The sequence below is a fragment of the Mirounga angustirostris genome, unplaced genomic scaffold (assembly GCF_029215605.1).
Source record: "Mirounga angustirostris isolate CCGP_5_RB_7025 unplaced genomic scaffold, mMirAng1.0.hap1 SCAF_10, whole genome shotgun sequence".
Taxonomy (NCBI): Eukaryota; Metazoa; Chordata; class Mammalia; order Carnivora; family Phocidae; genus Mirounga; species Mirounga angustirostris.
In genome coordinates this window covers 112,616,175-112,745,933 of record NW_026991718.1, presented here as the reverse complement: position 1 = coordinate 112,745,933, position 129,759 = coordinate 112,616,175, and the positions used below count along the sequence as shown (strand labels likewise).

The 129,759-nt window shown below is 51.5% G+C and overlaps 2 protein-coding genes and 1 non-coding gene across 12 annotated transcripts; 2 read left to right on the top strand and 1 right to left on the bottom strand.

The window, feature by feature from the left end:
• The first annotated feature begins 16,661 nt into the window (after positions 1 to 16,661).
• On the top strand, positions 16,662 to 16,852 carry LOC123852225 (U2 spliceosomal RNA). The gene has a single exon (XR_006792832.1). It is a non-coding gene; the product is annotated as a U2 spliceosomal RNA (small nuclear RNA).
• Positions 16,853 to 31,845: 14,993 nt separating this feature from the next.
• Positions 31,846 to 70,351, top strand: ANGPT4 (angiopoietin 4). 2 transcript variants are annotated; one of them, XM_064572996.1, is made up of 9 exons: positions 31,846 to 32,401; positions 54,007 to 54,162; positions 55,612 to 55,733; positions 58,597 to 58,829; positions 60,921 to 61,036; positions 63,198 to 63,299; positions 64,787 to 64,953; positions 67,742 to 67,872; positions 68,935 to 70,351. In XM_064572996.1, the coding sequence occupies exons 1-9, from the start codon at positions 32,093 to 32,095 to the stop codon at positions 69,219 to 69,221; spliced, it is 1,623 nt and encodes a 540-aa protein (XP_064429066.1). In that variant the 5' UTR covers positions 31,846 to 32,092; the 3' UTR covers positions 69,222 to 70,351. The 2 variants fall into 2 exon arrangements, with proteins under 2 accessions (XP_064429066.1, XP_045741552.1); XM_045885596.3 differs by having other exon boundaries at positions 31,848 to 32,401; positions 68,353 to 69,077.
• FAM110A (family with sequence similarity 110 member A) lies at positions 58,816 to 111,409 on the bottom strand. Of its 9 annotated transcripts, none has more exons than XR_010405814.1 (5): positions 111,275 to 111,409; positions 99,195 to 101,533; positions 84,448 to 84,832; positions 83,512 to 83,628; positions 58,831 to 58,951 (listed from the first exon to the last, which is right to left on the bottom strand). XR_010405814.1 is itself a non-coding variant. In XM_045885595.3 (2 exons), exon 2 carries the CDS (start codon positions 101,436 to 101,438, stop codon positions 100,551 to 100,553), a length of 888 nt encoding a protein of 295 aa, XP_045741551.1. In that variant the 5' UTR covers positions 101,439 to 101,533; positions 111,275 to 111,409; the 3' UTR covers positions 91,799 to 100,550. The 9 variants fall into 9 exon arrangements, 1 of the variants encoding a protein (XP_045741551.1); XR_010405816.1 differs by having other exon boundaries at positions 58,832 to 58,951; positions 83,512 to 83,593; positions 84,499 to 84,832; XR_010405812.1 differs by lacking the exon at positions 58,831 to 58,951 and adding an exon at positions 76,138 to 82,612 and having other exon boundaries at positions 83,415 to 83,628.
• Positions 111,410 to 129,759: the final 18,350 nt, after the last annotated feature.

The window sequence follows — 129,759 nt, the reverse complement described above, 5'->3', positions numbered from 1 at the left end:
ACCGTCCCAAGGAGCCATCTGAATCCCCTGGGCTGCTGGTGAGTGTGGCCTCAGGACTGGGGGCCCAGGTTCAAGCCCTAGCCTGGCACCAGCTGTCTGTGGGCTCTAGGCCAAGTCACTTTTTCTTTCTGGGCTTCAGTCCCCCCCAATTTGATGGATGAAGAGGAGGCATGATCAGGTCATATCCGTTGCCCAAATCTGAGTGACCCAACAGCATTCTCTGAGGCTCTTTTTAAAAATTCAGACTTCAGCATCCTACCCCAGGCCTACTAATTGTGAACAAGTTTGGGGGCAGACAGGGAGAGCTAACTGCTCATTCCAGGACAAGCTCAGTGGAGAGGGTGACTCTCTCGGGTGACTTGCAGCTGCACGGTGCTCGGGGCCTAAGTCTGAGGCATTCACCTTTCTGCTTCTGACTGCAAGCCTCTGCAATCCGATTCTATAGTTTCATGTATGTATCTCTTCTCTATTTTGTTTTCTGGTGAGATTTGAATTCTAGGATGCTGGAGGTTCTAAAGTCCACCATTCTAAGAAATCAAGATGGGAGTGGAAGCTTCCTGTCCTGCAATGCCCTGGCCATCTTCTTTCCCTCAGGGACCTGGTCCTCTGTCTCCAGATGAGGGCTGTGGACAAGGTTGTTTTTTTTTTTTTTTTAACGGTTTCAAATTAGGAGAAAAAGTTTCTTGAGGGCCTAAGCCCCTCCTATAAACTTTGGATCTCAGACTTTCTGTCCCATCCAGCTCCTAATCCTTTCTCATCCCAGCCTCTCCCACATTCTCCGGAGGATTGGGCTGCCTGACTGGGAGGGAGACTCTCCCATCTAACCGCCTCTTACAGGTGAAGCTCAGAGAGAATCTCCGAAACTGGCCAGGGTCATCCAGCCAAAGAGGGACAGAGCCCAGAGGGAGGCTTGTTGCCGGCCAGATACTATTCCAGAGGGAGAAAACACGGCTTGGCGTGCGCTGAGAGCTCCCTGCTCAACCCTCCCCCCGCCTCCCACTCCGGCTCCAGGGGCCACGTGAGGTCCCCCTCCGCAGGCAGACACCCCACCCCAGAGCTTGCTCTCTCCCCATTTCTGCCTGACGCTTGCACGCCCCGCCCTGCATGTGCTTCCCACCTCCTGTCCCTAGAGGGCACTGCCCAACCAGGACGGGTGCAGCAGCCGGGCTGGTAACCAGGCACTTTTCAGAAATAGGGGGGCTCCTGGCTCTTCTCTCCCAGCAGGGCCGGTGGGGGTGGATGACAGGGGGAGGCTGCCTCCCGCCTCAGGCTGAACGACAACCGTTGTGATGGTGGCTTCTGCCGAGTGGCATTTACAGCAGCGAGGGTCCACGACTCAGGCCCTCTCTGGCACAGAGGGGACATGGATTCGGAGGAGGCTCCGAGCCCCACATCCCACAGCCGGTTACCATGACTGCAGCAGTTCCTGACCTCCTGCCAAGACATCCCAGCTCCGGGCCCCCAGTGACTCGTGGAGTTATATTTGTCCGTTTTTCACTTATAGGAACATTTCAAACCATCCTGTGTGGTCCATCAGACTCAGGAAATGCGCATTCTTGTAATAACAAAATAATAGTAATGATCGTGATGATCAATAATAAGAATGTCTTAAATGTACTGAGCCGGCTAGGCGCTTTGGGGGCAGTAGCTCATTTCCTTTGCTTTTCTCCCTTCCATATAGATCATCTTTCTGACTTCCTCCTGCGTGTGGGCCTCGTCACATCCTTCACCTCCTGAAGCTTTGCTGCAGCTCTGCCTGCAAGCTCACTTACAGAAGAGGAAACTGAGGCTCAAGTTAAAGCCATTCAAAATCCACCCATCTCATTTCATTATCTATTCAGTAAATATGCATAAAGGGGCTGCTGTGTGCTTGGGACTGTGCTGGGTGCTGGTGATAAACACCTCCGCCTTGTCCCTGGAGCTTTTGGTCTGTACTCAAGTCAATTACAAGGTGCAGTAAGGCTGCCCGCAGAGGAGAGGATCTCGGAGGAGGGACAGCAAATCCGCCTCCCCCAGCTGCAGAGTCTTCCTAGCTCCGGTCCAGTGGAGAAAAGCTGGCCCCACTCTGCCCTGTCTGAACTCCTGGTCCTCAGAACCCACACACATAATAAAATGGGTGTTGCTTTATGTCCCTTAGGTTGGGGAGGTTAGTTTCGCAGCGATGGACAACTGGAATGGGGGTTGATAATGGCACCCTCTCCTAGGGTGGAGGGCGGGGAAGAGGCAGGGAAGAGCCACACAGCAAGGGCACAAATGTCATCTCCACCACTGACCAGTTCTGAGCCCTTAGCCAAAGTCCTGTATGTCTCTGTGTGCCTCATCTGTAAAAGGGGATCAGAGGAGTATCTCTCATGGTGTCTCTGTGAGATTTAATTCAGTTTTTTTTTAAAGATTTTATTTATTTATTCATGAGAGACAGAGAGAGAGACAGAGGCAGAGGGAGAAGCAGGCTCCCCGCGGAGCAGGGAGCCCGATGTGGGACTCGATCCCAGGACCCTGGGATCATGACCTGAGCCGAAGGCAGACGCTTAACTGACTGAGCCACCCAGGCGTCCCTTAATTCAGTTTTAATAACACATGAGAGTTTAGACACAGTAAGAGCTCAATAAAGGTTTTTACTGTAAGATCTATTTCATTTATTCATTCAACAACCATTTCTTAAGCGCTAAGTAGGAGCCTGGAACTGTATCGGGCATTTCACATTACAAACTTAAATTCATCCAAGTAGATTTTATTATTTTGCCTACTGTTAACAGACGAGGAACCCAAGGCTGAGAAAGGAAGCAGGAGTGGGAACTCAAAACCTCACCCTCCACCAGGTGGCCGCTTCCTGCGTGGCCCCCGTGGAGCACATCCCACTCCTCCCAGGGAGACGCGCAACATGCAAGAGATGCGCCCGCGCACCTGCATCTGCTTCCTCCGCTCGGGGTTGCTCCCGGACAGCGAAAAAGCTTCATATGGAAAAGGAACTCCAAATGGCTCTTATGCACACAACAGGAAAGACAGTCGACCTCTCTCAAATTAAATGACAATAAAATCACACAGAACTACCGTGTTTGGCCTACTTGAGTGGCAGAGAGCCAGATATTGAAGCCATGGGGACTTGGTCAGGCTGTGGGTGAGCTGGTGCTCCCTCCTGCCTTCCTGGGGGGGGGACATATCCTAACCTCTATAGAAGAGGAGTTATGACATGTATCAAAATGAAAATGCACTCCTCCCAGGCTCAGCCAGTCACTTTCAAGGATTTAATTCTCTGATTAGTCTCATCCACGTGCAGAACAAGTGTGTGTGGCACATAACTGTTCCCTGCGGCCGGTGTTTTTGATCACAAAAAACTGGAAACATTCTAAACCTCTGTAGGAGACCCGTTTAAGATATAATCGCATGGAGCTCCATGGAACACCACGCAGCTGAGAAGGGGTCCCGAGAAAGTGTTTGGTGTACAGACACGGAGCATTTTCCGAGATGCATGATTAACGGAGAAAAGCAAGCTGCAGAACCGTGTGCAGTCTGTGTGGGGGCTGGGATTGGAGCAGGGGGAAGGAGACTTGCTGTCCTCTTTTGCTATTTTTCACTATTAAGACATGGGAAAATACTACCAAGTCCAAAAAATGAAAATGAAATACTTTGGAGACATTTTGCAAACGGGACTTTAAAGACCCTTAAGAAAGATTCAAATGGCTTTGCATAAACTCCAAAATGAAACATTTTTCAGAAAGGGTCTTGGAGACACGGCCCTGAGCTCGAGGAGGGAGGCCCACTTTTGACTCCAAGTGGGGTGTCCTAGCTGACAAAGAGCAGGGACCCTGTGCAGGGTCCCACAGTGAGCTTTCTCCTGTTCACGCAGGTTCCATGTCTACCCCCTATGCAAACCTGGCATGACGTTCTGCTGAGACATGGTCCAGACACCAAGATGCAGGGGTGAATCATGCCTGAGCTCACGGGGGTTGCTTGGTCCACGGCAAAATAGGGGATATAGAACACAGGGGCGGGCGTGTCACTTTTACTCCCCACCCCCACCCCCTGAGTCTCCCTTTCTGCAACTGTAAATGCGGCAGAAGGCAATAACACTCATTTCCAGAGGTGGTGGAAGATGAAATGGTAGGGGGTATGGAAAGCCCTGGCACATAGTAGGGCTTCGCAGTCGTAGCTTGTGATACTGTCACTCCATCCCTTCATTTGCTCATCAGTCTCCTTGACTCCAAATCATATTTGCCCAGGGGCCCCTGAATGGCTCAGTGGGTTAAGCATCTGTCTTCGGCTCTGGTCATGATCCCGGAGTCTTGGGATCCAGACCCGAACAGGGATCCTATTTCTCCCTCTGCCTCTGCCTCCCCACCCCACCCCCTGCTCATGCGCTCGCTCTCTCTCAAATAAATAAAATCTTTTTAAAAAAATCATATCTGTCTTGCAGCATAGATGCCCCTCCTCCAGGAGGCTTTGCCTGATCCAGTTTCTTCCCCGTGGGAGTTCCTCCCTTCCTTGTGCGACTCAGTCCTCCTCTCTCCTTTCATACCCTTTGTCTGATACCCTGGGGAATGGCCTGGGTGCTCTAACTCTTTTGGCCAGGAGAGGGCAGCACTGCCCAGGACGTCCGAGGAGCGGGGCTGGACACCCCTGCAGCAGGGCTGGTAACCATGAAGCCCTACTGTGTGCCAGACACCACTCAGAGCACTCTGCTTACTTTAGCTCACTGGAGGAAGGCCCTACCCCACTGGCTGCCTTCTACCATCCCCATTTGATCTCCTTTTCCCTTTTTTTTAAGACTGTGGCTGTCTAGAGAGTTGAGTTAACCATTCTCAATTCAGGCCAACCCCTCTCTTGCTTTATTTAATTTCCCTCTTGATGCACCCTGCTCCTCCCCCCTCCCCTCCCACCCAGGTACCCCCTCTCACAAGTTCGTCCTGTGTCCTTTCACGTGCGTGAATCCTTGGGTTTGCGTGTTTTTATTTACAGAAATGGTTTTGTGCCGCAGAAATGGTTTTCCCTCCTGTCTCCTTCCCCCTCTCATCCACCTGGTGTTTCGTAGGTCTAGTCGGATTGCTCCTGAACCCGCTGTGGCTCACTCACCCTGGCATTAGACATGGCTCCCTTCCTCCAGCTGTGTCACAGTCATCGTTACCTCTTAGGTATTTCTCCACTCCTAGAATAAAATCCATACTCCTCATGGCCACAAGGTCCTACCAAATCAGCCCCTACTCCTTCTCTGACCTTATCTTCTGACCTGTCCTCCTTGCCCCCTCCAGCTACACTGGCCTCATCTGTTCCTGAAATTCACCAATCTCATTCTGGCCTCAGGGCCTTTGCACTTGCTATCCTTAACCTTCTGCCCAGAATGCTCTCCCTCTAGATCTAGATCTCCACATGGCTTCTTCCTTCTCCTACTTTTTTTAAAGATTTTATTTATTTATTTATTTATTTATTTATTTATTTATTTATTTATTTGACAGAGAGAGAGAGACAGCACAAGCAGGGGGGAGCAGCAGAGGGAGAGAGAGAAGCAGACTCCCCAACCTGAGCTGAAGGCAGATGCTTAACTGACTGAGCCACCCAGGCACCCCCTTCCTTCTCTACTTCTCAGTCTTAGTTCAAATGTCACCTTTTCACAGAGGCTTCCCCAACAATCTTTTCTAAATAGCCTGTGTCCGCTCCAAGGCATTCTCTGCTTAGTGCCTGTTTAAATGTTCCTTTGTAGGCTTCATTGTGATTTAAAATGATCTTGTTTGGATAAGAGGGCCATCCAGCTGTGACATCTGTCACCCCTTTGATCACAAGGGTTGATTTGGCTGACCTAGCTGCCTGGGCCAGTGTCCCCTTCCTCCCTCACCGCTCCCCTCCCCTCTGGAAGCTGCTTGCTGGGTCTAAGAGGATGACCACCCCCCCACCCCCCCACCCCCGGTGGAGGAAGAGCATTCTTCCATCAAGGGTATACGAGTAGCTGCACTCCCCTGCTAGAAGCTCCAAACAAGCTCTCGAGGTCCATTTGTAGGAGAAGGTAGGCTAGTCAAGTTTCCAGGACTCCAGACACATCTGAATGAGACGCCGTGAGAGAAAGAGAAAAACAAAGAATAAAAGAAAATGATCTTATTTGTCTAAGTCTTGACCTCTTTATGTTTGCCCCCTCACCTGTGTTTGTCTTCCGCACCAGACGATGCACAGGGGCTGCATCAGCCTCGAGCACCACCAGCCCCCACGCACTCAGAAGAGCAGCTGGTCAATCAATATTTGTGGAATGAATGAAAGAGGGAAGGAAGGAAGGCGTCGAGAGGGTACCAGATCCCTCACGTTCTGGGTGCTTCCTCTGCGCCAGGAGCCGTTCACTCCGCAGATAGCCTTGTAGAGAAGGGATCGTCAGTGTGCCCATTTTACAGAGGGGATAACTGAGGCACAGAGAGATTCCATCCCTTGCTTGAGGTCACACAGCTCAGGGGTGGGAGCTGGAGTTTTAACCTGCACATTTTAACAGTTTCTTGTACTTTCCGTTCTGCGCTAGGAAGGCCCCTTGTCCCAACTAGATCCCTATCCACCCTGTCACCCAGTATCTCTGCCCCCTGCCAGCAGGGTTTCCTTTCTTCAAACAGAAGAACCACTCATCCTGAGTCCTGTGGCCACTTGCAAAGGCTCTTCATCTCGAATACCTCCCCATCTCTCCTTCTCCAAGGACATAAGGGAATTTGGTGGGAGGTGATGAAAATGTCCTATAACTTGTCTCAGTTGGTGGTGCCACTGGAGGATGCATTTGTCTAGGCTCATCCAACTGTACAGTTAAATTCTATTTCACTGTATATAAATTACACTTCTGTTTAAAAAATTAATGAATTCTAGGATACCTTCTACAATCTCTCTCCACCTGCTCCTGACACTAGGGTGACAGATACTTCTGCCTTGCTAACTGAACACAATTTTCTTCTTGGCTTTCCCAGATGCTCGCTTTCCCAGCCTCCAGGGTAGCAGAAGTGGCCATCTGATACAATTCTGGCCAATGAGGCCTCAGTGGAGGTCTGCTTAAGAGGAAGTAGATGGAACTATTCTTTCTTGCCTCACTTAACTCCTGCCTTAAATGTAGATGCAATGTCTGGAGCTGCAGCAACCATCTTGTGTCCATGAGGTGACAAGTTTGAGGGAAAGACTAAGAGAGTAAAGCTGCCAGCCCTAACTTTGCTGAACCACTGAAACGTTACCAGTTGCCACTGGCCTCGAAACCTCCATTACATGGGGAAAATAAGCCCCTAATTATTTAAGATTCTGTTAAATGGAGAATGATTTGACTGTAAACACTGAAAAACCCAAATTCATAGAGGAGTCAGCAAATAAGCAAGATGAATATGCACCCAGCATACACATGTATGGTCATGCCAACTGTTCAATGTTTACAAATCACCCCCTGCAAATAATGGTTTGCTTTTCACACATAATATAAAAGTCTGGAGGTAGGTGGCAGCTGGTGTTGGTTCAGTGATCCAGTTATGTCAGGAATGTGATTCTCTTTAACTTCTCCTCATGGTTGCAAGATAGATGCCTCTGCACACACATTCAAGGCAGGAAGAAAGAGGCAACAGCATAAAGAGGCTATATATGTGCCAAGAAATCTTTCCCAGAAAACTCCCTGCTCCCTCCCGTCTCTCTCTCACTCCTCACCCCCACCTCACACACATAGCAGACTTCTGCTTGCATTTCATCATCCAGAGCTAATTACCACTCTGGCTGGGAGGTAGCAAGTGGGAATGGGAGTTGGGCTGACCTCAAGAGACAAACATTTTATCCCCTGGTCAGAGACCCAGCTTAAAATGCAGGGGCATCTGGGTGGCTCAATTAAGTGTCTGACTCTTGATCTCAGCTCAGGTCTTGATCTCAGGGTCATGAGTTCCAGCTCTGCAAAAAAAAAAAGGAAAAAATGGGGGGAAAAATGCAGATCTCAACGAGAAGAAATACTGGTGGGAGGAGGGGTGTGAAAATTCACACTAAGGAATAAGGAAAGGACTGATACTAGACCTTTGTTTCCTTTGAGGAAGATGAGAGCATGAGGACCTCCTTTTTGGGTCTGACCCAGTTTCAAAGGGGCTGCCACCAGACTTTCCTGATGCCCCCTCCTCCCGGCCCCCAAATATTCTTCCCCCTCCCGTCCTCCTGTCATTGTTGCAGACCTAACTGTGCATTGGCTACTTGATACACATTATCTTGAATCATCTCATCCAGTTTGGGAGGTTGAGGTTATGGCCCCATTCTTCTAATGAGGAAACTGGCTGCACTCGAGAGGCCCATGGTTGCAGAGTGTGTAAACCATCCCCGGGGACTCCCTCACCCTGACCATACTCCTCACCTCCTTCACACAGCTGTGCTCTCCACCTGAAGCCCCCTTCTTCTCCTCTTCACCTGGCAAACCCAACCACCTTAGAGGTTTCAGCTCTGATTCTGCCTCCTCCTGGCAAGACTTCCTTGACAGCCCCCCAGGCAGGCCAGGGGCCTCTTCCATGAGCTCTGTGCCAACATGACTGTGTTGTCCCTGACTCTGTATGTGTGTCTTGCCCAGATCAGGGCCCTGTGAGGCTGAGGCCTGGATCTGACTCATCTCTGGGTCCCAGTGCCCAGTCACAGTCTGGCACAAGGTTGGGACCTAGCCACTGTTGAAGGGATGAATGAATGACCCCAAGGTGGCTCTGGGCCGGAGTGAGATCTGGTGTTATCTGGCAAACAGCAACCCCTGCCCCCAAGGCCCCAGCAGACAGCCTCCGATCTGGTCACTGAGCCCCATCCCCCCACTCCCTGCTGGTCCTTCAAAGCCTGGCCCTTACTCTCACACTACGAGGGTGGACAAATGGACCCATACATCCTCTACCTCTGTGGGGCACTTGGAAATAGTTATCATATGTACAGACATACATGTAGTTTTCTTAAATATAAGGCTTATTGAAATATAATTTACTACAGTAGATAAAACCCATCCCTTCGAGATGTAGAGCTCATTGTGTTTTGACAAACATATACAATTGACCTCAAAGAACTTGGGGTTTAGGGCAATGATGCCGGTGCAGTAAAAAATCTCCTTAATTACTAATAGCCTACAGTTGACCAGAAGCCTTACGGATAAGAAAAACAGTTAACACCTACTTTGTATATTATAGACAGTATATAGAGTATACTGTATTCTTACAATAAAGCTAGAGAAAATAAAATGTTACTAACAAAATCATAAGGGAGAGAAAATCATTTATAGGGTTGTACTGTATTTACCAAAAAACCCCACATGTATGAGTGGCCCTGGGCAGTTTGAGCCTGTGTTGTTCAAGGTCAACTGGACCGCCGGGTACCCACCCCCACAATCATGCTCTAGAGCAATCCCGTCACCCCAAAAATTTCCATCACACCCTTTTGCACTTGGTCTCCCCCATGCCCCCAATGTGCCCCCGGCGAACACCAACCAGCTTGCTCTCTGTCCATATGGTTTTGCCTTTTCCGGAAAGTCCTGTACGTGGAATCCTACAGTATGACGCCTTTTGAGTCTGGCTTCTTTCCTCGCACACCATGCCTTTGAGATGCATCTCTATTTTTGTGTGTATCAATACTTCCTCTCTTTTTGTTGTCCAGTTAGTATTCCGTCACGTATCCGTTCATCTCCTGGACAACTGTTTACAGTGTTTGGTGATTATAAGAACAGCCGCTCTAAGCATCTGCGTATGATTGTTTTATGTGGACACAGTTTTCGTTTGGACCGGGTCAATGCGCTGGTGTGGGATGATGGCTGGGTCGTGTGGTAAGTACATGTTTAACTTTCTCCACTGCCAAATTGTTTCCTAAGTTCCGCTTGCTGTGCACCCTCCGCCGGTGCTGGCTATTATCAGCTGTTTTCCTGGTACTGTTTTCCTGTGCTCATTAGCCGTATCTCTTTTTTGAAGTGTCTTCTTAAATCTTTCGCTCACTTCTTATTGGATTATTTGTCTTCTTATTGAGTAGTGGAAGTTCTTTATATATATTCTGGGCATGAGTCTTTTATCAGGCACGACCTTTGCAAATATTTTCTCCCGATCCGTGGCTTGTCTTGTCATTTTCTTAACCGGGCCATGAGAAGAGAAGAAGTTTTACATTTCGATAAAGTCAAACGTATCTTTTTTTTTTTTCTTTCATGGTTCAGACTTCTTGTGTCTCTCATGGTTCAGGCTTTTTGTGTCTTATCTAAGATATCTAAGGTTTTTGTCTGGATGTTTTACGGTTTTCGGTTTGACATTTAGCTCTATGGTCCTTTTCGAGTTAATTCTTATGTATGGTGTGAGATATGAGCTAAAATAATTTTTTTTAACATATGGATGTAGAATGCCATTTCACTTCTAGAAAATCATCCTACCTTCTATCCTCCTACAAATGTGCAAAATGGGTATTCCTTGCAACCCTGATTGAAAAAAGTAAAACATTGGAAACAGCCCGCATGCCATCACTCGAAGACAGGTGAAGTACGAGTCGGCACATTCGTGCAATGCAAACACGCGCTGCGCCACGGCTGGGATCCATCCTGATTGGTCAGTGTCCATGCTGAGCAGGTGTCCGATGTTTGGCTCTCATCTCGGTCGGGCGTCAGAAAGAAGGCAGCACTCTTTATGGAGTGAAGTAGAAAGATCCCTAAAGTGTATTATTAAATAACAAAAAGAGTACGGAATAGGGTGTGATGTTTGCCATCATTGGGTAAAAAATTCCAATGTGTATTTCCAGCATGCATATAAAATATCTCTGGACAGATTGACAAGGAATTAGTGACAAGAGTTGCCTCAGGGAAGGGGGTGGGTCCGGGTGTCTGGCAGACAGGGGTGGGAGAGAGACTCACTTTTTATTATTCTCCCTTTTGTACCTTTGAGATTTTGTACTATGGCTATGTATTGCAGAGTCTGAAAACAAATACAAATACAAAAGTAAAATCAACTTAAAAAGCCCCACCTTTCCAGGGGTGCCTGATCTGGGAGATTCGGTCCCATGTGCACAGCCCTCCACAGTTTGGGAAATCCTCTCCTGCACCTCCTCAGCTTTCCCAGTATGCAACTGCTCTGCTGGGTCAGCTTGATGGAGAATGCTGGTTTCTCAGATGGGGAAACTGAGGCTCTGAGCAAAACAGATGTTCCCCAGGTCACCTGGCCCAAAGCAAGGTACCTTGTCAGTATCTGCCAGGACCAGAGGGGCTGAGAGCCAGGGAGGAGGGAGACCCGTAGCGCCGCCCCATGGGGAACCAGATGGGATCGCTCGAGGTGCTGCTCAGAGCCAGGCCCATCTGGAAGCTATCGCCGCCCCTCATCCGGGGCTGCAGAGGAGGGGTGGGTGGGGCCCCCGACTCTGTGTGCATCTGTTCCTCATCAAGACTGGTGCTATGGCCCCAGCTCCAGCTCTGGAAATCCCATTTCCCAGGCGGGCCGGGCCACCCTCACACCAGCCACCCTCCCTACTGGGACCTGAATAAGGTCCCAGGAGCCGCGGGTGGTGGGTTTCCAGTTTCAGGCCATCATGTCCCTTTACCTCTGTGAGCTTCAGCTTTCCCAGTTGGAAGGATTAAATAAGCCAGTTCATGCAAATTGCTTGGCCCAGTCTGCCCTCCATAAACAACCACTGGGATTATCTTCTCATGCCCCTCCAGGTTTCATTACGATACTGTAGGGGCCCAAATAGTATCAACAGCTAATGTGCCCAGCGCTGCTCGAAGCACCGAGTATGCACTAATTCATCCAAACTGCACAGCCACCATCTGAGCTAGATAATTCTATTGGTTGGGCTTTTCTGATAATGCAGCTAAGGCTCAGAGACGTTGAGTAACTTGCCCAGTCACACAGCCATCAAGGGGCATATCAGCAAGGGGCATATCATATCAGTCGAACCCCAGCTATCTGTCTCCAGAACCCCCACTCCAAGGCTTTCCCTCTACTGCCTCTGTGGACCCAAACCTCTTCCCCACTGATCCCCAATTCCTATGGGTGCCTGTGATAGTGACCCCTCAGGTAGAAATAAATGCTGATCTCAACCAGGATTGTCTGACCAAGAGACGAGCAGCAACACTACGGCCAGGAGAGGATGCTCAGCCCTCTAGTTGCCTCGAAAGGAACAAGAAAAGGAAGGGGGCAAGCAGGCTGGGGACTGCCGGGATGGGGCAGTGGGGGCAGTGAACGTGCAGGTCTAGAAGAGCCTCCGGGGACGTGGGATCTGATGGCACCCCCACACATAAAGAGCATGTGCCATCCATCAGCTCATGTCCAGGAGTCTGTCTTAGAGAGAGTGCCCATGTGGACAAAGAGGCACGGACGTAGGGCTTTCCCTGCAGCCCTGTTAGAAACAGAAGGACCTGGGCCACAGCCCAGAGGTCCATCAGGAGCACTGGCCCCACAGCCGGTGGCCCGGCCACACTGTGGCCAACTCTGCAGTGATGAAAAAGCCTGACGCAGAGCTGCTGCGCCGACGGGCTCCGCCAGGATCCCACTGGGCAGCGGACAAAGGGCGCGGGAGGGCAGCGTGCGCGCAGGGTGCCGGGACTGCCTGTGCGCGGCCAGGGAGGGGCAGGAAGGGGCCACAAGCCACTGGCCGGACACAATTTTAACTCTTTGCTGGATGCCCTTTTAGAACCTCTTTCACAATAGTTGTTTTATGGGAACAAAAAAACAAAGAACAGCATGCATCTCAATGCCCAGCGCACGGAGGGGGCTTAGCCAACATTGACAAAGGCATTTTGAGCCCCTGGGTCTGCTGAGTGCTGGGATAGAGCTGGGAAGAGGACAATCGGGGGTTCCTCCCCTGGGCTGTGGCCTCGAGTGCCCAATTGACAGTGGTCTCCATGGACGTGGTGGGACAGTGGGGGGAAAGCCATGTGAGGGGGTAGTGGGAGTCTGAAGGCCAAAGTCTTACAGAGGATTTATCAAGTGCTTACAGTGGGCCAGGCACAGTTCTAAGTGTGAACTCTTCCATTATCATCCCCATTTTGCAGATAGAGGAATGGAAGCCCAGGGAGGGACCCCATGAGCTGCCCACCCCACGCTCCTCTCACACCCCTTCCCGCTGGGCCTGAGCCCTGGACCAGGAGCCTGAAGCCTGGCTTGTGAACCACTCTGGCCTCTGCTCTCTTGTCTCTAAGTCCTGTTCAGTCTTGGATGAGGGCAGCCAGCAGCCAGGGGCTGTGCAGCCAAGAAGCCTGGGAGCGATTAGGGCCTAGCCACATTTTTTGGACCAAGGCGCCTTCTGCATTTTAATCAAGTAGGGCATCAAGAGACCAGGTTGCTGCTCTCCAGTGGCTGAGGCAGGATGGTGGGAGAGAAAGAACATCTTCTCTGGAGAGGTGAGGGAAGAAGTGGGAGGATGGGACAGAAGCCAGGGCGGGGCAGGGAAGCACGAAGAATGTGGGGAAGGCTGGTCCCTTGGACTCCGATGAAGACCAGGGGTGGCAGCTGGCTTTGGGGCTCATCTCCGTGTCCTCCCTAGCTCCTTCCTGCCCCCTTCCTGCTCTCTCTAGGCTCTCAAAAAATTCTACCTGAGTAGTCATTCAGGCCTCAGGGATGATTTCTGGTCCTGTCTTCTCCTCCTGCGGGAAACCATCTTTTTCAAGGGAGTAAAGCTTGGGTCCCTGCTGAAGGGGGCCGGGCCAGGAAAGCTGCAAGGGAGAGAGGGGGTGGGTCCCTCCACAAGAGGGACAGCAAGCCCTGTCCGCACCCCTGCTCCAGGCAGATGAGGTCGGTGAACTCTGTCCCTCATGATGGCCGAGGGGGAGAGGTTTAGGCAACAAGCAGGCCACACTGAAAGCCAGAAGGAGCCTCAGAACAGATCTGCTTTAATGCTAACAGGAACAATAACAAAAGCAGTAGAATGGTAAAATAATAGGAATAATAGGAATTCCTAGCAGTTATGAGCACCCTGGCCATTGTACCCTTACTCCTCACCATAGTCCCGGGGACTGGACCATCCTCATTGTGCAGATGTGGAAACTGCAGCACAAGGAGGTTAAGTAGCTTGCCCAAGGACAGAGAGCTGGGAGACAGTGGAACCTGACCAGCCCCCTCCTCAAACAGAGGGGAAGAGGGAGGCCCAGAGAAGGGCAGTGACCAGCCCCAGGTCACAGAGCAAATTAGATGCAGGGCAGGGGCTGTGAGGTCCCTTTCTCTCAGCACTGTCTGTCCCTTCCTTCTGTCCCACGTCAAGCTCTCCAGGAGGGCAGGAGTGTGCCCCCGTCATTCCAAGGGCCTGTGGATCCAAGCCTGGGCCTCATTTTCCCAAGGCATACAGCTTCCACTGTGCCAAGGAAAAGAGAAAGGCGAGACAAGTCAAGTGAAGCAGGGGAGGTAAATTTGGGCTGAGACCCCCGTCCTTTCTCCTCCTTTCGATCCTCCCTCCCTGCACCCTCAGAGCTGGCACCCGGATGAATCTCTGTAAGGAAGTTCTCTGCCCCTCCCACCACTGCCCACCCAATCTTGTCCTTTGTTCCATCCCCGTCTCCTCCGCAGCCTCCTCACGCCCCTCCCCCTCTACTCACTCCACTCCAGCCACCCTGCCCTCCTCTGTTCCCTGAGCACAAGCTCATTCCAGCCTCAGGGCTTTTGTACTCACACTTTGCACATGCTGTTCCCTCTGCCAGGAACACCTTTCCTCAAATCTTCATGTGGCTCCCTCCTTTCCCTCTCAGCTCCGTGGTTGGGGCAGGCGGGGGGTTCCTCTGACATCCAAGTTCACGACACCATGTCTTCCCCTGGCCCACCCGCGGCTTCCTGACTTGCTGTCTTCATGTTACTGGTCCTCATCTGAACTCCTCTTATTTATTTGCCTATGTGTTTATTGCCTGTTTTCCCCACAAGAATATCAGCATCACGAGGTCAGGGATTTCCATCTGTTTTGTCTGCTGCTGTGTCCTCAGCCCCACGACTAATGCCCGGCACATAGTGGAATGAAGGCCCAGCCCAGAAAAGGGTAAAGGAGGCTAATGTCAGGGAAATGCTGCTCCTCCAAAGATTCCACCCTTTGGAAAGCAACCTCAGACACCTCGTGGCGCTCTTCTGTACAATGGAGCTGATACCAGCAGGGCCTTCCTTGCTGGGTCATCGGGAGGATTCCGTGAGAGAGACCAGGCTCTGCAGCAATCAGCCCAGTGCCTGGCAAGTGGTAAGTGCTCTCGAAGTGGCAGCAACTCCCATTATTTTATTGTTGTTCTTTGACTCTTACCCGGAGTCACTCAAGGCTTGATGTCACGGCTGCGATCTGGCAGCCCAGGGACGAGGGCTCAAGGAGACGGGCCATCCATCACCCATCCTGTGAGCCTTTACAGGCCACCCTTGGGCAGCAGATAAGTTAGGGCAACGTTAGTAAGCCCAAAAGGCGAATGAATGCACCAAACACCATAGAAGTTTATTTCTCATGCACCGAAAGTCCAACACGGGGGCACCCAGTGAGTTAGCAGCTTTCCCGAGCAATGATCCCAAGACCCAAGCTCCTTCCATCCCATAGCCCCGCTATCTTGTACTGTGGCTCGGAGGTCTCCAGGCCTATGTGCATCAAGCCCAGGGAAGGGGCAGGTGTGGCCTGCAACGGAACTCAGTGACCACTCGTACGTGCAAGGGAGGCTGCGGAATGTGGTCTCGCCATGTGCTTGGGTTTGCTCACCACTGGGTGTTTCGCGCTTCAGGTGGCAGCAGATTTTCTACCTGGGATCCTGGGATCATCCGGGAAGGGTTTGCAGGGAAAGCGCCCTTGGCATCGCTTCTGGCCACAGGGCCACGGTGGGTCAGACACTTGGTCCACTCTTCTGTCCTTCCCCATGGAGGGTCCTTCTGCCCCCCAAAGCCCCTGTGTTAGAGATGCAGGTGCAGAGAAGTAAGATAATAGTCTGAAGCTATCCACCTGCTGACGTGACAGAGGTGGGTTTGAACTCGAACCTGTCTGGAGCCAAAGTCCTGCAGGAGGAGAGAGGACTGAGAAGGGGAGAGGTGTGCCTTCCTCTTCTTTCAGGGTAGCAAGGATGGAGGTGTGATAGGATGTATTCAGGCAAGGTCGTGGCCTGGTCCTGGGCACAGAAAGGGCACTGTGCCCATTGCTTTTAATGCAGTCTTTGTGGCTTGTCCTTTATCCCCAGGAAGATCCCCTAGCTGGAGTGGTCCCCCATCCTCCCCTTCACCTCCCCAGTGAAAAGCCTGGAAGATGAACAAGTCCCGTGTTGCAGGAAATGGTAGAAGAAATCTTGGGCCAAGAGCAAAGTGTCTGTTGTCTCCACGGATCCTGGGGTGGAGGGAGTTTAGCCACCATGTCCTCCTCTGCTGGCAGACCCCCACTTTTCCCTGCGGAGCCATCCCTGCCCACGCCCAGCCTATGCAGCGAGGGTGCTGGCCGGAGTGGTCGTCGGCATATCCCATCCCTGCTGGCCACCATGGTTGGCTCAGCAGCAGGAACAGGACGCCATCGAAGCCAATGGGGCACCTCCCCAAGGATTTTATGGGGACTTGACAGAGACATGTAGCAGCAGGAATGCTTTTAGCTACAAGTAACAGGGAATTTGATGCCTTGGCTTAAACAATAGAGGTTTGTTTTTCTCTCTTAGGAAGAAGTCCGAAGGTGGAAGTCCAGCAGCTTAGCAATGTCAAGGATAATGTGATTTTCCGCCCCACCCCCCATGGTTGTAGGAAGCGCCATGCTCCAACATCACGCTTGTGTTCAAGACAAGACTAATCGCTTCTCGGCCTTTTGGCTAAGATCAAGTGTAGTATCTGTTCTTATCAGTTTAATATCTGATACGTCCTCTATCCGAGGACAATATATTAAATGGATTTTTGGAGTTAGGAGATGGAATAGGAGCTTGCTCCGTCCACTCCACGCATCGACCTGGTATTGCAGTACTTCCAGGAACGGTGCACCACCCCTTCGGGGGAATAAATGGTATTTCAAAAAAAAAAAAAGACAAGACTAAGTGGGAGGGGCAGCTCCGGCCACAGCTGCCCCTGTTACAGGAGCAACAAAACTCTCTTCCTGCCGGCTAACTCTAGCTTGTCTCATCAGCTAGCACTGTATCATGTGCCCCCCACTTCAGCTGTAGAAGAGGCTGGAAAGTTCAGTATTTGGCTATTCAGCCTCCATTGTGGGAGGTGGCTGATGGGAATGGACTCTGGATTAGCCAACTCCAAGGTCTGCAATGAGACATTCTTTTTCCCTCAAGACTTGGTTCTTTGGGGCTGTGGGGAGGGGTGGGGAGGGCAGGCATTGAAGGCAGCCATCTTGCCACCATGACTTGAGAGGTCATCTGGGAATGGAGCCAGGTCTAGTGATGTTGTTTGCAATACCAGATCCAGCCGTACCTGAGGGCTGCTATTCCTTGATATAGCTATTACATGAATAAATAATAATTATAACTTATTACATTTATATTTTAAATTTTTACATAAATGTAAAATGTTAAATATAAATATATATTTTATAAAATACTTTATGAAGTGGTTTATATACAATATGTCTATATTTTATATAAAACGATATATATAGTTTTTTGTTTGAGCCCCCTTAGGCTGGACTTAACTTCTTTCTCTTGAGCAAGAGGGGCCTTGCTGGTAGAGGAAATAGGAAGGGCAGAGTATTTAGTATCAGGCCACCCAGTTTCCATCCTGGTGCTGCCATGAATTTGACTTTTGGCCAAGTAATTTCACGTTATGATTAATCTGCAAAATGGGCTGTTGTGAAGACTGAGCCAGGCGTGACATGCGAAAGGTCCTGTCACGGAGCAGGCTCTCAGCACACAGTAACTGCCTCCCTCCTTCCTTCCACTCACTCATATGAAGCTTGCAGAAGCTGGAGATGGATTCCCCGGCTACGTTTTGCTATGGCATTTGTCAAAATCCCTCTTTCCCCTAGACAAAGTGCTCTTTGGGGCCAAGGACTACTTCTGATTTATTTCCATATCCACAGCCCATAGACCATAGGTGCTCAGGAAACATTCGAGTTAAGAGCATACAGTATTTCATTCATCCATTTAACAGAATTTATTGAGCACCTACTGTATGCCAGGTGTGTGGTAGGTCATGGAGATACAGAAGTGAATGGCATAGAGACGGTCTTTCTCTTCAGGGGCTCATGATCTCCTGGGAGAGACAGAGAGCAAACAGACAAATACATTTAAAGCACAACGTCAGATAGTAAAAGTGCCATGAAGAAACCACAGTGGGGAAGGGATAGAGTTTGTTTTATAGGGTGCCCACAGAAGACCTCTCTGAGGACAGATATTTGAGCCTAGCTAGAATGCTAAGTTGTCCACGGGGGGAACAGTGATCCAGACGGAGGGAACAGCAAATACAGAGAACCCCCCCTAGGTTGGCCTTATGTGACCTATGCATGGGGAATGCCTAAGTAAATGAATGAACCTAATACAGCAACTCCTAGGCCAGGAACATTCCTCTCACACCAATGTGAAATGAAAAAAATACCCCACTGAGGAAAATAGGCCAATTTGAGATTTTCTGTCCATAGAACTTCATCTTGCTGCCAACCCCTCTGAGAATGTTTCTGCCAAGGAGATGATATCTGGGGGGAATAATGTGTCTGCCCTCCAGAAGTTCCAGGCCTGGCCTTGCTTCTACCTGCCCCATCAGCCCCACTGTGCGCCAGGCCTTGGGCTTTGGCTTCCCATCCACTTACTCATTCATCCCCCCATAGCCCCTATGAGGTAGGGACAATTATCTCATCTTCCAAATGCAGATGTTGAGTTCAAGAGGGTGAAGTGGCTGGCCCTGGATCTGCGAAGGAGGAATGAGTCCAGAGCCCAGTGAGCCTAGCGCCCTCCCGCGGCCAGGGTGTGCAGGAGCGCAACCCTCGGGGGCTCAGAGTCTGCTCGGTGCGTCTTCAATGCCCCAACTGTGGTACCTGGAACCCATGCCTTAGTTTTGCTGAAACTCAGTTGTCCTAACGTGGCACCACGACACCCTGTTGCTTTTGTGATCTCCCCGACCTTGGCCAGGGGAAGTCCTTGCTGAACGGTCCTCGTAGCCACAACGGTAAGAAAAACCACAATCTATGTCCCGGATTAAGCCCTTGCTCTCATGCTAGGGATGGTGTATGTTGATCTGGTGTCATCCCCAGCAACTACGTGAAGTAGGTAGATGCCATATTAAACCCATTTTCCAGGTGAGGACACTGAGACTCAGAGTGGCTAGATCCATCTAACTCCAGAATCTGTTTTCTTAACCTCTCTAGCTCCCTGCTGGTGCTGTTATTCTTGGTAATGCTGACATTACTTCTCCTTATCAGCAGCAACGTCACTCCCAGCGATTATCGGCAGTGTGTCCAATGCTGGAAGAGGAACAGCACGGATGGGGGGCGGGTGCTGCCGAGTGGGGGTCAGGAATGGCCTCCTGGAGGAGGATGGGGGCTTGAAGGATGGGAAATGCCCCTGCTCACATACCTCCAGGTCAGCTACAGCCCCTGGCCCCTCGGCCCGTCCACACTGCCGCCCCCAGCCCCCCGCCCCCTTCACAGGGGCAGCAGCTCCATGGGGACAATGGACTTGTGGAAAGAAGGTTTCCAGCCAAGGACAGGGGCCAAGTTCACCTGAGCTGGAGGTAGGAAGCTCTGTGTCAGGAAATACGACATGCCTTTGGGCTTGAGGAGGGCCTCAAACAAAAGGGATTTGAATGGGCTGTTCCAAGGCCCGGACAGGTTTGGGGGGGGGAAGTGTCATGTTACAGTGAGGAGTGATGGGGGAGATCAGGGTCTAGGACAGAGAGGTAGGGTGGGGGTCCCCTATGGCCAAGATGACCAAACACTTGGAGCTTCCAGTCCAGGCATCTCATCTCCTCCTCCAGGGCTAGGGCCATGGGGGGGATGGCAATTCAATTCGTTCAATTCATGCAGGCGAGGAGACCAAGTGCTCCTTCTTCACGGCTCTTCCCTACTCCGGGCCTGGGCTACGCCCTCTGCTGGAAGCTGCCTCCTGACCTTGTGCCTGAGTAACTCGACACCACCACACATACATACATTTTGACGAAGTTCCATGGATCAGTCTTGTCTTTTATGATTTCTGTTTTTGTGTCCTATCTAAGAAATCTTGGCTGAAGTGGTTTTTTAAGTTAACAGTGCATCATAAATCTCTTTCTCCTACAACTTCATTTTTAATAGCTCCTTGGTGTTCTAGCCCATGAACTTGCTACAGTTTCCCCTTCCCCTTCTGGAAGAGGCATCCAGGCAGAGGGCCACCAAATCTTCAAGGCTGGACCTGTGGGGCCTCCTTTCGGTCTCTGTCCAAGGGCCACCTCCTCAGTGAAGCCAAACACACACCCACTTAGTCATCCTGCTCAGTGTTTACCCCTCTAGTCTGCCAGCTATGTGACTGCCAGGGCTGTGTGGTTCAGTGGGCTTCCCCAGCGCCGAGAGGGAAGTGCCGGGCATGTGGCAGGTGCGCAGTAAGGACCATAAATAGGTAGACCATAAGTAACAAAGATGAACGAGTGGATTCTGTATGCTGAGCACTGAGCACGCGCCTGGGGCACGGGAAGTGTCACTAAACAGACACAGGGGTGCCTGGACTGAAAGAGGCTGCCATCACTGATGGTTGTATCAGCCAGGTATGTCAGGGTATTCGTTTCCTGGGGCCGCCATAACCGAGTCCAGCCGACTAGGTGGCTGAAAACCACAGACATGGGTTCGCTCACAGCTCCGGAGGTGAGGTCATGTTCCCTCTGAGACTCTGGGTAGAATGCTCCCTTGCCTCTTGCTGGCTTCTGGTGATCTCCCCCAATCCTTGCAGTTCCTTGGCTTGTGGCTGCATCTCTCCAGTCCCTGCCTCTGTCCTCACATGGCATTCTGCCCTCATATCTTCACACCATCTTCTTATATGGACAACAGGCCTATTGGATTAAGGGCAAACCTACTCCAGTATGACCTCATCTTTTTTTTTTTTTTTTTTAAGATTTTGCTTATTTATTTGACAGAGAGAGACACAGCGAGAGAGGGAACACAAGCAGGGAGAGTGGGAGAGGGAGAAGCAGGCTTCCCGCTGGGCAGGGAGCCCCATGCGGGGCTTGATCCCAGGACCCTGGGATCATGACCTGAGCCGAAGGCAGACGCTTAACCGACTGAGCCACTCAGGCGCCCCCAGTATGACATCATCTTAACTAATTACCCATTTCCCCAAATAAGGCCACATTATGGGGGTTAGGATTTCAACATATATTTGGGGGGGAGCAGAGTTCAAGCCCAAACAGGCTAGGCTGCCATGACAAACAACACAACACAAGAAAGAATGTTTTTCTTTCTCATGCTTCTAGTCCAATGGAGATCATTAGGTGAGCTGATTGAAACCTCACAAGATTTCGACCATTTTAATGCGGCTGCTATCTTAACATGAGGCTCCTGGTTCTCTGCAGTCAGGCAAGGAAGCACAGAGCATCACGTTTCTTAAAAGTTACCATTCACTGGTTAAAATTAACAAGTCAGGAAACGACAGATGTTGGCGGGGATGTAGAGAAAGGGGAACCCTCCTACACTGTTGGTGGGAATGCAAGCTGGTGCAGCCACTCTGGAAAACAGTATGGAGGTTCCTCAAAAAGTTGAAAATAGAGCTACCCTACGATCCAGCAATTGCACTACTGGGCATTTACCCCAAAGATACAAATGTAGGGACCCGAAGGAGTACGTGCACCCCGATGTTTATAGCAGCAATGTCCACAATAACCAAACTGTGGAAAGAGCCAAGATGCCCTTCAACAGATGAATGGATGAAGAAGATGTGGTATATATATACAATGGAATATTATGCAGCCATCAAAAGGAATGAGATCTCGCCATTTGCAATGACATGGATGGAACTGTTATGCTGAGCGAAATAAGTCAATCAGAGAAAGACATGTATCATATGACCTCACTGATATGAGGAATTCTTAATCTCAGGAAACAAACTGAGGGTTGCTGGAGTGGGGGGGGGCTGGGAGGAATGAGGTGGCTGGGTGATAGACATTGGGGAGGGTATGTGCTATGGTGAGTGTTGTGAATTGTGCAAGACTGTTGAATCACAGATTGTACCTCTGAAACAAATAATACAATATACGTTAAAAAGAAGAAGAAGAAGAAGAAGAAGAAGAAGAAGAAGAAGAAGAAGAAGAAGAAGAAGAAGAAGAAGAAGGAGAAGAAGATAGCAGCAGAGGAAGAATGAAGGGGGCGAAATCGGAGGGGTAGACGAACCATGAGAGATGATGGACTCTGAAAAACAAACTGAGGGTTCTAGAGGGGAGGCTGGTGGGGGGATGGGTTAGCCTGATGATGGGTATGAAAGAGGGCACGTTCTGCATGGAGTACTGGGTACTATACACAAACAATGAATCATGGAACACTACATCAAAAACTAATGACGTAATGTATGGTGATTAACATAACACAATAAAAAAATATGTTACTTAAAAAAAAAAGTTACCATTCACATTCAGTGGTCAAAACAAGTCACGTGGCCATGCCTGACTTCAAGAGAGTGTCTCAAAGGATAGGACACCTGGAAATCCAGCACTAGAGATGTTCCTACAAATGCCATTAAATGCTGCAGTCTACACGATTACATTTATGTTTAAATATTGGTACCGTCCAGAAAACCTGGAAGAATGAGTCCGTTTGAGATAAGGAAGAGCAGGAGGGAAAACCAAGGGGAAATAAGGTGGGTCACAAGTCACGTCTCAGCCTACCAGGATGTGAAAGAGGATCCCCTGGATATTGAGTCCTGTCCTGTGATACTGACAAATGCCATCTCATTCCATCTTCGCGATGACTTTGAGGGATAAATAGCCCAATGTTCACAGCAATTAGCTGAGTGAAGGAAAGAGCTGATGGAGCTATTATCACCATAAGGTTTGTGTAACAAACCGTTCTCGAACTTCAGTGGCTTCCAACAGCAAACATGTCAAACATGTATCATTCCCCATGTTTCTGCGGGTCAACTGGACGATTCTTCTCGTCTGGGCCGGGTGATCTAGGATGGCCTCACCACCGACCTGGGGTTGGTCCAACGTCAGCTGGGGGGACAGGATGACACGACCACAGGTGTCTCAAGCAGGCTAGCAAGGCTTATTCCCACCCTGGTCCCAGTGTCCCGGGTGAGCAAGAGAGCAAGCCCCAGCGCACAGCCCCTTTCGAGCTTCCGGAGCCTCACATTTGAAACTGTTTCATTGGCCAGAGCAAGTCACATGGGCAAACCCGGATTCGCGGGATGGAGAAATAGACTCCGCCTCTTGGTGGGAGGAGCTGGGAAGTCACATTGCAATGGAGCATGCTCACAGGGATGGGAGGAATCTGTGGTCAGTCTTGCAGTCTACCATGAAAACAAAGCTCAGTGTCCAGCAACGGGGAATCAGTTAAGAAAATTCTGGCAGCGCCCCAGCAGAGGCTTTTGCCACCATTAAGCATGCGCTTATAGAAGAAATGTCTGCTGAGGACAGTAGTTCATGATATATTGTTAAATAGGAAAATACTTAAATACGTGTACTATTTCACAGCTATCGGATTCCACAGAGTAAAGCCTGTGATACCAACGGATAGCAAGAATGTGGAGCAAAGAAGCCCTCATGCCCCACGGGCGGAAGGTAACCAGGCGCAGCAACCGCTGGGAAGCACAATTTGGCAATCTATTCGTGGGCACAAGGGCTCGTGGGTAAGATAGCCACAGGAGCCTCATTTGAAGTGAGAGAAGAACTGAATCAACCCAAATGTCCATCTACTAAGGGCTGGATAAATAGAGTCATATAATTATAGGTTGCAATGCTGCACAACAATGACAAGAAAGTGACCTAGACACCGGATCTATATGGGTCGTTTGGGTAGAGCTGGAAAATGCGCTCCACGGTTCTGTGTGCACGCAGAACAGTGTTTACACCTTAATAGCATGTATTTGAATTTTGAAGGCACAAAAACAGCATACATTATTTATGGATACATGTATATGGACCTATGGGTGGGAAGGGAGAGTAAATGAGACTGGGAAGCAGGATGGGAGAGATGCCACCTTAATGTGCAATAATATTTTATTTCTTTAAAAACTCCCGAACAAATAAGCAAAATGCTGGCACGTGCCCATTTAGAGTGATGGGTATTTAGGGTCATATCATATGATCTTGTGCACATTTCTGATTTCTTTTTTCAAAAGGTAAATCCAAAAATAAGTAAAATACAATAAAAAACAATTTAGAGAATATTTCAGTGTGTGTGTGTGTGTGTGTGTGCATGTATTAGAAAACCCACCGCCAAAATACATGCATTTATACACAGAGGGAAATGATTGGGGAGGATACTCCAAAATGTGAGCAATGGTCTTTGCCTCCGGCTGGTGACAATCCAAACTCTGTTTATTTTTCCCTCATGCTAACATGCATTTTCTGACTTTTCTATGAAGGACATGCTGTGCTTGTCTAAGAAAAACAAACAAAATATATAGGGCCATGTTGGTTCTCTGGGTCACAGGCTCTTCTGGACCTCCGTGGGGTCCCAGGTTCAAAAATAGATCTGCCCTCTGACCTAGCAGGCTCATTCTTCACATCCTGGAGTAAGTGCCAGACCCGGGCTCAGAGGCCGGCTCAGAGGTGGCCGAGCTCCCCGGGCCTGAGAAAGGATGGGCAGGCTAGTGGCCCAGGCTGAGCAGCCCAGCCAAGAGGGTGCATGTCCTCCCCCCTGGACCCCTTAGCCTCTGGGGCAGCAGAGCCAGGACACTGCCCCTGTTCAGAGGGGAAACTGAGGCCAGGGTGGTTGCTCCAGGGAGAGACAAGTGTAGCTAACTGCAGAGGCAGCTGTAAGGGAGCCCATCTTGCTAGGACTGCGTGATGCGGATACACCCAGTGACTTTGGACAAATCCCGGAGCACTTCTGGGTCAATTTCTCTGGCAGCCCCGATGGAAATAATCCACTTCCTCCTGCACCTTTCACTATCAGAGGTCTAAAGGACATTTTCATGCCAAGAGAAGCTGGATCTGTCCAATGATAGCAAGGGTCATAACACTACCGACTCTTGAGCACCTACGTGCTAAATTCTTTAAATGACATTTTCCCATCCTACCATCTTGTGGTCTACTGTGTTTTCAAACAATGGCCCCAGCGATCTCTCCTACCCCACATGCTCTTCTGAAACCTTACCACTCCCCACCTAGAGGCAGCCTCTTCCCACTCCCCTTGAACTTGGGTGGGGCTTTGTTACTGCCTCTCGGAATAGCATGCAGAAGACTGACCCTGAGTGATTTGTGAGGCTCGGCCATAAAAGGTCATTTGCCTTCTGCCTGATTCCCAGAGATGCTGGCCCTGGGAACCCAGCCCCCAGGCCGTGAGGATGCCCCCTTGTAGCTCTTCTCGCTGACAGCCCCCTCTGAGTCACAGATATGAATGGATGAGCTTTCAGATGATTCCAGGCCTTCAAGCTTTGGGGACGGGTCCTGCTGCTCTACGTGCAACCCTCGGTTATCACCCTGGGTGCTGAAATGCAGGGAGCTGAAAAGAAAGGGGGCTGGGAGAAGTGCTAGGTGGTGAAGATAAAGCCCAGAGTGGGAGACTCAGGCTTGTGGCTTCATCTTCTTTGGATCCAAATACTCAAGGAGCCCCAAACTGGCACGTGATTCTCTGGGAATTATCTTGTTTCCCCTGCCTCTGTTCCCAGGAGCAGGAAGATCAGTGCTTCCAAGAAAATAGATTCCAGTGTGCGACTTTTGGCAAGTTGCCTCCCCCTCTGGGTGTGTTTTCTCACAAGCTAAACGGGAGGTATGGACCCATGGCATCCCTGGTGATGCCAAGGCTCCACTCGCTCGGGGTGGCAGTGGCAGTGGGGGGAGCCAGTTCATTTGGTGAGTGGGCAGGATGGGGAGGTGCTTTGCACCCTCAATACCCATCTCCCTCTGGTCACTCTACCCAGGTTTCCTTGAGAACCACCCTATCCTTCCCTCAATCCCTCTCGGTCCCATGAGGTTGACCCTACTCCAGGGCTCCAGGGCTGGGCACATGGCCCAGCCTGACCAGTCAGAGTACCCATCCCTCTGGCTACAGTATTTGGTTCAGGAATGTCCGTGTGACCCAAGCCAGAACTTTCCCAAGAACCATCAGGAAAGGGGCACTCTGTTTCAGGAGGGGATGCTAAGTTGATAGATTGGAATTATTGCCACCAGTGGTGGGGGTAATGGTGGTGGGAACTATCAAAGATTTAAGCCAACAGGAAAACAGGGGCCCAGAGCTGAGGGAAAAGAAGATTCCAGATATCATTTAAGCATCTGGATCCAGCTATGCCTGAAGCTAGAAACCCCTACACTTTTCAGTTACATCGACCAACAAGTTCTCTTTTTGCCTAAGCCATTTGAGCAAAATCCAAATTCTCCAGGTGGATATAAGTATTTTCTCCATGTTCTGGCTCCATGGCCACAACAGGCTAGCAGAGGGAAAATAAACTGGGGGGGGGGGGGTTTACATGTTTGGAGGCAAGACCCAAATAGAAAGACCCTAGACTTCCTACTGCCCCTGCCCTAGAAAGGGTGACTTCCTCAATCTCTACTTTGGGACTACAGCTCCAGCCCCAACCTGATAGTGGTGACTACTCATTCAACAAACACTGGTGAGAACCCACTAATGAGCCTGACCCAACGACAGGCCACAGACACAGAAATGGAAAGGTGGTCAATGCCCTGGAAGGGTTTTCAGATTAGACAAAGTCTGCAAACAAGACTTTATAATGCAGGGTGATGCTTTGGTGGGGGACACACAGGCAAGGAGCATTGGGATCCCAGAGGTAGAAGGCCTATTCCCACTAAAGTAGGGAGGCAATGTGGGAAGGCTTCTCAGAGGAGGTGATGCCCGAGGTAAGACCCAAAAGACAGGTAGAAGGAAGCCAGGGAATACAGGTGGAAAGGATTTGTCCAAGCAGAGGTAACTGCAAGAGCAAAGGCCCAGAGGCTGGAGAGAGCAGAGAGGGTGCTGGAAAGGAAAACCAACTCCTCATCACGAGGTGCAAAGTCTTAAGGAAAGAGCGATGAGGCTGGAGGCCAAATCCTACAGGGATTTGTAAACCACTAAAAAGTCTGGCGTTTGAAACTGAAGAGTTTAAGCAAAGAGGTCAGGGTCTGGATTTGTGTCTTGGAAAAATCGCTCTGGCTGCAGCAGCAAAGATGATTTAACAAGAGTTCAGTTCTGAGGTTCTTGTTCTCCCCTCGGCAAGAGATGAATCAGCCTGGCCTAGGAGAGTGACAGCAGGGTGGTGGTGGTGGGGGGGAATGATGACAGTATTGGGCTGTCATTTATTGAGCACTTAGGATGTGCCAGGCTCTGTGTTAAGCCTTTTATAGCAATCAGCCTTTACATCCTTTGAACAACCCTATCAGGTTATCACTAACATCAGCCCCATTCGACAGAAGTGGAAACTGAGCTCCAGGCAGATGAAGCATACATCTGGAGGATAGAGAGCCAGAACACCCGCCACCCCCCCTCCCAACCAGACAGGCTGGCTCTGACATGTCCAGAATAGCGAAGAGGGGGTAGGGGGAGAAAGAGTTACAGGAACTCCCTGGAAGAACAGGTCTGATTGGGGGGGCGGGGCTGGGGGAGGCTCCTGACTCCCAGGCAGGAGCAGCTACATAATTCGAGGGGCCCAGTGCAAAATGAAAGTGCCGGCCCCTTTGTTCAGAATTGACTAAGAATCTCCAGACAGTGACAGCAGAGCCCTACACCTGTGTGTGGCCCTTTGAAGCGTGGCGAATGTGTGAATGCAGGAGTCCCAACCCCGCTCCAGGGTTTCTGTCCCAGGTGCCTGGAGAAGGTTGGGCAGTAAGCAGAGACGGAAGAATCCAGAGGTTTGCTTAGGGCAGTGAGGGAATAGAAAATGGGGAGTTCTGTTTGAGACCTTGAAGTTCATGTCCAGGAGGATGGCTCTGGGTCTGGCGCTCAGATGTGAGGTCAGGGCCACAAGTCCCCACGCAGAGCACCAGGTACAAAGTTCAGTGTTGCCTTTGGCACCAACACACGCACTCCCTGAGCTTGCCAACTGACCCCAGATGACATCTCTCAGGTTCCTTTTCTGGGGCCTGCCGCCAGACCCTCCTACCTGCTACCAGCTGCCGCTCATGGGAATGGCTGGTTCCCATTTCCCTGAGGGCTGGGAGGTTACTTAGCAAACCCTCTGCCTCCGGACTAAATTTTGCCCCAACTACCTTGGACACTGGCCTTGAGGACCTGTGTTTAAAGATCCTCAGCAGCCATGGGGCGCCTGGGTGGCTCAGTCGGTTAAGCGACTGCCTTCGGCTCAGGTCATGATCCTGGAGTCCCGGGATCGAGTCCCACATCGGACTCCCTGCTCAGCGGGGAGCCTGCTTCTCCCTCTGACCCTCCCCCCTCTCATGTGCTCTCTCTCTCTCTCATTCTGTCTCAAATAAATAAATAAAATCTTTAAAAAAATAAAATAAAGATCCTCAGCAGCCTGACAATTGGTAAACTTCCCCTAGAGCTCACCTCTCCTGGAGGCGTGGGTAGAGTCTGTTTGACGCTCTCTTACTGAGGATGAGGGATCTGCAGCCCAAGGCCATCAGCCATCTGCCCAAGGCCATTACCATGTCTGTGTCAACTGGGCTTGCTCTGTTGGTGTCGCCCCACAGAGGCTTCGTGGTGACCCCGCCTCCTGCTTCACAGCAGCCCGACTGGCAGAGCCTGGCTCAAGCACTACATTCACTCACTCATTCATTCACTCACTCATTCACTCGTTCGCTCATTCACTCGTTCACTCACTCATTCACTCATTCGCTATTCACTCGTTCACTCACTCATTCATTCACTCACTCATTCATTCATTCACTCACTCATTCACTCATTTGCTCATTCACTCACCCCTTCACTCATTCATTCATTCACTCACTCATTCACTCATTTGCTCATTCACTCATTCGCTCATTCACTCGTTCACTCATTTATTCATTCACTCATTCATTAATTTGGCAGATATTGAGAACATGCTACATATCAAAGGCTGGGGCCAAATAAAAAAGGTGAGTAATTACATAAGTAATTCACCTCTTAGCACCTTGAGAAGGGTTATGATAAAGAGTGAGACTGTGAGAGGAGTTTCTGATTTACCACGTGAACAGGGCTCAGGGCCCGGGCTGAGCATGCGTCAATTTCCCTGCCTGTACCAATTCCCAGAGATGGCTATGTCAATGCGCCTCCCGTCCTGTGTGCTCTTCTTGGGACAATGACCTCCATCGAAAGGTGGGCTCTACATTCCCTGCCTTGAACTGGGCAGACCCTGACCAATAGACGGTGGCAAAGTCCCAAGCCTAGGTCATGAAGTACTATGTAACTTCCACCTGGCTCTCCGGGGACAAGTGCCTTTGTAGCCCCGAGTGGCCATGTAAAAGCCTGAAGCCACCATGCTGGGAGACACCCCTGAGGAGACCACGAGGGAGCTGGGGCGGGAGGTGGAAACCCGAGGTGCCAACAGGTGATGGAAGAAGCCTTTGGGATGACCCTCACTCAGCCACCATCCAACTGCAACCTCAGTGATGGCCCGGCTGAGCTGCTCCCGAATTCCTGACCCACAGAAACCCTAAGAGATAAGAAATGGTTATTTTTGTTTTAAGCCACTAAGTGTTGGGGTAATTGGTTGACAGCCACGGTAACGGGAACACTGTTGAAAGGTGGGGGTGGGCGGACAGCAGTGCTCTGCACAGAACAAGCAGCATGTGCAAAGGCCCTGAGGTGAGAAAGAGGTGCTGAAATAAAGGTGCAGAGGCTGCCAGGGTCTTCTCCCAAGCTTTCCAGAACTCTTCTTTTGGTCCTACCCACATTTCTCCAGTGAACAGGTATTCTTGTTTCCTCTTCTGTACAGAGAGCCATTCACGTAATAATGGGACCTTGGGAAGAAAATTACATTCATTTTTTCGGTCAGTAAGATTAAATGCGTGGCCTGGGTATGTATGTGGTGGGGGGGTAGCTCCACTGCTCCCTGAGGTGGTGTAGATGCTCCCTGCAGTGCACAGAGGAGGGGATTGATCTGGGGCAGGGGGGAGCTCATGGAGGCTGGGTTCCTGCACTGCCCTGAGGGATAAGTGGGAGGAAGTGAGATGGGCTCCAGACCCACCTGGTAGCAGAGACTGCCCTCCTGCCCCAGCTCCAGGTCAAGCATCTCCAGGCTGTGTGACTTTGGGCAAATCACCCTCCTGCTCTGGGTTTAGGTTTCTCCTCTGTAAAATGGGAACAATGATGACACTGACCTTTTTGGGCTTATACCTTGTGGCTCAACCAATACAATCCTCATGACAGTCGCCCCTTACTCTGGGCTCATCTGTGTCAGGCACCAGGATAGACTCCTGACCTGCACTCACACACTTCTTCTTCACAAGGGCAGGGGTAGTATGACCCCATTTACAGTCGAGACAATTGAGGCAGAGGTGGGCAAACAGAGTCCTGAGCACACAGGAAGTTCAGTGAATGCTGGTGGCTGATAACCAGCTGCCTTTCCTTTTCCTGCCAAAACCCCACACACCTGGTTTAAAGTTCTCAATCGCCCGGATGAGCCCCTGGTTCCTGCTGCCCCCAAGCAGGCTACCCTATTCAAAACTCCATAGGATTTAGAAAAACAAAGGAAAAAAAACAATACCAAACAGCTGGACGGGCCCCCACTCTAGGAAAAGCAACAGAAGAAGACGGGAGACAGCACACCCGGGAAAGGCGCCAGCACTCCTGGGTACCTGCCGCCCAGCGACCGTTTCCCCCCAGAACAAGTCCTGCCCTTGCGGGGTTTACATTCCTGGGGGCTCGGGGAGCAAGATACATAGTAACTGTGAGGCTGATCACAGCAGTACAAAGTATCTATTTGGTGCTCACCCTCTAGTTCCTGCTCTAACTCACTTAATTTTCACACTCTGTGAAGTGGGTGGTATTATTTTCCTCCGTTTGCCAAGAGGAAACAGTGGCACAGAGAGGTTAAGTGACCTGCCCAAAGTCACACAGCTGGTATAGCCAGGATTTAAAGCAGTAAACAGGTAAATTAATAAATCAAATATTCCTCAGTTTCCAAGGGGAGGACTCACGTACATTCATCATGTAAGAGACGGGAGTTACCCAGCTTACAAATCAGGGTATGGAGGCACAGAGAAACTTAGCCGCCCACCCGAGGGCCTCAGGCTGGGGAGCAGGGTTTAGAGGCAGCCCCCTCTGACTCCCGGGCTAGCAGAGACCTCTTTACCCCAAGCTATTCTTCCTGCAATCCTTTTCCCCACTCTGGCCAAAGGCAGTCCTAGAACAATCTGCCCCAGGACAAGACAGCCTCTCAGTGTCACAACTGCTGAGCCAGGGCCACCCCAGGACACAACAACCCCCCAGGCCCCAAGGGAGAAGGGAGGACCGGAGCCAGCTCCCGGCTAGAGCGCCCACTTCCCTGGCCTCGAAAGGATTTTCTCTGTCTCTAGAAACAGTTTGGACTCGCTGCCTCCTCCCCAGCCTCACCCCTCTGCCCCCCTCTTTGCTCTCTCTGGGGGTCACTTCGCTTGTGTTCCAAGCACTAACATGGAATCAGAGGGGGGATGGTAGAGGGGGAGAGGGAAGGGGAGCTGAAACTTGAGATCCCAGCCTTGGTGGGGGGAGGTTGGAGAGAGACAGAGAAAGAGAGAGAGACAGAGACAGGAAGAGAGGGTTCAGTTGCGTTTGGTTTTCTGAAGCAGGCAGCTTTGGGGGTTTGGTGCATGTGTGTGTGTGTGCATGCGTGTGTGTGTGTGTGTGCGTGTGTGTTGTTTTCTTTCTCACAGGGAGGCCAGGCCTCCACTGGATAATAAAAGAACTCAGAGTCCAGGCCAAGCGAGGCAAGCAGGGCCGGTGCGGGGACAGGGCAGCCGTGGGCAAGAACGAAGAGGAAGGAAGGGAGAGGGGGAAGATTCGAGGTGAGGGGGTGTCTGCGGGCGGGGAGCAGAGGCGGTGGGAGGAAGCCGAGCAGCTGTGGTATTTGGAGCAAGTATAAATAGCTGCTTGGACAGAGCTCGGCCAAGCAGGGGTTTGTCGCTGCCACGGCTCCGCGCGCAGGCCTGTCCTCGGCTGGCCACTGCGGCGGCCCATCCTGGGCGGGGAGCCCGGCGGTGGGCAGGCGGAGCGCCCTGGGGGCTCTGAGCCCACAGCCCTCGCCCTCGCCACATCTCCGATGCTCTCCCGGCCGGCCATGCTGCTGGGCGGCCTCCTCCTCGTCGTGGCCGCCGGGTCGGTGGCCCAGCGGAGGGGGCAGGAGGCGAGCGGGCGCCGCCGGGCACACCGCGTCCAGCATGGCCAGTGCAGCTACACCTTCGTGCTGCCCGAGCCGGAGCCCTGCCCGCCGGAGCCGGAGGCCTTCGGGGGCTCCAACAGCCTCCAGAGGGACTCGCCGGCCGCCGCACTGAACCTAGCCGACTGGCCGGCCCAGCGAGTGCGACAGCTGGAGAAGGTGCTGGAGAACAACACACAGTGGCTGCAGAAGGTAAGGGCTGGGCCTCTGCAGGGGCGCGGTGAGGGGAGCCAGGGGGTCCTGTCCCGACGGATAGGTGGGGCGTCCTCCCCAGAGGTCTTCCCCTACACAAAGGCCAGGCTGATCAAACTCATGTCTCTGAATTGTACAAATTGGGGTAATGAGGAACAGAGAGGGACAGGGATGGCCCTGATGCCACACAGCAAGACGAGGCAGGCTCAGAGCTGGAAACGTGGCTGCCTCACAGCCTTCGTTCCCTCATCTGAGGGAAATCCGCTGAGCTCTGATCCCGGGCCTGGCCCACCCTGGGTGCCAGGGATATAACAGTAAACAGAACAATATGTCCCCTGCTGGCCTGGTGGGGGAAAGAGGCCATAAAGAGATGAGCGATAAATATCTCCCGTGTCAGATGGTGAAGCAAAATGAAGGAGGGAAGAGGGCAAGGGGTGACGGGGTGGCTATTTGAGGTCAGAGAATCCAAGAGGGCTTCTTGGAGGAGGTGATGTTTGAACCCAGAGAACAAGTAAGGTAATGGAGCAGCCCATGTGGGTACCTGCGGGGAGCGCGTTCGCTACAAAGGGGCCAGCAAGTGCAAAGGCTGCGAGGTGGGAATGCAGTCAGGGTGTCTGGGGAACGGCGGGGACCAGGGCTGCTGGAGCAGAGAAGGAGGGGAGAGAGGGGCAAGCGAGCAGATCTGAGAGGGGAGGGGAGGGGAGGCAGGGCGCACCGGGCCGTGGGGGCCACTGGGAGGACTCTGGCTCTAGCTCTGAGCATCTCAGGAGCCAGTGCAGGCCTTGGAGAGGAGACACAGCTGATTTGTTCTGAACAAAATACAGTGTGGGGGCAGGGTGCATGCTGGGAGCGGGAGGAGGAGCCTGCTCAGCTGTCAGGCAAGAGGGGATGGATGCCTGGATGGAGCGGGACCGGGCTGGGGGGAACCTGCTTTATTCTGCAGGGGGGCTAATCGCCCTGCTGATGAACCAGGGACGGGGTGGCAGAGAATGAGGAGTTGAGGACACCCCAGGCTGCTCTGGCCCAAGGCCCGGACCGCTTTAGAGTCTTCTGTCCTCATTCTTTCAGCAAACACTCTGAGCACCCGCTGTGTGCCGGGCCCTCGACAAGGCACTGAGTACAGGGATGAACAAAGCCGGCGTGGCCCTGCACAGGCCTGGGGGCAGGAAAGGCGTCCTGTGGGTTCCAAGACAGGGCTGGCAGGAGTGCCTAAGTGGGAGCAATGGAGGGAGGGAATGAGACCCAGGCCCCAGGTGCAGGGGACAGTCTGAGCTGCGGCACGGGGTGGAGGGAAGTGGTCCGATTCCTAGAGCCTTCGGATGTATTAAGCAGCACATAGCAAGTGACAGGGTACCACTCCAAGGAGCAGTGCTTTCTTACTCCTTGGTTTCCAAACTTTTCAAATCATGTGCCCAATCATCAAACAACATCCACTCCCCTGATATGTGCACATTTATTTAATATTCTTTGCACATGTACTCATATTCATGTAAGTACAGGGAATAAAACAAAATGAAATGGAACCTTCCATTTTCAAAACGATGACATACAAAATCATGTAAATTGAAGTTCTGGTAGTTTCCTCTGTCTTCCAAAGGATTGCCTTGAGCACACCTGGGTTTATCCATCCCCAAGGTGGAGACACTGCCCTACACGTAACTAACCAAACTGCTTTGCACACACTTGCATATACACCCACGTGCATGCATACTTAACCTCCTGCCTATTCCTGCCCTGACCTCAACCCCCCACTCACCATCTTCCCATAGTCCCTTTCCCACCTGCCCTCCCACCTACCTGCCCTGCAACACTGCCAGTCTGCCTCACACGCTGGAGCCAATCCAGTGGGGGCTCCATGCTGCCCAGAAATCTGTGTGTTTCCCGTTCCATGAGGGTCACTCCAAACCTCGCCTCCTCCTCAAGCCTCCATCTTTACTGCCCCCCATGCTCTCACCAGACCAACAACCCCCTGCTTCAGTGAGAAATGGGGACAAAGGGCGAGCCACCCTTCAGCTGCCTCTCCCACACCTGCAGGTTCACCCATGTATCCACCAGTCCCCAGGACTTTTCTCCGGCTCAGAAGGAAGAGGTTCCTCCATGGGCCAAGGCCCACTGCTCCTTCCTAGGATGCAGATTCCATCCCCCTGCATCCCCCTGCAGTCCCCAAGCCAACTATCCCCCCTGTGTTCCCCCTCTGCTGATTCTTCCCCTCAGTGCTTGATCCCGTCCAAGTATGTCCCATGGTAAAAGAAAAAAAAAAAAAAGGAAGTAGAGTAGGGACGAGTAGAGGAAACAGGTCTCTTCTCCAACCCACACTCTCTCTGACTTCTGGCCTAGCTCTCAGAAGTCCACACACTCTGCCTCCACTTCCTCACATCCCATGTACTCCTTCCCCCAAAAGTCACGTCCCACATGCCACCTCCCACACGCAATGGCCACGGCTCAGTCTCCATCATACTTGATCTCCTGACAAATTTAATGTTGCTGACCAGTACCATCTTTCCAAAAACTGTCTCCATCAGCAAGTCCTCAGCCACAAAACATGTCTCCTCTGACCTACCTCCCAACGGCTTTCCCTCCCTTCACAGCCCCACCCTGCACCAGCCACCTCCATCTCCTACCTGGACAGTCATCATGGCAGCCACCCTGGGCTCCCTATTTCCACCCTGGCCCCCACAGTCCGTTTCCTCAGCAGACAGAGGGACCCTAAGTCAGATCCTGTCCCTCCTCTGCTTAAAACCCTCCTGGGGCTCCTATCTCTTTGGAATAAAAGCAAAAATCCTTAGTCCCTAGAACATCAGCCCTCCCAGATGCCCACATGGCTCACCCAACCTCCCTTGGGTCTCTGCTTAAATGTCACCTCCTCAGAGAGGCTCTCCCTGTTCACTCCATTTAAAACAGCCACCCTCCCTCCGTCACTCTATATCCCCTCAACCCAGCTTTGGTTTTCTTTTCTTTTCTTTTTTTTTTTTTAAGATTTTATTTATTTATTTGACAGAGAGAGACAGCGAGAGAGGGAACACAAGCAGGGGGAGTGGGAGAGGGAGAAGCAGGCTTCCCACGGAGCAGGGAGCCTGATGTGGGGCTCGATCCCAGGCCCCTGGGATCATGACCTGAGCCGAAGGCAGACGCTTAACGACTGAGCCACCCAGGCGCCCCTGGTTTTCTCTCTTAGCACTTCTCACTGCCCATTCTTAAAGCACTTCTGTTGATCTGTGAACTCCAAGAGAGCAAGGATCATAGGTGCTTTGTTCACTACTGAGTGCCCAGAGCCTAGCACAGTGCCTGGCACAGGGCAGGGGCTCCATACACATCTGTTGGCGTGAACGAACGCACTGATGCGTGAACGTCCCTGAGTCCCTCCCGTCGCTCCGGGCCTCCCCCACCCTGAAATGCCAGTGTTTCCCAAGACTCTGTTCCCACTCTTCCTTTCCTCTCACATTTGATGGTACTGTCCCCAGGGCTGCCCCCACCACTCCTGCAGCACTGTCTCCCATCTGCCCCATGATGACACCAAATCAGTATCTGATGGTCTCCCGAGCCCCAAATCCATGACCCTGACCCCGCAGATGTCTCCCCTCTGAGAGGCCATGGTGCCTCAACCCCAAAGCTGCCTGACACTCAGCTCTTCCCTCCCTGCCTACCTGTCTCTGTTTAAGGCCTTCTGCGGCCCTGGGGTGTCCATGCCACCTGACCCCAGGCAGCAGGTTCTGCCCTTCCTGTGGCCTTGGCCTGTCTCCTTGTGGTGCATCCTCTTGTCTACCCAGCTGCCACCCTGCTCAGGCCTTGTCACCTCCCCGCTGGCTTCTCTACCCTGAGCCTCACCTGCTCATCCCTCCGTGACTCCCCCGGGTGCCTGGTACTTGGGCAACACTGGCTGAGCCAAAGGATGAATTTAAACCAGTGGCTTTCAGGTCAGGTCCCCCGGGCCACCTCTTCAGCCTGAAGTGCAATGTCCCCTCCAGATGTCCATGGGGCACCACGGGGCAGAGAGCGCCAGGCCGACCTGAGTTCACATCCCGGCCTGACACTTGCCACATGGCTGCGGATGAGCAAGTCTCAGTTTCCCCAATCTGCAAAGTGGAGCAAATGGCAACATGCGGGGGGATGGCCGGGAGGACCACTGAGGCGGCTCCCACGTCGCTCTCAGCCTGCTGTCTGGGCAGAGAGCATGCTCCGTGAACACCGCACCAGATGCGGTGGATCAATGGGCTTTTACTTCATTCAACCACATCTCTAGTTTGAGCCCGGCACTGCCGGGTGAGGGCAGCTCAACCTCGGACAAGTCAGTCCAATGGCCCCAGTCCAATAACCTCGGGGCTGGGAATGTCACTCGTCCGTGCTGGTATTCTCTAGGGCTCCGCAGTCCTGCCTGGTCTCTGCTGGGGTCCAAGCGGGTGTTTGCTCTTGGTTGAAGGCCCCCTTCATGCCCTTGGGCTGGGCATATCTCAGAGTCTTTGAAACTCGAAGGCCTCTTCTTGGTTTCTGCAGTAACATCCCAGAGGAGGAAAAAAATGAGTTTCAAAATATTCTGATGTAGAAGCATCATCATCACCACCATTGCCATTAGGGATTACTGGGGATGAGCGGAGAGGACTGGCCTAGCCAGACTGAGCTCTCGGCAAGATTCCAATCATCAGAGTGGGCGCAGGGGAGCCCCTCCCTGCTGCAAGCCGCCAGTGGCCAGGACGTGCTCAGCCCCTGCCCCTGGCTCCAGCCCTGTCCTCCCCCGCCCCCAACCCCTGTACACAGGTGAGGAAACAGGCCAGGGAGGGGAAGGGACTTGCTGGAGTCACCCAGCAGTGACAGCTAGCCTGGACTCTCACTCCAAACTCCAGGTCCTTTCTCCTGACTCTGGAGGGGGCCAAGGAGGTGGGGGAGGCAAGACCTGAGAGATGGTGGGGTGTTCCCTAGGGCCTTAGAATTCCTGAATCCCAGACACTCCCTCTCTTCTCCCAGCATGGAGCTGGCCATGGCTGGTGTCCTCCCGCCTATGCTCAGGGTCCATGGGTCGGGGAACCGCTCCCTCTCCCTCTTCCTCACTCCCCTCCCCTGTACCCCACCCCCTTCCCCACTTCTTCCTTCTACTCTTCTCCCCTTCCTCCACCTCCTCTCTTCTCCTCCTCCTCCCTTTCCCTGGAAAGCCTCTGCCCTAATGACTCACGTCTGGAGTCGGCTGGCTATCGGTCCTGGCTCTGCTCCACCCCCTCATCTGGGTGGAAAGCTGCAGCCAGGAATGTTGAGGGGGTGGGCGGACAGACCTAGCGTTGGCCCTGCGCTCAGTGCCTCATCGGCGTGATGCTGAGAGTTTGATGTGGGCTGAAGAGAAGCAGACCGGGAAAGAATGGGTGCTCAGTGTAGGGTCACTCTTGTTACTGTCATCCCCTGAGTTGATCCCAGTCTCTGCCAGAAAGTGCCCTATTCTGCCTTCTCCCGTTGCAGGACCCATTCTATAGATGAGGAGAGCAGGGAAATCCGGGCCAGACACAAGCACGCAAGCTCCCTGGCCCACCCCCAGCACCCACGGGCAGCCCAACTGCCTCTCAGCTGCTGGAGTCCCGGGAGCAGGGCCCCCAAACCGTGGGACCTTCGGCTCTCTCCCCATCCCAGTGACAGTTGGCCCTCTCTGCCCACCTCCCCACGTGTCTCTGCCCCTCCCTTTTTATCTCTGTGTCCCTTTGCCTCTTGTGGGTCACTCTCCTGGGGCCTTCACCGTGGCCCTGACATTGCCTCTAACTCTGTGGGTGTCTCTGTCACTCGGTGGCTCTCCCTCCTGCCTGGTGGCCTCTCCCCGAGGTCTCTCCCTGTCTCTCTCTCAGATCCTTCCCTCCCTGCTCCCTGGGCCGGCCGGCCCTCCTGTCTCTACCTTCCTGGGTGTCCACAGGCTCTGTCCACCCTGGAGGACCCAGGACCCCCAAGCCAATGGCCAGTGCCCATCCCTCGGCCAGGGTGCTCAGCTGGACCCTCTTTCTCTTCCGTCTCTGCACCCCAAAGCCAAGTGGGGAGGGAGGAGGGGCTGGACGGGAGCTTCCCAACCTGGCACTGCCCCAGCCTCTGTTGCTCACTCCAGATCCCCGATGCCAAATCTCAAAAGAACTCAAGACCTCACCCCGCGCTTGCGAGGCCCTGCCTGGCTGGATGTGGGTCAAAAGCGCATCCAGCAGAGCGCAGCGTGGCTTCCTGGCCCAGCCCAAGACCTTCCCAAATTGGCCCGGGACTCCCAGCTGCCCCAGCCTCCCCAGGCTGCCCGTAAATTCTTGGCATTTTAGGCCTTCGGTTATCCAAACAAGAAATGAATCTCAGTTGCCGAACAGAATGTCTTGGGGTTTGGTTTCCTAACCTCACCGCTGGCGGCTTTCTAAGCAGTTTGGGGCTGGGAGGGTGGGGGTGGGGGGAAGAACAGCATCTGCTTCTTGGAGAAATGGGGTTATTTTTCCAAGAAGGGAGCCTAGAAATGGCTGGTACAGATGCCCTTGGCCTAGGGATGACCGAGGGAGCCACGGGGGCAGTGGCCCCTCAAGCAGCTTCCTCCCCCCACCCCCAGCAGCTTCCCCCAGAGGGACAGGTTTATTTGTTCAAGCTCCCTGGCCAGGCCATCCCATGGGGGCAGGGCCGTGCATTTCTGGCTCTCTCCTCCGAGGCCCCACAGCTCAGCGGGGCTGGGACGCACACAGACCCTCTTCCCCATTGTCTTCTAGGGCAGGAAATATGAGAAAACAGGCCCCAGGTCAGCCCCCTAAGTCTGCACCTCTGGCTTTTGAGCGTTTGCTTAACCTCAGAGTCAGCTCTGAAATGTCTGGAATGGCCCCAGAGTCGAGGGGTCTTGTCCCAGTGGTGCCACTGACCAGCTGTGGGACCCCGGGGAAGCCACCTGCATCAGCTGGTTCCTCCGAAAAGTGAAACTCCAAACACTCGCTGTTTCCTAGAGAGAGTCTAGGATAAAAGAAAGATAACAGAATTTAAGGCCAGCGTGTATTGAGCACTTACTGTTATACAGATCAGGAAACTGAGGCACCAAGAGGTTAGGTGACTTGCCCCAGGTCACATGGCCAGAAAAGGTGAGGTCAGATTTAACCCTCAGGCAGTCTGCTGCCCAAACCCATGCTCTGGGCACTTAGACCAGGTTCCTGGCTAATAAACCAGACATGTCCCGTGCAGTCTGGTCCCCAGACACCCAGCTGGGGCCTGCAGAACCAAGAGGACCGTGGACCCGAGAGAAACTCACCGATGCTAGATTTTTCCCTTCCCCATGAGCCCCTCAGCCACTGAGGGCTTCTGGAAAGCTCTTCTGCCAGAGAGGATTCGGTTAGCACCTCAGCCAGCATCGGCAGCTCTTGAAAGCCGAGGGGACCCAGAACTTCCACTTGGGCATCCTCGCCATTGTATCCCCCATCCTTGGCCAGAGCCCAGAGTAAATCCCACAGAGGCAGAGCGTGGACCTTGGAACCGCCCTCCCCTCCCACCGACTCAGTTTGAATCCCAGCTGCTCCACGGCTTGTTGGCTGTGTGTTCTCAATCACTTTGCCACTCTGTGCCTCAGTTTCCTGATCTGTGAAATGGGGAAACTGATAGAAGCCGCTTTGCAGGTTATCGTGATTACATGAGTTAGCCCATGCGCAGGGCCGGGTACGGTGCCTGGCACAGAGGAAGAGACGCGCGGGGCCGGGAATGGCTGACATGCCTGGAGCGCACAGCGCAGCGAGGGGGTCCACTTGGGAGCGAGCACAGGAATTCAACTGCAGCTTCTCCACATCGTGCCTTGTGTGATCCCCTCCCTGGACCTCAGTTTCCTCATCTGCAAAGTAGGGATCATGAACACAAGTACCTCAGAGGAGGACAGAATAGGGCAAAGCAGGCAGAGATCCGGTGGGGTCCATGGGCGAGGGGATGTCTGGGGACCCTGAAGCTGAAAGCAAAACTACCTCCCTTTGGACAGTGGAGCAGAACCTCGGAAGCTTAGGCCAGCAGAGCCCTGTGGCCCTTCACTCCTGTCTCTGGTCCGTCACTCTGGGGTCTCCAGTGTGACCACCTAGTGGGGCTGAAGGAAGGAAGATAGTCTCCAAGCAGCTGAGGGGAACCCCCATAGGCTGCAAATGGGCCCATTGCGAGCAAAGACGAGGGGGAGAGGGGCTGCAGATAGGGCAGCTGGGACCCCTCCTCCAGAGTCCGGTAGACCCGGGTTCCAGTCCCAGCTCTACCTCCTGCGAACAGCCTACTTGCTTTTCTGAGCCTTTGAACTTCCAGCGTGCAAACGCTGGGAAATCGGGAAGTGTGTGAGGACACAGAGGGAAAAAAAAATCACCTGTCATCCCAATTCCCTGGTCACCTCCCAGTTAATTTCCTTGCAGTTTATTCTCTGCATTTTAAATGTCTACGGAAATGTTTTAGAAGTACGAAAAGATAGAGAGAAAAATCAAATAAAACTCCTCGTTCCCACAACCCAGCTTAAGAAACAAAAGCTTCCCAATGCCAGTGTCGCTCATCAACTGCCCACTCCTGCTTCCTTCCCCGCCAGAGAGAACTACTGGGAATTCGCTGTGGGTACCTCTTACCCCATGGCTTGCCCTCCCTAACCAATGTATAATATTTGTTTCCTATATAAACGGTGTCACATGATCTAGGTCTTTCTACAATTCGCTTTTGTCCACTCAACCTTACAGCTGTGAGAGGTGTAACTCTGCAAAGGTGGGAAAGGCCTGAGCTTCAGCTTTTCCAGCTGTAAACTGGGAACGGTGGTAAGCTCATGCCCGGGTTTGCCGCGAGGCCCAGATGACCAGTGAATGCCAAGATCCAGACACGCACCTAATGCGGCTTCAGCTCGCTCGCGGGGAGGTTTCCCCTCTCTTTGGGGATGAGTTTGCTGCTGTGGCAGATGCCCACAGACGTCCTCTGTGCCAGGCACGCATGCTCTACGTGTCACACAAACATCGATCCGTTAAACCTCACAACATCCTAAACGGTGAGGACTGTACGATCCCCTTTTATTAAGGGGACACCGAGGCCCAGAGAGGTCACGTGGCTAGGAAGTGAAGGAGGTGGATTTGAACCCAGGCGGGGGGTAGGTCCAGACCTCACATGTAAGCCACCACATGGACTGCCTCTCTATGTCCCCCATCTTACAGATGCGGACACTGCCCCTGGGCATGGGGAGTGACTCAACTATATTCACCCCGAGGTCAGTGGCAGGTGTTGGATCAGAACTCAGGGCTCCTGACACCCAGCCGGGAGCATCTTGTGCCTCCTCCCTATAGCAACACGACACACTGCAGGTCATGAACCTCGTGAAAAATTAATGCGTCCTTACAGTTATTAAGTTGTGGGGTTGCACGTAAGCACACACGCACACACACACAGGTGAGCACCTTCTTTCCGCATCCACTCAATCGCCCCTTCCACGGAGGTTTATTGAGAGCTTGTAATGCTAGGCATTGTGCCGGGGATCCCCTCTGGGAGCAGCGGGAGAGACACCAACCTAGTAATGTCTCATGTGTAATGATCAACCATGATACACTCTGTGAGGAAGGCTTTGCCTGGTCTAGGGGTAGATAACAGGGCGGCGAGGGGGGACCCGACCTTGATGGAGGAAGGGCACCTGGAGGAAGGACAGAGCTGAGCTCTAAAAAGTAGATTGGGGGGTGCCTGGGTGGCTCGGTCGTTGAACGTCTGCCTTCGGCTCAGGTCATGATCCCCGGGTCCTGGGATCAAGCCCCGCATCGGGCTCCCTGCTCGGCGGGAAGCCTGCTTCTCCCTCTCCCACTCCCCCTGCTTGTGTTCCCTCTCTCACTGTCTCTCTCTGTCAAAATAAATAAATAAAATCTTTTAAAAAAATAAAAAATAAATAAAAGGTAGATTGGCTGTTCTCAGGCAAGGAAGGGAAAGGAAAAGCATTCCAGGCACAGGGAATAGCAAGTGCAAAGGCCCTGGGGTGGAATGAACAAGATGATTTGGAGGTAGTGAAAAGCATTCCTTCTGGCTGAAGCATAGAGAGCCAGGAAAAGTGTGGCCAAGCTGAGACTAGAATGCTCATCAGGGGCCAGACCAGACCTCCCTGGGCCTGACCCTGCTCTTAGGGACCTTGGGTGCTGGGAACTGATGGAACCACTTTTCTGCCCTGTGCCCGGTGAGGGTTGCTCTGCAAAGGGCAGTGGCTATGGACATCAGGGCCTTGCCTAACCCTGATCCCACCTCTGTCACCCTGTTTTCAGGGTCAGCCTCAGACACTAAAGATGCAAGATGGGTGAGTGGCAAGAGCTCAGCCATTAGATTCAAATCCTCACTTACCAGCTGTAGGCAATGCTCGGCCTCTCCAGGCCTCTGCTTATTCCTTTGTCGAGTGGGGAACAGTCACCCTTTTCCTTCAGGCTGCTGGGAATCAGACAAGAACAGTTATACACCAGAGCTCTGCTGGCAGAAAAGCCTGGTGCCACATGGCGAGGTACCCCAGCAAGGCCTCCCTCTGTCTAGAACCTGCTTGGCTTGATTGGGTTGGGAGGCAGGTGAGGGTGCTGCCAAATGATCACTTCAGTCAAGGAGACTTTGCAGAAATGTGGTCTGGCTGATCTGCTCCCAGACAGCCCGTTTGCCCATGGGTTTGCCCATGATAAGCTGCCTGACCTCGAACAAGTTGCTTAACCACACTGTGCCTCATCGGTGAAATGGGCTGATACCACAGAGAGTGGCGACAAAAATCTAGTAAGCATAGTGGCCAGAACAGTGCCCAGCACATAGTATGTGCCGAATACACATTTGCTAAGCAAAAGGGACACACTACCCCATTCTGTGTAAGGGCTGGTACTCAGGTGGCCGCGCGGTGAGCAATTACGAGACATGTGCTTCTTCACTTTCTCTCCGCTAAATTCTCAATCTCTGCACAAGGGAGAATAAGGACTTGTCTCATCTAATGGGCCGCATTTTAGACAAACCTTCCAAGATCCAGGTTGAGACACAGATGACTGCAGAGGGATAGTGGAGGTTTAGGAGGCCAAAGGTCCTGGCAGCCTGTTCCCATCTTCTGAGAAGCACCCCAAGTTCAGACTGCAAATGCAGGCCCAGCTGCTCCTCCCCCTGCACTCTCTTCCCCATTCCCCTCCTCTTCTCCCTGTGGCTTCTTTGACCTGGACAGACACTAGGCAGCCCATATCCACACACACATACACACACCTCACATGAGGTGAGGCTCAGAGAGCAGGACAGCCACAAATATTGGACAAATATTGGTAAGCCCCTCCACGTGCCAGGTGCCGCGCTAGGCCCTGGGGCTACACCAGTGAGCAAAATGGAAGAAACCCAACCCCCGTGGGGCACAGATTCCAGCACTGGCTTCCTTTATTCCCCTGGTCCCTCTGCCAAGAGGAAACAATGAGCCCCATTCTCTGACGAGGCCACTGAGGCCCAGAGAAGCTCCATCACTGGCACAGAAAGGAAATGGCAAAGCTGTGACTGGACCAGCGCCTGACTCAGCACCCCAGGCCCCCGCCAGACCCAGGGCTGCAGCGGGAAGTTTGGAGAAGGCCGGCCTGTGCCGGGAATTGTGGGCTGAGCTGAAAGCCACACAACGCCTCCCTGCACAACAGCCCGCTGGTCCTTGACACGCTCCACCCCTGGCCCCCGGCCCGCTCGCTCCGTGCTCTCTGTGCCCTGACCCAGAAGAAGAGCAACAGAGGGGAAAGCAGCCAGGAGGGCTGGGCCTGGCTGCTCAGAGCCACAGGGTCAGGGCCTGTGTGGGCCCACAGGGGGATGGGAAGGGGCTGGAGCAAGGCAGAGGAGGACGGGCCAACCCTTGGCCATCGGGCTCAGAGCCACAAAGTTCGCCTCATCGCAAAATTGAGGAAACCGAGTCATGGGGACGGCGGGGCAGGGGTGTGATGCGCCCAGCAAGGGGGTCAGCCACTGGGAGCAAGAGGGTCTGACCCCTGCGACCACCACAAAAGTAACGTACTCCTTATCTAGTGGCACAACACATTCCCCCCAAACACGGAGCAGCTTAAGAGAACCATACACAGTTACTATCTCTCAGTCTCTGAGGGTCCACAATCCAGGAGCCGCTTGACAAGCAGCTCTGACTCGGCTTTTCTTCCTGTGGCTGTACTCACAGGCCAGCCGGGGCCGGGGTCCTCTAGAGGCTCCCCTGGGGCTGGAGGACCAGGCTCCGGGCAGCCCACTCCCAGGGCTGGTAGGGGGTGCTGGCCTGCCGTGGGGGGGGCCTCCACGCCTCTGCAGAAGGGCCCCTCTGCAGGGCTGCTTGAGGATCCTCAGGACATGAGTCCCCACAAGCCAGAGAGCCAAGAAGGTAGAAGCCAAAACGTAATGACGTAGCCATGAAAGCCTCACTCGGATATTTCTATGATGTGTCACTGTCGAAGTGGTGGGTCCCGGCCCGGTGAGGGACCGATGATGCAAGTCGTGCAGGCCAGGCGGTGAGCTCCTTGGAGCCTGGAGTCTTGGAGTCTCGCAGCCTCCAGGCACCCACTGAGTGGTGAAGGGTTTGCTCTCTGGGGCCTGAAGGCCTGCATCCCGAGCCAGCTTCTGCCGCTCTGAAGCGGTGTGACATGGGCGACAGGCTCATCTTCTCTGTGCTTCTTTGCCTCACCTGTAAAATGGGGATGATGAGAGAGCCAAGGACGAGAGGGGCTCTATTTGTCGGGTCCTTGAGGCCAGGCCCTCACACACCTAGTGCGTCAGAGACCTGTCTTTGGACGCGGGCCACTTGGCAGAGCTTGGCCCACCCCTCAAGCAGGAGTGAGGCCTGCGACAGTCGCTGCCCTCTCCCCAGTGCCCTGCACAGGTCCCGGTACATCTGCGCAAATCTGTTGAACAGATGAATGAGTGTCATGGTCACCTCTAGAACATTTCTCCCGAAGACAGCCCAGGCTGGCTCCCTGCCTTGCTGCGGGCCTCCCAGGGATCCAGCCGTTGAGGACCACACAGCGACCACCCTGGCATTTCTGCCCTGGTCCGTCGCCCCTCTACAGTCGTCCCTCCGCTTTCCGGCCTCCTGGCCTCTGTGGCCTCGCCTCACCTCTCCCAGGCCTCCGGCGGTAGCTGGGGCTTGGCGGGGAGGTCCAAACTTATTTCCAGCAGCCAGTTATTCAGTGGAAATCTGGCGCCCCTGATGTAAAACCGACCTATTTGTCCTTTCAACAAATATTGACTAAGTGTCTCTCATGTGCTGGGGACCAGTTGAGGCATGGAGGATGTGGCCGTGACCGTGGCAGCCCTTCGAGCCTGGGGCTGATAGTCCCAGGGAGAAATCGGACAGCTAGGAGATCACTGCTGTGATTTCAGATGCGCGGAGTGCTGGGAAGGAACCAGGCAGCCACAGTGGGGGAAGGAGGGGCAGGGGCTCGGTGTTTACCTTTGCTGGTAACACGTCTCGGGGTGGTAACATTTGTGGGGAGACCCCAGAGTCAGAAAGAGGCCTGACGGGGTGCTCTTGAGCTGGGGGCTGTGGATGTATGTCGGGAGGACCCGGTGGGGCAACTCTCTGGCTCCCGTGGCCCCTGCTGCAGCCCCCCCGGGGCCCCTCCTCTAAAACCAGCACGGAAACCACAGACATGACCTCTGCCAAGGGCCGTTTGTTCACATCACAAGTGTCCATCTTTGAACTCAGCAGTTCTGCGTCAAGGGACTTATGCCTGACGCAGCCGTGCAGGAGAGCTAGGTGACCTGTGGGCAAGGATATTCCCAGCAGCCCTGGCGTGATGGCCAAAGCCTGGAGATGAGCCCGGCTGTCGGGGAACTGATGTGCAAACAGTGGTGGCCGCAGGTGGAGGGCCATGCAGCTGTTAAGGCCGTGAGGCAGGGCTCTCTGGATGGACACACTGCGTACTCGGAGAGAAGCAGCAGGTGCAGAATGGGGAGCGGACGTTTTATGAGCCCTCAGTGCGGGGCATGTGAGCGAGCTCGCTGCAGGCACATGCATCGAGCCTCCCTGGAAGGGAGCCCCGCACGTCCTTCAGTGGCCTGTGGGAGGGGAACCAGGGCAGGGCTGGGAGAGGCGTTAGCACTCCACATCCTTTGAGACCTTGGCCTTTTGAACAAATTGCTCATATAACCCATTCCAAAAAAAAAATTAAAATGATAAAAATACACATTTAAATTGAAACACACACACGAAGCTATCAAAGTTCTGTTCTTTCAGATTTTCACAGGTCTGGCTACACTAGCGCTTGTGTGCAGCCTCCTACAAAGTGCTTTCTTGATTGGGGCCTCAGTTTCCCCATATGGGAAATAGGGCCGGCTGTGTGGTCCCTGCAGGTCTTTCAAGCTTCCATATCCCTCCTGCCTGGGCTCAGGTCCCTGGTGGGGGGGCTGCTTTCCTCTCCGTCATCAGGCCAGGCTCTAATCTCCCCCCACCCTGTACCCAGGGGCCTGGGTTCAGCCTGGCTGGCTTGACCCTAATTCCCCCCACCCCCACCTCCAGTCCAGCCCAGTTTGGATCCTGCTCTTTGGGGCAGTTTTGCCTGTTTCCAAAGCACAGACATTTTTTTCTCCTGGAAAGGAATTTACGAGGAACTGGTTTGTTTTCTCTATTTCTCCTGGTTTTCTCTGTTAACGTGGGAGCCACAGCAGGCTTTTCAGCAGAAGGTGCTGTGACCTGGACCCTCTCTCTGAAGAAGATTTTTTCAAATGTAAAATTAAGTGCATAGATTTACAAAGGAAACACATTGCCTTGGGATACAGATATCAAAATGCTTTTTAAACAGATTTGTCATACTGTCCCCTATTGCTCCTGTGTTAACACATTAAATCTAACGATCTAGTACCTTCCATCATTTTGAGGTCATGATGAGTGTAAAGAGTATGTCCTGGATGTCCGCAATCACTGTGGTGAGACACGAGGACATCTGGGATGTGTCCTGGTGACAAAGTCATGGGCCCCGGCACCACACGGTAGCAGTCTGTGGCCCATGTTCCTCGCCATGGGAAGAGCTTGATTCAGTTAGAGATTAGCGGGCCCACTGTGGGAAATGTTCTGCATCTTGCTTATTTCACTCAAGAGTATAACTGAGACCTCTTTTTAGAACAGCCTCCGATGAAGGTCAACCTCCTTCTTTTTAACAGCCACCTGGTCCTCCATGACACAGCCATACTGGAATTTCTCATGTGCTGATTATGTAACCACGCCCCAGGCCCTTTCTGTAGGCTGCATCAGGAATCCTCCTCCTCCCTACAACCCAGAGATAGGAGCCAAGATTACTCCCATTCTAGAGAAGACGCCCAGACAGGTAGAGGTAACTGCCCAAGGTCATACAGCCACTAAGTTGAGAGCTTTGATTCGAACCCAGGCTCATCAGATACAAAGCACTAACTACTCTTCCCTCGTTGGCTTTTATCTGTCGTTGACAAAACGCTTTTTCCAAATATGAACCTCATGCACCATTTTCCAAGGAAGAGACAGGCAGGGCAGATCGCCGTAATGGACCTCTTTCTGATTCTCAAACACGCCAGACGCACTCACACCTCAGGGCTTGTGCATTTGCCCTTCCCTCTGTCTAGAATTCCCTTCCTCCTGACTTTGCCACAGCTAGCAAGCCTCTCAGCTCAGGCGGCCCCTCCGGTGAGGGGTTTCCCTGCCACTCTGGCCAAACTCCCTCCGACCCCACTCACTGCCCTGTCTCATCTCCTTCAGAGCACTCATCACTATTGGAATTTAACCGATGGCTTAGTGAAAATGTGCTGGAATCAGAAAACTTGCCAATGTTGCTCATTCCTGATTTCCTAGTCCCTAGTACAGGGCCTAGCACACAATAGGTGCTCACGAAATTCCTGAGTGGATACATAAATGACACTCAGAGGGTGAGGGATTCGTTTGAGAAACTATATTTATCCTTATAATCCATACTTTCATACGGGACATTTTTTAGAATCTTGTTTCGGTGGGTTTGTGTTTTACTGAGGTATAGTCCACACAGTGAAGTACACCCTTCTAACATATGGTCCTCTGAGCATGACAAATGCATACAGTTATGCAACCGCTACCCCAATCATGATATAGAACATTGCCAACACGCCAGAAAGTTCTCCTATGACCCTTTGCAGTCAATTCCCAACCCCAGACCCCAGTCCCTGGCAACACCATGGATTCTGACCTTTCCAGAAGTCACATCAGTGGAATCTTACAGTATGTAGCCTTTTGAGTCTGGTTTACTTCACTCTGTATAGTTCATCCTTGTTGTCGCGTGCATGATTAACTCCTTCCTTGCCATTGCTGAGTAGAATCTACTGGATGGATGGTTACTTATCCGTAGACGGTTGCTTACCCATTCTCCAGTTGTAGACTTTTTTAATACAAATAATGCAAAAGAAAAGTAGGTTTGAGGGGATCTTCTTGGCCACTGAGACTGCTCATCCCTTAGACCTTCATCTGTGGTCTGTCCAGAATATCTTCCTTCCTCACCCAGCCCCTGCGTGTCTAACTCCTTTCCTTTCCTTCAAGGTCCTTTTCGGCTGTTCCCTCCCCAACAAGGAGCAAGGTTTACTGTCCCCATGTCACAGATCAATAAAGTGAGGATCAGAGAAATGTAGCCCTCAACTACTAGAGGCCCACAGTTGGAGTGTCATAGAGCCAAAACTCAAACCCAGGGCTAAGGGAAGAAGGTTGGTAGCCCCAAGGCCAAAGACCAGCTTCTTTGCAGGCTGGAGAGGTGATGGCAGGTCAGACCCTTGTCCTCCATCTCAACCCTGAGAATCTGCCAGCATGAGGGTGACAGAGAAGGGACAGATCCAATCCTATGCTGTGGCAGATCTCATCCTGGGCTCATCTCTCCTTCATTAGGACCCTTCCCCCATCCTTCCAGCCTGTGCCTGAACCCTGGACCAGACCCAGACCCCACCACGCAGGCCAACATTACTCACCAGAGCCCAGCATGTCCAAGATGGGCCCATCTGGCCCAAATTACCCATCCCAGGACCCATGCTGGTGGGCGGGTGTGGCAAATTGCGTGATGGGCCCCAGCTGTGGGTGGCCTGGGCGCCACCCAGCCAGTCGCAGCCACAGGACAAGTGGGGGACCAATGCGGGTACTTAGGGAACTCCTGTCACTTAAGATGACCCCTGAGCTACCCTGAGTCCCCAGCCCAGCTCTGCAAACCTGAAGAAGTCCCTGGGCAAGGAGTCGTGGAAACTAGCCCCCCAGGTGGTGACCTTGCACAAGTCTTCCGGGCCTCAGTTTGTTCATCTGCCAATGAGAGGCTTGGGGGAGATGCATGAGAAAATCTCATCTCAGGACTGAACTTGCTATTTGTCTGCCTGGAGCTGAAGCTTGGGGCCTGGGAGTCTGTATTTTAAACCAAGTTCCAGGAAGTCTGTGACTCGTGGGAAGGGTGAGAGCAGCCTCCGTATAGCTCTGCTTCCCCTATCCCCCCTGGGGCGCCCCAGCAGCCTCACATTAGCAACCCCAGGGAGCCGTCGGAGGCGTGGTGGGGAGTGAACCTGAAGCCGACCCGTGGGGATGACAGGAACCTGGCCCAGGGTGCAGGGAAGGGAGCAGATTCGAAACTTGCATTGGGATCGTAGTGGCCAGAACTCCCTAGAGGATTGAGTGCAGCAGGTGAGGAAAAGAGAAGCATCAAGGATGAGGTCTGGGTGTGGGGTCATTTGCTGAGATGGGAAAGATGGGGGAGTGAGGTGGGGATGCAGAGACAGGGCAGTGGGTGCTGAGGAACCAAAAGTTCCACGTTGGATATTTTTGCCTGAGATGCTTGTTGGAAACCCACGTGGGGATGGCGAGTGGGTGGCACATTGAGGGGAAGAGTGTGGTGGGAGGCGGACCCGGTACTCTCAGCACGTGACAGTCGTAGGACCAACAGGAGCACCTGCAGCAGGGCCCCTGATGCATTTGGGGCCCTGAACACTTTGGCATCTGGTCCTGGGTGAAGCTAATAAATTCGTTTTCAGAGCAACACTTCTAAATGTGTAAAATAAAAGCCTAAGAACACCCAGCGATGCTCCCATTGTAATCAAAATAGTAAATATCACATCTGTGCTCTAGTGGGAGCGTTATCCAGTGGTGGGTTTGAGAATGTCCATCCTTCTGAGGTCATGATGAGTAAAACCAGTATTTAAGATGCTGTGACGGGGGTGCCTGGGTGACTCAGTTGGTCAAGCACCTGACGTTGGCTCTGGTCATGATCTCAGAGTCCTGGGATGGAGCCTTCCGTCGGGGGGTCCCTGCTCAGCGGGGAGTCTCTCTTCTCCTTCTCCCTCTGTCACCGCCCCCATCGTTCATGCGGTCTCTCTCTCTCTCAAATAAGTAAATAAAATCTTTTTTTAAAAAGATGCTACATGGGGCGCCTGGGTGGCTCAGATGTTTGGGCATCTGCCTTCGGCTCAGGTCATGATCCCAGGGTCCTGAGATCGAGCCCTGCATCGGGCTCCCTGCTTGGTGGGGAGTCTGCTTCTCCTCCCCCTCCCTCTGCTTCTCCCCCTGCTCATGCTCTCTCTCTCTCTCTGTATCTCTGTGTCTCGAATGAATAAATAAAAAAATCTTAAAAAAAAAAAAAGATGCTACAACATTTGCACTGTTGTATGGAAATATTGGTGATTTCTATTGGTAATGAAGTTGCAGGATCAGCTAATAGTGCTATGGTTTGTGGTCTACACTCATAATGGAAGGAAATGCCAAACTTTACTTATAAGTTAGCAAACAAAAGAGTTTTTTCTCACCCAAGTTCATGGACCCCCTGAATTCTCTTTGCAGACCCTGTGGTCCCCACTAAGGACCCTTGACCTAGGGAGAGAACGTACAGAGAGACAAAGGCCCAGAACTGGGCCAGGAGCTCCCTGACATGTAGGACCCTGATAAAGCAGGAGCCAGAGGGGGTGACAACAGGTAGGAGGACAACTAGGAGAAGGAACATCTGGGAAGTGCTTCCAGAATTCGAGAGTGGCCATCTGCACTGAGTGCTGCTGAGGGGGAGAGTAAGAGGACATGGAAGGGTCCCTGGGCCTCCTTGTCCAGGAGACAATGACCAGGCAAATTAAGGAGAGAACGGGCTCCCCAGGACTGGGAAGGCAAGCCAGGGAGCACAGGATTCAACAGTATGGTTTATATATACATTTTTTAAAGATTTATTTATTCATTTGAGAGAGTGAACAGGGGGAAGAGCAGAGGGAGAAGTAGACTCTCTGCGAGTGCAGAGCCTGATTTGGCCGGGGCGGATCTCATGAACCTGAGATCATGACCTGAGCCAAAACCAAGAGTCGGGCCGGACGCTCAACCCACTGAGCCGCCCAAACACTCCAGTATGTGTTATATTTTTTTCCTTGAATGTGATAAATACACAGACTTCATTATATCCTTCCTTATACTTTTTTGTATGCACGCAATACACCATAATAATATTGTTAATGTTTTTAGAGGCGAGGGTGGGGATGCAGGTGAGAAACAGGAGGCAACTTGAAGTTTTGCTGTTGAAGGATCAGGGAAATTGCAGACACAGCTGGAGGGACTGTGGGCTCAAGAATTTGTTTTTAGATGGGAGCGGCTGGAGCATGTTTGTGCCTTACAGGGGACAGCGGTGCGGAGGGCTGATGGTGCAGGGGAGGAAGGAAGAGGCCCTCATGACAAAGACTTGAGAAGCTCCAACGGGCCTGTCTCCCTGGTCCTCAGTCCGTTTTGTGACTGCCACCCCAGGAGTTCTCACACTTGAGCGAGCATCAAATTCACCTGGATGGCTGGGCGCCACCCCAGAATTTCTGATTCAGTAGGTCGGGGGTGGGACCTAGAAATCTGCATTTTTAACAAACTCCCCCGTGATGCTGCTGCAGGGTACACACTTTGAGAACCACTGCTGTAGTCAATACCGGCACCACCCACATGTGCCCCCTCCGGGATCTGATGTTGCACTACACGGGCACACACTCTTTCCAAAAGCAGGGGTGGGAGGAAGGGATGGGAGCTGACTCTTTTTTTTTTTTTAAGATTTTATTTATTTATTTATTTGAGAGAGAGAGAGTGAGAGAGAGAGCGCAAGAGGGGGTAGGGTTAGAGGGAGAAGCAGACTCCCCGCCGAGCAGGGAGCCTGATGCGGGACTCGATCCCGGGACTCCGGGATCATGACCTGAGCCGAAGGCAGTTGCTTAACCAACTGAGCCACCCAGGCGCCCAGGAGCTGACTCTTAAGACAGAAAAAGGGAGGGGTGCCCGGGTGGCACAATCCATTAAACTCTGACTGTTAGTTTTGGCTCAGATCGTGATCTCAGGGTCCTGAAATGGAGCCCCACCTCGAGCCCCATGTCAGGCTCCACACTCAGTGCAGAGTCCGCCTGAGATTCTCTCTCCCTCTGCCTCTGCCCCACCGGCTTGTGCTCCCTCTCTCTAAAATAAATAAATCTTTTTTTAAAAAAAAGATGGCAAAAGGGAGAAAAGACCAAGGAGGAAACAACCAGAGCCTGGCCCTTCAGCCAAGGTCACCACCTCTCCCTGGGGAGCGCCAGTCTTCCCAGGGACCCTGGGAGCTGCCCTGTCTGTCAGACCTCCTGGAAGACTGAGCAAGAGGGCAAGAGAAGGAGCCAGGGCCAGGCAGTGGGGTGATGGCCAGAGGCCAGCATGTGTGCAGAATGGAGAGGGAGCGGGGGAGGGGCACCGGCTCTCTGCCTGTGGGCACTGAGCCCTGAGAACACACTGTTCACCTTTGCAGCTTGACCCTGGTCTCATGCCAGACCAGCTTCAACTGCTCTTGGGAAAGAGCAACCCTGTCAAAGATATGAATGTTAGCTCGTGGGATCCCAGAACATCTGAGCTGAAAGAACCCTTGGAGACTGTCCTGTTCAGCCCGCTTGGCGGATGGAGGGGGATGGAAAATAGAAAGTCCAGCTGGGTGGATAGACCTGCAAACTCTTGTAATGGGCATGACACTGGGGGCTATTCTCCGACCCTTGCTGCTCCCCCCTTTTCCATCAATTCATTGTACACATATGTATTGGGTACCCACTGGGCACTAAACATAGTGCTAGATACAGAGATAAAGGGGTAAGACTCAGTCTCTGTCTTCATGGAATTGACATGCTAATGGTAAAATGGACAATAGACAGATAAATATGTAATACAAAGTTAGGGAGTGATAAGTGGTAGGAAGAGACCTGAAATGACATGAGGGAGTGAGCCATGTAGTTGGGGCGGGGAGGAGGGAGTTTCCAGGCAGCCAGAAGAGCATATGCAAAGGCCCTGAGGTAGGTGTATGCTTGCGGTGTGGGAGGGATGTCACAGAGGCCAGTGCTTCTGGAGCAGAGTGTGGGAGAGGACTGGAAGAAGAAATCAGAGTGGGAACAGAAGGCCAGGTCATGGAGGAAAGGCTTTGGCTTTTCCTCTAAGGTAGGAATTCTGGGAGGGTTTCTTTCCAGCAGAGGAGGAATTTGATTTGACTTAGGTTTAACAAGATCCCTCTGGCTGTTGAGTGGAGGATGGGTTGTGCATGGGACAAGGATGGAGGCAGAGAAGCCAGGGAGGAAGCTACTGGAATAGTCCAGGTGAGAGGTAATGGTGGCCTGGGCTGGCAGGGAGGCCTGTGCTCGCTGCTCTATGTCCTTCATGAAGACACAGGAAGAGACAGGAGCCTTCCTCCAGCCCCTACCCGTGACCCCAGTCCACGGTCTCCCCACAGCTAGAAAGGTACATCCAGATGAACTTGAGATCAGAGCTGGCACAGGTCCAACAGCACATGGTCCAGAACCAGACGGCCACCATGCTGGAGCTAGGCACCAGCCTCTTGAACCAGACCACCGCCCAGACCCGCAAGCTGACTGATGTGGAGGCTCAGGTACGGAGGCCAAGTAGGTGGCACTGGCGGGGAGGGAAAGGGGAAGGGCTGTGGCCAGCCTTGACCTCTGTCCCTGGGTAAAGTCTGGGCCTGTAGCACCCTGGGGCCCTTCCCTGATGACCCTGTCGCAGAACGTCACTGACCACCAGGCCATGCCCCTGGGGGTGGGCCCTGGGCCTGGTTCTCCTGTCTCTGTGACTCCAGTGACTCTGGGTCTGTGCTGGGCACTGGGATGAGAGGGGCGAGCAGCACTCAGGGGGTTCCAAGGGCTACAGGGAGAGATGGATCATAAAGAATTCATTCAACCTCACGGGGCCAGCAACTCTGAGACGGGGCAACAGAAGGGGAGGGAGGGAGGGAATGGATGGATAAACAGGAGGGTGAGTAAATGAAAGGAGGAAAAGATTGAACAACAAATAGGCACGTGTCTGTTGAAACCCTACTATGTGCCAGGCACCGCGGGAGGTTCCTGGTTCTAGTTCAGAGCAGTAAGTGAAACAGGCATGCACCCCCCACGCTTGTGCATCATCCTTTCTAATGACCGCCAGGAGAACGAACAGGATAAATAACCTGCACATGTGAGAGGATGAGGGTCTCAGGAGAAAAAGACACAGACAGGAGGGAGGGAGTGTGTGCTAGGAGCAGTGAAGGGATGGCTTGCAAGTTTGGACAGGGAGGCCAGGAGGGCACTGCGGAGAAGGTAGGGTCCGAGCCAGGCTCACCAGGAGGGCCTTCCAGAACAAGGAGAACAGCATGGGCCAAGGCCCAGCAGCGGGACCGCGCTGGCAAGCTCCAGGAACATCCAGGAGGTCGGTGTAGCCAGAGAGAGAGCGGGGGCAAGGGGTGGGCAAGGGATCCCAGAGACAATGTGGGCAGAGGACATCACAGGGCGTTGCAGGCCGTGGCGAGGACTGCGACTTTTCCGCTGCGTGCAGTGGGAGCCACAGGATGATTCTGAGCAGATGGGCCACAGTTTAAAAGGCTGCCTTGGACTGCTTAGCAGAGGAAGGAGTGTAGGGAACAAGGGTGGGGACAGGGAGCCCTGTGAGGAGGGTGGCACAGGGCACAGGGCAAGAAATGACAGAGGCCAAGAGTGGGGGCCTTGGAGTAGGGGAGGGTGGTCAGGTGCCCATTTGGAAGCTGGATCTGACAGGACCTGCTGGTAGGTTGGATTGGGGCGGGAGGGAGGTGGTCAAGGGGGACCCCTCCTGGGGCCTGAGCAACAGGAGAAATGGAACTGCTGTCAAGAAGCAGATCATCAACTCAGCTAGGGCCTGTGAGTGGGTGCGTAAAGGCATGAATGGACGACTATAGGAACTAACTGCTGGGAGGAGGGAAATAGGTCAGCACGCTGCTGGATGGCAGAGCCCCTGGACAGGTGGGCGGCTGCTGATCGGGGCTCCTGCAGGGTCTGCGTCGCGCCCTTCCCCTTCCTGTTTGCTGGGACAGGTCCTGAACCAGACATCCCGAATGGAGATCCAGCTGCTGGAGACCTCGCTGTCCACCAACAAGCTGGAGAAACAGCTGCTACTGCAGGGCCATGAGCTCCACAGGCTGCAGGGCCGCAACAGGTGGGCACTGGCACCCTGGCACCAGGCCAGGGCTGGGACCCAAGGCAGGTGGGACCCAGGCCGGTGGGGGGGCGCCCAGAGCCAGGGTTGGGCTGGGGCTGGGGCCAGGGTTGGAAACTAGACTGGGGCTGGTACCTGGGACGGGGCCTGGAGCCAGAGCTGCGGGCCCGGATTAGGACTGAAGTGAAGGACCATTTGGGGGGCTCAGGTACTGCCAGTGCTGGGGTAAGGACTGAAACCAGGGCTTGGTCCCAGACTCAAGCTGGGAGTGAAGGTGGGCCCTGGGGTGGGGCTGGGGGCCAAACAGGCACCCCTGGGTGGAGACAGGAGACAGACATTTCCCCGGGGGCTCAGGACACCCCAATTCTTTCTCTGTTCTTTCTTTTTCCTTTCCTTCTTCCTTCCTTCCTTTCTTTCTTTCTTTCTTCTTTTTTTGGTTTTTATTTTATTTTATTTTATTTATTTGACAGAGAGAGACACAGAGAGAGAGGGAACACAACAAGCAGGGGGAGTGGGAGAGGGAGAAGCAGACTTCCCGCGGAGCAGGGAGCCCAATGCGGGGCTCAATCCCAGGACCCTGGGACCATGACCTGAGCCCAGGGCAGACGCTTAACGACTGAGCCACCCAGGCACCCCCCCTTTGTTTCTTTATTTTATAAATGTTTAACAGCTTTATTGAGCTACAGTTTACATGCTGTACAATTCACCCTGTAAATTTTTATTTGATTTACTTATTTGTAAATAAGTAAATCTGATCTTATCCACTGGTTCCCTTCCCAGAAGCAACCACACTGCCAGCTTCTCGTCTTCACCGGCAGAGAGTCTCGGCATTTGTAAGCAAATACACTTGAGGGGAACACCCTGCAAATTACAAAGAATAAAAGAGTCATGGGGTACAGATAAGGCAGAGAAATGGACATCTGAGGCTGATTTCATCTTGGTTTCGAGCTGAGTAGAGAAAAACTGTCAAGGTCAGGATGCTGGAGGAGGCAACACCCACCCACTGAAGTGGCCACGGACCCGTGTGCAGGGGGAGATGTTATTGTTGCTCAAATTCTGGGTCAAGATAAGGCCGTCAGGCCCATCTAGCTCCCTCTGATCTGCGTGTAGCTCATGATAGTTTGTCCACCTTCTCATTCTTATGCTCCCACCCCGAGGTGGGCAAGGGCAGGGACTGGGACTGTCTGAATTGGCACCAGGTGCCTCGAAGTCAGTGAAGACGGAGGATGTCATCAATAAGCGCTTGGCCCATGGAGATCGCTAAGATTCTAGAATCCGAGTGTGCCCCAGTTTTTTTTCTTCCTGCAGCAGAACTCGGGGCTCAGGGGAAATTCCTTCTGCCCTGGCTAGACTCGTTGTTCTAGTCTGGAGAATGGGTCGGCGTAACCTCATAGATAGGAGACTGTCTCCCTCTTACTCTATCCCTCAGCCACCCACCCACCCACAGCAGAGGTAACCCCTCTTCCTAGTGTCTTGTCCTCTTCCATTCATTCAACCAACAATTGTTTTTTGAGCTCTTAGCACAGGTCAGACACTGTTCTAGAAACTGGGGTTACAGAAGTGAACACATAGATAAAAATCCCTACCCCACAGCATACATTCTATAAGCTAACATTTGAGGGTTTCCTATGAATATGTAAACAAATGTGTGCATATCCTTTTGTTGCCCTTCTTGAACCCAAATGGAGCTTACTGCTCTTCTGCACCTCTTTTTTCCAAGAAACTGTTCTATAATTGCATGACACACTTGCCCATTCTTTAACTGTGTCATGTTCCACCCTATGGCTGCCCACACTTATATCCCCAGTCCCCAATTAATGTATATTAAGGTTGTTTCCTGTCTTTTACTCCTGTTCAACGAGAAGCCCCTAATAATGTCCCCATACCCCATTGCACACACGCGGGGAGCAAACCAGGATAAAATGCCAAAAGTGGAAGAGTTGAGTTTTAGAACTTTTTGCTTTTTCTAAAACTCTTTTTCTAAAAAACTCATGACAAATATGCTCCATGTTTATTATATCACCAGACAACAAGGACCTATAAAACGAAAGGGAAAGTGGGTTCCCTCCAGCTGCCTCCATCTTCCTCCCTCTCCATCGCCCTCCTCCTCCGGAACCGGCTCCGCAGGGGGAACAGCACTTAGCCAGCTGTCTTTCACTTTCTCTTCGAGCGCAGGCACCGCCGTGTCCTTCCACGTGTCTTTCCATGCCTTTTCCTAGCAGTTCACCGGCTTCCCTCTCCATTTCCATTAATACCTTTCTTCTTTCTCTTGTTCTGTCTTCCCACGCGTGGGACTGGACTAGAGGCACCGATGTGCCAGCGCAGTTCACTCCACGTCCTGGGCGTCTTGCCAAATGCGTGCAGATGCGCTCTGCCTCCTTCCTCTTGCGGCTCCAGAACATTTCTAGGGACACGGAAAGAAAACAGCCTCGGCCAGCTCCGGCTGTTGGACATTTAGGCTGTTTCCTTTCTCTCTAGCAGAACCAGTCCCCCCAGGGGCACTCTCGCGCCTGCTCCCTGGAGGTTATCTCCGGAGAGCCGACTGCTAGGTCAAAGGGCAGGCATACTGGGGATTTGGTAACCACGACCCGGTTGCTGGCATGTCCTCCCACCCGCACCTCTTTCTTCTATGGACCCCAGTCCATCTTCTTCAGGGCGGGGTCTCTCTTTCCTCCCCTCCTCACTCTCTGCCATCGGTGGGCACAGCTGTGTAACCCAGGGCAGGACGCTCGACCTCTCTGGGCCTCGGTGCGGATCTGGTCCGCGGAGTGTCCCCCCCCCCGGGGGTCCCAGGGGCAAGCGCGCGAGTGTGGCTGCGTGGTGGAGACCGCGGGCTGACGCGCGTGCGCCCCCCGCCCCGCAGCGCGCTGGAGACGCGGGTGCAGGCCCTGGAGACGCAGCAGCAGGCGGAGCTGGCTTCTCTCCGCGGCGAGAAGGAGCGGCTGCGGCGTCTGCTGGGCCGCCAGAGTGGCGCCCTCGCCGGCCTCGAGCGCAGCCTGCGCGCCGCCAGCGGCAACTCCAGTCTCGTGCAGCGGGAGCAGCGCCGGCTGCTGGAGTCCGTGCAGCGCCTGGTGCGCGTCGTGGCCCAGGGCCCGGGTGAGCGAGCGGTGCGCCCGGCGCGGTGCGGGAGAACGGCAGGAGAGGGGAGCGAGACCCTGCTTACCCCCTCGCGGCTCGCTCGGGGGGACGGGGGGAAGGCCCGGCCCCTCTCCCAGCACCTGTGAAACAGAAATAACAAACAATAATAATGGTGAGGACGAGAGTCCCAGGAGGAACCAATCCAGACTCTACGCCCTGACTCCATGAGTGACCTTGAGCAGGTCCCCGTCCCTCTCTTGGCCTCAGTTTCCCCATCTGTTTAACGGAAGTGAAGCTAATAAGGTTTATTTGCCGGCCCAGACTGCCAAGTTTGGGATCCAGGATCCACCCTCCATCCTCGCTTGCTCAGACTTGCCCCACCCCTCCCCCGGCCTCAGTTTCCCTATCTATAGAATGGAGAGGTTGGACTCACTGTTCCCGAAGGACTTCTGTCACCCTGTCGCCCTTGTCCCTAAGCCCAGGACGGCCAAACAGGAGTGAGGAGACATCTCTGGCCCTAGCTTCTAAGAAGGGAGAACAATGCCTGGGTTTCCCCCCTCCCCCAGCTCTCACTGACTCCTTCTGATGGGGCCACTTGGGGTGGCCAAGGCATTGCTGGTTTCGGCTTCAATCACGCGGTCAGCAAAACCCTTATTGAGCACCCACTGTGTGCCAGGCCCAGTGCCCGGTGCTGGGGATGCAGCAGTGAACAGCATAGTCTTGCAAAAATACCCACCTGCCCATCTCTGGGTCTCTAAGGGAAGAAGGAGGAAATGCATATTTTTGAGTACCTACTATGTGCCACTATGTGCCAACAGTGTTCTTGAAATTACCAGGCCACTAAAGGCCTAAAAGGCTGTGCTGAGGAGAGAGAATATGAACCTGAGGATAATCAGGAGACACACGAGGGTTTTGCACCCAGTGGGACTATGTTTTAGGAAACGCAATTGGAACCGGGCAGTGGAGAATGGCTGGGTGAGAGAAAGACCTCAGAAGGGGTTTCTACCCGGGCTGGATCGCCATAGCAGGAGGCTGGGAAGCTTTTAAGGCACAAGGAATCAAGCAATAGTGATGGGTTCCAGGCAGTATGGTGCCAAAGGATGGCACCAGGGCTCTGTCTAAGTCGGGCAGGCCCTGCTGGGTTTGAGGGATATGAGGCCCCAAGGAAGCCACAGGCAGGAGAAGTGGATACCTTCCAAACCATGAGATACGGAGTGACCCGAACCCATCACAGGCTTGTGCGTAGCCCTGGCAGGGAAGCCGCCTAAATGAGTCCCATGTGTGGGTGTATTGTAGCTCAGTCCCAGATGCAGGCCCAGGCCCAAGGCCTCCCCCCACAGGCTCACCGCTAGCCCAGTCTCCAGCTGTGACCCAATGTCTGTTCACCGGTCTGGGGAGGGCACGTTGCCTCGGGCACCCTTTGCCCCAAACGCCCTGTCCCCCTGCCCCACTGTCACCACTGTCACCAGAGAAGGGCACTGTGGAGTTGTGCCTCCAGCCCAAGGCTCTAAGGACTCCTTCGTATGACCTAGAGAGCAGGAAGGCTCTGCCTGTGCCCCCAGCTATGTGCCCTTGAGCCAGTTACGTGACTCTTGGGCCCTAGTTTCCTGGTCTATGAAAGGGGGAAGGACCTCCTTGGAGTTCAGACTCCAATTACCTCTCCTGGAGGACTCTAGCAGCCTCGTCCGTGGCCTCCCTGCTTTGAGTCTCATCCCCTCCAGTCCCCGTTCCACACTCTGGCCAGAGCGCTCTTCCTCGGCACAGCCCGGCCTCCTCATTCTGGCCTGCAGGGCTGACCTTGCCCCCTGCTGAAACTCAGCCTCATCTCTCCTTCCTTGGTGACCCTGCCTGTGCCAGCCTTGTCCTACTCCAGTCAAGATCATCGGACAGCTACAGCTCTGGCCTCAGCTCTGCTCTCGTGGGTGGCGGGTCATTTCCCTCCCTGGCCTCCACCACTTCCTCTCACTGCACGGTCCTCTGCACAGGTCTGATACCTCTCCCTGTCCCCGGCACCTCCCAACCCGGAAGCTGGCAGGAAGTAGTACCCACCTGGCCCCTTCCCTCTCTCCTTAGCTTACCTCCGATTGCTTTTGCCTTGTCCCATTGCAGCCTCTGTGAGAGCAGCTGAGCACGTGTTCCAGGACTGTGCAGAGATCCAGCGCTTCGGGGCCAATGCCAGTGGCATCTACACCATCCATGTGGCCAATATGACAGAGCCCAGGAAGGTTAGGGGACCGCCTGGGGGCGGAGGCTATCCAAGGGGGTTGAGCCAAGGGCGTCCCTGGCAGGCCACCCCCCATCAGCTTCAGGCCTTGTCCAACATCTGAGATACCCCAGAGAAGGTGGGATGACCCTACTGTCTGCAGCCCCCCTCCAGTCAGAGGTCAGAATGTGGGGGTAAAGCAGAAGTCCCCAGAGCTGGAAATGCATCCTTCTCCTGCATCTTCTCCAGAGCTGCTTTCAGGTGGAAGGGCAGAAAATAGTCCTGCGTTGCTTAAGGTAATGCTAGCTTATTCAGCACATCAACCCGGAAAATCCAGGGGCTTAACCCAAAGAAGTTTCTTTCTAATTTACATGTAGTCCAGTCGAATGCAGGTGTGGGGGCTCTGCTCTATGTGGGAAATTAGGGACCAGGGCTGATAGAGACCCTACCATCTTCAGTGAGTGTTTCCAAGGTTGTCCCAGGCTTTGAGGTCCAGTTATCAGATGGATGGATGAGGGGTCAAGGGAAAGGGTGGCTATCAGGAGGGAGGGCTTGGGGGCCAGACCCAGCAGTGAGAGAGTATAGAGAACAACTAGCCAGTCTTCACACTTCCCGATTCCCTGTTCAATTTCCTTTGAATTCCTATAAATATACCTATCAGTTTGTCTCCAGACTGTCTTTAACACTCCACATACCCACCTGCTCAACTCCTCTTTGACACAGAGTTTGGGCCCTCGATTTCTACCTAGAATTTCACCTTTTCGTTATATTTATTTTTATAATGATCTGAATAAAAGCAAGTGTTAAAAGGACACGACTTTTGGGCGCCTGGGTGGCTCAGTCGGTTAAGCGACTGCCTTCGGCTCAGGTCATGATCCTGGAGTCCCGGGATCGAGTCCCGCATCGGGCTCCCTGCTCAGTGGGGAGTCTGCTTCTCCCTCTGACCCTCCTCCGTCTCATGTTCTCTGTCTCTCATTCTCTCTCTCGCAAATAAATAAATAAAATCTTTAAAAAAAAAAAAAAGGACATGACTTTTTAAGTAAATGTTCTACATGAAATTAAGTCAATTCAGCTATGGTGGAATCCTGGGAGGCCAGAGTTCTGGGCTCACACCTTAGCTTTACTTCAGTCTCACTAGCCTTGAGCAAGTCCCTTGTCCTCTCTGGGCCTCAGTTTCCCTTCCTGCACCCTCTGCCACTTTCACAGCAAATGTCCCTGTCTTCTCTCCCTGAGCTGGCCTTTACCTCCTCAGAGCTGCTTCCTCCACTGGAGGTGCCATTCCCCTTGTTGGCCTGTCAGGCACATGCCAAGGCCCTGTTCTCATGCTACCTCCTCTGGGAAGCCTGTCAGGGTTGCTCAGTGACTCCTTCTTAGGAGCTCTCCTTGTAGCAACCCAAATGTTCATAATCAATAGTCTGCCTGCCCTATCATAGCCTCCTGCAGACCAAGCTGGCCCTGAGGGTTGCTTTATCTCTGATTTGTCTCTGTCATCTAGTATGGGACCAGGGACCAAGTGTGTCCTCACTGAACACTGAACATGTACTGAACTGGCTGGAAAAATAATATGTGAACAAAGACTAGGCTGAAAGAAGAGATTATGTTGGATGGTGAGCACTTTGAGGGAAAGACTCTTTCTGTCTTATCCATATTGGCATCCCCCATGCCTTGAATGGAGCTTGGTATATAGCAGGTGCTCAGAAAACATTTGTCTGCCGAACATAATAACAATTCCCGAGCCTATGCTGTGTGCCAAGCGTGTTACGCCTCTCGGCATTTAATCCTTACAACAACCTCGCAATAACAGCGAGGGAAAAGCCTCCACTTACTGAGTTCCCAGTATGCCCAGGCTCTGTTCTTTACATGGCTCAGCTTACGCAGTTCTCACATCAAGCCAATTTGCAGATGAGAAACTGAGGCACAAAGAGGTTAAGGTTTTAACACTTGTATTTTATGAGTGAGGAAAGGAAGGCTCTGAGGGGGCATCACTTGCCCATGACTTTAGAAAAATGATGACAATAGGTGGGAAATATGAACCTGGGTATTTCTGATGCCCTCGACCTCCAGGCTCACTTGTTGCTCTGTGAGAATGTAAGCCAAATCAAAATAGGGCCAGCCCTGACCTGCTTCTGCCAGCTTCCGGGGGCTTCCAACTCCCTCCTCCACCACCACCCAACTCCTTCCAGGTGTTCTGTGACATGGAGGCCAATGGAGGCGGATGGACTCTCATCCAGCGCCGTGAGAATGGCAGCGTGAATTTCCAGCGGAACTGGAGAGATTACAAACAGGTAACACTGCTGCCCTGGGAAGGGGCTTCTCCGCCCTGAAACCTGGAGCAGGTGGATCGCCCTCAACCCTTCCCAGAAAAAAAAAAATCAACCCACCTAAAACCAACCACCTTCAAACAGATTTTCCCAGTGCACATTCACTGTCAGGGACTCCATCACCAGAAATTGAACCTTCTTTTTTGCAAGTTCTGACATATATCCTAAGAATAAAAGTTTAACCTTATTTTTTTTATTTGTGGAAAGATTATATATGCATATTGCTTAAAAATTTTTTTAAGAATACAAAAAAAAAAAAAAAGGAACAGAAAGAAAGTAATCTCCCCTGCCCACCCCTGGCTGCATTGCTTAAATGAATGTCCCTGTCTTTGCACACAATAATATAATGACATCTGCAGGAGAGATTCTGTAACATGGACTTGCTGGCTCAAAGACCCCATGCGTTTTACGAGATGAGACATGGTGCCGGATTGTCTTCCAATTTCTTAATTAAATTTTGAATAAAGGATTTTTGGCAAGCTGACTTAAAAGCTCTTAAAGTTTCCACAAGCAAAAGAAATAGAAAAGGATACACGGAAATGCAACAATATCATTAGTTGTGTCCCTTACTGTTCATTTGATAAATACTTAAAAATAAATACCAAATCAAGATAGGAGTGTTCTTGAGCCAGTTGGGTTTTAAACAATTATTGAAATGGCAAAAAGAAATAGGATACTCAGACGCAGAAATACAGGAGGGCACTGAATATTAATCTTTAGGCTGATCTGCAGCGCCACGTGGCTAAATGGGGAGTGGGGCTTAGGTGTGCCCCTGTCCTTGGTGCTGAATTGTTGCTCGGGCCCAGGGCACTTGTCTCTCCTCACCCTGGGACGGTGGTGACACCTAACGTGCTTAGCTTTGCATTTCTGTGTTGCTGAAATCTTGCAGCAGCTGCCATGTCACTGACCAAGGTTTGCTCTACAATTCATGCAGCTTATTAAAATCTTTAATTTTTTATTGAGGTTCGACAGACATGCCGATAAGTGCACAGATCTCAGGCGTAAGATACTCAGTGGATTTTTACATACGTATTCACCAACGTGATCACCGTTTAAAGCTAGGTATATCTACAACACGGCCGGCACCACAGAAGCCCTCCCTGTGCCCCCCTGTGCCTCCGTGTGTCCCAGTCAATACTCCCCCCAAAGGTAGTTGCTATTCTGACTTCTATCACCACAGATTCATTTTGCTTGTTCTTAAACTCCATAGAAATGTGATTTCAATTATTTTCAACAGAATTTTACATTTATAAAAATCTTAGTCTTTTTGCTCTAGGAGGTGGAGAACTCCCATCCCTAGGCCTGCCCACTCTGTACTTTGTGGACTTGATCATTAGGCAACATGGTTTTGGATTAAGTGGCCCTGGAGCCTGGCCCAGCCCAGCTCTTCAGCCGGGGAGGCAGCCTCCCATCACAGCATGAAACCCACCCCTACCCTTCACTCTCCGCAGGGCTTCGGTGACCTGGCGGGGGAGCACTGGCTGGGCAATGAAGTGGTGCACCAGCTCACCAGCAGGGCAGCCTACTCTCTGCGCGTGGAGCTGCAAGACTGGGAGGGCAACGAGGCCTATGCCCAGTATGAGCATTTCCAGCTGGGCAGCGAGGGGCAGCTGTACAGGTGGGCTCGGGGCCCAGGCTGGTGGGCGGGCCAGGGTCCCGGGCTAGTGGCTGTAGAGTCTGTACCAAGGGTCAGTCCCTGGGCGTCTCCTGTTGCTACCATCTGTCCCCCATTTGGGCACACGTCACGGGATCTGGAGGCGGCTGGTTAACACTCAGCACGTCCTAGCTGCTGGGTGGGGTGGAGAGCATGTCGCTGACGCTGCCGGCCCAGGAACAGGAAAGGGCCTTCTAAGGTCAGTCACCCCGAGTCAGCCATATTACTGAGGCCCAGAGCAGGGAGTCCAGGCTGTCCCGTGCTGTGGGGTGAGGTGGAAAGGTCCCTGGGCAGGGAATCAGGGGACCTGAGCTAATTCTGGCTCTGTTCCAGCTTGCTTTGCGAACTTGGGCAAGTCAAAGTTCTGGCTTCTCTGTACCTCTGCTTCTTTAACGGCAGGATGGGCTTAAATAGGAGTATAATATAGCATCATCAAGGTCTCCCACACCTCCCTTGGCTTGGTTCTTGGCTCTGTTTAGGAAAAGAAAAGAGCATTTATTGAGCACCTACTATGTTCCCGGCATATTACTCCATTTAATCCTCCTACAACACTCTGAGGTAAGCACTGCTGTACCTGCTTTAGGGATGTAGAAGCAGGCACAGAGCTTAAGTCCCCTGCCCAAAGTTACAAGTTAGGTAGAGCTTGGATTTGAACTCAGATCTCTCTGCTACGAAAACTCAGGGTGTTTCCACTACATGATGTTGCCTCTCTGAGAAACTCAATGTTCTCGGAGAGAAGACTAGGTCCTGGCTATCTTTGAACAGGATAGAACTGAAATCATAGACTCACACTCACGGGTCTGCAAAGGACCTCACCTGTCATCTGGGTCTTCCCATGATGCTGGAATCTCCTCCACAGCCATAGTCATCATCCAGCCAGGCTGGAATGCCTCCACTGACAGGAAGGTCACTTCCTCCAAAGGAATCTCTGGTGGCTCTCTGTCCTCCTATACTTTTTGTCTAATTCCATCTTGGGGAGCTTTTCAATGAGTACTCTACCCCTCTCTCTTCTTATTAAATGCCCCTGGATCCTCCAGCTAAGTTGTCCTGACATCCTCCTTATGGGACCCACCCCAATCTGATAATAGTCCTCCTTAAACTGCAAGCTTCAGAGCTGAATGAACTGTGCCCTGGGTCTGGGCTAGGCAGGGCTAAGTTGGATGCCCTCTCTATTCCTCAAGCTGACCAGTGAGTCACCACAACACCCTGCTGACTCCTATTTAAGCCACCAAAGCCAAGGCTTAAGTCCTCACTAAATCCTTATCCCCCTGAACAACCCTGAAGAAGTGCCTCCACCTTCTCATCTGTAAAATGGGTGCCCTAGGTGTACCTACCTTATTCAACGTGTTATGAAGCTCAAATGAGATACTGCACATAGAGCATTAACAGAGATGGGCCCCTTTGGAGGGGCGTTGCGACACCAGTCACACAAGCCCCGGGCTGCACATTTAAGGGCACAGTTAGGGCTTCACAGTTAGGGCACAGACATGCAGAGCCTGTGGTGGGAGGCGCAGGGACTGAGCCAGGCCACATGCCCAGGGCCCACATTCCCTCTTGATCCCACCAGCAGCACCTCCCAGGCCCTTCCTGGGGGAACCAGAGCTGCCCTGAGCTGCCCTGGCTGCATCTGGTGTCCGTTTTTCTCCACCCGTAGGACCTTCTTAATTTTTCCCAAACCAGGTCCCCACCTCAGTTGCCGGGGCTACAAACACCCAACACCCTCTCCTGTCAGGCTGAGCAAGAGCCTATGGCAGCCATGTGTCCAGGGCAGGAATGCAGGGACAATGGCTAACAAGCGCTAAATGTGCTGAGCATTTACCGTGTGCCCGCACCGCTCTGCACTCCTCACACCCCAAGGACCTCGGATCACAATAACGAACGAGGTCGTCACGGGTAACATTACTATCACTACCATTTTAACAGAAGGAGAAACTGCAGCTGAAGAAACTGCAGCTGAAGCAGTCTGCCCACCGTCATGCCGCTGGCAAGTGGCAGGGCTGGGATGCAAATCCAGGCATTCTATCCCCAGAGCTCATGGTCGTAATAGCCACGCAGCCTTGGCCGTGCCCACCAGGGTCTCACAACCTGGTAGAGAAATAGAAACCCTCCCCCACTGGCTGCAGATGTGCAAGTCACAGGGCTGGGGGTGCCCCGGGGCACAGATCCATGTGGGTTGGTGTGGTCAGGGAAGGCTTCCGGGAGGTGGTGGGTTGGGGTTGCAGGATGGTCAGCTGGGGAGCAAAATGCACACAGCTCCCAAGGCAGGCCACCCTGGGCTGGGACCTGGCTCTCACCGTCTTTCATTCCGAGGCCTGGGGCAGCCTCCCTGGGCTCTCGGGATCTCTGTTTCTTCATCTGTAAGATGGAAATAATAGGGTGTTGTGAGGATGCCAGGAGACGAGCTAAGCCGCAGAATGCCCAGAACACGGGAGGTGTTCAAAAAAAATGTTAGCCATCGTCCTCATTATTAGTATTATTATTTTGATCCTTCTCTGTCCTGTCCAAGACACGGGTTCAGTGAGATGAGGGAGGCCTGGCACACGGCGAGTACTCTGCCCCTGGGAGGCAGCAGGCAGGGAGGGCAAGCCAGGGCCAGGGACAGTCCAAGCAGCCTAGACTGGGGCGCCCCCTCCCAGAACAACTGGAGGGAACCCTTAGCCTTGGACAAAGCCTCTTGGGGGGCGGGGCGTTCTTTAACCAGCCAACCTAACTCTGGACCCATCTCCCATCACCACCTCCGGGTGGCCTCCAGGCTTTCTCTGAGTGGGTACAGCGGGTCAGCAGGACGCCAGAGCAGCCTGGTCCTGCAAGGCACCAACTTCAGCACCCGTGACGCAGACAATGACAACTGCCTCTGCAAGTGTGCCCAGATGCTGTCTGGAGGTGGGTGTGGGGGGCTGGAGCCCTGCACCTGGTTGGACACCCCCATTACCTCCCCACCCAGGTCCCGTGCGTTCAGCCAGGTGCTGTCGGGAAGAGGGTGCAGGTCAGGGTCTCACCCACCCGCACGCTGGCCTGGCTGTCCCCCCCCACCAAACCCTTTCCCCACTAAGTCCTTAAGGTTCCCTCAGTGTCTCCCTTCATCCTAACACAGGCATCACCAATCTTCCTCTGAGACTGGGCTAGGGGAAAACAAGCTGGGGGGGTGGCATCGAGGTGTCGCCCTCCAGAGGCTGCAGGCTGAGCAGAGGCTCTGGGGGCCCCCCTGCCGCCCGCATGCCCATTCCACTCGGCCCCATCTCCCCCTGCGAGCTGGCTTCCCAGAGGAGGCAGCAGCCTCGGTTAGTCCCGGGGCCTGGGGGGCTGCCCTCAACCCACTGGCTGGCCCGCCCCCGCCCAAGCATCTTGCTCTCCCTCCACCAGGGTGGTGGTTTGACGCCTGCGGCCTCTCCAATCTCAACGGCATCTACTACCCAGCTCGCCACCACACGCGCAAGCTCAACGGCATCCGCTGGCACTACTTCCAGGGCCCCAGCTACTCGCTGCGGGCCACTCGCATGATGCTGCGCCCCGTGGGCATTTGAGAGGCAGCCGTGCCCGGAGGCTGGACCCAGTGGAAGAGCCGGGGCGAGCTGGACCCCAAACACAGGGCACAGTGCCAGGGCCTTGTCCTGGATACCCTGGGTCTCCTGAGGCCGCTCTCCTTTCCTGCCCGGGAGTCAGAGGGTCCGCTGCCCCCCTGTTCCCCTCAAGTTGCGAGATGGTGGGTAATGGGGGGATCCTGCCTCTACAGTGTCCCTCTGTCCTCCTCCCTTCTGTCTCCTGCACGGGCCCCCTGCCAGCTTGAGGGTCACAACACCCTGAATGAGCTGAGAACAGACTTCATGTAGGTCCTCAAAGAAATACATGACTAACAGTCCACCCCTCCTAGGCCCCAGCATCTGGAGCTCAGACCTGGTCTCTTGGAGGCTCCAGAAGATCTAACAAGGATTTCTTTACCCCCAGTGTGTCCCCGAAGGTGTTCCGGAGAGAATAACTCAGGCTCCCCTCGAAAAGTACCTATGGAGGGAAACACCAGCTTAAATCAATATGAACAGGCATCCATAGCTGCAGGACTTGTCAGAGCCTTTAGTGTGGGCATATGCCTTTTGACTGCCTGTGAAGAGGTTAGAGTGGGCAGCTTTCTCCAAGTGTCCTTATTGGAAAACAGGCCTTCTTTATCCCAGAGCATCTCTCGGGGCTGCAGATGCCCTTGGAAAAAGTTGGTCAAGTGTGAAGAGGAGGAGCCCTAGCTCCCCACCCCCATCTGCACTCACACTTTCGAGCTACAAGAGACACAGTGATGGTCTCCAACAGCCTCTAAAAGCAACTGGAAGAAGCTTTGGGTTAAAGAAGACACATGCCACCCCTGAAGAAGGACCTAGAACTAAGTTTCCAATCTGTGCTGTGGGCTGGGGTCCTGCCAGGCTCCTTCTGGCCCCAGGAAGCCAGATATCTGCCTGGAGGCTATCCTCTCAGCACTCCCTGTAGCCCTAGCCCACCTTGGCTCAAGTTTCAGGGACTGTTGGGGACTGTCCACTCTGCCTTGGGCAGGATGCCATCTTCAAGTCCAGATCCTTCCAGCCTCCAAGCCAGGACCCTAGCCCTCTCCTCCCACCTGATCCAACAGTGATGCTACAGTTGGGGGTTTGAGGGAAGTGGGAGTGTGGGGCAGAGCCAGCCTTGGCCTGGGTCTGGGAGACCAGGGGCTCCCCACGAGCTTCCTTCAGAGGACAGGGTCAGAGAGGGGCCACAGCCGCCCTGCTACCCACCCCCATCACTGTCACCCTCCTCGGGCCTGATGAGGCCAGCACCGTCCTGCTGTCTTCAGCCAACACCCAGACCAGCCGAGACCAACCTGCTCTCCCACCAGGGTACGCCTCTGTCTTCAGGTTTTCTCCTGGATGAGGCTGGGATGGTGGAAATGGGCCACCTTTTCCCACCTGTCCTTGAGTCCCGCCTCAGCTGGTCCCCTGAGCAAAGCCAGCACAGATTAACACTGATCTCTTTGAAAAAAACAAAGGATGGGGTTGCCAATGGTGGCCTTTCAGGCAGGAGGGGGAAATTACCGAGGGGCAGGGTGCTGCCCCGAAGGCTCACGTGGCCTCACACAGCATTTGCTGGGCAGGCCTTCATTTAGCATCTACCGCGTGAGCAGCCGTGCTGCCGGCGGGGCTCTGGAATTGGACAGACCTGCTCCAGCTCCTGGACTTGAGGCCAGTGGCTCAGCCTCTCAAGGCCTCAGTTGCCTTGTCTGTGAACTAGAAATGATGCTCTCTCCTGGCTGGGCTGTGGCAGGAGGTGATGAAACCGTGTATGTCAACTTTGTAACAGGGCTCGGCATGAGCAGGTGCCTAATAAAGTTTAGTTCCCAAAGAGGAAAGTGGGGTGAGGAAATTCACCCCTAAGTGCATGCCCCCCTTCTTCTGGACCCAGGTAAGGTGAGCATTTGTTTTTTGACTCCGTGGCATTTATGTGTGTACTGCAGAGTTTTATCAGCCAGGTGGGCACTGGAGAGGAGATGAAGCCAGAGCTGGGAGCCCCAGGAACAGACTCCTCTGGGTGGGGTGAGGCCCAAACCCGGGTCTATAGTCATTTTCTAGAAAAGGCCAAGAAGCTGATTTGGGTTACCCTCAGATGCCTGTTCTAAAATAGTCATCCTTCCTCCCTCCCTTCCTTCCTCCTCCATGCCAGGACTCATCCAACACAAGGGATAGAAACCCTATCCTAAGGAATGGATTGACTCACATGCCAGGAAGTCTAGGAGTGGATTCAGGCACGGTTAGATCCAGGGGCTCAAATGATGTCCCTCTTCACCTCTCAGCCCTGCATCCACCATGTTGGCTTTATTCTCCATCAGGTTTTCTCCTGACAGGTGGCTCCAGCAGCCCTGGGCTCATGTCCTCCCAGCTGAGCATCCCTAAGACAGAGCGTTCCCCTGTCCCAGGGATTCCAGCAAAGGCATGATTTTCTCCAGCTGGGACTGGTCCTCCTGTGCGCATCTCTGCACTTATCACTATGTGTCTGATTGACCAGACCTGGGCCACCTGATCACACCTGGAACGGGGGTAGGGTCAGTCCCACCCAAGTCACGTGGACTAGCTGTTTCTAGGCGCCATTTCCAGACTGGCAATCACTGTTCCTCCTTCCATCTCTCTGACTCCCATTTCCCTCCATCTCTGCCCCCTCTCCCAGCCTCCGTGCCCCCAAGGCCTGGCCCCAGGCTCCAGCTCACCTCGGGGTTGCCCCAAACTATCAAGGACACAGCTGTGGCCTGTCCAGGGATGTCAGACCCTGGTTCGCTGTCCTGGCTGTGTCCCTGGAGCAGAATCCCTGGTCCTCTCTGACTGAGTCTCTGTTTCGCATCCCTGCAATCAGGACAGAGCAGCTGCTGACCTCTCTAAGCCCCCTGAGAGCGATGCTGAGCCACAGCGGCTGCAGACAAGACCAGCAGAAGGACTCCAGGCAGCACAAGGCCCCCGTGGGGGCATGGCTGGTGTGGCCTTGGCCCTGGCTGGATCTCCTCGAGGTCCCTACGCATAGGATCTGGCTTCTGGGATACCTGACTCTGCAGAATCCTTGTCCCCACTCCCTACACCAGACCGGCATTCTCCGCACTGTAGTGTTGAAGAAGTTAGCGCTCAGAGAGGAAAAGGGTTTCATCCGAGGTGGCACAGCGCATCACCACCTCCGGTGCCCCTGCATCTATGAGCTGCCTCCCTTGTGCGGGCCTCTCTGGGGCATCTTGGCACCAACCACAAAAATACTGGAGTAGGGTCCCCTCTACTTATTTCAAGGACTGAAGGAAATTTCTGGAAAGCTCTCCAAGACCAGTCTGCCTTTACCACTGGCACCTGATCACATTGTTCCTAAGGTCTCTGCGTGTCCCCAGCAGAAGCAGTTTCCACAATGAGGGAGAAAGTCACTGTGCACACTCCAGAGCCATGGCTGAGGTCAAAGGTGGCCCTTTGCAGGGAGTAGGGGACCAGCCAGCATCAGGATGGTCTGTCTTGCTGGCTGGGGGGATTTGACCCCATTTTCCAGATTTCCCTCCCCCTCGGTGTCTGTGGGAGCCTTCACCTGTCCCATTTAAAGATGCTTCCGAAAACTAACAGCGTTGCCTTGGCAACAGCAGCGGCCCCATCTTCCGGTGGGGCAGCATTTCGGAGAATGGAGTCTGGTCCAGGCCGTGTCCAGCATAAGTGTGTTACTTGCTTGTGTTAGATGAATGTGGGGTTGTGCAGCGGAGGTTCTCGTGTGTCCGGAGGTCAGGGAAGTCCAATGGCCTTTAGCACCTGACACGTTCCTGCCCTACCCCGTGAGGACTCTTAGAGCCTCCCTTTCCCCATCTGCACACTGGGGAGCCTGGGGGTTGGTTCACAGGGAAATCATGTGGATTCCAGGTGATGGTGGACATCCAGACCTGGAACATTCACTCATGCAGTCATTCATGCATGCATGCATTTGTTCACATAGCAAGTATGTGTTGAGGATCTGCCTGGGTCAAGGCCAGACTGGGTGATGGGGATGGAGCAAACAAGACACTCTTATGCTCACAGAACGTAGGCTAGAGAGAGAGGCTGGCCCAAATCAGAATTTTTTTTAGTTTGTAAAACTAAATTGACAAATTAATATATTGCAAATAAAGAAAGCAAACAGGAGGTAGAGACTGATTACAGAGAGTTCAACTTCAGGTGATCAGGGGAAGCCCTCTCTGAAGAGGTAGTACCTAAATGGAGGACTGATACAGTGAGAAAGAGGCAGCCAGGGAAGGGTAGTTTCAGTAGGTGGAACAGCAAGTGCAAAGGCCCTGATGTGATCATGAGGAACTACAAGGGGGCCAGTGTGGCTGCAGCCATCATGAGCAAGGGGGAGAGGGGTGGGACAGCGTGCCTGCCCAGCACCTACATCAGAGGTCACTCCCCATCCCAACACCTGCCAGGACTGAATCCAGCCATCACTCTGCCCGAGTCATTGTGCAGCAGAGGCAAATTTCTGCCCCTCTCTGGACCTCAGTTTCTCTGTAAAATACAGGAGAGGGAGCACCTCTATCTGAAAGTCATCCACATCCTGTTATTCTAGAAAACTGAGTCAAGGGCCTTATTGTGTGCACTGCCCTGCACTCGGTGCCAGTGGGGGAGTCAGAAGGAGGAAGAGAACGTAAGGGACTTGCCCTCGGCTGAATGGGAAGTTGGGAGTGTCTCCTCCACAGGATCAACCAGGGGGGCTTGGGTGGGAACACGAGGCGCTGTCTGCCTCCTCCATGCTAGTTTACACACACTAACTCTGAATCCTAATGGGTTCTAGTATTACCCCATTTTACAGATGTGGAAACAGAGGCTCAGAGAAGTCAAGTGCCTTGCCTACAGTCACACAGTGACTTAGGGTACAAGCTAAGCTGCTGTAGCAAGAGGACCCCAAAATTCAGTGGGTTAAATATTTTTCTTCCCTGTAAGTCTGGAGCTGAGCAGTCCAAGGCTGGTGGGCAGCTCTGCCATCCTCAACCACAGCTTCCCTCTCCGGCCCGGGCAGTTGCACCCAAAGGTGTCATTTCGCACCTGGCAGGAAGGGAAACAGGCCATCCAGCACCGCGTCGCCTCCAGCATGTACCCTCTTTACCCCAGACTGGTATCTTTGGCTCAGAATATCCCAGCAGTCTCCCTATAGGGCTCCCTCTCCAGGTTTGCTCCCTCCTGGCCTACAGTCATGTCATGTCCCCTGCCTGAAACCTTCAGTGGCTCCCCAGTACCCTGTGCTCAGCCTGCTATCAGGGCTCTTCACCACCCAGGTCAAGTCTTTCTCCAGCTCCACCTCTGCTCTGTTCTTACACTGGAGTTCAGAGGCTTTGGGCCTGACGAATTCCTTCTGAGGAAAGGATCCCAGGTGGCCCTCAGGTATCCTGGAGGATTGTCCATTTCCACTGGACTTTCACGTCCCCATGGCATGGAATTCCAGGCCCAGCACGTGGTAGCTACTCTCTGTAAGTAACACAGTGTATCAGTTCAGCCCTCTGGTTCTGCCGAGAGCTGGGCCCAAGTCCACTTCTGCTCCTTACAGGGATAATTTAAGAGCCTCCAAAATCCCCATGAGGGCTTAGTAAATTGCCAGGCACCTAGGAGAGAGCTTGTACATAGTAAGCTCTCTGTGATTTGTCTCCAATTACTTCTCTTTGCCAGGGACCTTATGAAGAACTTCCCTTAGAATCTCCACGGAAGCCCCATAATGACCTTATGGGATAGGTACTATGATCATCTCTCCCCTTTCCAAATAGGGAAACTGAGACCCAGAGATGTGAAGTCACGTGGCCAAAGACACACAGTAAGAATTTACCAAGGTAGCTCTGGGCCCACATCACCTGCTCCAGAGCATGCTTCACCTGGATCTTATGTTCCCCGTGACCAAGGTTCAAGGAAAATAAATAAATGCATAAGCAGTTGCCAAGCTGAAGCTAGCCAGTGCCTGAAGCTCACACAGGAAAATAAAGGCCCACTGTCCCTGCTTGACCCCCCCTGGGGCAGGGACAGACCTTCCTTCCTGCTCTGACTTCCTGACTTCCCTGCCTGGCTTCAGAGCACTTGGCCACAGGCTCACCGCCCCCAAATCTTTTCTTAGTAGGACTTAGCTTTCTTCCTTGTTGACCTCCTTGACCTGCTTCCCGCCCATCCCCCCTCGAGTGGCCTGGGCAGGGGAGGGACAGGGACAGGCCACTTTAATCTGGGGAGACTGGAAACCTCCTGGCTGGCCGAGATCTCTTCCCTCCGCCTCCACCTGCCCGTTGGTGTCTGGGAGAGGCATCAGGATCACAGCTGTCCAGGTCTGGCTGTGTCCACAAATCAGAAGAGTGGACCAACCCTTTCCCTCTCTGGACCTCACTCTCCTCATCTGTAAAAAGGGAGTGAGCAGCCCAGCTCTGCTTGCTTCACAGAGTTGCCATGAGATTCAAATAAGATGGTCCCTTCCTTCATCAAGTATTTACTAACTACTGTGCTAGGCACTGGGACATGGCCATGAACAAGACAGACTGACACTTGCCCTCAGGTTCTTATAGTCTGGGGTGGGCAGAAAGAGACAGAAATTCAATACGAATTAACCAAACCACCTAAAATGAAGGTGAGAGGGGAAATATATGGTGCTATTGGAGCAAGGCGCCAACTAGTTGGGGAAGGTATCCTTCTAGGATGAGGAGGAGTTAGGTGAAGAGGAACAAGAGGGTTCCAGGCAGAGGTAACAGTACACGCAAAGGCCCTGGGGCTGGCCCAGGGGAAAGCTTCGGAGCATTCAGGAAGGGGAAGAAGCCAGAGGTCTGGTAAGGGACTGAGGTAGGCAGGCCCTGGTGGGCCAGACTGAGAAGAGGACACAGAAGATAACAGTCTAAACAGCAGGAAGCCAGCGCTGTGGTGTCGCTGAGCCTACAGGCTTCCCGGTCCTCCAGTGTTAGTGTGTAACTGTGAGCAAGTTGCTTTCCCCCGTCAGAACCTGGGTTTTCACTCCCAGTGAAATCCAGATCATGATACCTATTGTGCCAAGGCGTTTGAAGTTTAGAGAAAATCCATCTACTGTCCGTGAACGACCTGTCCCGACACAAAAGACCACTCCATAAATGATGTCCTATTCGCAATGCAGCCTGTGGCATTTACAGGCTTTCCTGTTATTTCTTGAACATTTGTCACTGCTGAAGCTCACTAGCGGACAAGTGGGGCCGGACCCCAAATGTTTGGGAGAAGGTTTTAAACTGATAGAAGCCAAGCCACGCCTTTGTTCTTTTCTTGTCATTTGAGAAAGGGCCCCAGGGTTACAGAGGAACCTAGTTTGAGAACGATAACCCAACAAAAAGGTAAAAGAGCATCTAACACCCCTGACATCTGTGCAACAGGTTTGGATGAGTATAACAAAAGCCAAGGAGTATAGAACGTATTAGCCCCCAACTGGAAACACCAATAGGAAAATGGGTAAATAGTGGTATATTCATACATGGAAGGGAGTATTCACTGGGAAGGGTGCTAGGGCAGTTTGAGGGGACGAGGACTGTTCGTTTCTTGACCCATGTGAAGGTTACACACACATGTTCAGTTTGTGAGAATTCACCAGGCTGTCCCTTTGTGTGTGCATTTTTGTCTCTGTATGTTTCTCTATATGTACTTAGGTATGTCGGGAGGGGAGATTACACATCCACATGTACACTGCAAACACAAAGCTATTTAGGGAGAAAATAAGAATGTAGAGAGGAATTTGGCCACTGCTAACAAAATTACTTATGCATTTACCCTTTGACACAGTAATCCTCACTTCTAGGAATCTGTCCTAAATATACATAATACATGCACACAGTTATTCATTGCAGCTTCATTTGTATTAACCAAAGATGGGAATCAACCCAAACGAATAAACTATGGTAATTTATTTCTGCATATCAAACTACAGCAATCTCAGGGGCAGAAAAATAACAGCCGTGGATTTATTTTGCTCAGGGATTCTGTAGGTCAAGAATCCAGACTGGGTATTGCAGGGAGGGCGTGTCTCAATGTCATGACAGCCGAGCTTCAGCTGGAAGACCCAGATGGATGGAGGCGTCTGGAAGTTGGGATGAGGTTGGGGGAATGCTGGGAGACGTGGGGATGGAATCATCTGGAGGCTTTGTTTCTGTCACCTGGGCTGGGATGACTCCGAGGTGGGGCTTGCGGGGGACTGCTGACTGGAGCATCCACATAGGCCCTTTCCCTCATGCTTTGGGCTTCCTCACAACATGGCGGCTGGATTCTGAGAGGAAGCATCCTGACAGCAAGCATTCCAAACAGGACCAGGAACATAATTTGCAGGGCCCAGTGCAAAATGAAAATGTGGAGCCCATGGTTCAAACCTTAGGAAAATGTGTTTCTTCCTTTCTTCTACAGTCTCTCTCTCAACTTGTCATGGTGTTTTTATTTATTTACTTAATGTTGTTCTAAAAATTTTTTTAATTTAAATTATTAGCATAAATTTTACCATTCATCTTTATATGGTACAATGACAGTTTTGAATGCAGATGTGAGAGCATTTAACTCATAGGTGGAGTCACTGAAATTACAAAATTAGTATTTCAGAGCTCGTGTGTGTGTGTGTGTGTGTGTGTGTATTTCATTCTTAGCAAGACTGTGGAAATACTGCACCAAACCAATGGACCACTTTTATTTCACTTCTTGATGTGTACACCTTCTATCAACACTCTACCTCCTGTTTATCATGGGTCAAGAAGACTGAAAGGAAAGGGACTGAGGGGTACCCTGTCCTCCCCTTCCTCTGTGGGTCATCATCTCAGTGCAGGTGGTTGGCTAATACAGGAAGTCACATGGATAGGAAAGGATGCGATCAGCTTCCTGGGTTGTCTGTGGTTTTCTGGAATGTTAGTGCCTCTTTTCTGCCACCAAAGGTACTTCTAGTTGGAACAGAAAGCATGGCCTCTGTGGGCTGTACCCCTACTTACTCAATCCTAGACATCACAGGCTTACCTTGTACCCACTTGGAGGCCCTCCGAACATCCACGTGATGTGAGCTCACTAGACTTCTATGCTCATGGGGCATTGTGAACACTTTATGTGAATGGTGAGCACTATGTGTGAACAGTGGACACTGTATGTGATCGGTGGGCACCGTATGTGATTGGTGGGCACCGTATGTGAACAGTGGAAACTGTATGTGAACGGTGGGCACTGTATGTGAACGGTGGACGCCCTTACTGCATGTTCTGCTCACATGCAGCAGCCACTGTCCCATCGGACTTCACTTCCAAAACACAAGTTCAAAGATGAAATTAAGAATTTCAAGATGTGGGGCTCCTGGGTGGCTCAGTCGTTAGGCATCTGCCTTCAGCTCGGGTCATGATCCCAGAGTCCTGGGATCGAGCCCTGTGTCGGGCTCCTTGCTCAGCAGGGAGCCTGTTTCTCCCTCTCCCACTCCCCCTGCTTGTGTTCCTTCTCTCTCTGTCAAATAAATAAATTAAATATTTAAAAAAAAAAGAATTTCAAGATGTGATAGCAGAGCACTAAAACAATTAAAACAATTAAATTGTTTTTAATTTTAATTGTTTTAATACTCTGCTGAGCCCTTCTGAGCATGGGACCCTATGTACAAGGTTAAGCGTGTTATGGAAGCCGCGTAGCAGGCATCCCAAACACACACACAAATAGAGTGGCAGGGAGCTAGTGTACATCTACCCTCCACATAGGCATGTGCTTCACTGTGCCATCAGACTTCACTTACAAAACACAAGTTCAAAGATACAACACTCATTAAGAATTTCAAGACTGTAGCAGAGCATGAAAACAAGTGAATGACCCTTCTGAGCACAGGGCCCTATGCCACTAAATAGGTCGTAGGTCCACAAAGCCTTTCCTGGTTCCTAAGCCAAATGGAAGGTACATGGTAAGGCCTACCTGCAGCTTGAGCTTGAGGCCTTTTATGACCTGGATGCTAAATCACACTATAAAAACATCGCTTCCGCCTATTCTAGTGGTCAACGCCCTCACAGAGCCCCAGCCCAGATTTGGGGAGTAGGTCATAGATCCCACCTCTCAATGGGAAGAGTGCCAAAGAATATACAACCTTTTAAACACACACACACACATGCCCCACTTTGGGTGGCAATGTGCCCCTATAAAGGTCACACTTCCCAGAATTCTTTGATATTAAAGTAGATCATGTGCCAGGTTCTGGACAATAATAGGTAAGAAGAGATGTCAAGTCAGGAAAATAGGAAAGCTGACCCACCAGAAGGTGGACTCCTTTGCCCTCCCCCTTTTCTTTTACCTGAGGTGCAGGTGTGATGGCTGGAGCACCAGCAGCTTGGGCCATGAGGTGAGCTGATAGATAGAAGCCACAAACTGGGCTGGAGGCAGAATGATGGAAGGAGTTGGGATTTCTTTTGACTGCGGAGCTGCTACACCAGCCCTGGACCACCATACACAGTGAGAAACAGACTTTTATTGTCTTCAAGCCACTGTTATTTGGGATTTAAAATTTTAAGCGATACACATTTTTCCCAGGGAATGTGGGAAGATGTGAGATTCCAAAAGAAAAGCGCCAAGAATGCTGCCTGGTGCTAACTCCACTGTGATTCTCCTACAAGAAAGGATTTCTAGAGAAAGAATTTGTTTGTCATGACGATTCTGACCCTGCATCATGGCTGATGGAATCTTCTCAGAACTCAAATAAAATCAGGTCATTCTCATGCTCGAAATCCTTCCGTGGCTGCCCATGGTCACCAGACTCCAGAGTAAAGAAGAGAACTCCAAGGGCAAGGGTGCGGAGCATCCAACACCTTGCTACCTTTCCAGCTTCATCTCCCACATTGCTTAGGACTAATGCTATTTTGCTTTCCAAGAAATGCCTACCTGTGCATGAGGACAAGGGAAAAGCAGGGTCTGGGGATAATGTCTGGTGTCTTGAACCAGGCCTCACCTGAAGCCAGCATCACTGCGGACTTTTCAGCTCCTTGAACCAGTAGAAGGTCTGGTTTTGCTCAAGCCTACCTGCAGCTTAGAGAAGCCCAAACTGCACAAGAGCACAGCTGTGAGGGGTTTCAGGAGTCAGCAGAGGATGCCAGGTGTCCGGTGTGGTCCTTCCTGGGCTTTGCAATGAAACCATGCTGTAGTGATCTGCCCTGGACAACTATTCTCATCTTTTCTGAAAATCACAGGCCGGGGCACCCGGGTGGCTCAGTCAGTTAAGCGTCCGACTCTTGGTTTCAGCTCAGGTCATGATCTCAGGGTCCTGATCTCAGGGTCATGAGATCGAGTCCTGAGTCAGGCTCCCCCACTCAGCGTGGAGCCTGCTTGAGGTTCTCTCTCTGCCTCTCCTTCTGCCCCTCCCCCCACTGGCTCTCGCTATCTCTCTCTCCCAAATAAATAAATAAATCTTAAAAAAAAAAAAAATCACAGGAGCGCCTGGGTGGCTCAGTCAGTTAAGGGTCTGCCTTAGGCTCAGGTCGTGGTCCCAGGGTCCTGGGATCGAGCCCCGCATCGGCCTCCCTGCTCCGCGGGAAGCCTGCTTCTCCCTCTCCCACTACCCCGCTTGTGTTCCCTCTCTCGCTATGTCTCTCTCTGTCAAATAAATAAATAAAATCTTTAAAAAAAATAAAATAAAAATAAATCACAGAAAAACGAGAGCTTTCAGAGCCCCTGCTCTGAGACAACACTGTCCTCTAAGCTACACAGGTGGAAACACTCATGGGGGATGCACACGCTCATCACCTTGACCGTGGAGGCGGCTTCAGAGGTACACACGTTAAAACTTATCAGATGATTCACTTTACATATGGGCAGTTTATCACATGTCAATTTAACTTCAGTAAAGCTGTTTTAAAAAAAGAAAAGTTATTGAATTAGACACTAGATAAAATACAAGCTATTGCTTTCTCTTCATGTCCAAAGTTCCTCAGACAGAGCGTCCACCAGACATAGAGGCTACCATTTAGAACTGAGAAGATACAATATTTCATTTAGTCCACACAGCTCAGCACATAATTGTCTCTGTTCTTTAAAGATTTTATTTATTTATTTGAGGCGGGGAGCAGAGGGAAAAGGACAAGCAGATTCCTCACTGAGCGCGGAGCCTGACGTGGGGCTCAATCTCAGGACCCTGAGATCATGACTGGAGCCGAAACCAAGAATCAGACGCTTAACTGACTGAGCCGCCCAGGTGCCCCTGTCCCTGTTCTTTATATAAGAAAATGAGATAAAGTGACTTGCTGTGATTTTTCCATCTGCCTCGGCTCCTTATAAAGCACCTCACAAAACTGTAATGATTGATCCAATGTGACACAGGTATGAGGATAAATAATCCATGGGACATATATGTATTATTTTTACTAATGTCACTTCACCTTTGGGAAGAAAACAACTAACCAGAGTTGTGATCAAAGGGACTCTTCTACTTGACCCCTGTCCCAGGGCCCATGGGGTAGGAGGAGTCTTCCGCTCTTTGACTGGGATGGCCCATATCCAAAGGCCTTTCTGGGACTCACTGCCTTCAGGATAGGGGCTCCAGCACCCCTGTGTGGGCAGCAGGCTTTACTAGGTTCCTGTGATGTTATGATTTATCATAAGAAACATACAGATTCGGTCTTCATCTCCATTTCTGGCACACAGTGCCTAAATGCTTGGAATTTCCTGAGCAATAAGATCCAGGAGAGCATCTTTTGTCATATTTGGTGGTTTGTCATTGGTTCCTGAAAAATGTTCCCAGCCCTGAAGGTGAAGGAATTTCTTTTTACTCACCTGCGTGTTTGTTCATGAGGTGACTCTTTGGGAAGCCCCAAGGCTGGGGGCTGGTTGCCACGGGAACCAACCAGGCTCAGACTTTTGGCCCCACCCCACGGGCACCCCCAGGCAGTGGGCCGTGGCCAGGAGCTGGAGGTGGAATCCTCGGCCTATGGCCAATGATTTCATCAATCCTGCTCCTGTAATGAAGCCTCCATACAAATCCCAAAGTCCAGGCTCCAGAGAGCTGCAGAGTTAGTGAGCACACGGAGCAGCAGGTTGAGAAACACACCCCAGGGAACATGGAAGCTCCGCCCCCTTCCCTCCTACCCTGCCCCACGCATCTCTTCCACGTTCCCGAGTCATATCCCCTTATGACAAACAGGTGATCTAGGAAGTGAACTGTTTCCCTGAGTTCTGGGAGCTGCTCTAGCGATTCGTCAAACCTGAGGAGGGCGTCTTGGGAACCTCTGCTTGATAGCCCGCACTCAGAAGCACAGGAGACAACTTGAACTTGAAACTGCCATCTGACGGGAAGGGAGGGCGGTCCTGGGTGTCAGAATGGACTTAAGTGGTGGGACACCCAGCTGGTGTCGCAGAACTGCTGGATGCCGGGAAAACCCACATGTCTGGGCTCCGAAAGGAAGGGGTGTTGCAGTGGAGTGTTGAGAGCCCAGGAGCTCACGCGAGGGCTGCTTTCCCTTCGAGCTGCCCACAGCGCCCCCACCCAGGCAGCCTGGCACAGGGACCATGGTCTCAGGTGTTCTCGACTCACAAGTCCCAGGGGTCTCACTGGTCTCACTGTGGGACCTGCATCCTCTTTCCTCCAGATTCCCCGCCCCCCCAAGCTGTCCAGGTCACAAGAGTAGCTGCTGGCCAGAGGCCAAACCCTGGAGTTATGCTGGCCCTCCTACCCCACCTTCACCTGCTGCCCACCTCACCCCCGCTGGGCCCCTGAGCCCTCCCCAGCCCAGCCCTTCAGCCCTGAGGGCCCAAAGGATATGAGGATGCAGTTACTGAAGGGATCCCAGAAGTCAGACAGAAGGCCCAGAATGGACAAGTATTTGTGGTTCGCTTTTCTACATATACGCATTACACACACCCACAGGCAGAAATGGAGATCCATAGATCCATGTGTCTGACACCTGCCTCGGGATAATCACAACCCATAGGCTGTGAAAAGAGCTGGCAGATTTAATAATGCACAACCACTCAATACCTGTGTGATCTTGGGCAAACTACACATCTTCTCTGTGCCTCATGTCCCCTCCGTTAACAAGCTGGTAATGAGACCTGCCTGTGGGGTCATTGGAGGAGTAAATCAATGCACAGGGCTCTTCGTGTGTGTCCTTCTGTGGATCCCTTTGGCATCGAGTGAAATCATGGAGCCCTTCTCAGAATGCTGTTTTCAACTGCTTGAAATAAAATACATTGAATTATGAAGGAAACAAATTATATTAATTAAAAAGTGGTCCTCAAAATATTTTTAAAGAACACAGTTGTGATATGGTACTATACATGCTTTTTGGTGAACACTTAACTAACAAGCTCTAGTGGTCTCAAGATCTCATAAGTACTGTAATTGCAAAATAATGATGAGTGCTAACAATATTTGGAGATACCCATAACCACTGTGGTAGGATATGAAAGTAGCTATGATTTCTAATGGTGGCCAAGTTCCAGGCTCTGCTGACACTCTGTGGCTTGTGTCCCACATTCATAATCGAAGGAAGTGCTGAATTTAATTACAGGTGAATGAAGATGAATCCCATTCACGGACCCCAGCATGACCCCAGGTTAAGAATCCTTGAATTAAGGGGTGCCTGGGTGGCTCAGTCCTTAAGCGTCTGTCTTCGGCTCAGGTCATGATCCCGGGGTCCTGGGATCGAGCCCCACATCGGGCTCCCTACTCAGCAGGAAGCCGGCTTCTCCCTCCCCTACTCCCCCTGCTTGTGTTCCTGCTCTCGCTATCCCTCTCTCTGTCAAATACATAAAATCTTAAAAAAAAAAAAAAAAAAAGAATCCTTGAATTAAGACATATAATATGCTTAGAACAGCCCCTGGTACATAGCAAATGTTGATAAATATTATTATTACAATATCTTGTTAGTAAGATAATCTCTTTGTGTATAATTAATACCAAAACTGAGATTAAGATATTGTTAATAGAAGATGTAAATGGGAAAGGAAAGACTTCTGGGCCAAGAAAAGTACCTAAAGATGCCGCCCGATTTGAGCGGGAATGAGCCTGTCGCTCCAAACTGAGTAATATCTGGAGATCTTTAGGGAGAAGGAATCCTCCCGGACCTACCAGCGTTGATTTCCGTTGAGAAAGAGAGAGCAGGCCCGACATCCGGGAGCTGGCTTGGATGTGAGCAGCTGAGCCTGATGTCCTGTTGAACAGAAACCAAGACAAGGTGTTCTGTGCCTGATGAACCAAGACAAAAGCAAGACCGCTGTGTAATCATGTCTGAACAAAGACAAAACTCAACCACTTCCAAGCCACCAAAATGATGGATCCAGTGCCCCCGCCTCTGTAGGACTCACTCAGAGCCTTAGTCCTGCTCCGGTCCGCCTTCTCCACAGAGAAGGTTGATCAAGAGCCCAGCCATGGAACTACTCCCACTTCCTGACAGCCACGCAACCTAGAGGAAAACCTACTCCCTTAAACTCTCCTCAAGATCACCTAACACAAACCCAAATCCTATAATAAGCCTTTCCCAACAGCCTCCCTGAGATGCCTCAGAGTTCCCTATGGGGACACAGCCTCTCTTGCTGCAATGAGTCATCAACCCAACTTGTCCGACTCCCGGAGCGCTCCTGGTGGTCTTAGGCTGGAGGGCATGGACAGAAAAACACTTGTTTGTGTATGCGCATAAAATGGGCTCTCAGCTCCTCAACCTGACAGCTCAAACAAGTAGGGGCGCCCAGCTGGCTCAGTCAGTAGAGCACGTGACTCTTGATCTCAGTGTCGTGAGTTCAAGCCCCATCTGAACACAGTTCTCAACTAAAATTTGGGGAAAAACTAAAAATTAAATACTAACACACTATAAAACTAGTTGTTGTTGTTGTTATTATTTTTATTATTATTATCATTCCACCAAGCAGTTATTATTATTATTATCATCATTCCACCCAAGCAGTCTCACTCATTCAAATTTCACCACCTCCCATAAAATTAATTCTGTGTCCATGTAGGATTAGGTTCAACATCATGTAACAGAAAACTCAGACAACATAGACTTACGAAAGAAAGTGGCTTGTGTAAGTCCCCCATGATGTGTGGGCTTAAACTAACCGGGGGTTGGCTCCTGGCTCCGAGGGTTGACAGTTTGGACTGGGCTCAGTGGGAAGGGCTTGTGTCTGAGTTCATCTCCCGTCTGCAATCAGCGTGGTAGAAGGCCTCCTTCCCTTGGCTGCTGGTGGGCTATAGGCAAGGGGAGTGGAGGTAACTGGGCCACACATCCTCTCATCTCCGCAGGCTGCTGGGTTGCCCCCATGGTGGTCTCGGAGTCCCTGGGGCAGCAAGGCCCAGGCACAAGGCCTTTTCAAGCTTTGCCTTTTTCCCATTGACCAAAGCAAGTCACACGGCTCAGCCCAGATTCCAGGGACTCAGGTCTTGATGAGGGAAGCTGCAAAATCACATGGCAAAGGGGTTAGCATACAGGAATGGGAGGAATCTGAGATCATTACTGCAAAAGATCTACCACAGTTTGTTTCATCTCTCATGTCAAAAAGTCTGGGGAGCCAACCGGAAAAAAACTCAATGACCAAAGTTGGAACAACTTGAGTGAAAACATAGAGCTGTATTGAGTTATAACCCAAAGAATAAAATAAATATTCATGAGTCCATTCTGGAATATGGATATATTAAAATGTGATATTTATCAAATCAAATAAATGATTGAGTAAATTAGTGGATGGATGGATGGATGGACGGATGGATGGGTAGATAGAAAGATAGATGATAGATAGATAGACAGATAGATAGATAGATAGATAGATAGATAGATAGATATAAACAGAAGAAATAAATCTCTTGTGCAGAAGAGCTCCAAGTAATTTACATAAGATGTTCCACCCTTAAGGAAGGGAAAATAAGTCCCCACGCCTTAAGTCCCCACGCCTTAAGCCATAACCCCACGCCTTATGTGCTGCACATAGTGACCTAATTCCAAAGAGCACAGCACAGAAAGAGAGAAAAAAGAATAACTTTAGAGAATCTGACAGTGATCAAAGTTCAGATCCATATGTATAAGTCGTGTTGGCAGTATCTACCCTTGAGAGACTGTGAGAACAGCCACTTTATCTCAGTGGTCTTCCTCCCAAAACACATTCCCCTGGTCTAATTATAAAATCTTCAGACAAATCAGGCACAACATACCTGACAAGTACTCCTCAAAACTGTTTAGGTCATTAAAAACAAAAACAAAAAATCTGAGAAACTGTCACAGTCAAGAGAAGCCTAAGAAAACATGACAACTAAATGTAATTTGGTATCTTGGATGGGATCCTAAAACGGAAAAAGGACAGTTAGGAAAACCTGAGGAAATCTGAATGAAGTACGGATTATTTTTAGTTAATAATAACGTAACAGTATTGGTTTGTTAATTGTGACAAGTGTACCATACCAATATAAGATGTTAATAATAGAGGAAACTGGATGTGGTCTATATAGAAATTCTTTGTACTATCTTTGCAATAATTCTGTGAATCAAAAGCTGTTGTAAGAAAAATTAAAAGTGTATTTAAAAAAAGATCAATCCAGGCCAGGGCTGGTGCAGTCTCTATGGTATTATCAACATTTCACATTCCCACTAGTTTTGTGTTGCTTCATTCTTATCTTATGGCTTCATCCTCAAGATCAATTCTTGACCCAAAATGGCTGCTGGAGCTCCAGCCATAATGCCTGAGTTCCACATAGGAAGAAGGAGAAAGAAGGGAAACTCTGCTTTCATCCCAGCTGTATCAGTGTCTTCCAAGGATATTTCCCAGAAATCTCACCTAACAACTTCTTCTCATTGGCCACCAGTAGCTGCAAGAGAGGTTGAGAATGTAGTCTTCTGTGTACATCACAACTGGAATAAAATCAGAGGTTGGTCAACAAAGAAAGAGGAGAGAAGGGAATTCCATAGGCAACTGGCAGCCTTTCAGGTGCTATTAGAATTCCATTTAAAGATGAGAAAAAATGAACTTCAGAGAAATCAGTGACTTGCCCATGGTCTGTGGACCAAGCAAGGAGGAAGATGGATTTGACCTCAAAAGCCATAACTCTTAAGCCTATGACCCTAACTGCCGAGGCACGGCATCAATGTAACAACATTAATTCAGTGATAGGGATGCTGTTGCTTTGCTAAGCCTGAATTGCAACTAACAGAGTGAATGTGGGACATTCAGTCATGCTGCCATTTCTGTCGGTTGGTCACACACTTCTGCCCAACTCTGTGTGCTAATGACATTATTCTCCCACCACTTGGCTCTGTTTCACCCACAGTGACCTCTGCATCACCTGGCCTTCACTTAGCAGGAATTCATCTTTACATTTCAAAGCCACCCCTGCCTCATCCCTCAGAGCTGGTGACAGTGGTCAAGATCACAGGCTCTGGGGTCAGCCCCGGGTTCAAAACCTGGCTGCACCCCTTGCTCGCTGTTGACCTGGTTGCAAATTACTTCACCTCTCTGTGCCTCAACTTCCTGGTCTGTGAAACGGGGAGGATAATAGTCCCTATCTTACAGAGTTGTTGTGAGGGGTAAATGAATACTCCGTGAAAAGTGCAAAGCACAGTGCCTGGCCCCTAGTTAGTGCTCAGTAAATGTTATTCCTTGGTGCCAGTGTGATTGCCAGCCCAAATACAATCTCAGGTAGGACTCAGCTGTGGTCATGTAGAGGACGCATGAGATGCTTGAGTTACTTTTCTAGGGTTATCACCAAAATCCCTCTGGAGAACTCATTAACCACCACCCCGATATTTCCCCCTATATCAGCTTGGAAAACACTGATTTGGAGCAAAAAGCTTGGGCGTTTCAGATCTGGCTCAGACTCATTCCGCCATGACCTTGTGCTGTGACCTTGGACAAGGCCCTGTCAATCTCTGGAATCAGTTTGCTTGAATGGGATGTTGATACTATTGCAGAACCAAATGGGACCATTAATTGGGAATGGAATTTGTGATCTGTGATCTGCTGGTGGACCTGAGGTTCATCTGGGGGAAACAGGTTCTGCTAGTAATTATGGACTACTCCTGCCTACTCCAGGAACAGCTCCGCCTCAGGGCCGGGGTCTGGGAGACTCAGGAGCTCTCCAGGGTCTGTCCCAAACCTGCTATGTGGCTTTAAATAAAGCCCTCCCTCTCTCTGGTCCTCAGTTTCCCCACCTGCTCATGGAGGTCCTCCCTGCCCCTGGTTCCATCCCACTGGACCACACAGGGAGGCTAAGTGATTTACCTAAAGTCACATGTGCAGAACGAGACTGATTCCAGTGCTCTTTCTGCACAGAAGCACCCCAAAACTGCCTGCACGGACCAGAGGGGTCACTGCTCCATCCCATAGTCTGCCCTCAACCCCCAACAAGGCTCTGTCCCCTCCAGTCACCACATCGGCCAAGGGGAATGGGGTGACAAACACCAGAAAGTGACTAACCAAGAAGGTGAGCAGTGGATTTATGGGAAGGGGTCCCCCGGGTGGGGAAAGAACAAAGCCCCAGTATGAGGACTCAGGCATGTGTAGGGGCCTCGGTGGCAGAGCCTGTGGCTGTCCTCTCTAGGGTCCTGGCCAGGGATGACACATCTCCAACCACCCTCTGCCTGTGCGCCCTCCATTCAGGTGTCAACTTCCCAGGAGAGACTCTGGCTGCCCGGCCCGCAGTCAGGTGTCTGTTACCACCAGCGAGTCCGTTGTGCACAGAGGATAGCAGGCACAGCTCAAACGTGGCCAGTGGGGACACCGTTTGTGCCTATGACACACATTTCCCACCTCCAGGCATTTGCACGAAGCTATTGCCATCGCTCTAGAGAAAAATAGGAGGTAGTTCCCAGAACTGCAAACAGAAATGAATGCACATTTTTATTTCCCAAAACCTGCCTGTGGGCTTAGCGTGTAGAAGCACCGTGATACTTGGGGCCTGGTTTTAGACGGTGCAGGGCCAGAGAGTTGGGGGGAAAGAACTAGTTTTGTTTGACCAGAAATACATGCAGGCCTGGCCCAGCCCACAAATGTTTGTCTCCAAGGAAACTAAACTTCCCTCGCCCTGGAGTCTCTCGCCTGTTGCCCCTTCCAGCAGGCACTCGGAATGATGATGATGATGATGATGATGATGATGATGATGATGATGATGATGATAAAACCAGCTGACAGTTTCTTGAGGTGCTCAACTAGGTCTCTGACCCGCATCTCATGTAATGGTGGGAATGACTAATAGCTCCATCTTACAGGTGAGAAGACTGGGGCTCAGAGGGCTTAAGTGATTAATCCAAGGTCACGGCTAGTTAGAGGCAGAGCCAGAATTTGAATCCCCAAATGGCCAACTGTTAGAGCTACAAGGGCCCTCCCAAACACATCTAGGCCACAGATCATTTCGAAGATGGGGAAACCAAGGCCCATAAGAAGGTAGAGTTTGGGGCCATGCACTTGTGCATTTATGGTGCTCCTACCAAGAGTTTCACGCACCTTAGCTCACTGACTATCTGGAGGATGGCCTTCTTGCTCCCAGTTTACGGACTGGACACTGCAGCTCAGCAAAGGGGCATCCCTTGACCAGAGTCCTGCAGCTGGTGAGTAGCACAGCTGGGATCCTAACCACAGGCCCTCTGACCTAAGCCTGTGCTTTGTCCTTCTCAGCTGGGGTCCCAGATTTGGGCCTGGCTCCTGCACCCTCGGGACCTGTTCTGCTGTGGGGGTGAGAACTCTACCTCCTGGCCACCTGGCTTGGCCCAGCAGGGAGCCTGCCTGAGCTTGCTGCCCCAGGAGCTCAGGGTATTCAGTGGGTGGCCAGAAGCCGGCTCTCTGGGGGGCCAGGGCCCCGATGGTGGAGGTGTTGGCAGAGGGGTTCATACTGCAGCCTCCTAGGAGATGAGAGGCTGGGCCTGCTGGGGCCTCTACGGCTGGGGCAGCTTCTGCCTGATGGTGTCTCTCTGTAAGAACCAGCGTTCAAGTCCTAGCTGCTCTCTGGGCCTCAGTTTCCCCATCTGTACATGAGGAGGTTGGATTTAAGGACCCTCTTAGCTCTGACACTATAGGATTCTAGGATGCTTGTATCAGTTATCCATTGCTGAGTAAACATTATCACAAATGTAGTGACTGAAAACCACAACCTTACGGTTTCTGTAGATCAGAAGTCCAGGCATAGCCAGGGTCTCTACTCGGGGTCTTTCTGGGCTGAAATCCAGCTGTCAGCTGGGTGTTGTTCCTTTGTGGAGGCTCAGAGTGGTTCAGGTGGTCCACCAAGTTCAGGTCCTGGTGGTTGCCGGTCTGAAGTGTATATTTCCTTGCTGGCTGTTGGCCGGGGTGGGGGTGGGGAGTCACTCTCGGCTGCTATCTGAGAGGCCACCTCAGATTCTATCACCCTTTGTGTCCTCTTTCCCTCGCCTCCCACATCCAATACTTGCCCTGTCGGCTCCACTCTCAGAGCAGATCCAGAATCTGACCATCCGCACCCTCTGCCCCCTTCATCTCAGTCCCCCTCCTCCGTCTCCGGCCAGGACTGTGCAGTACCCTCCTCATCGGCCTCCCCGCTGCCTCCCTGGCTGCCCTGCAGCCCATTCTCCACTGGGCAGCCTGGCACAGGGGAGGATGTTCAAATACAAGTCTGATCCTGTCCCACCTCTGCTTAGAAACCGCCCATGGGTTCTCGGAGTAAAAGCCAACGTCCTCACCATGATCTACAGGCCCTACCCTATGAAGCCCTATTACAACTGACCCCACCTCCAAGCCCTCTCCCCGCCCACTCACTCCATTCCCACCAGCCTGGCCTCCGTGCTGTTCCTCAAACACAGCAGGTACACCACCCACCCAGTTCCTCTGCCTACAACACTCTTGCCACAGACATCCATGAGGCTTCCCTTGCCCCCTTCCAGTCTCTGATGAAATGTTACCTGCTTGCGGAAGCCTGCCCTGGCCACGCTATTTTATTTTTTTATAAGACTTTATTTATTTGACAGAGAGAAAGAGCACACAAGCAGGGGGAGCAGCAGAGGGAGAGGGAGAAGCAGACTCTCCACTGAGCAGGAAGCCTGATGCAGGGCTCAATCCCAGGACCCCGAGATCGTGACCTGGGCCGAAGGCAGATGTTTAACCGACTGAGCCACCCAGGCGCCCCTGACCACGCTATTTTAAAGCAGAATCCGGGGCGCCTGGGTGGCTCAGTTGGTTAAGCGTCTGCCTTCAGCTCAGGTCATGATCTTGGGGTCCTGGGATTGGGCCCCACATTGGGCTCCCTACTCAGCAGGGAGTCTGCTTCTCCCTCTCCCTCTGCCCTTCCTCCTGCTCATACTCTCTTTCTCTCAAATAAATAAATAAAATCTTTAAAAATTAAAAAATAAAAGCACAATGCCTGCTTCTAATAAAGTTAAATATACACTTACCAGGAGGCCCAGCATTTACCCAAGAGACATGAAAGTGTACGTGCACGAGAGCTGTGCAGGGATGTTCATAGCAGCTTTATTTGTAATAGCCAAAACGTGGAGACAACCCAGATGCCCCTCAATAGACTGGATGAACAGACAAAACATGGGACATCTATACCCTGGACTATTCAGCAACAAAAAAAGACAGACACACAACAACATGAGTGAATCACAAATGTATCACGCTGAGTGAAAGAAGCCGGATGCCATCTACATGACCTGCAGAAAAGACAAATCCGATCCTTCCCAGTGAAGGAAAACTGACCAGCAGTGTCCCAGATGGGAAGTGGGGTGGGAGTCAGGACTGACTGCAAAGGGGCAGGAGGGAACTTTCTGGAATGATAGAAATCTTCTAGAACTTGTCTGTAGTGGTGGATACAATACAATTGTTGAAACTCACCAAACCATATACCTAAAATGGGTCAACATTGTTGTATGTCAATTATATACTTCAGGAGAAAAGAAAAAAAACCTAGAGTCCCCCCACTCCCTTCCTGGCTTCATTTTCTCCAGGACATTTCCACTCTGGCATGCATTACCTATCTCCCCACTAGAATGTCAGCTCCACAGGAGTGGGAACTTTTGTTCTTTGCTCTGTCTTCAGTTCCTTGAGAGGATATTGTAGGTACTTAATAAATATTGGACGGATGGATGGATGGATGGATGGATGGATGGATGGATGGATGGATGGATGGGTGGATGGATGGATGGGTTTAGTCCCTGAAGGCTCAGAGCTAGTAGATGGGGATGGCTGTTGAAAGTGTCCACACACCCACCTGGAAGTTGTCAGACAAACACCAGACCGGTAGGGCCTGTGAGACTGTGGGAAGTGTCATCATTCCATCCGGGGCTGCGTCATCACTCGGGCATTTGGACAACGCCATCCTGGGGCTGTGTCATACCTACCACCAACCCTGGCAGGTGGCCCAGCCCGGAACTGATGCCCATTGGCTGGCGTTTCCCGTGGGTGCTCTGCGTGTGGAAACCAAAATATTACCACAGAGGGTGGAGCCATAGAACGGAGCTGGACAAAACTCAGAATGTGGCCTGTGGTTGCTCTAGGGGAGGGGGGAGCAACTGTACCTGCACATCTCATGTCTGTCTGTCTGTCTCAGATTTCTTCTTTCTGTTTTATTTCCCTGGGTTTAAAATTTCTTTCTTTTTTTCCCTTTCTTTTCTTCCTTCCTTCCTTTCTTTTCTTTTTTATTCTTTTTTTTTGCATAGGGAATACATTCACATAGTTCAAAATTCAAAAGTTACAAAAATTAAGATGTGAGTCTCTCTCTCACCCTGGCTCCAGCCAGCCAGTTCCCCCACAGGCAGCCAACGTGCAGGGCTCACGGTGTAACTCTCCAGGGAGACTTTATGCCAGCAAGAGTGTGGGGACATATCTTCCAGTTCCCCAAAACAGTAGCACACTGTGTGTGCCATTCCACACCTTGCTTGTTCACCAACCCAGGCATCCTGTCATTCCACATCAAGTGCACGCATGGCATCTTCCCTAAGGCCGCGTGGGATTCCATTGTGTGGCTGGGCCCAAGTTGGTTTACCCACTTCTCACTGATGGCTGTTTTCAATTGTCTGCTATTACAAATAATGGCGAAATAAATAACATTATATATACTTTGTATGGGGGCATTTTTACATTTAAACAGTAACTTACCCACATTTAAACAATGAGAGAATAACCTACTAACTGATTTTTGAGATCTGGATTCTTGAGAATTTGGAAGCTTTGGTCCCCCTGAGCCCACATTCCAGGGGGGTGATCATGGGCTGGGACAGGCCCCTCTGCCCCTGGGGCTGGGGCAGGCCCTCTCCATTCAACTGCCCCACCTCGTTTTGCCAAGAGGAACACCAAGGCCCAGGCAGGGAGTGACACACCAGCCTGAATAAACACTACTAAGTCTCAAGGAGCCCCGAGGGGTGAGTGCTGGGGTCACAGCAACCCCCAACTCACCTCCCTTCCTGCCTCTGCCCTCCCTGGCCATGGGACCTTGGGTACATGGCTTCACCTTTCTGAGGCTCCTTTGGAGGAAATGAAGATACCACTTTACAATGGCACTCTCCCAGGAATGAGCTCCCCGGGCAGAACTTTGCTCTGTGCTGGGCGCTTGGGGCCTCATAGATGTACCTTAGTTGGTTTGTGTATGTGATTCTTCCAATGGTTTACATACCCAAAACTGGCAACTAATTCTTTTAAACCTTGTCAATGCATAAAGTTAGGCCTGATAATGTCCGGGATTAAGGGATTTATCCTAATGACATACACTGAGGTGGAGGATGGGGGGACCCAATAGTCCAGTTAGGAAGTAGCAAAGCTGGGATTTGAACCCTGGCAGCCTGGCTTTAGGTGCTACTAACCACCACCCCTTCCCTATCAGAGATCAGAGACCCAGGGGGCCAGCAGTGAAGGGAGGGGACTGCCATTGGGCAGTCATGCCACCCCCAGCACACATACACACACACACACACACACACACTGGCAGGACAGGACTGGGCCAGACTTGGGTTCCAGTAGTAACCGTACTATGTGCTAGCCTGTAACCTCCAATAAGGCAGCTGTCTTCTCTGAGCCTTGGCGGCCCCCCGGTAAGGCAGATACGGTGCAGGGCGCGACTGGATGCAGACCAAGAAAAAGTTCTGCAAGCTGCAAAGACTGCAGGCATGTAGGGGATTAAGGGGTTTATCCTGCCAGTGGACTCTGAGGGAGGACGGGTAGGTGGGGAAGGAGGTTGGGGACATCCAACAGGCCCGGTGTGCCCTTAAGAACCTCCCAGGGCTGCCTGGCCCAGCTGTCAGGAAGCTGCGATCCCAGCCCAGCGACAGGCTGGCAGGCTCCAGACAGAGCCCCCTGGCTCCAGCTGGGTGCCATAGTGAGGGTAGGGGCCAACCTAGAGGCTGGGCTAGGCTATTTTCATCCCCCAGGAGGGCCAGGGAGAGCGGCCCAGCTCCCTTCCTCCCCGACAGGGCCCTGTCACCTCCACAGAACCTACCTAGAGACCACAAATGCCTCACAGCACAGCTAGGGAAGCCAAGGAACCGAAAGGTGAACAATTATCAAGGTCACCCAACCCGGACCTCCTAATTTCCAGGAGCCAGTTCTTTCCTGTATGCCATTTGCTCACTCCTTTTCACTCATTCTTTCATCCAGCAAATATTTATGGGATACCTACTGCTCCCCAGGGGATGGGGACACAGCCTAGGGTAGAGTTAAATCCCTGCCTCCTGAAGCTGCATTCTAGTAAGAGACAGAGGCAAGAAACAGATCATGTGGCCTCTGTTTACTGTGAGTCAGGGGCTGGTATGTATTTTTCTAGCAAGAAAAAAAAAACCAGGATAGGGAGCTAGTAATTGCTGGATGCTGATGGTTTAGGTAGGGAGGGTGGTGAGTGGGCGGGCCAGAGAAGGCCTCTCTGAGGAGGTGACATGTGAGCAGAGACCTAAATGACATAAGAGATTGAATCATGTGCATATCTGGGGTAGGATAGACACTGGCAATGGAAGTGGCAAGTGCAAAGGGCCTGAGGTAGGAATGTGTCTGGTATGTTTCTGGAACATCATGGAGGCAGTGTGGCTATAGCAGAAGAGGTAAAGAGGATGTGGGCAGGGTAACAGGAATCTAGGTCATGAGGGCCTTGTAGAGCATAATTAGACCTCTGGGTTTCATTTCAGCCTCCCTAGCAAGATTACCCTCGAACTGTTCAAAGGCTCCCATAACCCTGCACGGTCTGGCCCTTGTGCTCCAGGTCCAGCCCCACCCACCTTCTCTCTGTTCCTAGAATCTACACACCACAGGGCCTTTGCACAAACTGTTCCTTCAATCTGAAATCTTTTTCCACTCCTATCCCCTCTTCTCTTTAACTCCTACCTATCCTTCATATCTCAGCTCAAACAGCTCAGGCTTCCAGACCTCCCTGGCCAAGTCAGCACTCCCTCCTTCCTTCCAGGGCCTAATTTCAGTGACCATAAAACTATTGGGATGGTCAATTAACGTCTGTCTGCAACCAGGACTAAGCTTTTCAAGGATGGGTGTTCTGGTTCATTTTGTTCACTACAGTGTCCCCAGGGTGTGCCTCGTGCTAACAAATACGTGTTGCATTAATGAACAAATGAATAGCACAAGCACTTTATAAAGATTGTCTCCTTTCATTCCATTCTCTCCAGTTTGTGAGGCTCAGAGAGGTGAGGCAGCTTGACCAAGGACAGATAGCAAGTAAGTGGCAACACCACGATATCCAGGTTTCTCTGATTGCCAAACTGGGAACTTCCCCTTGGCACACATAGGCTGTGCTAAATTGAAAACCAGCTGCAATCAGACCTCCATGCTTGTCCTCATGCCCTTTTGCAATATGACTAAGAGATGGAGTCTATTTCTTGACCCCTTGAATCTGACTCAGCCACGTCACTTTGTCTAGCCGGTGGGATATTAGTAATCAGAACACAAGCAGAGTCTTTCAAAAGCTCATGTGCATTGAAGCTTGTCTTCTCTTGCTCAATGTGGAACTCCAAGATTACCATGTGAATGGACCCAAGCTAGCCTCATGGAGGTGAACCTCATGGAGGTGACTGGAGGCACCCCTCAAACAGCTGCCAACTGTCAGACATGTGGGTGAGGCCCTCCTAAACCAGCTGACTGCAACCACATGAGTGGGCTTGGGTAAGACCAGAAGAACTGCCCAGCTGAGCCCAGGCTGGATTACCAGTTGATAGAATCATGGACTAATAAATTGTTATCTTAGGCCACTAGGTTTAGGGTGGTTTGTTATACAGCAAAAACTAACTGATACACATAACCAGTGAACATACACTGTGTAGACAACACCTACACACATACACATGTGCACATAAATGTACATAAATGGCCTCCTATAGAAAATGTGTCAGCACCCACGTAGACACACCCCTTATAGGTCTCATGTAGACACTCCCAGCCATCACCCAACCCCACACATGCCTCTATTCAGACCACTATTCAGGCCCACATGTCAATATAAATACATTCTGGGAATGGGTAGGTCAACAATACCCAAGCGCTATGTCCCTATTGCTGCCCAGCACAGTGCAGGGTATGGTGAAGGACTCAGCAGACTTTAGTTGAACAAATGGATGAATAAAGTGAAGGGCACAAAATGAGCCATAGGTTGGCACAGTGAGCAGGCAGTGCTGAAAGGTTCCGCCCGTGGGTAAATGGAAAGGCCTGGCGGTGGGGGTCACAGCCTCAGTTTTTATCCCTTTTAGAGACCCACTGGCAGGGACATCAGGGGGTGCTCAAAAATGCTTACATTACAGATTGTACTTGTGCTTGAGATTCTCTTTTGAAAATTGGTCCTACATTTTTTTTTTTTTTAAGTGTTGGGGGTTGTTAAAGAGCACTTGAAGGGTTCAGGAAGGAAGTTGGAACTAATACATTACCTTCTATGTGTAACTATGGGGACACTGAGGATGTCAGAGAATTAAGGTTGGGTTGGTTATGAGGAAACCACAGGAATGAAAAGCAAGGCAGGCAGTAACTCCAGGAAAAACCAAGAGTTTCACAAGAAAGGAAATGTAACCATCATATGAGATTTGGCTTGGCAGGAAACAGTATTTGTATAGTTACAGTATAAATAACACTAAATACTCACTTAATGGAAAATTGTGATAAACATAGATTAAAAGGATAAGAGGTTGAGAAAAGTTAACTCTTCCTTGATAATAATAATTATAAAAAGAAACATTTTTGACCACTTCCAGAGTAATTATTCTTGTGCACTTTACATGTTAAATCCTCATAACAATCCAATAACTTAAATATTCTTATTACTCTCGTTTTACAAGTGAGGAAACTGAGCACAAGGAGGTTAAGTCACTTGCCTGGGGTCATAGGGCCAGGAAGGGGAGGGGCTGGGATTCAAACCCAGGCAGTCAAGCTACAGAAGTGACACTGTGAAGACGTCAGACTGGAAAGTCAGGCAATATTTGCCTAAAATTAATCCAGAAAAACACAGGAAAAGCATGTTACTTAGAAATACGGAATAAAGTACCAGAAGAAATAGTTAAAAGAGTTGAATGTGGCTGTTTTGGGGGTCAGGAGTGGGAAGGACACGGCAAGGAAATGCTTTTTATTAGTACTACTTAATTTATACAGATACATAGAAATATCCATGAGCTAGGGACAGGAATTGACAGAGAAGGGACATGAGGGAACTTTCCATGGTTATGGTGTTGTTCTATATCCTGACTGGGGTTTGGGAAACAGTATGCATTTGTCTAAACTCAGCAAATGGTACCTTTAAGATCTGTGCATTTCACAGGATGTAAATTTTACATACACACACAGAGGGGAAAAAAAAAACTTTAAACAAATACTGATCTCTATGATATGCATGCCAAAGTGCCTTTAAGGGGAAGCATACTGATGTTTGCAAATTACTTTGAAAAGCTTCAAAAAAATAGGTTGTCTTGATAGATGGTTAGATGGATAGATGGCTGATAGAGCACATCTAACAAAATAGGAAGAATTGTGCATCCAGTAGGTAGGTATTTAAGTATTTGCTATAGCATTCTTTCAACTTTTCTTTAAGTTTGAGATTTTTCTTAATAAAGTGTTGGGGAAAATATATGAATGCATTATCTGAAAAATAGTATTTTTTTAAAAACCTGAATGGGGTGTTCCGTCTTGGACCAGAGAACACCCACACGGCTCTAAGTCCATGTGCAGGTCTATCTGGGGGGGGCAGCTGTCACCAGGCTCTTGCCTATGTCCCCCCCTACCCTGGGATCTAAAGTCAGGGCCCTATAGACTAATTCCTCCATCCCTCCCTGCTCCCCCTGGACACAGGGTGTCAGGCAGGATGGGTGTCTCCTCTCCCTGGTCCCCTTGAATGCCTCTGTAGCAGAACCAGAACATTTCACCAGGGAAAAGAATAGGGCCCTCTAGCTACCTCCCATCCTCTGCCAAAAGGGTACACTGAGGCCTGGCAGGTGGGGACAGGTGCCTTTCCCAGGGGCCCATCACACCTTCATGACAGGCGTGAGCAGCCAGATTGCTGGGCTCCCAAGCCCACGTGTATATAATTAGCTGCTGGGAAATAGATCTGGGAGCAGATCTCATCTCTGCCTAATTAGGGGCTGGGCAGCTGGGGCCAGTCTGGCCTGGAGGCGCTGCTATGGAAGCCAGGCAGCCCCAGGGGAGGGGGCAGCAGCTGCTGGCCCTCGCTGCTCACTGCCCCTCACACTCTGACTTCAGGCAGAACAATAGAGAGGCTGTTTCCGCAGATCCCTGAGGCCAACAGAAGCCCTCACCCACTCCCTCCCCAGATCCCCACAGGGGAGGCTGATGGGCTCCAGAATTCTAGCAGGAGGGAAACCCTCCTGGAACCAGGGACCAGGAAACACCTTCTCCACTTCCAAGAATGCCTCCCTGCTCTCTTCCCAACAGACCCTCCCAAAGCCCTTCTTGACTCCCCCCGGCCCAGCTCTGGGAACAGGTCTGGTCTTAGGGCAGGAGTCACTGCTCCACATTATACGACCATGTGTTTGCTGATGAGCTGCCCATTTTCTTCCACCCAACACAGCGGGACCTATGTCTGGCTTACTCACTACTGGGCACCCAGCAGATGCTCAATAAAGTGACAGCAGGAAAGGCTGCCAGGACCCAGGACAGGGAAGAGAGGAGAGTCAGGAAGGCAGAATGCCACTGACTGTGGGGTGTGACCCCAGATTGGAGTACAGACCCTCTCTGTGACAGCCCCCAAGCCACTACCCCTCCTGTTCACAGACCCTGGAAAGGTCACTTGTTCAGTGACAGGATGAGTGTGAAGGGTCTGCACCCACCACTCAACCTCCTCCAGGAACAAGGGGTCTCCCGGCCCATCCTCCACCAGTCCTGTGATCTAAAATGCAGCCAACACACCCCTTGGGTTTCTGGGATGCTGGCAGCTCACAGGAAGGGACAACACTTACGTGGCACAGAATTCTGGCCCGGTTGCCTGTAGGAGCTAGTCCTTGACACCTCAAAGGACATCTCCTCTGCAGAGCCTGCCCAGATTATCCCTCCTGACCCCATCACTCCTTTAACTTGGGGACCAGGAGGCTCAACTCCTGCGTTGTCAGACCTGCTGAGTGCCTGTGGGCAGATTATAGCCCTCCCTGTGCCTCAGTCTCCCCATCTGTATCATGAGGGGCTGGACTCCATTCTCATGAGCTTGAACACCACTCTCCTCTATAACCCAGTTTCCCCTTGTTTCCCTGAACCACCCAGGCCCAGCCCAATCCCCTGGGGGTTGATTGTACACTGTCAGACAGACAGACAGACAGACAGCTGGGCTGACCTGGATGTTTGTCAACAGCCCAACGGAAATCTCCTCTTTATGCTTAAAATAAAACTTACATCAAACCTGTCACCAGGGCCCCCATTAGAGCTTCCTGTTTCTGAGTGCTGCAGCCGACACAGCCTGAGGGAGGAAACACCACCCAGCCCTTCCCCACTCCCACCCCGGGCGTGGGCAGAGGCCACCCAGGCTTTCACTCTTTGCGTGCCTGGCCCTAGCCCCGGCTGCCCTACCAGCCAAGGTGGCATCTCCCAGCAGGGAACCTGCCTGGAGGGAGACAGGAAGGAGCTGAGACCTCAAAGCCCAGTACCAGCCATCCTTCCCCTTGCCCCAGTCCCCTGAGGCCCAGAGACGGAGACTGGCTTATCCCGGGTCACCCAGAGTTGGAGGCAAGGCCGCCTGTTTTGTGCTGACCACCCCAAATCCCTCTTCCTCTAAGATCTGCTTCCAACCCCCAGTCTACAGCCTCTGTCACCTCCAGTTCAGGGTCTGTGCTCTTTGAGCTTCCTGCCCCCTTGGGAACTGGGTAGCGATGGGAAGGATCCATGCAGCCATCAGCTTTTCTCCTGCAGGTCCCTTCCTGATGCAGGGGAAAGACCTCAGTACCGCCTCTATCCAGATTCACTCTGTGGCCAGACCCAGTTTCCTCCTTTATGAAGGAGGCCTGTAGGCCAGCCAGGAGGGGGGGGGGGGCGGGGGTGATGAGAATCCCCTCTCAGGTCTCAAGTCTCAGGCCGGGCCAAACACTGAACTCATGCCCCTCTCCCAGATCCTGGGATGAACAATTATGGAGTTCTGAAGGCCCCATCCCAAGACGTCTCCCTCCCCTTCCTCTTGTGAACACAGAAGAGTCTGATGACCCAGCCCTTGAAAAACAAACATTTGTGTTTATTAACCAAAGGGAGGGAAGTCAGAGCAGTACAGACTCCCACCAGTCCTTCCTGTAGTCTACCCACCTAGGCCAGGCTGCCAAGGCCCTGCCTCCACCCAGAGCAAGTTCCCAGGGAACCAGGACCCACTGGGAAAGGAAGAGGAAGTCAGCAAAGGTTAGAGGCCAAGGAAGAAGGAAACAGAACCACTAGGTAAGCCTAGTAAGATCCTCTGGCCCCTCACTCTCAGCGGAGAAGGCTAAGTGCCCCAAATCCAAACCCACGAGGAGAACCAGGCAGGACGCATGTCAAAACCCCTACACGTGAGGGGTAGTGGGTGGCCCAAGGTCAAAAGGCAACTCTCTCCAGGGTCAGTTCTTGCCAGACGGATGCTGGTCCAGCCTCTGAGCCTCTGCCTCCATACCAAGTTCACACAAGGCAGCAACCTCCGGTCTGCCCCAAGCCAGGGAATGGATGTGGAAGAGGTCAGGGGCCGGCTGCCTCTCTCAGATCTGTCCTGTGGCAAATGCCGAGCCCAGTGGAGGCCTAGCCCTCGGCTGCCGGGGCATCCCGCGCCTGGCGCAACCCATACAGCCACTTGATGACGCGGGCGTTGCGCTCCACCACCGACACACCATAGGGCACGCGCTCCCGGGCCCGCTCCTCCACGGTGGCAGAGCTGCGGCGCGAGCAGTCCCCCTCGGAGCTGCCGGGCCCGCCACTGGGCCCGGCCAGGGAGACGATGTCTGAGCTGGCCCGCGCCAGGTGGGCCACACCCAACCCCCGGGCCTCCTCTGGGTCCAGGCCGCAGAAGTTAAAAAATCGCTCCAGGTCAGCTGCTGCTCTGGAGAAGCGCTCACTCAAATCCGACTTGGAGCGCTGCAAACCTGGGGGCCGGGCTGGGCCGGAGGCGGTGGCAGTGCCTGGCGATGGGCAGGGCCCGGCAGGTGAGGCGGGCAGGGGACGGACATCCACTCGGCGGACGGCAGCCGTACTTGGTGGCGGGCGTGGAGGGGTGGCTGGGGGTGCCTGGTGGGCTCCTTCTGTCCGTCCAGGCGTACGGCTGGCCTCGGCAGGGGACGCGGGACTATCACACAAGTCTATGAGGCTGCTAAGGATGTCCAGGTCCAGCTGGGGCCGGCGGCCAGGGCCAGGCAGGACTCGGCGGCTAGGTGTGAGCACTGTGCGGCGAGTCCCAGGGCTGAAGAGTGGCTGTTTGGACAGCAGGGGCTGCACAGGTTCCTGGCGGGTGTTGGCCACGTGCAGGCTCTTGACGTACTTGGCCTTGTCGGCCTCCAGGCGCTCCACAGCACTAGGTTTCCGGGCTCCACCATCTGCTGGCCTCCGTAGCAGGTAGCCGGGGACTTTGGTCCGCAGGCGGAAAGGTAGGGCAGAGGTGTCCCGGGCTCCTGGAGTCAGTGTGTCCACAGGCATGGCTGTTACATACCCCAAGGGCTTCGGTCTGAGGAGACCGGAGAAATGAGGAGACAGATCCAGGCAGAAAGTTGGCAGCTGGATGCTGGCAACGGCTACAGGGGAGGAAAGAAAGAGGCTGAGCACGCTCAGACAAAGGCTCAGCCAAGACTGAAAGGGGCTGAAGACGCCTTTCCTATTAAAAGGTAATAGCCACGCCCCTGGTTCAAAGGGAGCCAATCAGCAGACAGAAAGCCACCACTGAGGGGCCTGTGACTCCACCCACACCCCGCCTCCCTTCTCAGAGGACCAGGCCCACCTGAGGCCGAGAGAAAATAAAAAAGTGCCAAAGAAAGACGTGAGCAGCCTGGGCAGAAAAGACAGGACAAGGCACGCTTTAAAGGAAGCAAAGTGGGCTCCAGGCCATATGCTGGGCACCAGCCAGCTTAACCTCAATGGGTCCCCTTAACAGCTCTATTTTGGGGCGCCTGGGTGGCTCAGACGGTTAAGCGTCTGCCTTCGGCTCAGGTCATGATCCCGGGATCCTGGGATCGAGTCCCGCATCGGGCTCCCTGGGAGCCTGCTTCTCCCTCTGCTTCTCTCTCTCTCTCTCTCTCTGTCTCTCATGAATAAATAAATAAAACCTTAAAAAAAAAAAAAAACAGCTCTATTTTGCAGATAGGGAGCTCAACGATTAAGCTAACCCACCAAGTTGGTGGCTCTGCCCCCTTGCTTCCAAGCAGGGAGGTGCTGGTGCACCTGGTGACCCAGAGAAAGGGCTCCAACCCCACACGCTACCTGGACTGCCCCCAGACAACCTGGTACCACCTCCCACCCTTACCCACCCAGGCAGGAAGCTGTCCCGTGCTATTCACCCGTCTAGACATGCCAGGCCCCAGGCATAGCAATAAAACTGGTGGAGGAGGAGTGTAGAAAATCTCCATCCCCCACTCCAGTGAAGTCCAGACACTCATCAGCTTCCAGTATGGGACTTCAGTGCCAGGCCCACAATGATCCAAGGATGCCTGTCAGCTAGAAATGTCAGCCCTGAGCTATGCTGTTCCAAGAGAAGCCAGAAAAGCCCACAATCACACAACCCTGCTTGAGAGCATCCAGCAGACCCTGGATCTGCCAGCAGCCAGAGGATGGGCATCCATAGACAAGGGGGCCCACACCCAGGTGCACAAGTGTCCACAGGATCACCTAAGCATCAGGGCCTGGTGCCCCAGGCATCAGGCCAGCCCTGATCCTTTTTCCAAGAAAGGGCTAGAGCCACAAAGTGTCCCCAGCCAACTCTCCCAGAGATGGGCTAGAAGAAAACCTACAGACCAAATCCTGAAACTTCTCTTCTGTAAAATGACAGAGGAGGACTTTATCTAGGTAATTCCCAAAAGGACTTGTCATCTACACCTGTGTTGTCTAATTTAATGGCCACTAGCCACATATGGCTACTCAACTTAGCTTTAAATTAAATGAAAACTTACACTCAGTCACACTAGCCACATTTCAAGTGCTCGACGGCCACTACACTGGTCACTAGGGCAGACAGTGCAGATCAGAGATGTCCATCCATAGCCGAAAGCTATACTGGACAGCCCCACGTGGTCACCCAGAATGACAGGAGGAGAGTCTGCATCGGGGTGGGAAGGCAGGGATCCCCTACTGTGTGCTAGACATTTGACACCATCCTCTTCTGGAATCCTCCAACAAGCCTGTGAGAAGGGTCACTGTCATCTCATTTTATAGTTGGAGAAACTGGAACTAGAGAAGTGACCATCCTAGGTCCCAGAGCCGATAAATAAGACACAAATTCCTATGAGGCCTAATTCACTCATCTATTACGTTTATGTCATTTTACACTCTGTTCTTCTCATTCCCCTAAAATATCGGCTCCATGAAGGCAGGGGGTTTGTCGGTTTTGCTCACTGAATCTGTTTTGGGACATTGCTTTCGACACATAATAGGTATTCAATAAATTGTTATTGAATTAGAGTGTCCATGGGGACGAAATGTGAACGGGCAGACCTTGGATAAACCAGAGAGGGACACATCCAACCCACTGCAGGCATATGGGTCCAAGGTGGTAGGTATGGAATGTGCTAGGAAGCTGGAAATCCAGATGGGCATGAACACTCTAGAGTCTTAAATCTCAGCATATCCGCCAATAATAATTTTTAAAACATGCATGGATGGAGCAAACAAACATGTTTGCAAACAGATCTGCTCTCCCCACCTCAATCTAGCCCCCAGTTTGAGGCCTCTGCAGGGGCAGCAATGGCAAGTTAAGAGAACCTTGGGCGCTGCCGGCCCAGAGCCAGAGCTGCTCCCAAGGTAGAAGAGATGGAGTAGATGGGAAAGTAAGGCTGCCCCACTCGGACGACACCCAGGAGACCTCAGGCAAGAAGGGTCTGATTGGAAAGGCAGCCCCGCTGAGCCCTGTCGAGCTAACTAGACTCTGCCGCACCCCCGGGGCCTCCGCCTACCAAACCAGTCCAACCCGTTGGCGGCGGCGATTCCCTCCCGGGCACCATCCGGGAAAACAGAGGGAAGAAGGAGGTCAGATGGGCAGGGCCAGGGCAGAAACCCCGCGCCCTCGCACCGACCTGCGGGCCGCAGGGGCTCCCCCCGCCGCCCGGACACACGCAAGGAGCCAAACCCGGGTTGGGGGCCGCTGGCCAGCTCGCCCACCTGCCCGCTGTGCGCCCCGCTCCAGCAGCTGCGCCTCTTGCACACTCGGGCTCCTTATCTGAAATGCGGTTAAAAATAGACCTGAGCCTCCAGGTCTCCTGGAGGATGGAGAGATAAAACAGGTCGAGGACTTTCGCAGCACCTGACCAAAAGGCTGCGCTCCAAACACTGGGCTCTTGGTTTTTATCATGACTCTGACGACCCAACTCCCAGATCGCGCCCACCCCCACCCCGGCGGGGTCTCTAAGCACGCTCAGGACCGCGGGTCGGAGTCGGAGCCGCAGACAAAGGAGGCACGTGATAGAGGCTAATCCTAAACTGATCTGATAAGCCCCATTTCACAGGTGGGCAAACGGAGGTGTGGAGGCTCCGGCGAGTTAAAGCCGGGGTCCCAGTCCCCGGGTGGGACCCGTCCTCTCTGAGGCCTCCTCTCATCGCCAACGCCCCACCCACGTATTTCAAATGCTACCCACAAATGGCCCCCAGAGCGGCAACCGTGAGCCTTCCTCCTTGTCACCATACCCCCTTCCCACCTGCTTCCCTGGAGACAGCCTTAGGGGTTGGGGGAGCTCAGATGCTCGCTCTGGCTTCTGCCCTAACCCCCTTCGGGGCGATCTTGAAGACTCCCAGCGGCGGCGGAGGCCGCGAGCCGCCGGCGCGCTGTGTGACTCTGGCCGCTCGCCGCCCCTCTCTGAGCCGGGGTCGACCTGGCTCTTAAACTAGGGGGCTGACGGCAGGATTCTTCCCGGCGGGAAGGCGGGCCCCTGCCCTGTCCCCGCCTTCCCGAGAAGGGAGGGCTGGCCCGGCAGCCCCCTACCCCGGCCCGGCGCCACCCGCCCGCACATACCTGGCTGCGCGCTCGCCACTACCGAGCGCTCCTCCGGCCCGGCCCACGGGGAGCTCAGGTAACACGCGTTTGCGCAACTTCCGGCGGCCGGCCCCCGGCAGGTGAACCCGCCGGCCCAGGTATTAAGCGAAAGGGAAGAACGAAAGCCGGGCAGGGGCGGGAGCCTGAGCCTTGGCGCGCCGGCAGTGGGCTCCCCTCGGCGCGGGGACCCGGTCCCAGCCGCCCCGACCTACCCCAGGAAGCTGTCCCGCGAGCCGGGGCCGTCCACACCCGCAGTTCCGGCGGCCTGCAAGGGCACCCATCTTGGAGATGGCAAAACTGAGGCCCCCTCCCCCACAGCCACAGTGCCCGCGTTAATGTCTACTGTGCCGGGCACGAGAAAGTGCTGTTCCTGGTTTTAATTAACCCATTTTAATCTTCCCAACAACCCCTATGAGGTGAACTCTATTATTATCCGCATTTGACTAATGAAATCCTGAGGCTGAGACAGGCTGAACCAGTTGCCCAAAGTCACCCTGAGGAGTCCGACCTGGGCACTTTCCCTCTAGACCAAGCCTTAGTGCCACCCTTTCTACCTGTGTGTCCCTGAGCACGTTGCTGGACCCCTCTGGCCCTCCCTTCTGCCACTGAGGAGAGTCTCACCTTCCAGGCCAGGTCAGTGTGAGTTCTTACCGTCTGAGAGTGCCTATAGAAACCCTGTGCAGGCTGTGAACATTTAGTAACAACGGCAACAATAGTAATAAGAATAACTAGAATTTTTGAGTTCCGGGCACTGTACTTATGTAAGTGTCCGGACATCCCCGCCTCCCATAGGGGAGGAACTATTTAATCCCCATTTTACAGATGAGAAGACTGCAACACTGCAGGAAGGAATCCTTGGGAGGGACATGATTGTCTCCTCTGCCAACCCAAGCCCTATCATGTCACTTCAGGTGGCACACTTGATTGGACGTTTCCATTGGGATCCTGAGGCCCAGAGAATGAAGTGCCCACTAGCGTCGGGCCTAAGCTCTGGGAAGGCAAAGAGGTCCCAGTTCCATGTCTGTGCCCAGTGGGGGCTGCACCCAGATTGGGATGGAGGGCTATGAGGGGACAGGAAGTGACTCAGAGAACAACTCTCCTGCCCCTGAGAGTGAGTCAGCTCTGAGGCCTCCTCCAGGCCCTGGAGCCTGATTTTAGGGGAATGAGGGAGGCCAGCCTAAAGACCACCATTCCCACAATGTTCCTGCTGGGTCCCTCTGCCTGGCCCTCTACTGAGGCAACAATGGGGGGAGGGCGTAAGATGGGAGGGAGGGCTCAGTTAGGCAATAATAGTAGTAAAAGCAGGAAACAATAACATTTCATAATATAACAGGAAGAAATTTTCTAAGTGCTTTCTCTGTACCTGGCACTGTTCGAAGCTCTTTATATATGTTGACTCATTGAATCCTCCACTCACCCTGAGGTACTCCTATTACACTCATTTTACAGTTGAGAAAACTGAGGCACAGAGAGGTGGGGCCACTTGCCAGAGGTCACGTAGCTGGTAAATGGCAGAGCCAGGATTTGCACCCAGGAACCACTCACCAAAAGACTCTATAGCCTCCTTCTCTGGGCCCCAGAGGGAGAAGCCACCTTAGGAAGCATTCCTGGCTGTGGGCCGGGGTCTCAGATTCCTCAGTTGTAAAATGGGAGCAAGATGGCAATATTTTCCCAACAGAAATTAGATCTCTTATGGCTCCAGATCACCTTAGAATAAATCCCAAACTCTCCACTTGGTCCTCAGGCCTTCCAGGATCCAGTCCCTGCCCTCCACTCCCACTGAACTCCAGGCTTTTCTGCTCCAGCCACAAAGCCCTCCCTGCTGTTCCCAAACACACCAAGGTCTTTCCTGCCTCAGGGCCTTTGTACCATCTGTTCTCTGCTTAGAACCTCTTAGCTCACCTCCTTCAGGTCTCACCTCCTCAGAGAGGCCTCCCTGACTACCCTGAGGCTCCCGCCAACTCTCTCACCTGGTTGTTCCCTTCCACACATTCATCCCACACTGTCATTTTAGATATTCACTTATCAATCCCTCATTTCCTATTTCTGTATTTTCATCCTCCAGGGACCAAGCACACAGGTGTGTGCAGGGCACACCGTTGACTAAGTGGCAGGACTGGAACCCAGGCCACCTCAAAGACTAAGGCCCTTCAGCACCAAGCCTCCTCCCAACCCCCAGTCCCACCGCAGGGGTTCTCCCTCCTCTCTCCCCACTCCCCTCCAACCTCAAGTCTCCCCCATTCAAGCTGGACCCTGGCCACTTCTAGATGAGCCATTTTTTCTCCGGAGACATCACGTCCAAACCTTTGCACATGAGGGGTCTGCTCCTACAGTGCCCTTCCCCACTCCAGCCCCACGGCCACCTCTGAAGCATGGACTCTGGGACCAGCCTACTGGGGTTCAAATCCAGCTCCGCCCATGATTAGCTATGAGACCTTGGGTAAAATAGTCAACTTTCCCAGGCCTCGGTTTCCCCAACTGTAAAACAGGACTTGTAACAGTGCCTCTCTCCCAGCCTGTGCATGACAAATGCCACCAGAATGTGACTCAGCGGTGCCCAGCTCCTGGGTGAGGACTTCACCACCCAGAATGTTGACCCACTTCTCTCAGAGTTTACAAATCTAAGCACGCAGGGCCACTTCAACAGACATTTCCTCAAAGAAAGTGTACAAAGGGCCAATAGGCACACGGAAAGATGCTCAGCATCATGCATCATTAGGGACACGTAAAGCCAAACCACAGTGAGATAACATGTCACATCCATCAAGATAACCAATATCACAACAAGCAAGCAAGGGGAAAAAAACCCAAAAACCACAAAAAAATATCAAGTTTTGGTGAGGATATGAAGAAACTGGAATCCTTGTGCCCTGTGGGTGGGAATATAAGATGGCGCGGCCACGGTGGAAACAGTATAGCACTTAGGAAAAATTTAAAAGGCATTACCATAGGACCCAGCAATCCTACTCCTGGGTATATACACAAAAGAACTGAAACCAAGGACTTGAACAGATATTGTACCCCAATGTTCATAATAGTACTATTCACAATAGCCCAAAGGTGGAAGCAACCAAGTGTCCATAGACAGATGGACAGATGAACATAGGATGGAATATTATTTAGCCTTTATAAGCAAGGAGGTTCTGACATCTGCTACAACATGGGTGAACCTCGAAGACATTACACTAAATGAAATAAGTCAGATGCAGAAGGACAAATATTGAGAAAAAAAAGGGCAAATATTATATGATTTCATTTACATGAGGTACCCAGAGCAGTCAAATCCACAGAAACAGAAAGTAGAAAGGTGCTTCCCAGGGACTGGGGGGAGGAGAAAATGGGGAGCTGGTGTTTAATGGGTATGGAGTTCCCATTTAGGAAGATGAAGAAATTCTGGAGGTGGATGGTGGTGAGGTTTGTGCACAGTGTAAATATACTTCATGCCACTGAACTGTACCTTACAAATGGATAAAATACTCAATTTTATGTTATATATTTTTTTCCAAAAAAAGAAAAAGAGAGCCCATGGTCTGGAGTCAGAACCCCCAGATTCACATTCCTGCTCTGGATGACCTGGTCCAAGTTACTAAACTTCTCTTGCATTCAGTTTCCCTTTGTAAGGTGGAAAAAATAGCAGCAGTAACTACCTGACATCATAGAATTGAGGGAATTAAATGAGTGCATGCTTATAAAGTACATGGCACATAGTAAGTGCTCAGGAGGTGTTAGTGATTGTTTATTCTTCGCTGAGGGGGCAAGAGGTGTGGTTTCCATGTTTAGAATTTTCATGACATTCTGCACCCCTACCCCACCCCTTCCTTCCACCTGCTTCTCTCTTTCTCTTCAGTAGAAGCCAGGCCCTGACTTGGGGGGAGACAGGGAGGCCCTCACCTGCCCCAGAGGAGGATCAGGAAGGCTCCAGGCAGCAGGGAGGGGGCCGGCCAATAGGGCAGCCCAGCTCGATTTCAGCCCAGCTGTCCGGGTCAGAGACACCCAGCTGGGCATCCTCCAGGGCCACGCCAGGCCCCATGCTATTTCTGGAGTCTCCCCAGACACTCATGCCCTGGCCTGCCAGCAGTCAGCCTTGCCCAGGGCACCCGTGCACACATCTCAGTGGGCTGAAGGAGGGCTGTGGGCACAGGCACCTAAAGCACTGATGTCCTATCGGCCAATGGACAGCCCGACTCCGCCAACCCAACTTTCTGTGCCTCGGTTTGTACCTGAAGTTGCAAAATGAGGACAAAGGGACTTGCAATGGAGACACAGAGAGACCACATGTATCGCCTCAGGGAAGGGCCCGGCTCACAAGGATGGGGAAGGTGGAGGTTGGGGCAGACTCACGGGCAAGTCCACTTCCTGTCCCGGACTGCCTCCTTCCCAGGCCTGAGCTCACCATCTTATCTTGGCCCGGAGATGTGAAGAAACTTGCCCAAAGTCACACGGCAAGTCAAGGACAGATCACAGACAAGGCAGTGATCTTATGACTAAATATATATTCTGTAATGATTTATATATATCTAATTTTTTCAACCAGGTGCTATATGCCTGTGACTCAAAATTCAAAAACTATAAAGAGAAGGAAGTAAAAATAAACTCCTTCCCACTCCTGTCCCCAGCCACCCAGTTCCCCTCCCTGCAGGCGCCACTATACCCAGACAATTGTGTGTCCTTCTAGGGAGATTTTAGGCAGATACAAGCAATAATGGGCATATATTCTATTTTTTTACAGGTATGGCAACACGCTGTGTGTACTGTTTTCACCTTGCTCTTTTTACCCAGTAATACATGTTGTTTTAATAATGTTAATATATTATTAATTCTAATATGTTATTAATATACTTAATAATATAGGTTGTTCAATAATACACGTGGAGGCACATCAGTACATAAAGAGCCGCCAGCCCCTGCTGATGACCACTTAGTGTACGTCCAGACCTGCCCTATTACAAACCACCCTGTGACGTCTCTGCACCTACATCGTGTTGCCGACAAGTGGGACAGCTGGGCTGGGGACGTGCTTGTGATCGTGACAGAGACGCTGTACTGTGTTCCACAGAGGCTATGTGAGTTGATCTCCACCAGCAGAACACACAGCGAATAGTGAAGAACTGTCAATCACCTGGGTGGCCCAGTTGGTTGAGCGACCAAGTCTTGGTTTCTGTTCAGGTCATGATCTCAGGGTCCTGGGATCGTGCCCCCTTCCCCAGGGTTGGGCTCCCCTCTCCCTGTGCCCCTCCTCCCTTTCGCACACTCTGTCTCTGTTTCTCTCTCTCTCTCTAAAATAAATCTTTTTAAAAAATAATAACTGTGAGCTTTAGTTATCTTGATTAGAGGTTTTGGCACCCCTCAATTTTGCCCTGGAGGCGAGGGCCTCACTTGCCTCACCCTAGCCCCTCCTCCTATCACATTCCAGTTGAGGAAGATAATCAACTCCCTAATAAGTGAAATACATAGGACATCAGATGGGTAAATGCCACCGAGAGAAACAAAATAGACAAGGGGGAGGGCAGGGCATATGAAGTCAATAAATATTTGTTGAAAGAATAAATGAAAGACTTATTTTCTTTCTGAGTTCCCAGAGCATCCCCAGGAGGCAGGGCCTGGTCTAGGTCAGATGCTCCAGCCGAAGGGGTCGCACCCCATCCTCAACTCCAAAGTCTCTGATGACTAGTGGCTTCAGGTTGAGTGGCTGCCTCTACCCATTCCCCCAACCTGGGGCAGATTTCCAAGAATCTAAAAGCGGCTCCAGGGCCAGAGCACCTGCTGCCCACCTAGCATCTAGCCCATTAATGTCCGTCCTGCCAGATCCCCCCAGAACAGCCCTCTGAGAGAGACAGCACTACTGTCTGGACCCCGTGGGCAGAAGGACCCCAAACGAGCCTGAGTCCAACCTCTGGCGTTCTGGAGAAGAGAAGACAGCTGCCCAGAAGGGGCACCCAGAGGACGGTGCGGGAGCGGGGCCGGAGGGAAATGATCCAGCCAGGGCTCCTGGGCTTAGCAGCCTTCCGGCTAAGAGGCTGAGAAGCTGACCACCAGTTGCGTGTCTGGGCCTCTCAAGACAAATCTAGATCTACCCAGACTGGAGACTTCGAGGTGGAGACCTGAAGGACCTGAATTGGATTCTCCGGCAGACCTCGCTGGGCTAGGACACTTGCCTCTCTGCCCCTCAGCGTTTTCCTCAGTGAAATGGGGTACCACCGCCTCCCCGCACGTACGACGCGGGGAGGACGCCTACAGCAGGCGCTCGGTGAACGGAGCCCCCCAGACCCGGGCTCGCGCCCCAGACCACCCGCCCGCTCACCTGGAGCCCGCGCTAGGCGAGTCCTGGCTCCTCCCGGGCGGGCCTTGGAGAGGCTGACAGCTCGGACCCGGGCTGGGAATGGCCACGCCCAACGCGTTTCGGAACTGCTGCGGACCCGCAGGGGCCTCTTCGGGGCTGCTGTGCGCACCCGAGATGGACGGGGGCACCTGACTGTCCCCAGGCCCCCACCAGAGCGGAGGTCCCAGAGGCGCAGAGGAAGGGGAAGTGAGCTCGTCGCTCTGCCCCCCACCCCCGTCGCCGGAATGGTTTGCCCCGGACATCCTGATTGGTTCCTCGCTTCCGTTCGAACGCCGCGCCGCCCGGGTTGCCAGGCGACCGCTTAGCTTCGGCCCAGCGAGTGAACGCCCCGCCCCGGCGCCCAGCTCAGTCCCCGCTCAGCCCCGCCGGCCTGTTCTTCCCGCGCCGCCGCAGCTCAGCAGCCTAGTTTTTTCCCTTGACCAGGACTTTCTCCTGGTCCCCAACAGGATGACGCACCATTTAGGGTCCCCAGCTAGTCTCCAGGTCCGACTTTGCAGCTCGCTGTATGAGCCCGGGCTAGCCCCTTTCCCTCTCTGTTCCCCTAACTGCACAGTGGGAAGTTGTAAAATGTGCATACCTAGCAGTCCTGAACTTTACTAAGGAAATGACCAAAGATATGAACAAAGATTAATATAGCCCAGAGTTATTTAACATAGAAAGATAATGGAAATAACTCCAATGCTCAGCAAAAGAAGATGGGTTATATAAATCCATCCTGAGGAAGAGCTAAGTTTATTGAGCTTTTTACATGCCAGGTAGCTTCACATGACATAACTCTTGTCGGTGCTCATGGCATAACCCTTTGAGATAGGTACCTTTAATTATCCCCACTTCCTGATGAGGAATGTTATGCAGTCATTAAAAATGATGTAGTTAAAGACATTTAAAGTATGAGGAAAATGTAAAGAAAGCTTTTTAAAAGTATGTTTCAAAGCACTATGTACACACAACTATGTATTAAATGCATAATTGTAACATCAATGTATTTGTGTATAGCCATTTATAATAGCAGTTCATTTCTTTTCTGTGCTTTTGTGGATTTTCCAATTTCCAACACTTAAATATGTCAAGAAAAAAAAAACACAGTTTTAAAAAGGATCGGAATAAGTTAACTTTAAGTACCCTTTGAGATGAGGAAATTTCATAGTTGTGAGTCACTGTTTGGGTCTAGGGCATTGTTGAATTTGGAGCCAATCTCTGTTTTCTAATCCAGATGGTGACTTTCATTCTTTGATTGGATTGTCAATGATTGAGCACTTACTATATACATACCTTGGGCTGGTGTGGGAGAGGGACTAGTAACATATCAATAGCTAACAATGATTGCACATTCCCGCATGGGCACCAATCAAATCAGAGTAGATACCGTCATAAACAGGGAGTCTGACTATATCCATGAGGACCAGCTAAATATCAGATGTGGCGCTAACTCTGCCCTCTGCTAGACCGGACTGCTCAAGGCTTTACATGTATTTTCTCACTTGACTTCATTACTATGTGGGGGGAGAGATTCTATTATTCTCATTTTATGAATGAAAACACTAAGGTTTGTCTGGATGCAGCAGGAGTCCTCTGAGCCGTTCTGTTATGTTGCTCTGTACACCATGTGTTGGCAGGAGCAGTGAGGAAAAGGCAAGAAGGATCCTGTGATGGCAAAAGACACAGAGAAAACTGAGCAGCGGCAGATCCAGACTGTGCACTTCCTCAGGCTTACACAATTTAGGGAGATTTGTTTAAGAAAAGAACTACAAAATTACAAATATAAAATTAGGTAATAAAGTGTTATTTGGCTAGAAAGATAAACGAAACCTCAACAAATGGCAAATTCCACAAATATTGCAAAATCCAGAAAAATAACATTATTTCTGTGAATTACATAATTGGCATACCTCCATAATAATTTTCACAGACAAGCTTGTTCTGGCTCGATGTATACATTTCATACCTCTCCTCTACTACAGACTGGCGGCATTGGGCACTGTAAAGCCATTCATATTTCTATATTGAGATATGACCTCTGACCCCCTGCACTTTCATGTGACAGTGTGAGTGGTGGCTGATGTCACAACCCACGTCAGTGTGCTAGGTAGGAGTATTCCTGGAAGTCATCACCAGTTGGTAATAACTTTTCACAAAAGTGACTGGAAACGACGTAAATAAAACCACTAAACCCACAGTAAATGTCAAGGTCCCCTTAGCCAAACCCCTCAAATGCTCATACCCACTTCAACATCATCTGAGATGAGGCGGCGTTGGAATGGAAGGAGATGGTGGTTTTAACAGAGCGAGGTTTAAATACAGAAGCATATGACCCTGAGAGCATACTGCTAGGGAGCCTGCCAGACCTTAGCTTCCCTGTCATTAAAATGGGAATGACAACAGTGGTGTCATGGTTGGATTCTTCTCTGAGATGTACAACTTTAATCAGGGGTTGGGAGATATTTGAGATGCTTGGATAAAGGTCCTGCTGACCCTTGTGTCTTCAAAACTTGCCTCTGCCCTACACGCCCTGGAGCTTAAAACAAACAGGATAATACAAAAATCCTGAGCCGTATTCCCTTAGGCAGACAGAGGGCAGAGAGAACGTCCCCCGGACTCCAAATAAGGCCACAGGAAGAGACCTAATTTGGGCACACTCAGATTCTAGAACTCTGAGCATCTTCACATGCCACCAGCATATTGGCAATGCTCCCTGTCTTCGAGGATTTGCTAAGCCCCTGGTACCAGCTCACAGTGATTAAAATCATCCCAGTCCTTCCCACGTGGGAGTGCAGAGGGAGAGCCCACAAGAATAAGAAGGTGCCAAGCTGTCATTAGAGTGCCCAGATAAAAGGGAGCTAGATGGTCCTTATGGTGAGCAACAATAACATCTCGCCCCATCTGCAGGCCTGCAGCTGCCTCAGTGCCCCCTCCAGCACCCTGACCTTGGCAGTGTTTTCTCCACTCAACTCGAAACTGAGATGAAATCAGCCTCAGATACCAGCTCCCTATCTTCTGTGCCCACCCCACCCCCCATGGCTGTATTTTGTTTTGACAGGTGGAACCTGGCCCTCTGGAGGCCTTGAGGTGGTTTGAGAGGCAGGCACTGGGGTGAACTAGAGACCAAGGGCAGTTCCTGGGTGTGAACTTTCTGGTCCCAGGGGAGGCAGCCTGTCAAGGCTTCAGCTGAGGCATCATGAGAGGTTCTGAGACAGAACTGCCAAGCCAAGCCCCTCCTCAGTTCTTATCCAACGAAACCATAAGAGAGATGGTGGGAGAAAAAGGGTTATTGTTGTCTGAAGCCACTGAGCTTTGTGATGTTTGTTCCTCAGCAGTAGATAATTCCTAGGGACTTTTGCAAATCCCAACATCCAGGTTGCAACTACATCTGAACCTCTGGGAGAGGGGCGCAGGCATCAGGTTCCCATGTGCAGCCAAGGTTGAAACCCCGTGGCGGGGGTGCTATCAGCTTCTAGCTCGGAAAGCTCTCGCTGGTGAGGCAGCCCTCGTCTGGGCTCCCCTGGGCCAAACTGGCCTGCGGCCGGCCCGTCTGCTGACCTCACAGTCTGCAGACTTCGTATCAGGTAAGTAGAGGTGGTGATAGCAGCCATCTGGCCCCCTGGACAATCCCACCGTGTGCCCCCTGAGGAAGGGCGCAGGAAGCAGAAACATGGGGCTCTCCAGTGGGGCTGTTATCACTGAGCTGCTGCTTGGGCTGGGCATTCCTCTGCCTCTCATTTTCTGAGCCTTGGCTTTCTTCCTGGACAATTAGGAGACAGCAGCCTGCAGTTTGGAGAGAAGACTGTGCAAGTTGCACTCACCCCTGCACACCTCCCCGCTTCACCTTCTCTCAGTTGGTTTCGGGATGTGTGTACTTATTCAACAAATATTTTCTGAGTCCCTGGTCTGTGTCAGTTACTAGGAAGAGAGTCACATTCTGGTGAGGGAGACAGAACAATAGAGGAGTAACTGAATCAACAAGTGAGACATGTTATAAATAAAAATAAAGCAGAGTGGGGCACCTGGGTGGCTCAGTGGTTAAGCATCTGCCTTCGGCTCAGGTCATGATCCCAGGGTCCTGGGATCGAGTCCCACATCAGGCTCCCCGCTGAGCGGGGAGCCTGCTTCTCCCTTTCCCACTCCCCTTGCTTGTGTTCCCTCTCTTGCTGTGTCTCTCTCTGTCAAATAAATAAGTAAAATCTTTAAAAAAATAAAAAAAATTAAAAAAATAAAGCAGAGTAAGACGATGGGCATGATGGAAAAGGGGCTATTTTACGGTCAAGGAGGCTTCTCTGAGGTGAGGCCTGAAGCATAAAAAAGAGGCAGGGGAGAGGCAGGGACGCCTGGGTGGCTCAGTTGCCTAAGCAGCCGACTCTTGATTTCGGTTCAGGTCGTGATCTCAGGGTCATGAGATGTGGTGGGTTCCTGCTGGGCATGGAACCTGCTTGAGATTCTCTCTCTCCCTCTACCTCTGCCACCCCCCCGTTAAAAAAAAGAGAAAAGGGGGGGAAAAAAGAGACAGCCATGTGGAAATCTAGAGAAAGGCTGAGAGGGAAAAAGTGTGCAAAGGTCCTGGGGCAAGAATGAGTTTGGTATATTTGAGCCAAAAGGCCAATGGCTGGAATGGATGGACAGGAAAAGACTGATGTGAAATTGCTCTAGGCCACAGGGAGGCGTTTAGAATTTAAAGATACAAAGCAGCAGTTCAAGATCAAGATCAGGAATTCTGGGGTCAGCCAGTCAGGGTTCCAATCCCACTTCTACCAGCCAACTGCTGCCAGACTTGAAAGTTCCTTAAACGCTGGACTTTCGGCCGCTTTGTCTTTAATGGACATAACTACACCTGCATTGGAAGGAGTTACCTTGAGTCCCAAGATGATGCCCGCAAAACCCTTAGCTCTCCCCTTCCAAACCCTCAAGCCCCGGGAGCAGGGACAAATTTCAAATCTGAATAGCCCAGAATTTTTTAATCCTGAGGTCTTCAAATCCTTAGAATCCCCACAATCTAAAACTCCAGATGCCCACTGCACTCTGCAGTTAGACCATGTAAGTAAAATGGTCTTCGGGTCATCATCCAACGTGGCAAGAGGTGGTGGTTTTCACAGAGTGAGCTTAGATCAAACCAAGCGTTTCCCAAAGTAGGAGATGAGGCATGACAGTTGTAAACTATATGCATCAAATAAATCCTTTAGGGCAGCACTGTCTACCAAGGTTCTCCATGAGGGTGAAATGTTCTGTGTTTGCCCGGCCGGCACAGGGGCCACTAGTTGCTTGAAATGTGACTCATACCCTGAATTTTAAATTTTATTGAGTTTGAATTAATTTAAACAGCTTCTTGCCACACAAGGCCAGTGGCTCTTGTAAGTACAGTTCCCGAGTGAAAGTTGTCTTCTCTTCGAGGCTTTCGTTCTTTCTAGCCTTAGTTTGCTGTTCCTCGGTTAGTTAGCTTCTCCCTACACACACTAATTTTCCCCACAAGAGGGGCCCAGACTCAGAGCCAAGCTGGAATTCTTATTTGTTTCTTTATAAAAACTTGTCTTGTTAAAGGAAATTTAAAGACGACAAAATTCACCAACTTCAAGGGTCCACTTCTCTGATTTTTGACAAATGCATACACTTGCCCCCACAATAGGGGAGACATTTCCAACACCCGGGACGCTTCCCACCCCTCACTCTGATGGCCACTCATCTGCCTTCTTTCTCGACAGTTTTGTCTTTTCTGCAATATCATATAAATGTGTCGGGCTTCTTTCCCTTGAAGCAGGACTAGAATTTAATCACATCGTCCTAGTCCCATTCTATTATTTTTTCTCCCCAGAATTTTTCTAATGATGGCAAGTGATACTGAATTTCCACCTACAGAGATAGTATGAAATGTCTTTTCAAATTAAATCCGTTTAAGCAAAGGAGCGCGCGTGTTCCCTTTAAAAACTTGAAGTTACTAATAGAACAGGTGGATTATGGATACAGCAGCAATTACAAGAGTGAGACACAAGTCACTCCTTTTTGGAAAAGCAACCCAATCCCACCTCTGCATGTGACACATGCGGAGACCAAGGCCTGGGGGGGGGGGGGGGGAGGGGAGTTGACTGGCCCAGATCACATCAAGCAGGTGGCAGAAGCAGGGCGAGCTAGCGCTGCCCAGAACAGATGGCAGAGGCTGGGGGGAGAGGCTTGGGTCCCCCTTAGGGTTAGGGGCTGTCCCCTCCGCACTCTTGGGCCTGAGCTAACAGAGCTGTCCCAGGTCAGAAGCTGGGCCTAACAGATGGGATTCTATAGGGGAAAAGGGTTCAGAGAGTGAGGGGCCTTTGTCCTCCTAGTGTCCCAACCCCAGATGGCAGGGCCAGGCCAGAGGCAAGGGGAGAAATAGGGCCCCTCCTGAACAGGAAGGTCGTGGCCTGGAGACAGAATCTTTGTCTGTCATAACACCCAAGACCCTCCACCCAAGGGACTGGTGCAGGCCTTTCCAGCTTTCAACTTGACCCCTCCACTCCACATGCAAATCAAATGCAAATGAGCCCACAGCCCTGCCCAAACCCCACCTCCCTTTCCCTCTTGCTGGGGCCCATCCCACAGGTCCAGACACCCACAGACACCAGAAGCGCCAGGCCTGCAACCCAGGCCCACAACCCAGACCCATCCTCAGCACATGCTGAGGCCCCTCACACCAGGGCTGGGCATGAGATGGGCTCAGCTGACCCATCTCTGCCTGGAGGCTGCATCAGACCCCGGGCCACTCCTGCCTTCTCTCCCCCTATCCGTCCTCCTTCAGCTCAGGCAGATCTTTTAAACTATAAATCAGCATTACAAAGCTATAGTAATCAAAACAGTATGGTACTGGTACAAAAACAATCAAGAACCCAGAAATAAACCCATGCATATATGGCCAAATGACATTTGACAGAGAATACTCAATGGGGAAATCCCATTGTCTTTCCAACAAATGGTGTTGGGAAAACAGGATATTCACATGCAAAAGCATGAAATCGGGCCACTATGTTACATCACTCACAAAAATTAACTCGAAATTGATTAGACTTAAACCTAGGACTTGAAACCATAAAACCCCTAGAAGAAAACATAGGGGGAAACTCCTTGACATTGGTCTTGGCAATGATTCTTTAGATATGGCAACAAAAGCAAAAATCAACAAGTGGGACTGCATCAAACTAAAAAGCTTCTACAAAACAAAAGAGAAAATCAACAAAATAAAAAGGCAATAGCCCAAGTGTCCATCAATAGATGAACAGATAAAGAAGAAGTGGTATATATATACAATGGAATATTATTCCGCCATAAAAAAGAATGAAATCTTGCTGTTTTGCAACAACATGGGTGTAACTAGAGAGTATAGGAGTATAATGCTAAGCGAAATAAGTCAGAGAAAGACAAATACCATATGATATCACTTGTATTCACTCCAGAATTTAAGAAACAAAAAAAAATGAGCAGAGGAAAAAAAAGAGAGAGAGACAAACCAAGAAACAGACTCTTAACTATAGAGAGAGAACAAACTGATGGTTATCAGAATGGAGGTGGGTGGGAGGATGGGGGAGATAGATGATGGGGATTAAGGAGGGCACTTGTGATGAGCCCAGGGTGATGGATGGAAGTGTTGAATCACTACATTGTACACCTGAAACTAATATTACACTGTATGTTAACTATACTGGAATTTAAAATAATAATAATAATAAAATAAAAAGGCAACGTCCGGAATGGGAGAAAATATTTGCAAACATGTATCTGATAAGGGGTTAATACCCAAAATATATGAAGAACTCATACGACTCAACAGCAAACAAAAACTCCAATTAAAAAATAGGCAGAACATGTATCATATGACCTCACTGATATGAAGAATTCTTAATCTCAGGAAACAAACTGAGGGTTGCTGGAGTGGTGGGGGATGGGAGGGATGGGGTGGCTGGGTGATGGACATTGGGGAGGGTATGTGCTATGATGAGCTCTGTGAATTGTGCAAGACTGTTGAATCACAGATCTGTACCTCTGAAACAAATAATACATTATATGTTAAAAAAAAAAAAAAAGAAGAAGATAGCAGGAGGGGAAGAATGAAGGGGGAGGAAATCGGAGGGGGAGATGAACCATGAGAGACGATGGACTCTGAAAAACAAACTGAGGGTTCTAGAGGGGAGGGGAGTGGGAGGATGGATTAGCCTGGTGATGGGTATTAAGTTATGCGCAAACAATGAATCATGGAACACTACATCAAAAACTAATGATGTAATGTATGGTGATTAACATAACATAATAATAAAAAAAATAGGCAAAGTATTTGAATAGACTTTTTTCCAAAGAAGACATACAGGTGGCCAACAAGTACATGAAAAGGTGTGCAATATCACTCATCGTCAGGGAACTGCAAATCAAAACCACGAGATAGCACCTCACACCTGTTGGAATGTCTATTATCAAAAAGACAAGAGAGACCAAATGCTGGCATGGATGTGGAGAAAAAGGAACCTTTGGGTGCTGTTGGTGGAATTATAAATTGGTGCAGCCACTATGGAAAGCAGTATGGAGGGTCCTATTCTATTAAAAATAGAACTAATAGGATCCAGCTATCCCACTTCTGGGTGTATGTCTGAAGAAAATGAAATCAGTATCTCAAAGATATCTGCACCCTAATGTTCATGGCAGCATTATTTACAAGAGCCAAGACATGGAAAAACTTAAGTGTCCAGCAACTAATGAATAAGTAAAGAAAATGTGACATGATAGATGATAGATAGATAGATAGATAGGTAGATAGATAGATAGATAGATAGATAGATAGATAGATAGATAGATAGATAGATAGAATGGAATAATACTCAGCTATAAAAAAAAAAAAGAAGAAGGAAATCCTGCCATTTGCAACAACATGGATGGACTTGGAGGGCATTATGCTAAGTGAAAAAATTCAGACAGAGAAAGACCACTTGTGATTTCACTTATATGAGGAATCTTAAAAAGATTGAATTCACAGAAACAGAGTAGAATGGTGGTTGTTAGGGGCTGAGGGGAAAATGGGGAGATGTTGGTCAAAGAGTATGAACTTCCAGTCATTAAAAGAAATAAATCCTGGGAAGCGAAAGCACAATGTGGTGACTACAGTTAAAAACGCTGTATTATATACTTGAAAGCTGCTAAGAGAGCAGATCTTAAATGTTCTCACCAAGGTACTATGTCACACATACACACACACACACACACAAAGGTAACTACGTGAGGTGATAAGTGTTAACTAAGGCATTGTGTCAAACATTGTACGATATATACATGTATCTAATCATCGAAGCAGGCACTGTGCCCCTTGAGCTTACACAATGTTACATGTCAGTTATATCTCAGTAAAGCTGGAAAGAAACCAAATCAGATCCCATCCTCTTCCCACTCACATCTTTCCATTGGCCTTCGGGGACTCAGAACAGCCCTCTTGACCTGGCCTGCCCCTGCCTCCTCTCAGACCTCATCCCTGCACCTGCTTTCTGTCCCTCCGCCCAACTGGTTCTCCTTTCAGAGCCTTTGCAGATGCAATTCCAGGCCAGGAATGCCTTTCCCTAGCTCTTGCCTTGCAGCTTCCTCTCACCCACTCCTCCCCTGGGACATACTGCACCTTCTCAGCAAGGCCCTCAAATGCTCTTCCGCAGCGCCTGTCTGCCTTACACACTATGAATAACATCTGAGATTATTTTTTTAAAGATTTTATTTATTTATTTGACAGAGAGAAAAAGAGACAGAGCGAGAGGGAACACAAGCAGGTGGAGTGGGAGAAGGAGAAGCAGGCTTCCCGCCAAGCAGGGAGCCCGATGCGGGGCTCGATCCCAGGACCCTGGGACCATGACCTGAGCCGAAGGCAGATGCTCAACAACTGAGCCACCCAGGCGCCCCTGAGATTATTTTATATACTTGTTTTCTTGTTTTTGTTTGCCTGCCCCACTGACTGTCAGTTCCGCAAGGGCAAGCACCTTGCCTGTATATCCCATGCCTAGAACACCACCTGGCACATAGTAGGGAATCAATAAATATTTGTGAGAGAAGGAAGGAAGAAGGGGAGGGGGGAAGAGAAGAAAGGAAGGAGGGACCAAATGCCTATGCTGAGAGCCCTGAAGAGGCAGACTGATTAGAGTGGGAAATGTAGTAATCATCATTTGTTCATTCAACGAATGTACTGAGCTCCTACTATGTGCCAGGCACCAAGGTAGGGTCTGGGGACACAGTGGTGAACAAGACAAAGGCTCTCAGCTTTCCCTGCCCACAGCTGTCAGGGGAGACAAAGAAGCCCCAGGGGCTACAGCTCTGAGTCATCAGGGGCAGCTGTGGGGTCCAGATGAGGGGCCCTGAACCCATGCCAGGGGTTAGGGCAGGCTTCTAGGAGGAGGTGGCGTCTGGGTTGAAACCTGAGAATGAGCAGGAGGGAGCTAGCCAGCCGAGAACAGAAAGACGTTTGAGGTGGGAACCCGGGTCACAGAGGGGACACACGTCCTGAAGGGGCACTGTTAGGTGCTGGGGTGGCAGGAGTGATGCAGTGGGGATGCCCTGTCCTAGCTCCCCCCATTTTACCGACAGAAACCCAGAGACCCAAATCAGAGCAAGGACAGGTTCACAGGCTCCCAGCTCCCTGTCCAGGGCTCTTCCCACTGCATGAGCATGGGAATGCCAGTTTCTTCTCCAGAACCTTCTGCAGCCTTGGAAAGGGGCTACTCTCTTGTCCTGCCCCCACCCCCCTACCCCTGCAGACCAGCCCTGCGTTAAATGGCACCCATCCTGACTCGGAGAAAGCGGTTCCCTTTCCGAGTTCCTTTCGAGTCTTACTCCATCAGTGAGAGAAGTCTCTGCTTCGCTGCTCTCTTAACACCCCATGCCTGCTCATCACCCTTACGACAGAGGGCAGGCCTCGGCCCCAGCCTGGGCTCTGGGTCGGTCTGACACGCTGGGTCCATTTCCAGAGGTACCTTCTATTTATGGCAGAAGATGCTTGCTTTCATTTCACGTATCAAGTTTTCTTTCACCCAGTTGGGGCGCCTGGGTGGCTCAGTCAGTTCAGCATCAGACTCTTCGTTTCCGCTCAGGTCACGGTCTCAGGGTTGTGAGATCTAGCCCTGTGAAGGGCTCTGTGCTCAATGCAGAGTCTGCTTGAGATTCTCGCCTTCGCTCTCTGCCCCTCTCCCTTCCTCCTGCTTGTGGGCATGCTCACTCTCTCTCTCTCTCTCAAATAAATAAAATCTTTTAAAAATAAAAAATAAAATAAATAAATAAATCCATTGTCAACAGTGAAACACATTTTGGGGACAATTGGGGAAGTCAGTTGTGGACAAAATATTAGCTATCAGAGAAATATTAATATTTCGGAGTGACACAATACTCCCGTGTTATGCGGGGAAATGGCCTTACTCTTTAGAGATGTTTAAGTAATGCTAGTATTTGAGGTGAAAATCAGGATATCTATAATTCACATGAAATTACCTCAAAAAGAAATAGAGGCAGCATTATGGGAAATATTAACATTAATCCAGATATTGGGTATATGGTTCACAATGTTATTCTCTATTTTTCTGTGTGTCTAAAATTATTCATTGTAAAAATACATACACACAAACATAAATAAATAAATATTCAATGTTATTCAATGCAAGCCAGTTGACTTAAAGAAAAACATAAGAAGGAATCATGAGGGCAGGGCCTGGGTGTGGCCACAACTGTGAGTATGAAATGAGACAGCGGGGAGGCTGAGCAAGAGAGCAAGACCTTCCCGGGCCGGGCAAGCCAGGCCTGTGTGTGGGCCCCGTGCAGCCCTGCCCTGGCTGAGGCCCCTTCCGCTGGGACACCCTGATTCTCAGCCCCAGGGCTGGCCTCTGGTGTTCTGATGGGTTGTAGGGGCCTTGTCGCAGGGTGCTCCGCTCCCCTTCCCCAGGACACCTGCTCTCAGGTTTGGGGCCTGGCAGGAGGCCGGCAGCCAGACCGCTCTGCCAGTGTCTGCACGGGGGGAGGGGGCAGAAGGACACAGCCCTTTCCCATTAGCCCATTTCACCCTTAAGAACTGGGCCTATGGGTGCCTGGGTGGCTCAGTTGGTTAAGCGACTGCCTTCGGCTCAGGTCATGATCCTGGAGTCCCTGGATCGAGTCCCACATCCGGCTCCCTGATCAGCAGAGAGTCTGCTTCTCCCTCTGACCTCTCTCATGTGTTCTCTCTCATTCTCTCTCTCTCAAATAAATAAATAAAAATCTAAAAAAAAAAAAAAAGAACTGGGCCTATGCATCTGCCCTCTTGTACTGTTTACCTCAATGGACAGGCAGGGAAACTGAGGCCCAGGCCTGACCCAGGCCCCCTGTTTCCAGGGCCTGGACTCTTCCTGAGGACACTGGACACATAATCCTACAGAGGGAAGAGAAGAAGGCCCAGTGCACCAAAAAGGTCAGAAGCCGATATCTGGCCCTCGGCAAGTCAGGGTCATAGGCGGAGGGGGCTCCTTCCACAGGCTGGGCACAAACGAGGCACCAGGACCTCTGCTGTGAACTAAATAGACACAGTCCCCCCACTGCTGAGTGGACACTGGTGGCAGATAGACACTAAGCAAGTGAATCAGTGAACACACCATCCAGGGCACTGTTAGCAAACTAGAGAGGCATGAGGAGGTAGAGAGTGGCAGTGACCAGGGTATCTTAATTTCGGCTCACCTCTGAAGGGTGAGATTGAGCAGACACCTGAATAAAGTGAGGGAGGGGCCAGGGAGCTACCTGGGGAAAGAGGGCATGTGCAAAGGTCCTGAGGCAGAGAACAAGTTTGCCACCTGAGGGGACAGCAAGGAGGCCAGTGTGGCTGGAGTGAGAGCGCCAGGCAGAAGGGAGGGCCATGTGGTCAGGTGTAATGGGACAGGATAGCACAGGGCCAGGTAAGTTCTGGATTGGAGAACCGAACAGGGTTGAAAGGCTTCTGAGCCGAGCAGGACAGGCTCTGACATGTTTCAAGAGCATCCCTTTGGCTAAGAAAGGGAGAAAGGGGAGAAAGGGCAGAAGTGGGATTGCCAGTGAAGAGACTACTGTGACAGCTGGGCAGGACATGAAGGGGCTGGCCAGCGGTGGTGACAGTGGAGGGGGACAGAGTGGCCCAATTCTGGATCTGCTAAGGGGTGAGATGTGGAGTGTGGAAGGAAAAAAAGGAGTTGGGAGGGAAGATAGCAGCTCCATTTTAGAGACCTTGCTCCTTGCCATATCCCCAGTGCATGAACCAGAGCTGATCTCAATCAGTGGTTATTGAAAGGGAAAAAGAAAATAAAGGAAGAATCCCAGGCTTAGGTTCCCTCTTCAGACCAGCTTGGCTTTTCTTTTCTTAGCCTGTCAAAAAGGCGACCTCTGCTGGCCAATTCTGGGAACTGCAAGTCCTCGGCTTGAAAATGATCCGGGACCGGAAGAGACCCTGGAAGATCTCCAGCTGGATAAAATCAGAGACCACACCGACCCCTCACCCATTTTACTGATGAAGATACTGAGGCCCACCTAGGGTTCTTGTGTGATCTTTATCTCAACGGCCATCCCTTCGGGCCTCCCAGCTGTTTTCCAGAACTGAAGGAGTTTTTCAGGGACTCCCCCATACCCTCCCATAGGATGCTAGGAGTCCATCCTAGGTATTTGTAGTTCCTAGAAAGCATCACGCTGCCTTGGCTTGCCTACATTCTGGGTCGAGGCACTTCCCAAGTCCCCAAATTAGCCCATACCATCCCCACTTAGCTGGATGGGAAATCTCTACCCCATCTGGGCTGGAATTTCCACCATCCTTCACTCCTGGAATCCCGCCCCTGGGCACCTGGCAGAAATCTGCCTGCAAGAATGCATTTGTCACACATATCCTTCCCAGCCCAGTTACTCCAGCTTGAGTAAAGGACATGATCCCCCATCTGCACCCATTCAGATGACACCACAATTTCCTCCACTTTCAACTCTTGGCATGCCTTTGCGTTGTCACTGTTCTTCACACAAGATAGAGCCAAGGAGAGGGAAGGAGGTCCCAGGTGTGTTCTGAGCAGAACAGGGGAGGCTGTCACCTCCCTTGAGCTGCATGTAAGACCTCTATTGATGCAACACAAGATGGCATTTGAGGTTTCTTTTATTTCTTTTTCTTCGTTTTTCTTTTCTTTTTTTTTTTTTTTTTAGTAATTTTTAATTTTAGGCTACACAACTAACAGGGTTTAGACTCCTAGAAAATTAAAGTATTTCGGTTAAGGCTAAAGTCCTCTTTGATCACTCCTCATCACCCTTCCCATTCCCTGACCCCTTCCACACACACAATTCCAAAGGTAACTGCTGCTGTCGATTTGAAATTCCTCCTAGATTTTTTCCTATGGATGTACATGCAGTAAATACCACACACACACACAGCCCTAATGACTATGCAGCATTTATTTGTGGGATTGGTGTGGGATTATTTGGTGTGGATTATTGTGGGATTACTGTGGAATTATTATTTTTTTACACAAATGGAATCATACTGTACGTATGTATCCTGTGACTTTCCTCCACTATGTTCTGGGCTCTTGAATTCAACTCACAGATATGAGATCACAGTCACTCTGATGGAGGTTGCGTCATGAGACTGGCCCTTATAGAGAGCAAACTGCTTTAGAGGCACTCTCCGAAGCTCCTCTCTCTAGCCCTCTCTAACCTTATGTCTCCCTTTCCCCGCTCTCCCGCTCTCCTTCCTCCCACCTCCCAGCTTTTCCTCCCCCTGGCACTTTAGACCCCACAGGACCCCTTGAGAAAAGCTCCTAATCCCCCACACGCTCGGGAAAAGGTTCATCTTCGGAGGTGGTGGGCCCCTGCGCCCTCTGGTGGCTCCCATGGGTAACTGCAGCGGCGCCTCCAGCCCCTCATCCATTTATTTACCCAGCGACCCACCAGGAAGCCCAGCCCACCCACCACCCAGGCGTGAACCTTCCCGCGCCTGCCCTGGGGGCCCGGTCGCGGATTAGCTGATCTCCGCTCTGGAAACCTTCCTAGTGGAATGTGAGCGCCCTTGTGACCTGCCTGAAGAATGTACACGTTTGAGAACTCCCGGAGGGCAGCTCTTTGTGGGAACCTCGTGGTCCTGGTGCAGAGCCTTTGGAGGGCATCTGGATGATCTCTCTCTGAGTGGGTTGAAGTTCACTGCTAGGAGTGGGTTCTCCAGGTATTCTGCACATGGACAGACAGATTGCCAGCGTTTGCTGCTGCAATGTTCCTGATGGTAAACGCTAGGTGCCCAGCAGGGGGCGCCGCCTTAACTCATCCGGGTGCACTGGGATAGCGACTCGCCTCTAGTCCTGCCCTTCCCCAGCCCGGGACCCTGTCCCCCTCACAGTGCCTCTATGGCTCCCCACCCACTCTGCAGCCTGGCCCCGCTGGCCACTCCGGGTCCCCCTCGCCCTGCTCTCCTTTTTCTCCCGACCACATCTAACACACTAAATACTGTCCTTACCTACTATGTTTATTGTCCCTCTCGCTCCACTAGAATGTCAGATCTCCAAAGACAGGGGCTTTGTCTCTTCGGTTCAGTTTTAGGTCCCAAGCATCTCTCACAGTGCCTGACATCGTCAGTGTAACTGAATGAGGGAACGAGGGCTCCGTGTGCAGCAAAGCCAAACACTGAGACCAGGTTTGCAATAAGAAAAAAGTTTAATTTGCAAGGCAGCTAAACGAGGAGATGGGGGCTGGGCGGTGGGGGGAGGATCTCAAATCTGCCTGCCCTGAAAACGGGGTCTTGAGTTTTTACTGGATTTTAGGGAGCGCATGGCCAGGGGTGGGACTGGAAGCTACAGAGCAGGAGGCAAAGGTGAGGGCGTTGTTGATCTGCGCAGGCGCACGCCCGCATCCCACTCCTTAGGTTCGCAGGCCGCGCGGTTTGGGAAAAACAACTTACACCAACGTCTTGTGACTTGTGCATCAGAGAGATTTCATCTATAAGAAGCAGTTACAAGGCCTCATGATATATTACCTAGGCTAATTCCCATTTAGAAGCGGGCATTTAGAAAGTCTTTTGTGAAAAGAAACGGGCCTTGGGTTAGAGCTCACTCGCCTCCATCTACCCTACACACAAGGCAACAACAATTTCGCCTTGTGTTCAGTAGATTAAAAGTAGAGCTTTTCACTGGCACTTAAACGTCTTTCAGAGGCTGAAGCCAATGAATGAGGCTCTGGATGTGCAGGATGTAGACAGAGCTCTGAGATAATCAGCAGAAAGGCAAGCCTCCCTGCGAGGTGGATGGGATGCCCCAGGCTGTAAAGATGGGGGGAGGGGGGCAGGGAATGTTCTCCTGTAAACCTAAAACTGCTACAAAAAATAATTAATAACAATTAAACAGCACCACAGGCTGTAGAAATATCTGGAGATGACAAGGAAAGGGAGAACATTCTGGTTGGTGTTCATTCACTGGGGCGTGTGAGGGCTGTCTCCATTTGGACCTCAAACTTTTCGGTTGGGTTCTTCTTTCCAGCGCGGCTCTTGGTTCAGGTGGGAGACCCCACCGGCAGAGCACCCCCTGCCTGAGCGAAACTGCCCCCTCAAGCCACAAGGACTGCCCTGAGCCAGCAGGACCCGCCAGTGCTTGACTCCAAGACAGTGAACGATTTGACCCTCACTGCCCACCTGCCCGGGCCCACCCACCTGCGTCCCACAGCTTCCTTATATAAAATGGGGAGTATTTTTGGCGTTTTGGACACAGTCTTTGAGACATCAGCCCGCCATCTTCCGGTGCTGGCCTTGCTGAAATAAATTCCTCGTTTCACCTCCACCGGTCTCTCTGTCTTTGGATTTGGTCAGTAGCCAGGGACCGTGGAGCCAGGTGCTCTCGCACCTCTCCACCCCGGCTACATATGCTACATTTATTAAGCTCCCAATGTATACTGGTTATATTAGAAACAGATATCCAGAAAGATTTCTTTGGTGGAGATAACATTTAAGATTGGCTTTGAAATATGGATAGGATTGTGCCAGAAAGAGATGGGGCAATATCTTTGCAAGGACGTGGATGGAACTAGAGGGTACTATGCTAAGTGAAATAAGTCAATCAGAGAAAGACAATGATGATATGAGCTCAATGATATGTGGAATTTAAGAAACAAAACGGAGGATCATAGGGGAAGAGAGGAAAAAATAAAACAAGACAAAATCAGAGAGGGAAACAAACCATAAGAGACTCTTAACTCTAGGAAACAAACTGAGGGTTGCTGGAGGGGAGGAGGGTGGGTGGAAGGAGTAACTGGGTGATGGGCATTAAAGAGGGCACATGATGGAATGAGCACTGGGTAAGTGCTGAGTATAAGACTGATGAATCACAGGCCTGTACCTCTGAAACCAGTAATACATTATATGTTAATTAATTGAATTTTAATTTTAAAATGTTAAAAAAAATATTAGAAACAGGAGTTCTAATAAAATTAAGGAAAAAAAGGAAGTTTGGTATTTCAAGGGTCTTTTACACTGGAAAGCTACTGTTGAAAAACACTGTAAACAATTGAATAAACTATGTCCCGGAGGTTTAAGTATCTAAAATACAAACTTGAACTGCTTGTTCCATTACAAACAATTACAACACAAATTTCTACAATTCTTACTTATTAATACATTTGAAGATACCAAAGTTGAACACAATCCATGTTGATACCATCTTGGTAATAGTATGAAATTAGTTCCAATCTTGTGGATTCCTGAAGCCTGTCGTAAAGCACAGTGTCTAACTGTTCCCGAATGTAGAAGAGCATAATGAAGGACCAAATTTGAAAATTAAGTTTATTTATCTTCATTTATAATACCTGGGTTTGAAAAGCCATGAAATGTATTAAAATCTAGGAAAGTCTGCTTCAAAAAAAAAAAAAGAGAGAGAGAGAGAAGATTAAATTCTTATAGAAATCAATGATGCTGTGCAGGTGTTATAACTCAGGAATGTTGTTCTCAACAAGTTTTCAGGGCAAATATCTTTATGTATATATCCTGTATCCATTTATTAAGTGTCTGCTCTGAGCTTAGCACTGAGCTAGGCTCCCAGAAATACACATACATCATGCAGACAGTGTGGCTCCTGCCATGATCCTGCTGCTTAGTTTTTATGTTTTGGTTTTTTTTTAAGATTTATTTATTTGACACAGAGAGAGAGACAGCTAGAGAGGGAACACAAGCAGGGGGAGTGGAAGAGGGAGAAGCAGGCTCCTGGCTGAGCAGAGAGCCCGATGCGGGGCTCGATTCCAGGACCCTGGAATCATGACCTGAGCCGAAGGCAAACGCTTAACGGCTGAGCCACCCAGGCGCCCCAGTTTTTATGTGTTTTTGTCTTGTCTTTGTCACTGGTCTATAAGCTCTTGGGAAAAGCTATATAGCCTTCTGTGTTCCCCAAAGTGCTTCCCACGAATAACTCAATTAATAAATTTTGGTTTTTTATTTTCCAATGGGGGCAAAGAGAGAGAGAGAGATGGGGCAAAAAGGGTATTCTTTT

Bases quoted from the DNA above. Each gene is read 5' to 3' on its own strand.
- ANGPT4 (XM_064572996.1), top strand. From the start codon at position 32,093: ATGCTCTCCCGGCCGGCCATGCTGCTGGGCGGCCTCCTCCTCGTCGTG. The intron at 63,300-64,786 runs GTAACACTGCTG...CACTCTCCGCAG, and splicing joins ACTGGAGAGATTACAAACAG to GGCTTCGGTGACCTGGCGGG. The intron at 64,954-67,741 runs GTGGGCTCGGGG...GGTGGCCTCCAG, and splicing joins AGCGAGGGGCAGCTGTACAG to GCTTTCTCTGAGTGGGTACA.
- FAM110A (XM_045885595.3), bottom strand. From the start codon at position 101,438: ATGCCTGTGGACACACTGACTCCAGGAGCCCGGGACACCTCTGCCCTA.